The sequence below is a fragment of the Cibotium barometz genome, chromosome 7 (assembly GCF_041138505.1).
Source record: "Cibotium barometz isolate CiBa-2024 chromosome 7, ASM4113850v1, whole genome shotgun sequence".
NCBI classification, from domain to species: Eukaryota; Viridiplantae; Streptophyta; class Polypodiopsida; order Cyatheales; family Cibotiaceae; genus Cibotium; species Cibotium barometz.
Window position 1 is genome coordinate 22,287,373 of NC_141052.1, and position 144,179 is coordinate 22,431,551.

A 144,179-nucleotide genomic window follows, 5' to 3' on the forward strand; every position below is an offset into this window, starting at 1 on the left:
GCTAGGCTTGACATTTTGCCAAACCCAGCCGGCCTGCTTCCACTTGTTCTCTGGAGGAATGTGTCATCCTCAATTTGTAGCTGCCACGTATCAAAAGATTGGAGTGAGACAATAATACATAACTACAAAACATTTAAACACAAGATAAAGTATTTGATTTGAAGTAATAATATCATACCTTCTCATTTTCATCAGCAAAAACAAGAAGTTCATCTTTCCAAAGATTTATTCCTCTCCCCTCCAGTCCAGCCTCTTCTTTAAGCTTTTCCTTATGAAGTGCTGAGAGATTCATAGCTTCCTGGGTGAGCTGGAAGGCAGCTTCATCTGGCTCTTGGAAATTTTTAGCCTCTTTGAAACAAATAGTAAGGGCCTCTGTAGGATCAAAAGTTGTTTCCAAAGCCAGTAGTGAATGGTCATCCTCTATGCCAACCTCCGTGTCAAGCCTTGAAGCCTAGGCAATAAGGGAAATGGCATAGTCCTCCCTCAAATTGAACATACACTCTATATCATGGAGGAAAACATAATCTTTACCACCAATCAAGACACCTGGAAGCATGGGCACTGCATAGTTGCTGCTCTGAACATCAAAATGTTCAACTGGCTGTGCTGCCCTAAGAGTTTCAGTCCTCAGTTGAACAAGGTCAAGAGCAGCCACTTGCAGCCCCTCATCCTCGAGGTTGATATCTTCTTCCTGCTCTGCCATATCTGTTGCCACAGGAATATCCTCTTTTACCTCTGCTACAGATATCTCTTCTTCTTCAGCCTCCTGCCCTTGCTCTTCTAGAGATTGCTGATGGAAGACAATGTACATAAGGAATGCCATGGTTTCCTCAAGCACTCTACACTTTCTGGTGTGCAAGTTACAGCTGAATTTATATTCCTCAGGCAGGCTGTCAAATCTTCTATTCACATGGTACCTCAGCCTATCAATGGAGACAATATGATTTATATGCACAAAAACCTTTTCACCTTCTACAATTCTTCCTGCCTCTGTCAGTTGTTTGAAGGTATTCCAATGGTCTGAAAGAAAATCTCTGTGATGCTCCAAAACAGAGCTCATAGAGAACTCCCTGTTGAAAATACTGTGGTATATGTGGAAGTTCCTCTGAGCCTTGCACTTGTGAAGAAAGTCAAATAGGAGCAAATCTGGAGATTTGTCCTCTTCTGGTTCCCTTTGTTTTGAAAGGGAAGACTCACATTTCTGCTCTAGTCTCTTGCTTTTGCCTGAACAAAAATTTATATATTATGAATTCTATATGCTGACATATGCAATCAGGGAATGTAGAGGATATCACCAAACAACTCTCTTCATGAGCACACATGAATCACCTGTGATTGCTGTGGTCTGAGTATAGCAGCAGAAAAGTCCAGCTTCCTCTTGAAAGGAGGGGCCTGAGAATCAACTGTTCCAAAGCAAAAACATTTCTCATCATCAAGAAAGAAATCCCCAGGGACATAGAAAGCAAAACAATGAGGAAGAAGTGAAAACCAGAATGGACACAAGAATTTGCAAGAAAACGCGATGAAGGGCCATTTGGAAAATGTCAAGTACTCTCCTCCCATTTTGTTTCAAATTCTCCATTTCTATTGACATCCATCTCCAATCAAATGCTAGGAACACCTTACAATGTTTTGGACAGTAAATGATACTAGGAGGAATTCCCGAGTGCAAAAGAGAGCAAAACAAAGAGGAAGAAATAAAAACTAAATCTAATATAAATATTTGTAGGAAAACGCGATTTGGACCATTTGGAAAATGTAAAGCACTCTCCTCGCATTTTGTTGCAAAATTCTAAGTCCTATTCATATCCATCTCTAATCAAATCCTAGGGTGATGTACCAGACTCCAAGGCAGTAAGATTCAAGAATTCTATAGATGGAAGAAATATATATTAGAAAACATTGAAAAGAATATAGATCTTTGACCTTTCTTTTCCTCTTCCATACTGTTGGAGTTGCCCTGGTGATTCTCTTGCTCTCTTCCAAACTTCAGCTGAACCTGGAGATCTGGCAGTGGAAGTAGTCTTCAGACAGGTTGCAGAGTGGATGGAGTGTGTTGGGTAGGAAGTGATCAGAGGGGGAAGGAAAAGGATGATGGGAGAGTGCTGGCAGGGATGGAAGACGGGGAGGGAAGAGTGTTAATGGATCTGATTATGAAATCATGATTGGCATAATTTCGAAGGCAAAAAGTGACTTTCACACGTGTCAAATTTCAAATTCCAAAAGATATGGGTGGGACCCACACGTGTGAAAAAACGACTACATTTCACACGTGTGGTATTTAATAGCTACTTTATTTGTATTTTGCAATAATCTATTCACTCCTGTTTAATCTCTCCTAACTCTGCTCTCTTGGCTCTCTACCTCCCTACTCTACACCATCAGCATCCTGACTAGCAGCACAGGTTCATCCCCAGCACAGGATACTCATCACCAGCAGAGCACACCTACAGATAGCTTCCAGGTCAGTAAGACACTCTATTTCCTTCTCTTCTTATTTAATAGTATACTAGGGTAAGGTACTAATTGATGTGATGTAGCTTAGATATTATGATAAATATTATATGCATTCCTTAGCTTTTTCCACTGCAAGGAGAAGTAGGAAGACTTTTTAATTGGGCTTGTTGAGTGAGAGCTTGATCACTTCTTGCCTTCTATAGACTCAATCCATCTTGCACCAAGTTGTAAACAGACTGAAATGACTGAAGGCATGCTCCAGCATGCTGCCTCAAGAATTTGCAGTAAAACACGAGGAGGGGGCTTTAGGAATCTCAAACAGCCCAAATCGCATCAAGTATTTACAGAAAAACGCGATGATGAGCTGTTAGAAATTTCAAATTATCATAATTGTATTTTTTTAGATAATAATTAAATTTTGCTTTATCCAATTTGTCATTGCCTTCTTTTATCATTCCATGTTCTCCATGGTTGTAATCTTTTTCCATTGCTTTGTATGCATCTTTTCAGAGTGATGGCAAGAACCAAGGCAACTGCAAGGAGGGCTGGCAAGGGGCCAGGGCTTGCAGCAGTAGCAGCAGTTGGGGCAGATATCAAGGAATCTAGTGTGCCTCCAAAAAGGGAAGAGTTGCACATGGCAGGAAGGGGAAGCCAATGAGCATGCTCCAGCAAAAGTCCAAGAGATTAAAACATTCTGCAGGTGTGCTAAAGGAGATCAGAAAGCAACAAAAAGCTATAGGCTTTGCAATCCCTAAGGTACCTTTTGAGAGACTAGTGATTGAGAGAAATATGTGATAGTTGGCACCTTGGTTTCAGGTGGAACAGGACTGCCATTCTTTCCTTACAGGAAATGGCAGAGGATTACTTGAGAAATACTTTGAAGATGCAATGCTTGTAGTAGCCCATGCTCACAGGGTAACTCTGATGGCCAAGGACTTCAACACTTTGTCCAGAGTGAGATGGAGGTATGACAAGTTGGTCCATCCTGTGGAATGGCAGGACATAAAAATGAGAGACATATTATTAATTCCACCTACAAGGAAATTGAAGGTAGATAAGGTGAAGGTTGTTGAAGTAACCCACTCAAGGGAAAGTTGCTTATGAGGAGTCACTGAAGCAGCAAATAGAAGAATCCAAATCTGCTATAGATGTGGAGACTGTACAGATGGAGCTGCAGATACAGAGAAGGTTGCAGGAGCTGGGCCCTAACATAGTTGTCCATATTGAAGATGAAACTTCAGAGAATAATTTTGACTTGACAAAACCATGCTTGGCAGCATTGGCTCATAAGAATGAGTATTGCTCAGATACTATCATTCTTGCAATGCTCTAGTAAGTGTCTTTTATTTTACATTTGTTTGCAAAACAATCCTTATTGTACCTCCTCTTTTACACCTTACCCTAATTATTGTTTTGTCCAATGTAGCATGATGAGAAGCTGGCTGAACCATGCTGTATAGCATACAGTTCATATTATTGATCTTGCAATTTCCTTCAAGTTAAGAGATCCAAAGGAAACTCCCATGGATATTTCCAATTGGTTCAGACACTGTCATTTTGATCATGTTGATATTTTGCTACTTCCATACCATAACAAGTATGTGGGTGACTGCTTCTTTTGGGATTTTTCTTCAAGATTGAGAACTCTTGTAGCCTTTGATTTCTTAATGCTTTTTTCCTTTTGCAATGATCACTGGAGCTTTGCTTCTATTGACATCCAGCAGAAGCAATGCTTTTTATTTAACTCTCTTAGAAACACACACATAGAGGTCAAATTGTAAGTGGTTTGTGTGCTATTTTTAACTTTAAACTTCATTATTTGGATTTAATGCACACTAACTGAATTATATGTATTTCAGTTGTATTAGAAGGCTTCTAGATGCATTGGATCACTGTCCTCCTAATGTCAATCTTTTGCATTCAATAGAGCCAATGGATTTAGAGTAGAAAGTTGTTCCCTCTACTGATGTCTATTTCATGCTATGTCTTTGAACTTATTGAATAATTTTATTTTATTCAGATATTAAGAGTTTCTAACATATCTTTCCAACTATCCAGACACCACAACAAGATGATTCAGGTAGCTGCGGCGGCGGCGGCTGGAGAGTGCTGATTAGTGCCAAATATATACTTTCAAGCTATTTTGAGATAGGACAGCCAGAGCTTGTAAGAAAAAATAATTTTCATTTAGCTTCAAAAAATTTGATATATTGGTACAAAGTGTTCTAAATCATCATATCTCATTGCAGATAAGAGAAGGTAGCTTCAGCTCGAACTATGTATATAGTTTCAGAGCTGATATAATTTGGAAGTTTTTGAAGTATGCCTCCCCCAAACCTATTGTACCAGCTACTGTCGAGTTGGGTGAGAGCTCTAAAGTCCGAGAAGGTGTCATACACCTTGATGACACAGATGATGCAGATGTGGTGCCACAGGAACAAGGACCTAGTGCTGATGAGGAGAAGCCACAAGAACAAGGACCTGCTCTGCTAGCTGCTGCTGATGTTATTGAGGAGATGATGGAGCAGCAGCAAACAGATGCTCCAGGGGCAGTAGAGGAGACAATGGAGCAGCACCAAGAGACTGTACACGACAAGATGGAGCAGCAGAAAATAGATTCTCCAAATAAAGATGATACGGTGAGCTTGGACCATGTAGAGCAACCTCTAGATCAGCCTGTAGATAAATAGAAAATTGTTGTCAAGAATATGTTCTACATATATAATTAAACACTTCTGTACAGAATTTTACTTTATTGAATATAATACCTTTGTTTATGGAGTCTGTGTTATCTCAATTTTTAAAATTTCAATGTCTTTTCATTTTATTGAACTCTCTCTTCTTTTGAGCACCTGCAAAAAAGCAATATGAAACAATAGGGTAAAGTAAACTAATAGCAGTGCTTAATGAGACTAGGATAAGTCACATGGTATACCTTCTTATTGTTGTAGATAAATAAAAAGTCCTTTGAAATAGAACCTTCTGTCTCAAATAGAATGTCATTGCGCAATTGAGCTAGGGAGCAACATTGTCTTAATGAGATATTGACTAGCACATCACCATTCTCAACAACATCAATATCAAGAAGTTTATTTTCTGCACCAAAAGAATCTTCATCTTGATCCATTGGGACTAGTTTTGTACCTAGCATTCGACTGCGCTTATAATAAAAAGAAAAAATAAAATTTTGTGATGCAACCATGTACTTCAATTGCATAGAAGGTTGGACAACCTCACAAAACACTGAACTACATGTCTTCTTATCCCAACCTTTATCCAAAAATTGTGGCATGCATGCCAGACTTGTTTCTTTAACTGTGAACATTGTTTTTGAAACCTTCACTGGAAAGGTATTAAACAAGTCTACAAAAACTGTGAGAGGCATGCATAAAGAAATTTTTATTATCCTTGTGGCAATATTGGGCCTCAGAGCTTTCTGTACTTCTTTGAAAAGCTTGGCCCTATATGCCTCTGTAACACTAAAATATGGGAGAGGCCAATCCACTGAATTCCATGCCGGAAGGTCTTGTTTTCTTAACACACCATGTGTGTTTGCATTGTCCAGCAATTGATAAAAATGATCAGTAAAAAATATGGGTGAAAGCAAGGGTTGGTGGTACAAGAAAAGGGCCAATTTTTTTTCCACCTTTTTGGTACTTTGGGGGGGGGGGGGGAATTTGAGGGTAAAAGGTTTGTATTTAGGAACTATTTTTAAGATCTTTGGGAATCTTTTGTGCAGTACCACCCCGTGAGAGTAGTGGTGTCATTAGTGGTGGTAGTGGTTTCAATTTTTTATGGTTTCAATTTTTTATTATTTTTGCTCATTTTTGTTTGAACTAAGCGGGCGTCGTCTGGCCGCACCATCTCTCTCTCTCTCTCTCTCTCTCCCCCCGCATTCGATTGTAGCAGAGCGTCTCTGCTCTAGAGCAGTCGTCTAGCCATGAGGACCCCAAAGGCCAAGGGAGCTGCTGCCAGCAGAGCGTCACCTTCAACATGCAAACCGAAAGCGAAGGCAAAGGAGGGCATGGTGCCTCCTGGCAGCAGCAACAAGAAGGGTGCTTCCACCACACCCCCCCAACAAACAAAGCCGGAGCACATAGCCAGTCCCAACACAAGGGCAAGTGCAAAACAGTGCAAGGTCGACTCCGAACGGCCGGACCTCACTCCTCTTCGACAACGATGAATCAAAATCTACCAGCAAGTCAAGACGTGGTACGCTATTCATTGGCATATGCATGTGCTAAGTAAATGGTGCATGTTTAATCCCTGCACTGATGTTTGAAGTTAAATGAACAGTACTATATTTGGGAGCGTCACCTACAACATGCAAACCGAAAGCGAAGGCAAAGGAGGGCATGGTGCCTCCTGGCAGTAGCAACAAGAAGGGTGCTTCCACCACACCCCCCCAACAAACAAAGCCGGAGCACATAGCCAGTCCCAACACAAGGGCAAGTGCAAAACAGTGCAAGGTCGACTCCGAACGGACCTCACTCCTCTTCGACGACGACGAATCAAAATCTACCAGCAAGTCAAGACGTGGTACGCTATTCATTGGCATATGCATGTGCTAAGTAAATGGTGCATGTTCACTCCCTGCACTAACATTTGAAGTTAAATGAACAGTACTATATTTGGTACTTTGCAGTAGCAAATTTGGTACTCTTTGAGTACCACAAATGGTTCTATAGGGCATCACCTCACATTAGACATAATGTTGGGCACCACATTTAATCTATAGGAGTCAGCAATTCTCTGATTTGTTTTGAACACATTTTAGGTAAGAACAAAATGGAGGAGTACCCTCAACAAACCAGGTTCTGTTACACAGCACGGGACTTGCATGAAGAGTACGGTCTCAGTCTTGAGGGCAAACTCTTCAAGGACTTGACTGATGAGGACATGCCACCCGACCAATGGTTAACTGTATTCAAGTTCAAGTACCAAAAGAACAGCAAGATCTATTTAAACCATTTGCAACCACAACTGGTGGAAGACTGCAGACTTCTATTCTCCAAAGTTTATCAGGGGCCCCCTTCATGTGGTGAATTGACCAACAAATTTGCTACGTGCTACGCTTTTGAGAAATGCCATGCAGCGAAAAAAGACCCAGCAGGGCATAAAGTAGCATGGGCCCGGTTTGGGGAAGGAGTGTTGCAGATGATATCATCTAGGAGTGGCGGGCTTGAGCGTAAAATTGAGGCATGGAGGAGGCAAAATGCTTCCTCTCCTGGCAGTGTCCTGCATTCAGATAAGAAGGCCCGGATGACTCAAAGTGGTAGTAATATCTGCACAGAACCAGATAATGCTTGCAGAGGGCTAATTGCTGACTACCTACCTGATTTAGAGGCATTGCTGCAAAGACTGGCAGACCCAGTGTCACATCCAGGATGGTCAAACCTCAGAAGCCTGAAGGCCTCTATTCAAGCAAACAAGGACCAACTACTGGTATATGAAGGTAGAAAGGACGTGGCGAAGAGTTTGATGGAAGATATCGATACCCTGGAAGCACGCATTGTTCAGCTTCAGCAACAAATCCCTATTCTGGATGAAGAGATCAGAGAGGTGGAGGCTGAGCTGGGAGCAAGTCGACGCTTGTTGCGACGACACGGGGTTTTCAAAAATATCCAAAAGCTCCAAGCGGAGGTTGAACAGCAGGAGGTATTGTATTTCTGGCCTATTGCATTGTGTTTGATTGTTGATAGTGTTTAATTTGCACATGGTTTGGCAATTTGGCATGTTTCACTTCTTGATTGGTTTATTTGCTGACATTTTTGGTGGTTTTGGAACTTCTTGAACTGTTTTGGTACTTTCTTTACTTGTTTTGGTATTTTTTATAACACTTGGTGTTGTGCTACTGCCTTTCTTGGTACTTAATGGTGCTTCTTTATTTCATTTGGTACTCTATTGAACTATTTTTGTGCTGTTTTGGTACTTTCAGGTTACTGAGTTTAGTCTAATAGGGAACCTTTGGTTGTCTTGGATAATTGGTTACACCCATGACTGGTACTTTTGGTGCTTTGCTGTTCATTTGAAACTCTTCTGACCTATTATGATACTGCTTTGGGACTTTCTAGCTGCAAGTTTTAGAGTCTTTAAGGTATTGCAGTTACATCTTGGGTTCAATGTTGGCACTAACTTTAGTACTTTTTGTGCTTCTTTGCTTCATGTGGTACTCTTTTGAAGTGTTTTGGTACTGAAGTTGAGCTTTTATTTGGTCTTATATGGTAGTGCTAAATATGTCTTGGGTGCTATCTAGGTATTATCTTTGGTATTTTTGTTTTCTTTGATTCGTTTGGTACTTTTTGTGCTATTTTGGTACTAGTTTGGAATTTCACTGTGACAAGTTTTTGGGTATTTTTGGGAGTCTTGTGTGTTTTTGGTACTTAATTGTACCAAATTATTGCTGTTTACAACTGTTTTGGTATAATTTACATGTTTTGGTACTGTTTAGTTACCTTTTGGTACTTTCTTGAGACTGATTTGTTAACCTTTTGGTACTGTTTTGGTTTGTCATTGGTCTGTATTGGTACTATTTTGTTACGTATTTTGGTACTATTTTGCTACTTTTTGGTTTTGTTTTGGTACTGTTTTGTTTCCTATTTGGTGCTATTTTGCTACTGTTTGCTACTATTTTGGTACTGATTTGCTACCTTTTTAGCACTGTCTGTAACCTATTTGGTACTATTTTAGTAGTATTTGGTACTATTCTACTACTATTTGATATTATTTTGGTACTGCTTTGCTACATTTTTGGTATTGTTTTGGTAGTTTTTGGTACTTCATGTACCAATTTTGTGTTGTTTAAAACTATTTTGGTACAATCCAACCTTTTTTAATACTGTTGTGGTAGTTTTTGGTACTTCATGTACCAATTTAGTGTTGTTTAAAACTATTTTGGTTCAATCCGACCCTTTTTAGTACTGTTTTTATTCTGCTTGGGTTTGGCTTGGGAGTTGTTGAAACTTCATTGTACCCATTTAGTGCTGTTTAGAACTGTTATGGTACAATTTACCTATTTTGGTACCTATTCTGGTTCAGTTTTTGTACTGCTTGTGTACTTCCTTGCTAATTGTTTGTTTTGGTGGATAAGTAGATAGAGTATGTCTGTTTTGCAGATGGAGTATGTGAAGCTCCACAATGAATGCTTGGAGACCCAAGACCATCAAGAATTTGTACATAAGTTGTGTGCTGATGTGAAGAGGGGGATGAAATATACATTGACTCCAAGGCCTCATGTTGTGGACCCTGCCAACACAATTCATGTGTTTGGTACTTGTGTTGCCTGTGGGGAGGCTTTGGAGGCTTCTTACGTGGTTGGTACCTTCATGCTTCCCTGCAGGCATCAGTACCATCCATTGTGTTTTGCAGCTGTGTTGAGAACAAGAGATATGTGCGTGAAGGCACATTGCAACACCGCAATCCCTTCGGAGGCAAAGGCCTGGGTGTCAGGGAGGTCATTATTGAAGAGTAAGTGGGGTGTTTGTGTTGGACACTGTATGTTTATATTGTTTGAACTGATGATCTAATCTTGTCTTTCATCTTTGTGCATATGTAGGTAGAGAATCTTTCGGTTCGGACACCCATGACACCACCCCAAAGGATAGGAAGGATCTTCCTGGTCACAGTAAGTCAGATGCCACTTACATGTTTAAAGAATATCCTGACAAGTCAGTGCAGAAAATACTGCAAGACCTTGATGCCAACACAAGGGAAGGGAAAGGGGCTGTACACTCAAGCATGGGGGAAGATCGACTAAAAGCGGAAGTGCAGGAGAGAGACAAAGACGAAAAGGGACCGGAGGAGAAAGAACAAGGGGGAAGTGATCTGATTGAGGAGGTTGCTGAGCAAGAGACTGACCAAGGCGAGAAGAACAATGAAGAGATGCCGGCTGTTGAGGAGGTGACAGTTGAAGTTCTCTCAGAGGCAGAGGTTTTGGCTACGGCATCAACATCTGCAAAGGACAAGGCAGGTAGAAAGAGGAGGAAGAACGGAAATAGGGCAGCGGAAGCTACTCAAAGTGCACAGGAGGCTGCAGGTGCAGAGGAGCCCAAAGACACTGAGGAGGCTAAAAGCAATGAGGAGGCCAGAGCGGCGGGGGAAGCTACTGAAAGTGCTGAGGAGGCTAAAGGTGCAGAGGGGGCTGAAGGTGTAGAGGAGGCTAAAAGCGCGAAGGAGGCCAAAGAGGCGGGGGAAGCTACTGAAAGTGCAGAGCAGGTTAAAGGTGCAGAGGAGGGTGAAGGTGTAGAGTTGCCTAAAGGCACGGAGGATACAAAAGGTGTGGGGAAGGATAGAGCTACGGAGGAGACACCTGATGCAACACCCTTAGAAATAGGTGATAGCAATGATTTAGCTACCCTCTTCGAGCTCTTCGCTATGAACTGTAGAAAGCGCCCCGTTGGTGGTGGTCTCAAGCCGCAAGGCTGCAAAAATTAGCTGATGTTACAGCATTTTGTACTTGCTTCTGGACTAATTTGAAATACCAGCCCATTTTGCTTTTGTCGATGCGTTTTGTGTCATGCCGCTCTACTCTTGAAAGGTGTCAATGTGTTTGTAAACTGTCAATGTGTTTGTAAACTGTCATGTCCTACTGTCACTGTTTTGTAACCTTTTATTGGTGCCCAATGTCTAACTTTGCTTTTGCGAAAAAGCTGTGTTCTTCTACTCATATAGTTTAGTGGTACTACAACAGGGGACCATGGTGGCTACATGAACAACCACCGGATACATCACTGCCGATACATGTAATGGCAAGCAATAGGCGCCTTGTTGTTTTGGATGTCAATGGAGTGCTACTGAAGGATTATGTTGAAGCACCCAAGGATTTGTGGCAGCTCCCGTTCCCAGATGGAATTAGGCCCCAAGGTGTGCAAGTGTCTCAATACAAATATTGTGTCATCAGACCTGATGCGGAGGACTTCATCGTCAACTTGAGGAAGCGATGCGACGTGATGCTCTGGTCATGTAGCCAAAGGAAGAACCTGATGGCCATAATGAATGCTTGCTTCCCTCGGTTGATGAAGATGAAAGGCCCCTTTTTAGGTATTTATCCCTAAACTTTCACAATTGGTTTTATTGATTTTGATACTATTTGGCTAGCTTTGCTACTGTTCTGTACACAATCTGGTACTATTTGGTAGTTTGGTACTTTTGGCACTGCTAACACAATTTGGTACTTTTTGGAACTTTGGTACTCTGGTGCTATGCTGCTTTGGACTATGTTTGTTCATGTGTACACAATTTGGCACTGTTTTGTACATAATTTGGTACTCTTTGGTTATCTTTGGTACTTTGGTACTCTGATGCTATGGTAGTTTGAAATTGTGTTTTTTATTTTGTACACAATTTGGTACTGTTTGGTGCTTTGATACTATGGTACTTGGTTCTGTGCTTGGTAACATTTGTGTACACCATTTTATAATGTTTGGTACTTTGGTTATTTGGTACTTTGGTACTATGTTGTACCAAGTTTGGTACCTTTTCACTGTTATGTACTGTTTGTTAGCTTTGGTACTCTTATTTGTGCTGCTATTCTAATTGCTTGGTTTACCTGTTTTACAGATATTTTTGACCAGTCTCATTGTGAGAGGTGGGCTACCAAACTCAGAGATGTGCCAGTCCTTGCGAAGGAGTTCGGTAAAAACAAGCCTATTTTTCTGAAGCTCCTAAGAACACTGTGGCGCAAGTATCCGCAATTCAATGAAACGAACACCCTCCTTGTGGACGACACGAGATACAAGTCCTTGAAGAATGATTACGACTCGTGCTGCTGCATCCGGTCATATGAGCCTAAGTATTATGACCCCCACAAGCCGAAGTATCTTATGGATGTCATTTTCCCGTGGATCTCCGGGTGGCTAGCTGATAAGTTCCCCACTGCTTACAGCCACCGAAATCCCTTGTTTGATGTTGAGGATGACATTTCCTCGTTCGTTGTCAACTACTTTGTATCTATGGAGGGGTATTCGTACCGCTTTGACCCCCCTGATGTGTAAAAGATTCTGTATGCTTGTACATTGCCTTTGGCATTTAATGATAATTATCTTTTTGTACATGTACTTTTCTTGGCTACTGCTTTTGTACTTTTCTGTTACTACTTGGTGAAAACAAAAAGGAACAGTACCAAAATTTGGTACTGCAAAAACACAGCAGAGCTAAAAACAATAAAGCACAGTACCAAATTGATAACACAGCAATAGCATTAGACAGTACTGATCACAAGTAAGATTCTAATCAAGAGAATTAGACAGTGGTGATCACAAGCAAGATTCTATTCAAGAGAATTACAACTGTTGCCAGTGGTTAGAATTGTAGTTGGGGTAAACACTGTATGGCTCCCGTCCTGGTCACTTCCGTCTTCATATGGCATACTGTTGTAGATATTTTCATATATCTCTGAGGATAGTTTAAAGTGGTGATGGAGGCCAGGGATAGCCTCCATGGGGAACCGTATGGCTCTAACAAGATGCGAGTAGATCATCACCGGTGGTGTCTGATCTAATAGGGTATAGGTATCAACTTTGCCCTCAACCTGGGCATAGTACAAGCCCTCAACTAGCAATCCACCTCTTACGATCTTGTTATGCCAAAGGTCCTTCAGTACTCTTGGTGCTACATAAACGGTTTTTGTGCACTTAAGAAGGTAGAAGTCCTCCTTCTCCTCGGCTGCGTTCACTGCAAAGTTATCCCCAATGGACAATAATTGGCTCAACACCTCGGGGTCTCCTTCATACATAGGCATGCTTAAATCCTCACTCACATGGGAGGAAAACAAATCATTGTAGTTCTCCTCATCATCGTCGTCCTCATCACTATTTGTAGGTTGTACTGACTCTGTCAATGGCTCGATGGAGACATATTTCCATTCTTCAATGTGCTGTTTATTATTGCATCTCCTCCACTGCCCATTCACATATGGATCACAGAAGCATGACAGCGTACGAAAACGCACATCACATGGATTGTGCATTGAGTAGCCGTCAACACAATGGAATGAGTGAGAGCTTGCAATTGGTTTACAGTCCCACAACGGAAAACGCAGCACATCATTCGGTGAAACCAACCAGAACACCCTCCTTGTGCTGGCGCTTCCACCTTCCGTTGTCGGTTGAAACCTCGCGTTTAAAAAATTGACCACATCAGCCGCACACTTCATGGGCCAGCCATCAGGTTTTAGCTCTTCGTGCGTCAGGGTTCTCTTGATAATAGCACCTGCACCATCATGCTCTCCTTTTCCATGCCCTGAAGTAAAGAAGTTATGCATCATAAGCAATCCTGTCAACTGATAATACCTGGCTACGAAATAGTGTGGTCTTCGTGCCTTGAACTGTGAAGCGGCACCATCTGACCATACCCAATGATAACGCAAACAATGTCCTTGCTGTTTCATCCAGTTGTCATGCAACATAAAACAATGCTGAACAAAGAGCGTGTCGTGGAGCTTATCATCTGATATGTAAAAATGCATAGTCTTCTCAATAGCTCCTACTGAATTTCTGATATAAGAGATGTGTACCAGTATTGTTACCTGTGTTGACCACCAATGCATGGACTGGATCTCATTTTGCACTTTAAAGCTGTAATTCTCTGCAAAATGAACAACAGATACCACAACATCTCTGGGAAACTTAAGCAAGCAGTCTTTGAATTGTTGGGCCTGCCACCTAAACATAAAGTTGTGCTTAACGAAGCTTTTCAGATGATCTGAAAAGAGATGAATGAAAGTTGCACTTTTCATCCTTTCCACGACCAAGTCCTTTCGCTTCTTCTCTTTTCCATCACCATTAACCTGTCCAGTGCCCACGTCCTGGAATATCTTAACAGTCACCTCCTTGCTATCTGTTGCAATCTCGGCTGGGCAGAATGACAACTTTCGTACACCACATTTGGGGCACTCTCCAAGCAAGCATCTCTTTGCATGATATTCACCCTCCTTAGGGCGAGGGCACAATATAAAATCCAGCAAGTTACTTATGTGTTGAAAAACAGCCTGGTTTGCAGAACATTGGCCTGCCTCACTACGTGTACCACAAACGGAGCATGTACATGATATTCTTTGCCGTGATGCCCAAACTTGTTCTGGCGCATTTGATTGAAAGCATCCTTGAAGTATACCATCTGGATATGGTAAATACAGCAGCAAGTATAGCGCTCTTTCAATCTTCGGACAAAAAAAGGCTTGAGTGTCTCAAAGGACCTAAGTGACAACTTCACCGCAGGATACATGCTCTTAAATCTTTTGTAGAGCTCCACCTTTAAACGAAAAATGAACCACGTTAGAGCTCGGAATACTATCAAATAAGAGTAAAGCACCAAAGCTATTTACAGTACAAAATTTGGTACTGTAAACCACCAACTCATTCTAAAGTACCAAATTTGGAACTGTAGTGCCATATAACAGACTATAGTGCCAAATTTGATGCAGAAAAGCACCATATTAGGCTCTATTTATTACCAGGCGGTCCATAGTACCCAATTGGATACTTTTCTACATTAAGCATGGTACCAAATTGGATCATAGTAACAAATTGGGTGCTTTTGTGAATACAAAAAAGCACCAAATTTGGTTCTATGTACCAAACTGGAACCATAGTACCCAATTTGGTACTGTTTTACATACTGCATATTACCAAAATGGATCCATAGTGGCAATTTGGGTACTTTTTTGGATACAGAAAAGCTTTAAAATTGGTACTATGCATCCAGTTTGGTACTTTTTTGTATTCACTAAAAGCACCCAATCTGTTTCCAAAACACAATTTGGTATAATACTACCAAGTGTGAGTGGTGCCCAAAAACACCAAATTGGATTTGTGGAACCCCGTAGGTACTATGCAAGCACACTTAAAGCACCCTGCATAGTACCAAAATTGATCCATAGTACCAAATTGGCTATTTCTCTGTATACTTCACAGTACCATAATTGGAAGCTTAGTACAAAATTGGATACTTTTTTGGATACAAAGAGCGCCATAATTGGTACTATGCATCTAGTTTGGTACTTTTCAGTATCCTCTAAAAGCACCAAATCTGTTTCCAAAACCCATTTTGGTATTATACTACCAAGTGTAAGTGGTGCCCAAAAAAACCAAATTGGAGCTGTGGAACACCTTAGGTACTAACCAAGCACACTTAAAGCACCCTGCATAGTACCGAACTTGATCCACAATACCAAATTGGCTATTTCTCTGTATACTTTACAGTACCATAATTGGATGCTTAGTACAAAATTGGATACTTTTCTGGATATAAAACGCTCCAAAATTGGTACTATGCATCCATTTGGTACTTTGCAAGATACATTGAAAGCACCAAATCTGTCTCCAAAACCTAATTTGGTATTACACTACCAAGTGTGAGTGCTTCTCAAAAGTGCCAAATTGAGACTGTGCTTCCTTACTCTTAGACATTGCAACCAAAAGTTGTACCGTGAATCCTATTGGGTACAATGCAAAATTCAGAGACGTGCCAAATTTAATCCTATGGAGGTGGAATTGGTACCTACAATGATACTATTATGGAGCTGGGAATTCAAACAATGGTAAGTACTTGGATATGGGAATTAGTACCTACAATGATTGCAGTACCAAATTGGTATTTATGGCCTAGAGTGATTGCTGGTAAAAAACTACCAGTTTGGTACTGAACAGCCAAGCTTTCAGTGCTGCCCAAAGACTACAAATTTTGAACTATTCCAACAGAAATCAAGGCCACCATGGATTGCATTGTAGCAAAAACATATTACCTGAGAGTCATCTAGAAGATGAATTGGATGTTTGATGACACATTTTGCCTCGATCCTCTACTTACAAATACCAAATCTCTAGTTTCACTTGTGATACTTGTATACAAAGGCAATTGTCTGTGACAAGCACTAAGTGGCAACACTTCATTCTCATCTTTCGTTTCCAGTCGACTGCTTACTGCCGCTATATTCCGTCTCGATGAACACCCAAGACAGCAGCAATTTTGGACTGGTTCACTGACATTGTTCTCTGATCACCATTGTTCAGTATCATCATCAAAGAGGCTCTCTTTACAAACAGCTCACTTGTTGCAGAGTGAGGTACTTTCAATTGAGTCAATGTGGTGCGAACGTTGGAAAGAAGACTCGATTGCACATCCGAACTCCTCAACTTGGAAAACGGCTGATGATGCATGAGCTGCTCTAGAATTTCCTGTTGTTCTACTGTTGTTAGTCCTTGGGTCTGTCGCGACGCCAACATCTAGCCATGGCTTTGCATATATTGTTCCTTGACCTGGTTCTTGAAAGGCTACCTTCCCTAGCAGGGTTGCGCTCCTTGCATCGTTGCTCACGCTTCTTTTGCGCCCAATAGCCCCAGAGAAATTCTTGGTTGCCGACAGGTTCGTGAGCAGCTTGGGTTTCAATGATAGTATCCTCTGTAAATGCAGGTATCCCTGACTCAAGGTTAGTGAAGGAATCACACTCAACCTCCAGCATCGTCTCTGTAAATATGCTGACGGCCTGAGCTGCCATGTTTATACAGAGAGAGAGAGGGCTATGGTGTTCCGCAGGGGATAGAGGATGTGCACAGAGAGAGAGAGAGAGAGAGAGACAGAGAGAGAGAGAGACAGACAGAGAGGGGAGGTCTGAGAGAGAGAGAGAGGGAGAGAGAGAAATCTGCTTCCTTGCGTCTGCACCCACGTCTCCACCCACGTCTATCTGTTATGGGACGTTTCAAAAAAAAGACTAAAGTATAACACCTCAGAGAATTTTCACAGCTTAATATTTCTCCTTTATTTCCTTTTTGCCCTCTTTTTCTTTACTCTCGTTCTACCAAGCCTAGGTGGTGTCAAGGACAACCAATTTTGTACCACCATCCCTTTCTTTCGCCCATATACCGGATTGAGCTAGCTCTGTTGCACATCGACCTTGGTATTGTTGTTCTCCTATCGATCCATGCAAATCCCAGAATACAATCGATGTTTTGCCATGTCTCATACGATGAAGGGTATAAATGTGAAATAAAATAACACAAGAATGTCAATAAGCAAAGAAAGAAAGCTTTATCTTAAAAATCCATACACCTCATAAAGAACAAAACCACAATAGAAAAATATACAATTAGGCCTGTGTTGCGGAAGATCATTTGGATAGTCTCGCAAGACAAGTTCTTTATGCATGTACACATGCTGAATCAAAACTTCTTTCACCGATATCTTCCCTTTGGTGATTTTAAAATCTCGTACTCTTCCCTTCCATGATGCCAAGAAAATGTTTTTTGTCTGGGGTCTCTTTCTTTTGCTAGGTTGCATGAGCACCCATGCTCCTTTCGAAACACTAAACCTTTCCCAAGTTCCTTCCGTTTTGACTGTACTTGAATTCTCTACCGAAGAAATAGAAGAAGCAGGTCGACGGGGTAAGGATGTGTGGTATAATTCTGCCTTCATAGCATTATCATCCACAGAGCGTCTTCCACAAGAATGGCCATAGTTTTTATTCACCATGGAGACCTTGTGAATCTGTAACCACAGCAAAGTAATGTAAACAAGATAACAAAGTGAAGTTTCAAGAAAGAGAAAGTGGGCAGACAGACAGTTGACAAGAAACATCTTACTCTAAGCCAAACAGGATCAAGGGAGCAGTTTTGGAAAAGAAGAGGCTGCTGCACAATGAGGCAGTGGTGTAGAATGGTAGACCTTTCGAAGGAAAGGCAGCACAACATTTCAAAGTTCAAAGGAAGGTGGAAGCGGGAAGGCCCTTGTTAGAGAAAATTTCAGACTAGATTCTATCTTCATGTCCAAAGATCTTGTGAGAATAAAAAACCAATCTCCACATTAATGTAGCATGCTTGTACCTACATAAAATATTGTTTCTTTTATCTATTTTCTCTTATTTTTGTGAATTTCCAACGTTACATTGGCCCTCTGTTCATTGGTTGAGAGCTTATTTTTCCAAACCGTAAAAGGTCCCAAAATGAGCTCCCTTTTCCCTAATGTGCCCTTGGAGGGGGCACCGCGGAGGGGGCAAGGGTCTCACAGAGCTGGTATCAGAGCCTTGTTGAAAGCTAATAAGGAGAAATGAATTCTTATCAAAAAATTGTAAATAAAAACTTAGAAATGAATTCTTATCAAAAAATTGTAAATAAAAACTTAGAAAGAGCATTTACATATTGTATTTTCATTCCTTAAGCTTCATTAGCGAAGAATTTTAATCAAAGAATTTGGTTTTATAGATGAAAGTTCCACACTTATCTGGTGTTCCCAACCTCACCCAGTCACAAGACATGACTGCGTTCGCCTTGGAGCATCTCATCTCTTCCGCTACAACTCGAACAAGCCGAGCCAGAATTGCAATCCATTTTGAGGATCTATATTTTCCTGACCCAGCGGGAGAGATGACAGCACAAGTGGTTTGCAGGGCAGTATGTCCACGCCTCTTGCGCAACCAGGGTGTGATGCTGAGGTAGAATCTCTCATTAAATGATTTTGATGAGGCTGAAAGTGATACATGGTGTTATTTTATATCACTCAAGGCCTCAAAATTTTAAACTTTCTTGTCAAATCTACAAACTCCTTAGTCGCTTTATTCCTAAGGAGAAGATAGTAGCTCCCTTGGCAGTAAGAGAACATTTGTATTAGAGCATGTCTATAGCCTAGTACCGTCGTCTTATGTGTCTCCCGAGGAGATTTTGACTTCTGGAGCCAAGCTGCTCTATGTACATATTGCAACCATTCTATAAATAAAGAAATGTTTTGTGGAAAAAATCCCTATTGTATAAGCGATTGTTTATTGAGACGAATTGATGAAGTAAAATCTATTATCGGACACATGTCATAGATCACCAATAAGATCAGTTATCTTGTTTAAGAAATTATTTTTCGAACCTCTTAAGTCTTAGGATCTCGTGGACGATATCAAAATAAAAATTTAATAATATATCATTTTTGGCACAATCATGAGGCGAGGAAACCGTGGGGCCGTTAGCCAGACCCTCTCTTTGAAGAAGAAGAGCTTGACCCCGACGTTCGCAAGGCTCTTCACAGAACTCAGCCCCAGGACCCTTCAAAGGAGAAGGGGAGAACTTGGGTGAGGCTGTGGAGAAATGGGTGGAAGCTATGGAAGAGTATTTTGATGTCACAGGCTACAATGAGCGGAGCAAAATGGCTCTTTCCAGGCTGAAAATTGTGGAAACAGCCAGTGTGGCATGGAGGAACCATTGTGACACCAACCATTTGGACAGGAATACCTAGTCCTGGAACGATCTTAAAGCCTATTTAAGGAAGAGGTTTTGTCCCCCTGGGTTCTTAGAAACCAAAATGAATGAATTTTTAGAGCTAAACCAGGGGAGCAAAACCATCGAAGAATATCACCAGGCATTTGCTCTTCTACTCAAGTATTCACCACCTCTAGAGACGAAGAGCAACTTATGGCCAGGTTCATTCGGGAAATGAACGAACCCTTAGACACACTGGTCAAGAATGCCAAGCCAGTGTCCATGGCAGAAGCTGTCAGAATGGCGAAGGACTTTGCCAAAGCCTTCATCGTGAAAGTCCCACCAAAGCCAGCTCCCTCATCCTTCGAAAGATTTCAGACATCGGGAAGTTCTTCCAACCTTCCGCTTCTCCAAAGAGACTCCAAGGTCCCAACCAGAATTTGGAGATGGGAAGTTTCAGGAATGAAGGAAGACCTTTCCCTCGAAGTTCTTTCTCGAGAACTCCGGCTCTCTCAAGAATGCAAAGAAAAGAGCTTTGAAGTGAGAACAAGTGCTTTGGATGTCAGGGGTTTGGGCACCAGCTCAAGGATTGCCCATCTCCTTCTGTGGGCCAAGGAAGCCAGGGTCCCAGAGTTCAAAGATAGACTCCTTTGTATATTAGTCCAATCAGAGTCCCCCGTGCCAAAATTAGGGTAACCCGAGAAGGGTTCCAGCTGTGCAGCCTCCATGCAACGCAGTCTCTAAACTCCCTCCCAAAATTGGAACAACCAGAGAGAGAGAGAGTTCCACGTCCAAACAAATGTTTGATGACATGGACTAGCAAATGCAATCAATCCGTAAAGATATAAAGGCAGTCCAAGATAGGCAAAAAGCAGTATGCAGATAAAAAGAGATCAGAGAGAGTTTGAAGAATCATATATGGTCTTCATTCGAGTACAACCAAAAAGAAATTCTTTATCCTTAGGGAGGTACAAGAAGCTCTCTCCCAGATACTGTGGGCCATATGCCATTATAAAGAAAGTGGGTGATCTAGCCTACAAACATCTTCTGTCTCCCCATCTCAAGGTACATAATGTATTCCATGTCAGTTTGCTTAAGAATTATGTACCCAGCCCGAGTCACGTGCTTGATGATGAATAATTGATCTCTCCGACTCAAGGCCAAATGGTACTCCAACCTGCTGAGGAAATCCTTGACGTTCAAGAGAAGATTCTCAAGAGCAAATGGTACTCCAACCTGCTGAGGAAATCCTTGACGTTCAAGAGAAGATTCTCAAGAGCAGAGTCCTCAGAGAATTTTTAGTCAAGTGGAAGTTCTTCCCTCTAGAAGACGCCACCTGGGAGAAAGAAGAAGAGTTGGTGAAAGATTACCCCCACTTTGCGAGATGAGGACATCTCGCGTTTTTCAAGTAGGAGAAGATGTAAGATTCCTTCTCAGCAGCCTGAATAATGAATAGGCTCTACTTTAATCCCCTGTAATCATTCCCTATTTCTGAATACAGGAAAATATTATTTTTCCTTGTTTTTGCCTAGGGAGATGAAAAATTCTAGAGAGTGGTAATTCAATATTGAGAATAAACAAATTCTCCTAATATCAAAAATATGTTTTCCTAAAACAAAAAATCAAAATAAATTTTCCAAGGTGCATTAGGAATCAATTAAAAATGATTTAAAAGAACTTAGCCTAAGGATCAAGATTTTCTCAAATTTTTGGATTATGGTCCAATTAAGGTTCCTATGGGCCAATAAGATTTATCCAAGTGTTGGGATGAGATACATCCAATGAATAAAAGAAAATATTCAAAAATGAGTAAATGCCCACATAAGATGAAGAGTTGAGTGAGTATAAGGTTTATTAGTTAAAAACTATGAGATATTACTAAAAATTTGAGATATTTTGGTATAATGATACATTTTTGACACCTTGGTAATATAAGGAGGGGGGGAGACTTCAAGGAGGCGCCTATTTCACACATGTGAATGAGTTTTAAATTCAAAAATATTAAGATATTTCTATCTCTCCTCTCTCATAGATCAAACCAAATAAAAAAGGGAACTAAACTGGTCCAAATCGTGTCCAAATTCAGCCAATTCTAGAACCTAGTTGGACTCAGTTAGTGGCCTCCCTCACTTATAAATAGACCATTATTCTTTTGTATTCTCATCTATGAACTAGACCATGCTAGTATTATATTTGAATAAGCATATTTTCTATTATCCTCTAAAAATCCTCTATAATTTGGAGAGATTAGAATTTCTCTCTCTTAAATAACCTTCCTTGGAGCTTTCCTCTCAACATACTAACCAATTGATTGGTTGGGGGATTCTTCTAAGAATAGAGAAGCAAGCAAATAAAGAGGTAAGATGTGATTTTTTGGTTTTTTCTCTACTATTCTAAATGTTTTTCACTTCTCAACCCCTCTCAAGCTTGAGAAGTATTCAAATGAATGTTTTTTCAATGCAAATGAATCTCTCTAATAAATTCTAATGAATGGTTTTTCAATGCAAATGAAGCTCTCTAATGATTAATCACAAGAAGATTATCTTTATGCTTAATTTAGAATTTCTTTAAGTATATCTCTCTCTCCTCCAAAGAATGGTCATTCCTATGACCAATTCTCTATTCAAATGATGCTTCTCATGGAGAAATTCTAAAATCAAACTCTATGCTAGTTAAGCTAGAGGCTAAAGAAATGACTTTTTAATGCTTTTATGTTACATAAATTATGATAAAATTATGATTTAGATCTATTGATAGTTAATCTATCATAATTGTATTACTAAGTTTTATTCTTTCAAAATTTATTAAAAATTATCAGTAATAGCAGGCAGCGGAGCTATGGCAAAAATTTTAGAAATTAATACATAAACCATTTTTATGCATAATGTGAAATAAGGACTTCCTACCATATTCTAGGATTATTCATCCTATGTTAAAAGAATAATTCTCATCATATCTATGGAAAATTAATTTTTAATGTTTATGCATAAATAGTTAATTACAGAAAAAGAGAAATTTTTAGTAATTTCATTTTTATAATAAAAGAGGAATACCCATGGTAATGGATATCCATGTATTTTTTATGGAGAAAGATAAAAATAGGTATATTAAAATAATGAATATTTTTTATTTAAAATTAAAGAAGATTTTTAGATAAATTATTTTTATGCATGAATAAATTTAAATGATGAAAGAGGAATTCCCATCATATTTGAAATTTAATCATTTAAATGGAAAAAGTGGAATTCTTGTCATATTTAAATTAATGGATATTTTTATTTAATTTTTAAGAGAAATTTGAGTTAAAATTATTTTATGCATGAATAAATTTAAATGATGAAAGAGGAATTTCCATCATATTTGGAATTCAATCATTTAAATGGAAAAAGAGGAATTCTTGGTATATTTGGAATAATGCATATTTTTATTTAATTTAAAGAGAAATTTTAGATAAATTTATTTTATGATAAAAGAGAAATTCCCATGACATTTGGATTGCACTCGTTAAATGAGAAAAAGAAGAATTTTAAGCTTTTTTTTAAAAATGGATAATTATATTTAATTAAAAGAAGAATTTTTATGATATTTAAGTAGAGAAAAGCTTGAATTAATTTTTAATGACAAAAGAGAAATTTTCACCATAATTCCACCTAGGGAATTAAGGTTGAGAAATCAAATGGTAGAAAGAATATCTTTAGATATTTTATGTGGTGAAATCATTAAATTGGTATTTACCCAAAAATAGATGTTTATCTGAAAAAAATCCTTGTTAGAACTAAACCGAATGATTAGACTACGAGAGGGAAAGACAATAAACCTACTTGTCCATCTCTTGATCTGAATCAAGCAAAAACTTCGTGACCAGTTCTAGTTCCTAAATACAAAGAATAGACTATCATTGACTAAACTAGTTTTCCTTTGACCAAAATCACCAAGAATCTAGTTGGATAGTTAGACAAATGATGGGTAGATTACCTTGATGAGAGATCAAGGATTCTCATTATGAAATTGGGAATTAAGGGCTCGCAGGGAGTCGTGGAGGGACGTCGCTCGCGGAACAGCTTGCCGAGGTCTTGACCAGTCTCGGTACGGTTAAAAATCGTGTGCTTCTGGTACGATGGGCGAGGACCGACGAAGCGGTCCCTGCGTGAATTAAACTTTTGTTATTGGATCTCGTTGGTTGGCTAGCTGGTCTTCAACAGAGAGTCCAGAGGACCTATTTTGTAATACAATGAATTTAGAATTTTGGAGGATGATGATCAGTAATATTATGATTTTTATTGAAGGATTGTTTTAAAGACAGTCGAATCTGTTATAAATGGCAATTTCATATCGGGTGTGTATGTTGTATGCCTACTTTAAATTTTGCTTGAGAGCCGGCTAGGGGGCCTGGGAACTCTTTTTCTCGGTACCCGGGAAAAACATAACCAAATATTTATAAAGGAATCCTACCAATATAGTGGTCAGGTGGTTGGCTAACCCACGGGCCGTAGGCTGGATCAGTGGATTCCTGCGAAACAATTAAGATATGATTAGTTACGTTAGCTAGATTAAGTCTTGGAAGACCCTTGTTCTGTGGGAGGGAATCAGCGGGGCTGTGCCTCATTAAATGAGGAAAAAAGCGGTGATTCTATGGACCAAGTGCAAGTCTCTTCTTTGATCTGACCATGTGACTTCAGGTTCGGTCGGATCAGTTTAACTAGTTAAGACGTTGACTCATTAGATTAATTCCCCCGTTAGAAGATTTTCCCATGGCGGAATCGCTTGCGCCTTTCGGGCGAGGGAAGTTTTTTCGGGCTCGGTTTCGGAGGAACCGCCGGGCTAGTCTCTTGTCCGGACATGCGTGGTCAAGGCTCCAAGTGTGGATCCCTGCCCTGCGTGAGAGGCTGACGCTGCTTCCACCGCCAGCACCCTCGAAGGGGGCACTGTGGAGGGGGCAGGGGTCTCACACACCTCACTTGGAAAGATCCATCCCAACCCATTGTGAGAGTTAACAATAATCACGGTCGTGATATCATGGCCATTGATGTCATGATCATGCCATTTATTTCTTGTGATCATGGCATGCATTCCAAGACCACTAATATATTGCATCACCATAAATAGATGATTGCTTCTCTTATTTACATTGTTTTCCATCATTTTCAATTCTCCTTCATTTTTGTCATATGCTTTGCACTTATGCTTGCATATGTTGATTTCTACACGACGTCAAAGTACACCAGCCACAAATCTCACCAAGTAGGAAGTAATGTGTCCCTTCTTTATTTCATTTTTACTTTTGTGCTTGGTTGCATCTATATTAAATTGGTAAGCCACCCATGATACGCAAAAGGCACGTAAGTGTATCACATGTTTCCTTCTTTGGAGGCCTCCCACCCATTTGACACCTTTCTTAAAGCTCTCCACTCCCCTCCAAACTAAAAAGAAAGTAGGTTCACAAGTTGTCATTGTGTGGTGTGCACAATCACGGTCCCCCCAACACCATGTGATAACATAATCATGTCATATCAAACATCACATAACCAACGCTTAACCCCTCCACATTGACATTCGAGTTGACAATGGCATTAATTCATGATCAAACACATCCAAGGGGTAACCCTGATTCTATAGTCTATGGAATCACGACACATGAGCCAGATCACTAATCAATGTTCCCCATCACCAATCATCACGCCTCAAAAAAATGATGCCATACCACCAATCACAACAATGGTGCCAACTCACCAAGGCCATCCCTTTGCATGGTGATGACTAATCTTTTGAAAGTCCAACAGAGAACAATGACACATCCTTAATCATGGTGCCACATCACTAATCCAAGCCTCAAACATTATGGTGCCATGTTACCAACAATCACGGTGCCAAATGCCTCAAAAATCACAATACCACATTAGCAAATCAGTGTGCCATGTCACTAATCACACTTCAAAAATCAAGGCATCACACCACCAATCACACTAGCCAGTCATGGTGTCATTTCCACATCATATCCACACAATCACATCACCATTCATGACTGCACAATCATGAGATTTAATTCTTCATGCACACACCCCAACCTTCACCATCGAACCTTCTCCCATGTGCAGCTCCTATAAATGATTAAAGTGATGAAGGTTGTCACATTGTGATTTTGCAATCTTCTAAATCATGGCTTCTGACTATGAAAACAGAGAGTTGCATTTCATTCTTCAACCCTCACACAGTTCTGTGCTAACACATCATTCTAACATTTAACCTCTAACAAGGAACCATGATGCTCCTACCAGTTATTAGTAGACTGATAAGTATTATGTGTTTTAGCATCATCGCAGGCAAAGATACCAACCTAGATTTATTGTCTGAGGAATCACGATCACCCATTTCCTCACGTGCCATAATGACATAACCCCTAAGAAGAAGTCTAAGCGAAAGGCCAAACATGTCCATAAAAAATCTATCTATCCATGACCACTTATGGACCAATGCTAAGGCACCATCCTCAACTACATCGAGACAGTAGACAACCAAAAAAGTGTACTTTCACCATCATTCACCTAGCTGCATATAGTTGGTAAATGACACCGATGTTAAGGAGAAGATGGAGCAAACATAGCTTGAGTACGTGGCTGAGGCTATGCAATGCAAGGTCAATACCAAACTTCTAATATTAAGCTGGAGCAAACAGAGCTTGGGAACCTGGCTGAGGCTGTGCAATGCAGGGTTGATACCAAACTTATAATACTCTACTTGCAAAGGGATAAGATATATTATTAGATAGATCTTTGTGGAGAAAATTATTTACCTCTTCACTAGGCAGTCTAAACATGCTCCCATGTCCTTAAATTTCAGAAGCAAGGTCCTTACCGAGCCACCAAGCATCCATGAATGGGGTTTTCATAATGCACATTTGTTGGCACAAGGTTTTGGCATTCTCCTTCATAGAGATTCTCATAGAGAGAGAGAGAGAGAGAGAGAGAGAGAGAGAGAGAGAGAGAGAGAGAGAGAGAGAGAGAGATTGTGAAGAATGGAAGGAGTGAACATTTTTGCTATACATCTTGACATGTGTGATGTTGTTTAGGATATAATTTATTTCTTATTTCATGTGGCCGTTTATATATATCAAAATTGATAGAATTTTCCCTTTTACCTTCTCATAAAGGAAAATGGTGCGTTAATCTTATGACCTTATTCCATTAAAACCTTATTTCTTCTAATTCAAAACCTTCTATGGAGTACATATTCAAAATGCATGGTAGAGTCCAAAATTAGATATTCAAAATGTATTTTAGAGCCTAGAAATACATATTCAAAATCTATATTCAAAATCCATCAAGATAGAGGCATCTATAAGTATTACAAGGGTGTGTGTGTGAGAGAGAGCAGTGTGAAGGATGGAAGGAGTAAAGTCTTTTGCTATACACCTTGACATGTGTGAAAGATGTCATGAAGGTTAATATTTTTTATATTATTAATACTAAAGTCCTCATTATGGATACTAATCCCCTCATTATGCTCATTAGTTTTATATGTGATAGTATTAGAAGCGTGAAACTCATCTATTGAGTGACAAAATAAATTGATTACTTACAAATACAATAGCGATAGAAAAATAATTTGAGATACGCTTATGATTTTTAGATATACTTGTGATATGCGTACATGTTTTGAACCTTAGTTCAAACCTTGGATATCATTATGCTACATGTATTTGTAGACATTTCTCCTTATAATATGTCTACATGTATTTATAAGCCTTTATCATGTCTTCTTTCCTTTGTATAGATTTGTGATGGATGAAAACCTCATGTCTTTACATCTTAGAACCCTTGTCATACTTAAATTAAAGCTTCAAGTTGAAATCAATAAGATAAAAGAGAGAAAAGTGAGTGAGCAACACTTTATTATTTAAAATACTATAAAATAAGATTACCAGTGTGCAAAACTTTACAAAATATCTTATGTTTTATACCATTAGAATGCAAATGTTTAAAATTTAAGCTCAATTTCTATGTAAGAAGGTACCCTTCTCAACATCTTTCTAATGTATGATGACTTATTTTATGCTTTTTAACAATATTTCAATATTTTGATATTTCACAAAGGTAATAGTTTTTTACATAAGTATGTGAGAAAAATTAACATAATTTTACTAGGCCCCTAGAGACATGGAATTATTTTTTAAAAAAATGTTAAATATTCTTAGCATTATTCTCTTAGCACTCACACATATACATGTGAATGCAATCATGCATACATATGTGTATGTGTACACATATGTGTGCATGCTGACATATGTGTATGTGTACACATATGTGTGCATGCTGACACTGACAATCATGCATACATATGTGTATGTGTACACAAGCATGTGTGCATGCTGACACTGACAATCCTATATGCTCATGAACACACATATATGCACATGCACCTGTTTAACCATACTTGCAGCAAGCAAGATTGTTGTATGAAGCTTTAGCATATTATGTAGTCTTCATAGCTCACTTTTAGTGTTAGCACTAGGATGGGGAAACTATTCTATTCAAACATGGCTTCTTCTTATGAAAGGTACTTAAATAATGAATAAGCTAAAAAATGAGTACAAGGTGATGAGTACTGAGGATTGATTTTTTATAGACATGGCTTCTTCTTATGAAAGGTACTTAAATAATGAATAAGCTAAAAAATGAGTACAAGGTGATGAGTACTGAGGATTGATTTTTTATAGACATCCATTATATGCTATAAATGCTTCGAGAAGGCTATTTATTGTACGTGCAAACATATTATTGATAATTAAGTTTTATTTTCCTATGTAACTTCCCATGATTATAGAGAGTGGTCATGGAGTTCTTCCTAGTTATCCAAAAAATACACTATGAACCAAAAGATAAATACCACCATGTACGATGTATAAATTGCCTACCCAACGTGAGTGACAAAAGTTGGTATTTTGCAAAGGGTGATAGGTTCCTTCAATTTTATCTATAATAGAATTATTTTCTACAAATCAATATTGAGACCACTTTTTCTACCTTGACCCAGTCTAGACCTTCAAACTTTGCAAGGTGTATTCTTGATGACTAGAGTTTTTCCTCCTTTCATAATCTTGGCAAGATACACTTAGCAAGATCCACATGTTTCATCTTCAAAATCCATTTTTTATGAAAATGGTGTGACAAGGATATCCATAGTACCACTAGAGGTTATGGCCCTTTGGTGATTTTCTTGTTACGTGATAAAAGGGACCCTCTTTATCTGATCTAGTATGTCTTAAAATACCACATCCTAACTTACAACAATCTTCTTTTGGTAAGAATTTAAAAGGTAATAAACATTTGGAGTGCATACTATATCCTAAGAATATGAATTTGTAATCATATATAAATTAATATTCTCAAAATTTAGAAATGCACAAATAATTCACACCCAAAGGTTTTCAAGTGTGTAATCTTCACCCAAGTAGTAGTGTTGTGTGGAGTCATTATTTTTATCTCTTTCTCTCTTGATAAAAATGTAGACAACAATTTTTACTCTCCTAATGTAAAAGAAATAATTAAGACCTCTATCATTAATTAAGACCTCTATCATTAAAAGAAATAATTAAGACCTCTATCATTAAACATATTTCTAGTATAAATAAACTATCAAAGCCTTTTTCCATTAAGTATATTCCTTACCATTTCAAAGGTTGCATGGCCTCTTCTTTAATGCAAATTTTCTTTGCAAAGTATGGACTAGAAAAAGCTACTATTTCAATACAGGTGAATTATCCTACTCTTCCTCCTCCCCTCTTAATAGTTTATTTTTTTGTATTTTTTAAATCATATTTAGGTATTGTTTACATGTTTCAAACTTAATGAATGCAAACTAAGAAAGTAATAATAATTCCATGCTATTTAGTGTTCACACCTAGATCAAAGTTATATAAATTGGACTTAGGCTTTTTCCTATGATATAAGTGATGTTATACTTATGAGTACTTTGGAAGTACAAAAACCATTAATTCACTTAAATAACTCCATATTAATTTCAAAGATAATACGTCATCCACTATTAGATGAAGCACTCTAGTGTGAACCTCTTTAATGGCATAATCAACTCAATCTATATTGCATCAACTGACTCATCTTTTTTCTTTTAACTATTATTTTTAGCGTTGAAATACTCTTTCATAAAATATACAACACTATATCCTTTTTATCACAACAAAAATATGTAGCAATATGTTCCTTTATAATACTAGAGCTAATACTTAAGTTGTTACACTAATTTTTTTATTAAGTGACTACTCTACTATTTTGTAAAGACTAGAATTAGTTAAAATTGAGCCAAGAACCACATCAAAACAATTACAGATAAACTAAGAATTCATGGATTTTTGGAAGGAAAAAGACAAAAAGCTAGAATACTTCAAATTCTAGCTAGAATGCTCTTTTAGCTAAGAAGCTATGTTCTTGAAATAAAGCTACGACTAGATTATATCCTAGATTAGCCTAGCTTAGCTTTGGATTAATCTTGGATTAGCCTACCTTAGAGAGATTAGCCTAGGTTTAGAGAGAAAAATGGTAATTTCTATAAGTAAAGTGATTGGTGCCCAAACTAGGGTTATGTTGACTTCTTTAGCTCTATGGAGAGGTAACAGTGTGTAGGACCCACATATATGATCACCTTTGACTTGGTCAAAGCTGTAGTACTCTCTGTTTAAACTTTTTTATAGTAGAAAGTGAACCGATAGAGCAAATTCTCCTTTTGACACCGAAATGATGCTTGATTTGGAATTCTTTGGCTCTATAGGATGGTCTAAGAGTGTACTATCCAACTATCAAGTCAGATTTTGTTCAGCCTAATGGATCAAAACTGTGAAAAGCAGGCCAGAGGGTACAAAATATGACCTAGCCAGTTATCCGAGTGTTCGAATGGAGAGGTTAAGGGATAGAATGAGAGATTAGGAAATGGGGAATCTAACCCTATATCCTCTTTTTATTTAATCCAAAACCTCTTCTACTGAATTAGGGTTTTGTCCTATGTTGTAAAACTGTCAAAAAATGCCAAAAACCTTAAATCATGCATCCGAAGCATCCCTTTTGTCCATGGCAACAACCCATTGCTTAACAATGTATTAATCGATGTCCCTCAAGTGTTCCCAAGTAAATTTAGAAAAGTTTCAGCATGTCCTTTGGGCATCACAAGCAAAATCTGAATATAAAACCAAAAGCATATCCATTGCATTGTCTTGCATTATCATTTCCAAATTGCTATCAACACCAATGCCAATCAATGTGTGTCGATCAATCATCACTAGGGTAACTCTTTCCATCCCCTTATCAAAGTTTAAAATCCAATGGCAAGGGTTGAGGCCATGCACACCATGTACCTAATTCCCTTTTGTATATCGCTTTACCACACCGCACTCACGGTACGAAAGGTTCAAGACGCATTTTCCTTTGGCCTCTTCACCTATGCCAAAGATACCCTCTCACCATACTAGATTCTACAAGAATTTTGAAATTGAAATTAAATGTAATGAGATCTTGAAATCCAAGTATGCATGAGAGAGCTCACTTACAAGAGAGTAACATGAACTCATGCTAATATCATAACGTTCATGCACTTCTCCAGCACTATATAGCTCCAAAGGCACATGTATGCCCCTTACATAGGCATGTCAAAAGCATGGGCATTTAACACCGCCATGTACATTCATATTGTGAGCATTAACATAAGCATGTCATATGTCATTCCATAGAATTGATTCATGTCTCCATCATGTAGAATAGCCCCCATCAAGAGAACACATCCAATAAGCATGTCATATGTCATTCAATAGCATTGATTCATGTCTCCATCATGTAGAATAGCTCCCATTAACCAATAAAACACACCCAATAGCCACAAAACATGTTTATGCCCTCACCATGACATACAAGTACGCTTGAGAATCTATTTGAATCATATCAAATATATACAACATCATATGCATGTGATTGTGGCATTTATGAGCATTATTGGAGTACACAATCCCATCATATGCTATTCAAATCGCATGGGAATGGCCATGAATATCATGTATTGCATCTAAATGGCAAAAATAAGCAAAAAACCCTAGATTATTGCTCTAGGGTTTTCTCAATTGCTCATATGAGATCTTATAAATGCATAATGGCATCATTAGAGTAATCAATGGCACAAAGGCAATGCCAATAGCTTGTAAAAAATGATCAATGGTATGGAATTAGGGGTTCTTGATGAAAATACCAATTCTTGAGTCATAGAATCAAGAAAGAGCCAATTCTTGCAAGAATCAAGCCATTCATAGCATGCATGTGTAAAGGAAAGCTAGCAAGAAATTGAAGATAAAAAATTGCATAAACCCTAAAGAACACGGAGCAGCCAGTTTCCCCTAATATGATCCAATGTTATGCTAATCACAAGCATTTGAAGAATTATGTGCCTTGTAACATGAGATTAAGATAATAGAAAACAAGCCTAATAGCATATGGTATCTAGGGTTTGAAAAAAAGCACTAGACACAGACGACAAAAATGCAAAGTAGCCATGTAGGGAAAATCACAATCGCCGGCCCGTTTCTAGCCATTGGAGGTTCCTTGAAAGAACATGAAGAGGGATGAATAGGAAGAAGATGTAGGCCCACACCATAGAAGCTTGTGCAACTGCACACTAAACTTTGGCCAACCAAACCATGTAGGGGGTTGGGGGTCGGAGGAGAAGCCACCCCCCTCACCGCCATCTTGGTCGTCAGGGGGTAGGAGATGCTTTGGTGGCATCCGCGCGGCCGTGGACTCTGAAAAAAAAAATGCAACTTCAACTTCTTTAGTGGAGAACTCAATAGGAAAGGCGATGTGAGAATCGTCAAACTGGCATATGCCAATGGCAGCCATCACTTGCATCTACTCATGGCACCTGTAGTATAAAATGAGTAGGCCCTTAGCGGAATAGGGGGGAAGAGAATTAGCATAGAGGGAGTGGTATGCGCTATGCACCACATGCTAGCCGATATTCTGTAGATAATTCATAGCCTCGGTTGAAAGCTGGTAGGGGTAGGGTTATGGGTAGAGACCATCTGGGATGGATAGACCTATCCATCTGGGATGGATAGGTCTATAAGCTCTGTGGGGTCAGAGGAGAAGCCAAAATGGAGGAGGAGACTCCAGTTGATTAAAATGTCTTGGAGAGGGTGTTGAGGGAGTTCACAGAAGTCGTGGGGGTAGGGGAAAGAGAGAAGTCCTTGAAAGTAGAAGTGGGGGATGAGGGTGATACTAGAGATAGGGAGCTTGGCGAGAAGGTATGTGTAATTCTATCGGGAGAGGGGCTCTGGCAATGTAGAGGTTGTGCTGGAGGAGGTTGAGTGGATGCTCCTGAAGTGGAGGTCAATGAGATGGTATGGGCTTTGTGGGGGGAGGCTAAGGTCAAGGAGCTCCCGTGGCTGTATCCATCAATGTGTCCACCTTGCGATCCAGGGTATTGGAGGAAGGAGTAGAGGGGGTGGAAGGTGGTTTTGTCGCTCGAGCTTTGGTGTCGCCAAGTTTCTCCTCTCGTTGGTGGATGGTGTCTATTGAGACTTCATGGTATCATTGAAAGTCCAGCTTGGTTTGCTCAAGGGCCTCCTCCATAGCCTTGGCTCAATCTTGGGCTTCTTGGGCAAGGTTCTCCATGACCGACAGCTTGTGATGTCCCCGCTGAGCAACTTCATGTGCCTGTTGGAGTTGCTATTGGAGGTCTGTAATTCACGCGAGAGCGTGCCCGAGCTGCTGAGTTTGCTCATCAAATTTGCTCTGTGATTGAAAGTTTCAAAGATTGACTTGGTAGAGGTCTTCAGAGATCTCTCTCTGCTGTGCCTTGGCCAGCAACATCTCTCATTGTGTGAAACTTCAGACACTTCTTGTGACGGTAGATGAAATCTTTCATCTGCGTGATCAAGTCTCTGGCCATGTGGAAAAATCCCAAGGCACGTCGCCATGGGCTGCATGGACTTTTTTAGCATAGGCCTGGCTGCAGCGGAAAGTGCATGATCGCACCCAGCGGAGGGTATTTAGTGTATTTAGTTGAGCTGCATCGGAGGAGGACAGTCCAGCTTCTGGGAAATAGAGGATATATACAAAACGGTCCAGGGGTGGTGTCTCATATAAGTTTTGCAAGAAAAAGTCTTGCTTTCGTTTCTCCTCCTTTTTGCATGCCTCTTCAGCTACCAGCTCCTCTTGTGTAGGGCTTGGACTGGTGGGTGGTGAAGGTACTTGTTCTGTTCTCATGGGTTCTTGGTGTTGCCTCTTTGCTGGTGGGGAGTTGGGAGATGTCTATGGTGGTGGCAAGGGAAGAGACGTAATGACTGCATCGAGGCCACTTAGTTGTATGGCATGGGGCAACTCCTCCCACACCCAACCGAATGATAGAGCACCTTCGTAAGGAGTGTGGCTGCTGTCAGCTTTTCTTGGGGTTCAAACATACCGCATGAAGATCTTTGAAGAGGTACTCTTCCCCCAAATTCACCATTTGGCCTTGGTGCTGCACACACGGGTCACGTGATAAAACATAAAAAGGTTTTATTTTGGAAGTTCAAAAACTTCATGGGCATAAGTTGATGAATAGCTCTCTCTTGCGATGACGCTTCCATGTTATTGCATCTTGAGGCCCGTGCATAAGTTGATGAATAGCTCTCTCTTGCGATGACGCTTCCATGTTATTGCATCTTGAGGCCTGTGCATGAATGATGACAACGATGAAAAGATTGATGTAGAAACCCGTGCCAATGTCATGGTGGAAGCATGCAGTGTAGTGAGCATAGCAAGAAAATGTGCAAGCACCAAACTTTGAAAGATATGCATGACTGTGGCCTTTTATAGGTTGAAGGCTTAGAGCATGGAAACTAGCCCTTGTACAAGCCTATGCACACTAGAAGGATAAAATAACCTTACCTCATTCGAATAACCTTATCTTCATTTGATTTGATGCCTGCAAATAGAGTTGGAGTTGTTGATGGCGCGTCTCTCTGCTGAGGAGGCTGCATAAGGCAAAGGCGTGGCGCTTTGCGAAGCATCAGGCTATGCACGACGGAGATACAAGTGTGGCGCATGAGAGTTGTTGAGTTGTTGAGTTTTTGCAGGCGCTGCATAGGCGAGAGAGATGGTGAGCCTTCGCTATGTCAGAGATGAGCTTGGCCGGAGATGGCAGAGAGAAGTCGTCGAACTGAGCCGAGAGGCGATGGTATCGGTGGTGGTAGGCACAACAGGTCAAAGTCAAATCAATGATCGAGGTTGGCGATTGTGTAGCCTTTTAATAAGGCTTTAGATCTACAAAAAAATCATCGCGGTAGGTTGTCAAGTGGAGTAGATGCTGGCTTTACATAGGTGGCTGCTACAGCAATTAAGGCTCTGTTCCACAGGCGGTGTAAAATCCTGAGGCAACTAAATGGTGAGGCTATGATGATAGCCATGAAGGAGACTGTACACACGCAGGTTCAAACACGTAGAATTACCACAAAAAAAGGGACGTGCTTAAGAGGATGGAAGGAGGCGCATAAGCAACTGATATATGTTGTCCCCAACAAAGATAACGGGCATGAAGTGGAAGAAGGAAGTGAAGAGGAGGACAAAGGCGATGATGAGAAGCACTTGGAATCCAATGAGGATTCTAATTAGCCTCCTTTTCTTGGATCTATTTTTTGTATATATGGACAAATGCCTGACAATTCATGAAATATAATACATATTGGACTCACTTACATTATTCTCAGTTTTTGTCTTTTTCTTGTTTATGTTTGTATCACAAAACAGTGGCTTTGTTTTAATTAAAAAAAAGAGTTGGGACAGATTGGGGAGTCTGCAGGGTAGACTCGGGAGTCATGTGCAAACTCCCCAGTTTACCCTAGCTTTTTTTTTCCCATGCAATTCTTTTACTGCTAGGCAGTAAAAATAGCAACGAAATTTCCATGTGCTAATCAGTAAAATTTCACTGCTATTTTCATTTGCTGAGCAGTGATCCCATTGGTAGCAAAAATAGAAACTTTTTTAGCAGCAAAATGGACCCAACATCTCCCTACCCTTCTAGTTATAAAACTTGTTTGAGGTCGTGGAGACCTAATTTGATAAAGTTGCATCCGCTGACGGAGAGTCATTGGAAGACATCTCGCGTAGCAAGGTCGGCCGAGGTCTTGACCAGCCTCGGTTCGATTAAAATGGTGAGCTTCCGGTATGGTGGATGAGGGACCAAGAAAACGGCCTATGAGTGAAGCGCTAACGCTGTTATACTGTAAAAAAATCATGCTTTTTTATCGCTTCTTTTGCCATCGCATAATTTTATCTTTTGAATACAATAAACTTATACTCTAAGTTTTTTTTAGCAAGTTTTTGCCTTGTCTATCACTTTTACCTCTCCTACCCTATCCTCCTTTTCCTTCATTTCCTATGCAAACAAGCTTTCCATTAAAGTTTTCTTATGAGTATTTCCCTTCTCTTTCTTCTCTTTTAAGATTTTCTTTTGTTCTTTTTTCCTTCTCATTGAAGCTTGACCCTAACCCTAGCTTCTACATAGAAACCCTAATAAAGAGATTTGATGGAGTGATCTCCATCAAAGCTCTCTATTATGTTTTCTATTTAAAATCTAGGATTAGGGTTAAGCTATAATGAGAAGGGAAAAAGAAAGATTCAATAAGTTAGGAAAAAATCTTTCATTAAGATTTCTAGTATTAAGATTAGGGTTTTGTATATGCTTTCTATTAGGGTTAAGATTAGGGTCACTAATACTTTTTTTCTTTATTTGGTTCGATTTTGTAGGTTATCCACACATACAAGTCCCATAAGGTAAGAGATTTCTCCCTTTTATGTTTCCTTTCTTATGCTTTTACATGTTATAGGGTTTGTAAGTTTTAGGATTTGTTATTTTTTCTCCCCTACATGGATTACATAGCTCCTCTCTAGAGGTGGCCATATGCCTTAGCCTCATGTATAAGGCTAGTGCATAAAGTTTATGCATTAGCCTTATGTAATAGCCTCATACATAAGGTTAGTGCATAAACCTCATGCATAAGACTTATGCATGAGCCTCATGCATAAGACTTATGCATTACCAAATCTATAAGCCTCATGCATGAGGCTTACACATAAGGTTTATCCATGAGACTTTTGCATAAAGCCTCATGCATAAGCCTCTTGTATAAAGCTTATGCATTAGCCGTAAGCGTCTATATATAGCCTTATACATAAGCATCTATGTATAGCCTTATACATAAGCTATGGTGTTTCCCATCAAATTTGACTAATTTGAAGCCCTATTTCTTGAGCTATTAAGCCCATGGACTCTCCAAAAACTATGAAATAGGGATCCACGTTTTTATCAAGGCAAGGGCATTTTCCACCATACATTCAAGATTATGGCTTTGTGGTAATCCTTGAACATTTTCTAAGCGTTCCCATACATTTCTTGCTTGGATTTCTTGGATTTCTTGAATCTCCTCTTTAGATTTAGGGAGTTCAATAGGAGGGGTTTTTTAATTAGATACATTGAGAAAAATTAACATGATTACATTAACAGGAGGGGTTTTTTAATTCAACTTTAGAAAAAAATCATTTAGTTCATAAGTAAAGAGGGGTTGTTTTATTGGGGGAATTTTTTTAGTTAAGGGGTTTTTTTAATACCTCTTGAACGCATGTGATACCTAGGGTTTTCTAGTGGTGCACCCCCCGAGACTCAGTCACATCTCAAATCTCATCACCGAGGTCGAAGCACGAGCATAATCTTTAGTCTACATTTTTTCAGACAATACACTTATTAAAATTTTTTAAATATGATCTTATTTTAGTAATAAGTATATATATACTCTAGAGACAATCCATTGTACTTAGAAAGTGCGCGATGAACCCACATTTTCCACCCTTTCTGAGGCAGGCAACACCTCTCTTTATCCTCTCATCTGGGATACCCTTTGATGATGCATCCATCTCTTCTTGATCTTGACCTCATCTCTCACATGTGTCCATACCTCACCACTCTAAGGTTAAGAGGATGTGTGCTTTTCTTCTTTTTTGAGTCTCCCCTAGTCCTACATTTTTCAACAATGATAAGCTTAAGATACGAGAGTTAAACAGACTTTAATAAGTAATGTTATTAAATTAAAAAACTTTAAATAATGTGATTAAAAAATTAAACATGAGAGATTACAAACAATTAATGAAAAATTACTTAAAATATTTATGATATTGTCAATTATTACACGTTACCAAAGAGATTGACCCCATTCAATTTCCAAAGACAAAAGAAGATACCATAATTCTTTTGTTGCCAAAATGATTGACCCCATTTATTTTCCAAAGACATTAACCTTGTTGATTTTTCAAAGATGAAAGAAGATAACAAAATGCTTTTTTCCCTCATGGTGGAGAAGGAATTACCTAGAGATTTCTTTGACATACAAGTGTATGTTCTCATCCACCTTGTGGATGAAATGTCTCTTGTAGGTGTCGTGTGAGTAGCCAAAGGATGTCTTTTTTTAGTAGTTCATGAAGGTGTTCAAAAATTTTATTCATCAAAGAGCATGAATGGAGGGCTCCATGGGGTAGAGGGTTGGCTTGTTCACAAACACTATTGACATAATCAAGAGTACATGGTGATCATGAATCCTATTGCATAAAGATTATGGACACAAGAATAATTGATAAAGTCATGGGGAAAGGTGCTATCTAGAAAATACAAGGTGATAAAGCTCTTGTACAAGCTTTGTCAACAAGTGAACACCTTTGTGTTGTATTTAATGCATGTATTAAAAAAAGGACTAATTATACGAGGAGGAAAAGAGCACGAGACTCTTTGCACTCCAAGCATGCCTAATTTACTTGATTGGGTTCATTTGAATTTCAATAGGGTAGTGAGCAAGGCGATAACAATTTTTTGTGATGAAGTTGAGATATCTCATGGGTTCAATTTTCATGTAAGATACATGTATTTTTATTTTATATCATTATGTAGATAATTTTACTTCAAATGTAATGTCTTCTTAATGCCTAAATGCATGTAGACAATTTTCATGTAAGATACCTATATTTTTAGACTTTCTATCATTATGTACACAATTTCACGTCACATAATATGCCTAAACTCAAACACTCTCACTCTATTTGTTTAGTCAGGCATGATATCATAGTAGTATGTGGGCTTATGGTCCACATCTTTGGATCACAAGAGTTGATTGGCGATGCATCATGATGGATTCTTGCATTGTTGTTGCCTCATTTCAACAAATCCAATAGCATGGATACAAATCTTATCGATGGCAAACTTGGCTATGTTGGTTTTCTCTAAGACATCATCAAGGTCAACTATTTGGGACCTTCAAGCAAGTGTTACTACGAGTTAAATGGTTCTAAAAACATTACCATATGGACACAATGCAATATATATAATGGACATAAATGGATTCTATGCCATCAACTCATCTAAAGTATTGCATCAAAGAATTGAGGCATTCAACTTCCTAGATAATTTTGAATTAGCATTCTTTTTTCTTGATATGCACGATGAACAATGGTTGTATGTTATCGATGTTGTCGCCTCATGGTAGTAGGTGCATATTTCATGAAAGGCCAAGTGAAGAGGTTGTCAATGATATTATAGAACAAGATATCAATAAAAGAGAGGAGAACATACTGGATGTGGAGCAACAAGGAGGACCGAAACCTCTCGATGGTGGCAACAAAGAAATTGTTGTAGTTGAAGAAGACATAGGCCTTCCTAGAGAACTACATGACATTGAGGATGACTTACAAGAAGTTGATCATGATCCTAAAGTACTTGATGAAGATGACAATTTAGGCTTGCACATGTTCTTCTTCCCATTTAAGCATATGAGGCTTCACTTAATGAGAATGAATACTTTGAGCTAGAGTGATTCATTATCATGTGCACCGCTATCCTAAGCTACCACATGGACATACTACTACATGTAGGACAAGCAAATCACCTTTTTGATGGGCCTTGAACATGCTATGAGCCCTAGTCTAGGGATGAGTTTCCAGGTGCCATCTAGTTCTAGGTTCCATATCACCCTCTTTGCAAGTTTTATTTTGTTTTATGGGTCCTCCGAGCACTTATTAGGCAATTTGATCAGGTATCTAGAGAAGCCCAATTTTGTTGTATGGGTCCTCTGAGCACTTATTAGGCAATTTGATCAGGTATCTAGAGAAGCCCAATGTTGTTGTATGGGTCCTCTGAGCACTTATTAGGCAATTTGATCAGGTTGTCAAGTCCTTGCCTAAGTCTGGAGAAAATCTGTCAAGTGTGTTAGTGTATGTACTTTAATTTTCATTTTAAAATAAAGAAGAAAATACACCAAAAATGGTGGAGGGCTTCTCAACCACCACCACCCTGCAGCTCCTTGCTTCTTTTGCCCTTCATGTGGGAAACCTACTACTGCAAGGCACCCCAAGCACTCCACATCAGCCCCCTGATTACCTACCCATAAGAAGGTGGTAGGCGTGGAATCTATTCCATGAGGAGAAGAAGAAGAACCCAAAGCTATAATTCATTTTTTTGTGGTTCGCTCCTCCGTCTCGGTGCCACAACGTTGAACTGAAGACACAATGATCAAGCACTTCAATGAATTCATCCCGCCACTATGATCAAGTCCTAGACCCATTCGTGATGTCATGAACGATCAGATTTTTCCACTTAATCATTACATTGCTAGAGTCCTTTCCAAATTGGGACCATTATCATGAAGGCGTGTAGGGCTTGGCCTTCGTGCATCATGTGGATGCCCGCTTGACGACTGTAAACTTTTAAAGACATGATGGAGACGACCCTCTTCTTCTATAGATTGGAAGTATTAACATAGAGAGAAGCAAGAAGGAGAGTTGTACCAATCCAAGAGAGAAACAAATTTAGAACATGTACATAAAGGAATTAGGAAGTTGCAACCTCTCGAACCCACCCAGAATCACATGACCCTTATGCTTTCTTGCTAATACAAGCTTCTTGTCTTCTCTCCTTGCTTAGCTTTCTACTCTACCATTGCTATAGTTGTGAGCTGAATCTTGTACCAAGCATCCATGGCACATGCTCCAGATGTGCTTCTTCCTTCATATGTAGAAGTTCCTTTATAGCTTCTCTTTTGTCTTCACAAAACCTCCCCCATGAGGTTCTTGCAGCCACATCTTTGGCTACCATGAGCTTCAAACATGTATGCTCAGTCTTTGCATGCATCTACAAGGGTGCTCTCATAGATTTCTATTTCAAAACCATAGCTGCATGACCAACATGTAAGCCTTTAAAGGCTTCCATATAGCTTTCCCCCCTTCTTTGAGCAAACTACTAGAACTTCCCTTCCAATGTGGTCATTCATGGGTTCCATTCCTTGGCCCAAACTTGCTTATCCCCATTTGCACAAGCTGCACCTCATAATACTCTTTTCTTACTTGCAAGAACCATGGGATTCATGTTCTCATCACATAATAGCAACCCTTTCATAGAGAATTCTTCCATGCTCGAACATTAAAATATTGAGGCAATATAGTACACAAACAAATCTTCAATGTTGCAATTGTAATTTGCACTTTCCTTGATGAGACAGCTTCCAAGACTTTATCTTTGCTAAAATCACCATTTTCAGCTTCCATGGCAGCACCATAATCTCTAACTCTCCATGAGCAACTTCTAAGACTCCAAATGCAATCCATAATCATGAGTGTGCATAATGTTTTTCATAATACTATGAATAATGCTTAATCAAATAAACATACAAAAAAGAAAACTAGATATAGATATTCACCATGACCATGAGCCTACCCAAGCTTTGATACCATGTTAACAATCCTAAAATGGGATTGATCATGGTGATAGACACAAGATTAAGCATAAGATTAAGGTGGGTTATACCACACTAAAATCTCCATGATTAGAGAGAGAGAGATTGCACACTCAACATAGGATCTCTATTGCATTAACAATGAACCATACAATGATATAGGCTTTCTAGACTTATCCCACTTTACACATCATCATCCATGTGGCACTCCCTTTGCCTCTTTTTTTGGTTAACACTCACACACCATTCAATATTACATGTGGCATTCTTATCTTACTAGAATATCTTGCACCTCTAGGCTGCTTTCCCACACTCAACCAAATAACCCATTCATTTTACATTGCATATTTCAACAATGGCCACTTGGTTGTAGCCATTGAAACCATCCATGGAACTGTAGAGACCGTGACCGGCCACATCTTCCACCACCCTATCAATGAAGGGGATTGGACATCCGTCTTTGATTGTGGCCTTGTTGAGAGTACGGAAGTGGACACAGACTCGGATTTTGTTAGTCTTTTTCTTGGGGGAGATCACCATGGTGAGAGCCACTCTGTGTGTTCCACTAGGGTAATGATGTGAGCTACCTCCATTTTCTCTAGCTCTGCCTTCAATGCTTCTCCATACTTGGGGTTGAGTTTGTAGGCTCGTCCTCAGACTGGTCGCGTACCCTCCTGGAGAGGAATGATGTGCACACCTATGTAGGCCAACACATCATCCAGATCCTTGTAGGTCTAAACAAATACATACTTGTAGGAGTGGGAAAATGTGGTGGCCTACTTTAGTAATGCGGGTGATCCCATAATCAGGAGGCCAAGAGGATGGGGTGTGGATCCTCTGGGGTGCCTAGATTGAATTCCTTTACAGGGTCCTGACATCATAAATGAAGTCGGAGGGGCTCTCTAATGGCGGTAGAGTTAGAGAGGATGTCGAGGTCATGTATCAATTGTTGATCCAACGGAAAGACACTAAACTGCTCCTTTGTCCAAGATGGGGGTAGTTCCTCGACGAGGATTGGGGACTCCATGGTAGCTCTGACATCGGGCTAGCGCGAGATGGTTGTGGCTATGGGTAACTTTGAGTGGGCCTTCATTGTGGATGGATACCTTTGTGGTGGGGCCGAGGGTTCAGAATTAGGGTAGGTGGAGTTCTTGCCACACCTCCTATCAATGATGGGCTCTTCCAAGCTAATCACCTCAAATTTTTCAATTGTGCAGTCTAGAAGGGTGGTAGCTTCATGAACCTTCGTGATGTCCACCATGTAGCATGAGAGATCCCTAGTAGCCTTGGGCTAGTCTAGGAGCTTTGAGTCTTCCCCATAGGGCACTATGCCTTCCTCCATCGTCGTGGGTGCAACCATAGCGCCCCGCACGGCTTGGTCTAGGCCTTCTTCAAGATTGAGTTCTTTTTGGCCCTGGGTCTTAGGTATCAACCTATCATAACCCTAGTCGTGGAGCATGCAAGTACCTTGCAACCGTGGGCAGCCAATCAGTAATGAGTATGCTCCTTTAACCTCGGGAAGACTGAGGACCACAAAATCTATAGAGAAAACATCTTGAATTTGGACTGGAACTCCCTCCACTAGCCCAAAAGGTGTCACCTCGCATTGGTCTGCCATCTAGATGTGGAAATTGGCAGGTGTGGTAAGTTGTAGACCAATGGATTTGAGAGTGAACTCCGACATCAGGTTGACTTTGGTGGATCCACCATCCACAATGGCTCCGAAGAGAGGGGTACCATTGATGCACACTGTGAGGAAATCGGTGAGGGAACTGATTGCATGAGTGATGTTGAGACATTTTGCTATGTGCACAGGTCGACCCAAATTCGGGGCTCACTCTACTAGGAAGTTGTGACCCCTCCTCCATTTGTTGCACTAACAGGTCCAATTGCGCCCGGGCAATGGGGGGAAAAATTGTAGTTGGTAGAGTGACATCCCCACCTTACTCTCGTTGAGTAGGTCGGCAATGGAAGCTGTTAAGGTGCGGGGTGGGGATTCACATTGGATTTCTCTCCATTAGTAAGCATGGGTGGTGCCTCCTAAAGATTTTTGAGAGTTTTCAGAAACGCGTGGCTGAAAACTCGTGGTCCACCACATTATGAGAGATGTGTTAGGGGACTTCACTTTGCTCCATTGATGGTTCAGGTTGTCTAAGGGACTTCTTCTGAGCACAGGTGACCACAAATGTGGTGGGGTGCTCCACATGAGATGAGGGTGTAGTGTTGTTTGGGGTCAAGGACAATCCCAAGGTGAAGGATGGGTAAATTGGCACCAAGGATGAGGTGTCAACCAACTGAGTAGAACTTCCCACAAAGACTAAGTGAGTGGCATCTCCTAGTTCTTGGAAGGTGAAATCAGTGGAAGCACCAGCTCGTTGCTTTGGGGAGTCTTGAGTGTAGTGATCCTTGGCCTTAGGGAAGTGATAGCGTAAGGGTGTCCCTTCTACAAGAGGACATTGACCTTGGTAGTGACCATACTCCCCACAACGGTAGCATAAGATGGGATGGTTACGAGGAGCAAGTGGGAAGGGAGCCTAGTTTTGTGCAGGGGTTAGTACCGCAAGGGTGGTAGGTGTAGGAGATGGTGGGGTGGGCATGAGGGGTGGAAGGTAAGGGTAAGGGCTTGGGGACATGTGGGTGTAGGCACGAGTGGTGGGTTGGTAGACAAGTGTGGGTGCTGGGGTGAAAGATGTGAAATGATCGTTGGGGGTAGCTGTTAGAGGAAACTGTTGATGGGGATGCAATTTGTGGAAGCCCTTCAAGTACTAGCGATCCTTATCCTCATGATCACCTTTCTCACAGAAAGAGAAGTACTTTCTCCATGGGCACTCTTGGGGGGAGTTCCCTAAGGCTTGGCAAATGGTGCACCACACGGTCTTCTTTGCTTCTTGTAGCCCCTTGAGTTCTTCTATCTCCTTCTTTAGTTGGGCCAGGGTGTTGTCTTCACTTTGTGCCTTGTGAAGCTTTGAGTGCATTCAACTCTCGTTTGAGGATGGCCACGGGGTCTTCTTGTGAGGACATGACCCAAGAAGATGAGGAATTGTTGTCACATTCAAACATCAACAAGCGAGCATTCTTCAGTTGAGAAGCTAGCTCTTGGAAGTGCAGTAAGGTGGTAGGTGAAGGCCTTCTTTCTTTGATCTTTTGCTAGGTGGACCGGGGAAAGCTTGTAGTACCCATTTCTTATGTTATGGCTCACCCTAACCCCTCTTGAAACACATCCAACAAGAGATTAACTGATGAATCGCAACTGTCATGAGGATCTTTGCAATGGTCAAGTTTGTAACCCTTGAGGTCTCCAAGCTCTACAACTCCTTGAGAAGCAATTCCACCGCACCTCCCACAAGCTTTGTCACACCGCTGCATTGCACTACGGGTACTCGCCCCTCCTCTCACCTCACATCACTAACACACACTCACTAGCATTCATTAGAGAGAGATTAGCAAGAGGATTAGAAAGAGCAAGACTCGATTGCACAATGGGAAAGTATATTCTATTATTAGAGAAATTCACTTATATACATGGGCATAAGTGTTCACACACTCACTTAAACTGTGGTGGCCGGTCGGGCACTTTAGGCTCATAAGAGGCCTAATGCCATTACAATGACTACTCTCAGAATATATCCATGAATTACATCACTTGGGACTTCATCCTACATGCTACCACACGCTCTTGAAGCGGGAATCGCCACCATAACTACTCCGTCGTCACACCATTATGGGCGCCCGTCCAAGTTGTAGCTTTGGACACCATTGCTTCATATCTTGAATGTACAACCCTTTGGTGTATCTACCTTGACTTTGATGGTATATACATTGATGATGCCAATGTATATTACCCATTTTTTAGTATCTATAGGCATGATGCATATGCTTATGAAAGAGGATAACACATTGGATGTCCATAATGGTAATTTATTGGATGGTTGTGATACATATACATACAATGATGATACTTTTTCTTTTGACCTCAATGGTACATGCCAAAAGAGTTAGGCCTATATATGTGGAAGGATGCATTATTTGAGTAAGCGAGAGGGTCAAATTGCTTATGATTCATTTGATGGTATATACATTGATGATGCCAATGTATATGACCCATTTGTTGGTATCTATAGGCATGATGCATATGCTTGTTGTGAGTGAAGAGGATAACACATTGGAAGACCATAATGGTAATTTATTGGATGGTCACGATACATATACATCCAACAATGATGATAATTTTCCTTTTGGCCCTAGTGGTACATGTGAGAAGAGAGGCCTATATATGTGGAAGGATGCATTATTTGTGGAGTTTCATTTTCTTGTCCTTTCACATGGTTATGATTGGCATAGTTTCACTGGGGTTATCTTTTCCTTATGACCTGGGATGATACTTTGCTAATGGTGAGTTCCAGAGGGTTGAGTATGTGCCATAAACAATATGAGCTTGACGTGAGTCCTTGATGATATTTTCCATTCATGCAAGATTGCATATATACATCTATGATTTCAAGGAAAAATCCTCTTAGGTGGGGATGGTTTTTAACAAAGCTTATAAGAGCTCAAGTCATGTTAGGCACAAAGGCCACCAAGAGCTCAAGTCAAGTTGGGCACGAGGCCAAGACTAGAAGAAACTCATGGGAAATTGAGCCCAAGGCCAATAGGGAAAACAATAAGGGGCATATCCTATGGTCAAAGTAGAGATGGGTTGGTGAATCTTTCTTTGATAAAGGTAGAGTTTATAGGAAACTTTGGCAAAATATGTTGAAAAAGTTTCAAGATATATGCTCACTTTTAGTGTAAATTTAACGCTTTTCCTCTACAAATTTCCCCAAAAATGCTACCTTGCGCTAATATATAAAAACACTACTAATTTTTTGGTCTAAATTAGCCCTAGACTTTTGAAAAACCCTTGAAAATTAGCCTTTAGGCTCAATTTTGCCCCTTATTTTTTCCCTCAAGGCTAAGGGATTAATTACATGTGAATGGGGAAAGGGCTAAGGCACTTTTAACTGTAGTGTGAAAAGGGTATCCATGTATATTAGTGAAAATAAGTCTAATTAGTGACTAATGAATATGCTAATCACAATTACAATTATTTCCCTAATCTTGGCTATGGTGGCTTCTCCCCTTTGAGAAAAAGAGTGTGCACTCCTCTATTAAGTGCAACCGTGTAAACTCTAATTAATGAGTGTTCTACTTTCTTTTAGTATAGGTGTGTTTGCCATATGACATGATTTAGGTTTGTTGATATTACAACATTGTTGAATGTTGGCTTGTAATTAAAAGTTTTGTCACCCACAAACGCACAAATTAGTTTTTCCTTGGATACCATGTTCCACAAGACTACATCGTCTTAATTTCATTTGTAATTATATTCATATAGTACTTGGGCTCACAACTAGGGCTTTCTAAAAGTACAAAAAAATTTACTTCAAGTTGTTTGCATAGGTAAATGTTGAAGTGGTAATACAAATAGCATGTATATTGGTCGGTTAATCTCAACGGTAGTTCTTGGGTTTGACGACTATTAAGAACGTAATTGTAAGGGGATGAGGGGATGGTGAAGGGAGGGGGGATTCATAGGTGTGTGGGTGTGTGGGTGTGTAAATATTATTTTTAAAAAAGGGGGACATTAATAGGGTGTGTGGGTGTGTAAAAGGGGGGACATGAAAAAACTAGGTAACAGTGGCTAAATTTGAATTCCATTTTGGGCATCAAATGATGCCCTCTAGATTGGCCAAGGTTGCAAGTGTGAAGTCTAACTAGAATATCTAAGCTTCAAACTGAAGCCTTTAATAAGTGAGGTAAAAGGTTTTAAGGGGGGAATACTCTATATGACGTCCTGACCGCGCAAGTGCATAAGGTTAAATTTTAAGGTTTTATATATATATATTTATGTATATATATATATATATATATATTTTAAACCCTACCTAACCACTAAATGCAACTAACATGAATATGTGTGTAACTATCTATTTATTATTATTATTATTATTATTATTATTATTATTTAATTTTTTTATTTTTATTTTTTTACTTTTTTATTAATTACACAAAAATATAAATTACGCATAAAATTACAAAAATTTAAAAAAAATGCAAGTTACACTAATTATGCAAAAAAAATTTACAAAAAATTAAAAAAATACAGATTATGCAAAAAATGTGGACTCAAACACATAATTTACCAAAAAAAAATTTCTTTCTTTCTTTCTTTCTTTCTTTTCTTTTCTCTTTTTTTTTTAAAAAAAATTATTATTTTATTTATTTTTATTGTTTTTTTCTTTTTATTTTTATTATTTTTTTAAAATATGCCAAAAAACATGAAAATTAACAAAAAATAAAAAAATAAAAAATAAAAAATAAAAAAAATACTAACCTTCAGCCTTATCACCTCCGGGATTTTCGCTTCCACGTTGTCTGCTGTGCAGCACCCCTCGCCGAGTCACCTCACCCACCGCCTTCTCAATGGCCAGCTCACCTCCACCTTCTTGGCTTCGCCATTGCCGCCCTCACGCACCTGCTGTGGCTGCTTGCCTTCTGCTCGCCTCCTTCACGTCCTTCGCCGGCCCCTTCACAGCTGCAGTCACCACCTCTGGCGCCACAACCTCCTTTCTGGTGCGTTCACCTCCGCCGGCCACCTCAGATGCAGCCGGCCACCTCTGCTTCGCCTCCTTCGCTTCCTCCTTGCCGCCGCCGCCTAAGGTGCAGCCTTCAGCCACACAGCCTACGCCTTCTTCGATCGCCTTCTACACGGCCTTCTCTCTTCTTCGTCTCCTTCCCACCTCCTTCACCACCGCCGGCCCAATACTTGCGGCCAGTCAGCCAGCCTCCACGCGGCCCTTCAGCGCGGCCACCTCACCTACACAGCCACTCGCTTCTCTTTCGGCCCTTTACACTTGCAGCCACAACCTTCGCCTCTTCACCACCGCCTTCATTTTCGGCCACCTTCACAGCCAGGCGCCCACTCTACAATGTCTTGGACCTCGAGCTCTACAAATATTCAAGCTATTTGAACTGAAGAACAAAAGCAAGAGCAAAAATGTCCAGAAGTATGTGCAGAGCTTGCAGCAATTGGTCCAAGCCCAAAAGCCTGAGGACTGCGTATAACTGATTTAGGATATAAAAAGAGGTACATTAATGATTACTCCATAATTGCGTGATTCATCAAACAACGCCCATCTGTTTCCAATTAAAACTTTTGAATTTTGAAGGTTTGTCGTGCTAAAAGCAAAAAAAAAAAAACCCATGCGGCCTTATTCGGCCTCTCCTCCTCTTTTTCTCTTCTAATCACTAGCTCCGAGATTCCACACTCGTGCTAACCCTAAACCTAAAAACAAAAAGAATTAGTGGTAGTAATGCAAGCTTCTTAACCGGTTTTGAGTCTTCTCCCCGGCAGCAGGCAGCGGCGCTAATGGAGAGACGGAAAACTCTCTCACTTGTAGCAAGAGTAGCATGATCCACGTGTAGCTCAATCCAATGGGATTTGCATCCCTTTCGAAGCTAGGGATTCAACCCGTACCGGTGCACAAAAGCTTATCCACAAATGGAGAGAATGCTATAAACACCACTACCTTGACATAGACTTAACACACACAAGCTCAATCTTGCCATAACTCATTCACTCATCATCCCACTCATTCATGCATCCAATACAAGAAGGAAGCTAAGCTAATGCATACACAAGCTCAAACCATACTTCATTCTCAAGCTCTTACTTCCCTAGCATGCACACTAAAGAATAGAAATGAGAAGAGAGAAAAACCTCATATCATTGCATGGAATTAGAAGAGCATTGCTCATACAATAATGTAGATGGGGAGAGAGAAGAGCTTGCACCTCTATGAATAAGAGGGAGAGCTAGTCTCAAGAGAGCTCAAGCATAAGTTTAGCCCAATGTGTCCCTAAGCTCTCAAATGAGCCACTTTTTATACTAAAACTCCTAAAACTCCCAAAACTTCCCATGTGGGATTATTCTTACGCCCACTCCCACACTCATCTACAACTTGGAACTCTTTACAAGAGCCCTAAATAAGAATGTCAAGTCTCTTATTTTCCTGCTTGCATCTTTGCATTGCATCCTTGCATTGATCACCACTAGTCACGCAACAGGAATGGCAGTGGCTTCAATTCTCAAGTCCTCCCATCACCTTAAAGGGAAGAATGGCAAGATTTCCATTCTCCCTTACATTCAAGGAAGAATGGCACGACTGCCATTCTCCCTTACATTCTAGGAAGAATGGAAGTGGTGTCATTCTCAAGGCCTCCCATCACTCACCTTCTTGAAGGGGAGAATGCCACCACTATCATTCTTCCTTGAATGCAAGGAAGAATGGCAGTGTGGTGCCATTCTCAATGCCTCTCGTCCCATAACCTTGAAGCGGAGAATGTCACCACTGCCATTTTCCCATACATTCAAGAAGATTGGCAGTGGTGCCATTCTCCCTTACATTCTAGGAAAAATGGGAGTGGTGAGGATAAATTGAGGAAAGATGTGATAAGATAAAAATGATGTGATTGGATGAGAATAGGAATACATATGAAATGGATGTGGAATTAAGTAATGTGGATTGATGTGGAACAATGTGGAAAGACGAGAGTTTGTTATAAAAATTGTATTTATGACCTATTGTTAAATGACTGTTTTATGTCAAGAATGCTGGGGAAGCATTTTGACTGTCTTTTGTGAATGAGGTCGTGGAGACCTAACTGATAAAGTTGCAACACCTGACAGAGAGTCAACGGAGGATGTCTCATGTAGCAAAGTTGGTCGAGGTCTTAACCAGCCTCGGTTCGATTTTGAGCATCTGGTACAGTGGATGAGGGACCAAGGAAGCGGCCTATGAGAGTGAAGCGCTAGGTGACCTACGAAGAATCCTAGAGGGTGCTGACCATACGATGCTCGGGCTCTGGGTCGCCGAAGATACCCACACATGCGGGTGGTTGCAAGATGAGGTTATCTAGTTTCATGTCGTGGGCGCCCTTGGCTTTAGCTGAAAAACAGGCATTTTTTTCAAGAAGAATAGCCAATCTCTCATAGTTAGCCAAGGAGTTTCACTTCAAGGTCTTCTAATGAAACATCATATGCAAAGTTGGGCACCTAAAACTATAATCTGATCGAATATCTAATAATTGCAAATCCCCTTTTCTTTGGGAACCAAGTTTGTATACAGGCCTTGTCCTAGGTTTAAACAGGTATAGTGAATGTGAGTAAATTGCCTATAACTTTTACATTATTACTCATATGATGTTCCCACTTTGCATATCACAAATACAAATAACATAGAGCTTAACTTGATTTATTGAGTAATTTTCTACTATTTTCTATATTATTTAAAAGGTATTAGAATTGTTAAAAAACATACTATTTTATCCTCCCACCACATCTACCATTTAAAATGCTCAAATGGATCTAGTGATGATTAGATTGGGAAAGATTAGTATAATGTGCGTATAAGGTAAAATTACAAATCTAACGGTTTGATTTTTGTAGATTTACTTTGGAAAATTTATTATGACTGTTAGAAGCCCATTAAATCAATAGTAATTTAATTCTAGAAAATTAAATATTGAATCTTTCAATCTAAAAACTCAAGGGATCAATACTCTTGTTGTCATGAATTTATTAAAAAAATTTGGCTTGATTTAAGTATGGGAAGGTCCATTTTCAATCCTCCCAAGTGAAAATTCCCATATTGTGTCCACTCTCCCCTTTTCAAGTCTAAAACCAATCCTAGTTAGGTTTGGAAATCTAGGCTTGGTAAACTTCACAGCTTAGGTTTCATTCCATGTGTGAGGCTTGGGTAGGCCCAAACCTTATATATGCATGCCACTTTATGTCCACGTGAGCATCGAGAGGATCCACAAAAAAATGAATTTTTTAATTTTATATTTCTTGAAAATTTTTTATGTAGAATAAACCTTTGAATAAAATTTGAAAAAAATACTTTATTTAAAAAAAGCAGTTATATAATTATAAAATAAAAGATATCTTTAAAGATATATTTATATATCTAGTAATGATAAATATTTAGACTTATTAATAAATATTATAAATAATATTAATTTTTAAGTGGATAATAGTTTATCTTTAATTATCTTTATGTTTATCTTAGTTATCCAATCAATCTTAGATAGGAAATCCAGTGAGATTTGAAGTGGATAACCTATTTTTCCTATATAATCACACATCTCTAGTACTATCCCACACTTATCTCTAGTACTATCCCATCATTGAGCCTTTATAATATTTTCTCTCTTAGCTTCCTTGAGAATGGGTTCTCAAAGTCGTAGGAGTCGGAAACGTGATAGGACTAGACTCCCCCCCATCCACCAAGTTCAAGAGGAGGAGAGGAGAAGGGTAGCTCGTGAGAGAAAGAGAGAGTGGAGAGCACGTCAACGAGCAACACCTTCCGTTGGCGATGATCCAAGCCTTGCTCCTCCTCTTCCACTTCCTCTCCCTTCGCCCTCTTCCCCCCCACTACCCCTTAGTTTAGATAATCCACATGAACCCGCCCTTCTTGAGTCCTCTCTTCTACAAGAACCCACCCCCCCTCCTTTGGGCGCCCTTCGTGTGGATAGGAAAGAACTATCAAAGTCAGGGGCACATCATCGTGCCCATGCAATCTTCCATTCCTATTTCAAAGACCTCACGTCTTCATCACAGGCATGTGTGCTTGATGCTTTGATTGATCTGCCCAACATGGCCAACTGCAGGGCGCTTTCCGACATTGGAGGTCGAAGAGAGAGGAGAGCTGGCATGGCGGTGCTACAAAGTGTTCGTCATTCCTATATAGTTAACAAGAAGAGGAACTCTGCGGACGCTTTGGCTGCTCGACGGGCTATTGTGGCAGCCATAAGTAGCTCCTAAATGAAGGGTAAGGTTAGTGCCACATCTCGCATCCTTTCCATAGCACCACACGCACTTAGAGTTGGGTCTATTAGGCGACAAAGTTTAGATGCCAATGAGGTTGGTGCTATGTGGGCGAGTAGTGGTCGTGTAGCTAGGCATGATCGCCTACTAGATGAAACCACTAGAACCTTGATAGAAAGTTTTTGGGAGGAGAATTGTCGTGCATCGCCAGTTTTCAAGAAAGCTTTGCGTAAGAGAGTGACAAGAGGAGTGTTCATTGAGCACGGTGCTTGCTTTCTTGAAATGTCCCAAACTGAGTTGTATTCTCAGTTTGTGGCTTCGTATCCAGAGCTTAAAATTGGGCAAAGGTCATTTGAGGGGTGTAAGCCTTGGTTTGTGAGGTACTCACGTCAGCGTGACACATGTTGTTGTCGCTACCATGTTGAGTTCAAACTTTTTTATGATGTGTTCCGTTCTCTTAGTGGGCATAGAGAGTTGCCTCGTAGTCCACGTGATTTCATCCACTCTCTTTTGTGTGCACGCACGGAGGATGCCCAGTTCCATAGGATGCCTTGTGTGGAGAGCAATTGCACATCATGTGGTTCACTTGCACATCTACAGATGGTAGATCTTGATGCAAGTGACCAAGAGATAGTGGCATGGCAACGTTATGAGTATGTGACACACCAGCTCCAGAGTGGTGGACAGTCCAGGAAGTTGCAGCTCATGGACAAACATACACCACGTTGTCACTTCACAGCCACATTTAGGGAGCAGATCTACCCCTACATACGGCACAGCCATTGTGCCAAGTGGCAGGATCGTCAGTTTCGAGCATGCCTAGCAGAGTTTCCTATTGGTGTGGTCGTCTCTGTGATTGATTTTGCAGAGAACTACACTTTCACACCTTTTCAGGAGATACAATCTGAGTATTACTTCTCAGAGCAGGTAATGGTTATATTTTGTAATATTTGTTTTATGTTTGAGCTACATTACTTAATTGATTTTTTGTGTCCTAAACGTATGTATTGCTTACCTCACCAGGTTGCTATTTTGGTCCACATTAGCTATCGACATGCAGAGGCTCATGTAGATGGGATAGCGAGTACCCCCGAGACCCGTGTCATTATTCGAGAGTATCATTTCTATATCAGTGATGATCGTTCACATGATGCACATTTTGTGCAACACTGTTTTTGTCTCCATGACCATTTTTTAGGAGATTGTGGGATCAGACATGTCCAGCGATGGGTTTGGTCGGATGGTTGTGGCGCACAGTTCAAGTCATCACGTCAGTACTTATGGCTTTCTTACATTTACAATTAAACTAAATTCACTAGAACATCTTAAAGAAAACAATAACTAAGACTATCTTTTATGGATTTATAGGTGGCATGTGCAGTCTATTATCCCAGTGATTTGGTCATTCTTTGAGACTGGTCATGGGAAGGGTGAGCATGATGGTGTAGGCGCGTGTGTGAAACGTGCCCAAGATGCTCAGCGGTTCAGAGATGCGGGCCACGTAGTCGAGTGGTGCTCCCAACATTTGTGTGGGAGTGCAGCATCATCGTACCCCAAACGTGATACTCGGATTGTCAGGAGATTTTTTTGGCATGTGGATGGTGGCATGATTGACCGTAGAGCCTCCCATGATTGTGACACAGTACCTGGCACCTTGGGCTTACATTCCATCAGGAGCACGTGCATGGCGGCCCCCACGATTTACACACGACGGTTTGCATGCTTCTGTGGAGCATGTATGGATGGCGATTGGTCACATTGTGCCTCGAGAGGATGGGCAGATGCATGGATACAGACATTCCTCTCCCCCGAGCATCCTTCACATCCAGTGGTGTGTGATGAGCACACAGGTCCTGCGTTCATGGTCAGTTATGATGACCTGACAGATTTGCTACAGGAGGGTGATGTATTTGCTGTTATTGCCAGTGAGGGAAATAGCGAGGGAGTAGACTACTATCTGATGAGTTGCACTAGGCCAAAGTGCATGCTTGACCAGGATACAGTGGATGATCATGGGTTTTCTTATGACGCCCATAGCATGATTGTGTGGCAGGCCGGTTCTACCAGCAGATTCGACTTCATCGGGGGAGTCTTGAGTTCCAGCAGTGGAAGTGGGAGTTAGAGGCATTTCAGTTCTCTCATCTAGTGGTTGCTACCAGGCTCACTCTTGTTCGAGTACAGAGCCAAAAACATAGTTCTCACCCTCGTTTTCGGCTTCGAGTGGATGACCATGAGAGTTTTCTAGAGCAGTTGAGAGCTAGAGAGGGTGCTGCTGACTAGATCTCTATCTTGATAGTGACTAAACTCAGACTAGCTGGGTTAGCTCACTTACATTGTACTTAGATTTTTTGGGCAGTGACTAACCTCAGACTAGCTGGGGTAGCTCATTTTCAGTCTGATGTACTTATTTGATGTTTATATCATTATGAGTTTTCTCATTATTGAGTATCATTACATTTTAGTTGATGTTCTTGATTTTATTATATTTTTTAACACTTTGGCTATCATATTGTTGGTTGAAAATCTCCATGCCATCGTACCCAAACATGCTCTGATGGGGACCAAACTTTGCAAGCATGGGGGGGCACCTACCCCCACATGCTTGCAAAGTTTAGTCACAATCAGAGCATGTTTGGATTGGTAATTAGCGCCGAGTGCGGGTTTTTGAAGTCTCTTGGTGCTTAAGAGGCCATGGAAAATCCGGGCCTTCCCCATACCATCGTACCCAAACATGCTCCGATAGGGACCAAACTTTGCAAGCATGTGGGGGTGGGTCCCCCCCACATGCTTGCAAAGTTTGGTCACAATCAGAGCATGTTTGGATTGGCAATTAGCGCCCAGTGCGGGTTTTTCATGTCTCTTGGTGCTTAAGAGGCCATGGAAAATCCGGGCCTGCCCCATACCATCGTACCCAAACATGCTCCGATGGGGACCAAACTTTGCAAGCATGTGGGGGTGGGTCCCCCCCACATGCTTGCAAAGTTTGGTCACAATCAGAGCATGTTTGGATTGGCAATTAGCGCCCGGTCCGGATTTTTCAAGTCTCTTGGTGCTTAAGAGGCCATGGAAAATCCGGGCCTTCCCCATACCATCGTACCCAAACATGCTCCGATGGGGACCAAACTTTGCAAGCATGTGGGGGTGGGCCCCCCACATGCTTGCAAAGTTTGGTCACAATCAGAGCATGTTTGGATTGGTAATTGGCGCCCAGTGTGGGTTTTTCAAGTCTCTTGGTGCTTAAGAGGCCATGGAAAATCCGGGCCTTCCCATACCATCGTACCCAAAAATGCTCCGATAGGGACCAAACTTTGCAAGCATGTGGGGGTGGGTCCCCCCTACATGCTTGCAAAGTTTAGTCTCCATCGGACCTTGTTTGGATTGGTAATTGGCGCCCAGTGTGGGTTTTTCAAGTCTCTTGGTGCTTAAGAGGCCATGGAAAATCCGGGCCTTCCCCATACCATCGTACCCAAACATGCTCTGATTGTGACCAAACTTTGCAAGCATGTGGGGGGTACCCACCCCCCACATGCTTGCAAAGTTTGGTCACAATCAGAGCATGTTTGGGTACGATGGTATGGGGAAGGCCCGGATTTTCCATGGCCTCTTAAGCACACCCACCCCCCACATGCTTGCAAAGTTTGGTCACAATCAGAGCATGTTTGGGTACGATGGTATGGGGAAGGCCCGGATTTTCCATGGCCTCTTAAGCACCAAGAGACTTGAAAAACCCGCACTGGGCACCAATTACCAATCCAAACATGCTCTGATTGTGACCAAACTTTGCAAGCATGTGGGGGGGACCCACCCCCACATGCTTGCAAAGTTTGGTCCCTATCAAAGCATGTTTGGGTACGATGGTATGGGGAAGGCCCGGATTTTCCATGGCCTCTTAAGCACCAAGAGACTTCAAAAACCCGCACTGGGCGCCAATTACCAATCCAAACATACTCTGATTATGACCAAACTTTGCAAGCATGTGGGGGGAACCCACCCCCACATGCTTGCAAAGTTTCGGAGCATGTTTGGGTACGATGGTATGGGAAAGGCCCGGATTTTCCATGGCCTCTTAAGCACCAAGAGACTTGAAAAACCCGAACTGGGCGCTAATTACCAATCCAAACATGCTCTGATTGTGACCAAACTTTGCAAGCATGTGGGGGGGACCCACCCCCACATGCTTGAAAGTTTGGTCCCCATCGGAGCATGTTTGGGTACGATGGTATGGGGAAGGCCCGGATTTTCCATGGCCTCTTAAGCACCAAGAGACTTGAAAAATCCGCACTGGGCGCTAATTACCAATCCAGACATGCTCTGATTGTGACGAAACTTTGCAAGCATGTGGGGGGGACCCACCCCCACATGCTTGCAAAGTTTGGTCCCCCATCGGAGCATGTTTGGGTACGATGGTATGGGGAAGGCTCCTATTTTCCATGGCCTCTTAAGCACCAAGAGACTTGAAAAGCCCAGGCCGGGCGCCAATTGCCAATCCAAACATGCTTTGATTGTGACCAAACTTTGCAAGCATGTGGGGGGGACCCACCCCCACATGCTTGCAAAGTTTGGTCCCCATCGGAGCATGTTTGGGTACGATGGTATGGGGAAGGCCCGGATTTTCCTTGGCCTCTTAAGCACCAAGAGACTTCAAAAACCCGCACACTGGGCGCCAATTGCCAATCCAAACATGCTCTGATTGTGACCAAACTTTGCAAGCATGTGGGGGGGACCCACCCCCACATGCTTGCAAAGTTTGGTCCCCATCGCATGTTTGGGTACGATGGTATGGGGAAGGCCTGGATTTTCCATGGCCTCTTAAGCACCAAGAGACTTCAAAAACCCGCACTGGGCGCTAATTGCCAATCCAAACATGCTCTCACTGTGACCAAACTTTCCATGGCCTCTTAAGCACCAAGAGACTTCAAAAACCCGCACTGGGCGCTAATTGCCAATCCAAACATGCTCTCACTGTGACCAAACTTTGCAAGCATGTGGGGGGGACCCACATGCTCTGATTGTGACCAAACTTTGCAAGCATGTGGGGGGGACCCACCCCCACATGCTTGCAAAGTTTGGTCCCCATCGGAGCATGTTTGGGTACGATGGTATGGGGAAGGCCCGGATTTTCCATGGCCTCTTAAGCACCAAGAGACTTCAAAAACCCGTACTGGGCGCTAATTGCCAATCCAAACATTCTCTGATTGTGACCAAACTTTGCAAGCATATGGGGGGGACCCACCTCCACATGCTTGCAAAGTTTGGTCCCCATCGGAGCATGTTTGGGTACGATCGTATGGGGAAGGCCCGGATTTTCCATGGTCTCTTAAGCACCAAGAGACTTCAAAAACCCGCACTGGGCGCTAATTACCAATCCAAACATGCTCTGATTATGACCAAACTTTGCAAGCATGTGGGGGGGACCCACCCCCACATGCTTGCAAAGTTTGGTCCTTATCGGAGCATGTTTGGGTACGATGGTATGGGGAAGGCCCGGATTTTCCATGGCCTCTTAAGCACCAAGAGACTTCAAAAACCCGCACTGGGCGCCAATTGCCAATCCAAACATGCTCTGATTATGACCAAACTTTGGAAGCATGTGGGGGGGACCCACCCCCACATGCTTGCGAAGTTTGGTCCCCATCGGAGCATGTTTGGGTACGATGGTATGGGGAAGGCCCGGATTTTCCATGGCCTTTTAAGCACCAAGAGACTTCAAAAACCCGCACACACTGGGCGCCAATTGCCAATCCAAACATGCTCTGATTGTGACCAAACTTTGCAAGCATGTGGGGGTGGGTGGCCCCCATGCTTGCAAAGTTTGGTCCCATCAGAGCATGTTTGGGTACGATGGCATGGAGATTTTCAACAAACAATATGATAGCCAAAGTGTTAAAAAATATAATAAAATCAAGAACATCAACTAAAATGTAATGATACTCAATAATGAAAAAACTCATAATGATATAAACATCAAATAAGTACATCAGAATGAAAATGAGCTACCCCAGCTAGTCTGAGGTTAGTCACTGCCCAAAAATCTAAGTACAATGTAAGTGAGCTAACCCAGCTAGTCTAAGTTTAGTCACTATCAACAGCAACCCAATCAAAATCGTCATCTCTAACTGCTGGTCGACGTGCACGTCGAGGCTGCTGTGCACGTCGAGGAGGCTGTGCCGGCTGCGGGGGTCGTCGAATGTCTGCGGGGAGGTCTGCCTCAAAGGTAGGATCGTGAGCTGGTGCCGGTGTACTCGGGAGCTCACGAGTCCCAAAAGCTGCTATGGCCCTCTCTCTCTCTCTCTACGTCGTGCTAATGCAAGACGCCTCTGTCTGTAAACCCAAAATCTATAATCTGCAATGGTGCGTGTCTGCCACTCTGCTCGTGTAAGCTCCTCTGCTGTAAGGACACGCTGCTCATGAGAAGCAACACTGCTGCTAGCACCATCACCCGCCACTAGGGCTAGCACCACCCACGCGCTCATATGCTGTGACCTGGCTCTCATGTAGGACTCTTTGGTAACTCATGTGAGCTCCACTCTATCTCAGGAGGCACCTCAGGCTCCTGGGCTCTATCGTCGAAGGCGTCGAGTCCCAAGTCCATAGCTGATGTAAAGTCGACAGGCTTGCCAGTCCTGGCATCTACTCGAACAAGGCCTGGGTGAAGATCATCGATGCCCAATACCCTGTACGTCGCTAGGTCGACGCGTGCACGGTAGGAGGGGCATGCTGAGAACCGGACTAGCTCCTGGGTGATGCAAGACAAGTGGAAAATATGTCCACATCCCAGGGCATATCCTCCTGTACTATCAATGTCCTCGATACATAAAGAGCAGCACGCATCACGTAGCAAGGGTGGTGCATCCTGCGGGAGAGGTCGTCGAAAAACCTCAAGCCGTGGATATAAAGGTAGGTAAGGCACTGTCACGTCCGAGGATCTACGATTCTCTCGAACATGCAGCATCAGCTGCTCTGCCCTGTGCTGGGCAATCTGCTCCATAATCTGATGATGCTGTGCCTCAGCTCTGGAGCTCTCTACCTCGGTCCGAGCCTACGCAAAAAAGTAAAGCATTAAAATAATTGATTAGTCTCTCATTAGGTATTACTTAAAGAAATTTATAACTTAGGACCTTAATTATAACTCTTTACGTGCAAGAGAAACCTACCTGCTGGATGTCGGACTCTCTCAGATGCTGTGCCTCTGCACAGTAGCTGCCTCTGCCATCTGTAATGCAGCTCTGAGGCGGTCAATCTCCGCTCTCGCCTCTACCAACTCCTGAGTGAGCCTCTCAGTGGTAGGTGTGGGAACCTACGTGACACAATCAACCATGCTGCTCATGTAAAAATATAGAAAAGTATATATAAACATGAAGATAAATGATCAAAAAAACTTAAGACGTAATATATATGTAAATACCTCCACATCTGTCGTCGGTATAGATCGTGAGAATAGGTGCACCACGTGCTGGATGCTCTCCGTGGTACTCCGTACGTCAATGCCGACCTGCGTGCCAAGAGCCTCTACTGTCGAGACAATGGCACAAATGAAGGATCTGTGGTAGGTGCTACACGAAGGGCTGGTGGAGGCCGCCTACCCTGGTCCTGGAGACGGCCTCGGCCAGCACCACCACCCGGACGATGGCTGGTGTAATCCACCTCCTCCCCTAAGACAAACTCCGCATATAACTGCTTTGCGAAGTATATGGGAATCTGGCGGTTGTTCGGCATCCTCCCATATGCAGCAATATATCGACTATAGATATGTGCCGCCATACGAGGATGCGAACACTGCGAAATAGTGAGGGGCTTGCCCGCCCCAGGCCTCATCCCACGACTATCGAGGAAAAGATCTAGGTAAGCTGCATCCCTAATAGGAGCAAGATCACAGACCTGACGATATGTCAGGCCATGTGACACAGGAGCAGCGCGATGGTGGGCTATCCACTCATCTACATAAACAATATCGTGAAGGCTACGAAGGGACACAAGCATCGCCTCCAAGTCTGCCACGATATGTAATGTAGACGGAGTGTCTCTAGCACTCCTACGGATAGCCGCTAACTCGCGGTCTATCTCCGCGATGAGGTCCGCAATAGATGAGCGGCCCTCCTCGTGGCCCTCCATGCTAAAACCTAAGCCAACTGTAAAGGGTCCAATGTGAAGAGTCTAATGTGAAGGGTCTAATGCTTAGTGCTAAGTAGCACTAATGAAGCTAAAAAACAAAGCAAATGGGCTCACTAATGCTAATCCAAATCAAGAGAGCAAGGAGAGTGAAAACGACTTGTGACAATGAGGCAAAAAAAAGTTTTCCGGTTTTATAACCTCGATCGAGGTTCAGTAACATCATGCAATTTAGGGTTTGCAAGATTAACACTCTGGATATTAGGGTTAGTGTAACATACGGCCAAGATACACACCTAATTTTAGGGTTGGGGAAGGATCGACGGCTGAGATTTGATATTACTATCTCGTTCGAGGTACATGGACGGCCACGATTTTAAAGGCATTACCACGACAAGGTATCTCGACGGTCAAGATTCATTATATACCTCGATCGAGATATTTAAACGACTGAGATCGCATCTTCCAACGTACTGAATGGACGGTATAGATTACGTTTACGTATCTCGATCGAGATAATTGGACGGTGGATATTGCATATACGTATCTCGATCGAGATATTTGGACGGTGCAGATTGTATCTCTGTATCTCGATCGAGATATTTGGACGGCTGAGATTTGATCTCAGTATCTCGATCGAGATATGGGGAGGACGGTGGAGATTGTATCCCATTACCTCGAACAATGAATGGTCGCGATTTGATGTAAATTTCTCGTTCGAGATACGTGGACGATGGAGATGTGCTAGTCAAATATGCCTAGGGGGATACAGCGTGGCCCTGATGTGGATCCGAGTGGCATAGATATCTCGATCGTGATAATGTGGTGGCGGTGACATGTATTGGTGACATGGATGACGCCTGGAAACCCGAACCTGCTAGCGTGGCATTAGTTGGCATCTCAATCGAGATATGTCGATTTAAGCTCGGGAGGCACGTGTCATCTTTTAATTCGCGGCACTATCACGATCGAGATACTCCGCCCGAGATGCATGGATGTCCCAATTTTAGAGAGAGTGAACGAAAGTGAGTACCCTCATCTCGCAACCACCCATGCATCGTGGAAGATATTGGAACAAGGAGTAAGAGTTGTTTTCTGAATTCAGGCATGGATCTGGTTGATTGACCTTGCTGGTCCTTAATGGATGAGTCCCGTTGGTTGATCTTGCTGATCTTCAAAGGAGATTCCATTTTGATATGTAAATATATTTCTGGGTACTATGAGCTAGGAACCATCGAAAAGGCCCCTGAGTGGATAGGTGGTGAGCATTCTGGTTGCCAATGATGCCATAGGTACATCGATGAAGGAATGATTGGAAATTAGGATTCAACTGGAGATTTTGAGGATTATGATCAATGACACTATGATTTCATTAAATGATTATTTTAAAGACAGTCGAATCTTTGAAAAAGGCAATTTCATATTGGGTGTGTAAGTGGTATGACTAGTTTTAAGTTTGCATGAATATCCGGCTAGGGGGCATGGAAACTCTTTTCCCTAGTACTCGGGAGAAAACCTAACCAAATTCCTAATTGGATCCCATCACTACAGTGGTTGGGCAGTTGGCTAACCCACGGGTTATTCTGTTAGAAGGGATCTTTATCCCATGATTCTGTGGGGGGCTGACCCATCTAAAGAACCCCATAATCAATTGGATCTAAAGCTGGATTTGAATTATAAATAAAGAGACTTAACAAGAAATTTTGTATTGATAGGATCATGAATCGAGGTCGTCATGGTAGGAATGTTAACCCCCAACTCGATGAGGAAGAGCTCGACTCAGATGTTCGTAAAACTCTTCATAGATCGCAGCTTGGACCTTTCAAGGGATCATGAATCGAGGTCGTCATGGTAGGAATGTTAACCCCCAACTCGATGAGGAAGAGCTCGACTCAGATGTTCATAAAACTCTTCATAGATCGCAACCTGGACCTTTCAAGGGTGAAGGGGAAAACTTGGGTGAGGCTATGGAGAAGTGGATCGAAGCAATGGAAGAATACTTTGATGTCACCGAGTACAACGAGAAAAGTAAAATGGCTCTTGCAAGGCTGAAGATAGTAGAAATAGCCAAAGTGGCATGGAAAAACCACTGCAAGACAAACCGTCTGGATCAAAACACCCAGACATGGAATGATCTCAAAATTTACCTAAGGAAGAGATTTTGTCCTCCTGGCTTTTTGGAAACCAAGATGAACAAATTCTTAGAGTAAACCTAGGGGAGCAGAACTATTGAAGTGTATCACCAAGCGTTCGCTCTCCTCCTCAAATACTCACCATCGTTTGGATGAAGAATAGCTGATGGCTAGGTTCATTCAAGGACTGAATGAACCTTTGAATATCCAAGTGAAGAATGCCAAGCCAGTTTCCATGGCCGAAGTAGTGTAGATGGCGAGGGATTTCATCAAGGCCTTTGATGTTAAGGTCCCGTCGAAGCTAGCACCATCATCTTTCAAAATATTTCTATTTCTGGAAGGTGATTCCAACCTTCCATCGCCTAAGAGAAAACAAGTTCAAGCTCAGGATATGGAAAGTTCCAGAAAGGAAGAAAGGTCCTTTTCTCAGAACTCAATCCCCTGAAATTCAACTTCAGAAGTTCCACCCTTCAAGGAAGTGAAATGCTACAACTGTCAAGGATTTGGACATCGCAGTATGGATTACCCAACTCCTTTTGGATCAAGGTTTTCGAGGTAGGGAAATCAGGGACCAAGATTCCAGACTCCAGCTCCTTCCTTCTAGAGTAATCAGGTTCCTTTCTCTCAAAATCTGGGAAATCCCAGAGGTAGACCCTCTAACCAACCCTTAGTTTCAATCCAAAGTAATGCAAGACCTCTGCCTCAGAATAGGGGAAGTCAAAGAGATATGTTTCCAAATTGGCCATCCACTTCCAAGGTAGTAACGCTGGAAGTGGTTGAAGAAGAAGAAGATGAAAGAGATTATACTCCACCTGTGAGATGAGGATATCTCGCGTTTTTTAAGTGGGGTAGGATGTAAGATTCCTCTCTCCAGCTTTTGAGGTGTAAAGGTGTAAGAACCTCCCCTTGTGTTCTTGTAATTATTCTCCTCTCTGAAATAGAAGAAAGATCTTGTTTTACCTTGTTTTGGCCTAGAGAGAAAATGTCTAGAGAGAGATAATCCAAAATTGAGATATCTTTGGATATAAAAATCCTCCTAGTGTCTAAAATGGTTTCCCCTGAAATAGAAGTTCAAAATGAACTTTCCAATGTGCATTAGGAATCAAAAAAGTTAATCTTTATGCTTAATTAGAATGCTTTTTATGTATATCTCTCTCTCTTGCAAAAGAATAGTCATTCCTATGACTATTCTTTTGCAAAAGTTAATCTTTATGCTTAATTAGAATGCTTTTTATGTATCTCTCTCTCTCTTGCAAAAGAATAGTCATTCCTATGACTAATTCTTTAGTAAATGAATGCTTCTCATTGATAAATTCTTAATTCAAAATCAATCTCTAAGCTTGTTAAGCTAGAGGTTGAGAAAATGACTTTTTTATGCTTTTATGCTAATAAAATTATGGTAAACTTAAAATATTAAAAATTATTAGTAATAGCAGCGAAGCTATGGTAAAATTTTTAGAAATTAATACATAACTCATTTTTATGCATAATGTGAAAAGAGGATTTCCTACCATATTCTAGGATTGGACATCCTATGCTAAAAGACTGATTTTCATCAAATTCATGGGAAACTAATTTTTAGTATTTATGCATAAATAATTAAATTAAGAAAAGAGGATTTTTTATATTTTTATTTTTATGCAAAAAGAGGAATTCCCATGATAATGGAGATCCATGTAATTAAATGGAAAAAGAGAAATTTTTGTATATTAAAATAATGAATATTTTTATTTAAAGAAAAATTTTAAATAAATTTATTTTATGCATGAAAAATTTTAAATGATAAAAGAGGAATTCCCATGACAATTGGAATTCAATCATTTAAATGGTAAAAGTGAAATTCTTGGCATATTTGCAATAATGGATATTTTTATTAAAGAAAAGAGAGTTTTTAGATAAATTTATTTTATGATAAAAGAGGAACTCCCATGATAGTTTGAATTCAATCATTTAAATGCAAAAAGAGGAATTCCCGTGATATTTGAGATCCAAGAAATTAAATAGAAAAAGAGAAATTTTTAGCAGAATTCAAATTATGAGTATTTATCAAAATAAGAATTTTGATCATTATTAGGAAATATGGGTAGAATTAATTTTTGTAAATCCCATGAATCTTTTACTCAAAAGAAGAATATTAAATATATTTCACTTGAGAAATTTGAGAAAGAATATGAAAATATCCATCGAGAAAAAGTACCTTTAACTAGGCCAAGCAATTGGCAGAAATTTAGAAGAAAAAGTCTCATCGGTATCGAAGTAGAAAAAGCTTTTAAATGTGAATAGATGTGAATACGGAGAGAATACGATGTGAATAAGATGAGAATATGGAGAGAATACGATGTGAATAAGATGAGAATGCGATGTGAATGCAATGTGATAGGATGTGATAAGATGTGAGTGGATGTGATAAGATGTGAATGTGATGTAAATGGATGTGGATGTGATGTGATGAGATGTGGATGGATATGGGTAGATGTGAATGGATGAGATGTGGATGGATATGGGTAGATGTGAATGGATGAGATGTGATGAGGATAGATGTGATGCGATGTAATATGATGTGACTAGATGAGAATGGATGAAGACGATGGGAATACATATGACTGGATGTGGAATAAACAATGTGAATTGATGTAGAAGAATGTGGAATAACGAGAAATGATGTGGAACAATGTGAAAAGATGAAAGTTTGCTAGAAATTGTATTTATGACCTGTTTTTAAATGATTGTTTTATGTCAAGAATGCTAGGGAAGCATTTTGACCTTTGTGTGAATGGGATCGTGGAGAGCTAAGTGATAAAGTGGCAATAGCTGACGGAGAGTCAACAGAGGATGTCTCGCATAGCAAGGTTGACCGAGGTCTTGACTAGCCTTGGTTCGATTTAAATGGTGAGCTTCCGGTCGGTGGATGAGGGACCAAGGAAGCAGCCTATGATGAGTGAAGTGCTAGGTGACTTGCGAAGGAGCCTAGAGGGTCACCGAAGATACCCACGCGTGCATCGAGGAAGAAAATGAAACAAGGAGTTAGAGTTGTTTTCTGAACTTGAGCATGGATCTGGTTGATTGTCAACGGCGGATGAGTCCATGGCTTCAACAGAGAGTCCATCTGGTTTTTTATAATAAGTGAATATATTTCCGGGTACTATTAGCTAGGAACTATTGAAAAGGACCCTGAGTGAACAAGTGGTGAGCGTTCTAGTTGCCAATGATGACATAGGTACTTCGATGAAAGAATGATTGGAAATTAGAATTTAACCTGGATATTTTGGAGGATTATGATCAATGATACTATGGTTTCATTAAAAGATTGTTTTAAAGACAGCTGAATCTTTGAAACAGGCAATTTTATATTGGGTGTGTAAGTGGTGTGACTATCTTGAAGTTTGCATGAAGCGCTGGCTAGGGGGCCTGAGAACTCTTTTCCTTGGTACCTGGGGCAAAACATAACCAAATTCCTAAATGGATCCTATCAATACAGTGGTTGGGCGGTTGGCTAACCTATTTGATGGGGTTAGGCTGGACTGATGGATTCCTAAAATGAGACTCAATTCTGTTATGGTATGATAGATGAAGTAAATCCCAGATAGTCTTTGCTCTATGGAAAAGAATGAACGGCTGTGTCTCTCGATGAGGAAAAAAGTGTTGGTCTCTATGATCTAAGTGCAAGTCTTTTCCTTGATCTGATCATGTGACATACGGGTTTGGTCGGATCAGTTTGGTTAGTTAAGGCTCTTGACCTAGAAGGGATCTTTATCCTAGGATTTTGTGTGGGTTGACCACACTATAAGGAACCCTAGAATCCGTTGGATCTTAAGGAACCCCAGAATCCGTTGAAATTATTCCCCTCTCTGAAATAGGAAAAAAGATATTGTTTTACCCTATTTTGGCCTAGAGAGAGATAATCAAAAATTGAGATATCTTTGAAATTATTCCCCTCTCTGAAATAGGAAAAAAGATTTTGTTTTACCCTGTTTTGGCCTAGAGAGAGATAATAAAAAATTGAGATATCTTTGGATATAAAAATCCTCCTTGTGTCTAAAATGGATTCCCCTGAAACAGAAGTTCAAAATGAACTTTCCAATGTGCATTTAGAATTAATTGAAAATATGTATAAGGGACCTTAGCCTAAGGGTCTATATTTTCAGAAATTTTTGGATTATGGTCCAATTAAGGTTCCAATGGGCCAATTGGATTAATCCAAGCGTTGGGATGAGATAAATCCAAGAGAATAAAAGAAAATACCCAAAAATAAAAAAATATTCACATAGAAGAGTTGACTAGGTATAAGGTTTATTAGTTAAAAATTATGAGATATTACTAAAAAAAAAATATTTTAGAATAATGATGCATTTTTTACACCTTGGTAAGGAGAAATTATGATATTTTTATCCGTGCTCTCTCCTGGATCAAGCCAATTCAAAAAGGGAGCCAAACTGGTCCAAATCTTGTCCAAATTGAGTCAAATTGAACCTGGAAAATTCTAGAACCTAGTTGGACTTGGTTAGTGGCCTTTCTCACCTATAAATAGACCCTTAGTCTTTTGTAAAACAATATTGGAGCTATACTATGCCAGTATTATTTTAAAATAATCATGGAAAAGAATAAACAGCTATGCCTCTCGTAATGAGGAAAAAAGCGTTGGTCTATATGATCCAAGTGCAAGTCTTTTCCTTGATTTGACTATGGGAACTTATGGGTTCGGTCAAATCAGTTCAGTTAGTTAAGACTCTTGACTACGTTAGAGTAAAAATATCATGGAGGAATCGCCCGTGCTTTTCGGGCGAGGGAAGTTTTTTTGGGTTAGTGGAAGAACCGATGGATTAGTCTCTTGTCCGAATATCCGTGGGGGCGAGGCCCCGAGTGAGGGACCCTGCCGCCCCACGCAGCAAGAAGTGATACTTCCGTTGCTAGCACCCCTGAATTTGTTGCGCGGAGGGGACATGGATCTTTCAATGGAGGCCAATTTATATCTACCATAGTGGGCATGGTGATTGATTTGATTGTGCATGATGATCATGAGTAGAGTATCCTCACAAAACTAGAACAACAATGAGGAGGAAGATGCCAACAATTACTTGTACGCCTATGTCGCAAATGTACCTGTCACACTAGGTTCAAGAGCTTGGGAACTAAGGTTGCAGAGGAGGATTCACCAGCATGCCCATCTGCAATTGCAATCAGAACTCCCCCAGGTTGAGGAAGATGATAAGGAGCATCTAACATGGTCTCTATCTCTGGGTGATTAACAACATCAAGGAAGACTAGAAGAGTAAGGATTCGAGTCATTGGTGGGAATCCGACCCACCGGGTGTGCCAAGTGTTTGGGACAATGGGCCAAAAAACCATAGGTCAGACCACCACCGCCAAACAGGACAACCACCAAGTTGGAATGCTGCCAAACGTCAAAGCTGGCGCACTTAACACCAGTTAACTAGGTAATTACTTCTATAAATCAATCGTGCTCAGAGCACGAGGGTATCTTTGTACCACTCTATGAGAAGGGGGTTAAGCAGTATAAAATATGAGATCAGAACTTTGTACAAAGGCTATTGCTGTATTATTTCTCTTTTGTGAATCAAAAGAGATTGTTCTGTATCATCTCTCTATATTCGTCGTGTTTTTTTTCTTTTCTCTATATTCATCTTGTCTATTATTTCTTGTGAATCAATCTATTAAGTCTTCTATATCTTTTGTTGCAATCTGGATTACACATAGGAGATGATCAGTCTTAAGTAACTATTTTTTTGATAAGCTATTTCTATGTCGTCTTGTGCATGTCCCGTATCAAACTAGTGTATTGATGTGTGCATAACCAAAGAAAATCAGTAGGTTGATCAGGGTAGCGGGGTCAACCCCGAAAACACTTAGAAGGCAACTAACTCTTGAGTATTTATAGAGTTGGGGAAAGTGTTTATGATGGTTAACCCACCACAAAGCAGGGTGAGGGTTCCTTCCAAGATTGCAAACCCGAGCTTGATGAGTTTCATGTTAGTATAGGTGAGTGAGGGGACATTTCACCTTACTAATATGTGAATTTATTGCCATAACGTTTGGAAAGCCTAGATTGTATGTAACTCAGTGCACTGAGGAATGTTTTGCAAATTGTATTGTAATTCAAGCTTATGATTATATATGTATCATTTTTAAAATGATTTGTTGGCATTAAGGGATAAATGACCCCCCCTGAAGGGATTTCAATTAAGGTATTTTTTTATGTGATTCATCTATACAAACAATGTGCTTAGTAGTTAAAAACCTCATAGTTGATTGTATCTCGAATCTAGAAAGTGGGCTGTAGGGTGGACCCAACATTCCAAAGTAAATAACATAGATAAATGGTAGTTAATACCCCTAATACCATGAATATATTCATATATCAAATAGTCAACAATTGGCTCTCGATTAGTCAAACTTCATAGAAATCGTGGGGTGTTACTTTGAAAAGATGCAGGGGAGAAGAGAGCTTGAGCTCTTACAAGTACACACACACTCACAAAACCCTAATCGAGAACACACAAGGTGAGTGGCTGAAAATCTTCTTCTTCTTCACTCAACACACCATATACAATGATAAGAGTACTCACATATGAAAGGTACTCAACCAAATGCATAATAGGGTTCTCTATAGTGTGAACCCAACTAAATGAGTTGGTGCTATAGCTATGCCAGTCTCTAGAATGGCTGTCACATAGCCTGTCATCCCATTGGCCGCATATCACCCATGCTCTCACCAACCATGCCAGTGGTGTAAGTGTGGGGCCTATCCCCCAGGCGGGTCATCAGTGTCCACCGCCTCACTAGATGAGCTCGATATCTCAACACTCCCCCTCGAGCTCAACTCCATCTCATGTACACCAAGCGAAGCCTTGAATCTTCGGAGCTTCTCTGTACCCAATGCTTTGGTGAAGATGTCAGCTACCTGATCCTGTGTGCTGACATAAACAAGGTCAACATCTCCTGCCAAGACCTTCTCTCTAACAAAATGGTAGTGGACCTCTATATGCTTCATACGATCATGAAAAACTAGGTTCCTGGCCAACTGTATATTGCTAATGTTGTCACAGAAAATGACAACTTGTCTATCCATTGATAGACCCAAATCTGCAAGTAGCTTTCTCAACCAAGCTACCTCACATGCTGCCATAGCAGCTCCTCTGTACTTGGCGTCTGTACTGGATAGAGGAATCGTAGGCTGCTTCTTGCTTCTCCAAGTCACAACAGCACTCCCCAAGGAAAACATGAAGCCACTAGTAGATCTTCTATCTGAGAAACTACCAGCCCAATCAGCATCTGTGTACCCATGTACACATATCTCTATCCCAGTTTCATAAAACAGTCCACAATGCAAAGTAGACCTTACATACCTCAGTATGCATCTCAATGCATCCAAATGCGGCTTCCGAGGAACCTACATAAACTGACTCACCAACCCAGCAGCATAGCTCAAATCTGGCATGGTGATTATCATATAGATCAAGCTTCCTACTATGCGCCTATACATAGTATGATCCTCCAAGATCTCTCTTGAATCTGCACTTAACTTGCCATTTTGATCCAATGGCACTGAGATAGGCTTACAGTTTGTCATACCATACTTGGACAACATGTCCAAGCCATACTATCTCTACAGTAATCCAATACCATGAGGTGACCTAATCACCTCAATGCCCAAGAAACATCTGAGCTCCCCCAGATCCTTCATCTCAAACTTCTGTCTAAGCAAGATCTTTACATCAAAGATCTCTGCATCATGGTCCCCCGTAATGGTCCCCCGTAAAATGATCAAGTCATCTACATAGATGACAACAAGAACAACCCCTCTATCACCATGTCTCACATATAGCGAGAAATCTGCATTGGCTACATGAAAGCCAATAGTGACAAGATATTTAGAAATCTTATCAGACCATGCTCTTGGTGCTTGTTTTAAGCCATACAAGTCTTTCTTCAACTTGCAAACATGCTCGGGGTGACTCACATCCTCATAACCAGGTGGCTGCAACATATACACTTCTTCCTGCAAATCCCCATGCAAGAATGCATTCTTTACATCCATTTGATGTAAAGAACATTGCTTTGACGATGCAGCCACTGCTATCACAACTCTCACTGTTGCCATCTTGGCAACAACTGGGCTGCTGCAAGTTTCCTCATAACCAATGCCATATGTCTGTGCATATCCTTTGGCTACCAATCTAGCCTTGTACCTGCTTATGCTTCCATCACTATTATGTTTTACTTTGTACACCCACGTGCATCCAATGGCTTTCTTGCCTTCAAGCAATTGCACTAAATCCCATGTCTCATTTCCATATAGTGCATCCATCTCCTCATCCATAGCTTTCTCGCAACACACATTTCCAACAGCCTCATCAATGCATGTGGGCTCTACAACCTGTATAACTTTTGCCATGTATGCATAGTGATGTGCACATAACCATCATAGGTAAACCTCTGCATAGGGTTCTCCACTCTCCCAGATCTTCGCAGCTTTTCATTCATGGCTTCCATAGCCTTCTTTACACCAGGTGTTCTCATAGCTGGGATCCCAAGCTCCTCATCAAGGCTCATCTCTGAGCCACTAGACTCTCCATCAACATGAGAATGCCCTGCAGAAATGTCAGGCATACTGAGGGGCTCAACCACTTTCTCTTTGCCTTTATGTGATGTACTAATCACATTTGGAGGACTGGTATTATGACGCAGCCTGCCACTCCATGGTCTATCAACTAGACCACTAGATGAGGACTCTCCTGGTCCACTCAAAGACTGTCATTGCTGCTGACTCGCATTCTGTACAACCACATTTCCACTCACATCAGCGCCAATAGCTTCTTTTTCAGCAGCATACCAGCTGCTCATCTCATCAAAAACAACATCCCTGCTTACCCTCAACTCACGTGTAGCAGGGTTATTGTTGAAAAACTGGTAGAGGGAGAGGAGACACACGCATAGGAGAAAACCCTAATGTATATTACAAACCCTAACCATAGAGGGAAGCCATCTCCCTTCTCACACAATGCATAAGGCCATAATCCATAATACACACAACACACTATGAGTTGTGTCCACACACATCTGACCCTAGCTAATGTCCACACACTATGACCAGCTGGACGTGGTCATTTATGTCTCACACATGTTCCTACCTAACATGCCAGCACACAGCACAGCTGGCTCACATTGACATCGAGCTTGAATCTCAACAGCCCCTCTCAAGCTCATGATGTACTGCCAATAGACGAAGATGTAGATGAGCTTGGGCTATCAAAGCTCTCAACACTCCCCCTCAAGCTCATCCCACATACTCCCAACATAGTACGAAAGTACTCAAACTTCTCCCTACTAAGTGGCTTTGTAAAGATGTTTGCCACCTGCTCATCAGTCTTCACATACTGTAGATCAACTATACCATCCAGCACCTTCTCTCTGACAAAGTGATAATGGACCTCTATGTGTTTGGTCCGTGCATGAAATACTGGATTCTTTGCCAACTGTATACTGCTCATGTTGTCATAATGAATGACAACTTTGCCACCATCAATAGGCTCACCCAAATCTGCCAAGAGATTCTTTAACCATATTCCTTCACAAGTAGCAATGGCTGCACCTCTGTATTCAGCCTCTGTACTAGATAAAGCAACTGTAGGTTGCTTCTTGCTACTCCAACTCACCACAGCACTTCCAAGTGTAAAGGCATAACCACTAGTGGACCTCCTGTCATATGAGCTACCTGCCCAATCAGCATTTGTGTAGCCATGTATATCCAAGCCTTTACCACTCTTACAAAGAAGACCATAATGTGCAGTGGTCTTTACATATCGCATAATGCGTCTCACTGCATCCAAATGAGGTTTTCTGGGGCTCTGCATAAATTGGCTTACTAGCCCCACAGCATAACTCAAATCCGAGCGTGTGATAGTCATGTAAATGAGACTACCAACCATCTTTCTGTACATGGATGGATCATCCAACTCCTCACCAAAATCAGCCCGCAACTTCACATTCTGCTCCAAAGGTGTACTCATAGGCTTACACCCTGTCATGCCATATTTTGCCAATATATCCAATGCATATTGGCGCTGGACTAACCATGTACCTGCATGGACTTTGATCACTTCAATTCCAAGAAAGTATCTCAACTCACCCAAATCTTTCATGTCAAACTGCCCACTCAATGCTTTCTTGACATGTATCACATCTGTACCATGATCACCCGTGATAATCAAGTCATCCACATAGATGACAAGTAAAACAATCCCATGATCTGTTTTCTTCATGTAGAGTGAAGAATTTGCTGTAGAAATCTGAAATCCAAGGGAGATAAGATTACCTTCTCCCATACATGCTTTCCAATAGCTTTCCAATACCTTCTCCCATACATGCTTTCCAATAGCTTCTGTATAGCATGTAGGTTCCACATGCTTCACCAAAGAAGTCATATATGCATAATGCATAGAGAAATCACGATATGTCAACCTGTCAACTGGATATCTGACTCTTTGGGATCTCTGCAATGCATGCGGATCACTCTGAACACCTGTTACTCTAGCATGTGGTGGCACATATCTATCCTGCCTGATGTGCGTAAAACAGGTATGCCAAGTTCCTCATCCAAACTCTCTGAACTTGATGACTCATAACCTGTAGTTCCAATTCCTTCAACCTTGTTCTTTCCTTTATCCATAGCACTACTCCTAGTGCTCACACTCTCATGCCTCAAACGTCCTGACCATGGACGTACATTGCTACTCTTGCTTCTGCTGGCCCAGACATAGAAGTAGAACTAGAACTTGCTTGTGGCAAGTTTACATGCACATCAGCTTCAAAGGACTCAATGACACCCTCATCCTTTTCTTTGTACCAACTAGCAAGCTCATCAAACACCAAATCTCGTGAGATAACCACTTGCCTAGTTTGTGGATTGTAACATTTGTATGCCTTACGATCCTGTGCATATCCAACAAACACACACTTTTCTGCCTTAGGATCCAACTTCCTCCTTCTCTCGTCAGGCACATGTACATAAGCTATGCATCTAAAAACTTTGAGGCGTCCAATGTCTAGCCTATAACCTGTAAGTCGCATCTCTGGCGTACTTCCATGTATGGTTGTTGTAGGTGTCTTATTAAGTATATACACCGTAGTAGCACATGCTTCTGCCCAATAATAATCTGGCATGCTCTTTTTATTGAGCATTGCCCTGGCCACTTCACAAATGACTCTATTCTTTCTCTCAGCGACATCATTTTGCTGAGGTGTATACCTGCAAGTCAATTGTCTTCTTATACCATGCTTTCTCAAGAAATGCTCAAAAGCATTTGAGGTGTATTTACCACAAATGCTCAAAAGCATTTGAGGTGTATTCACCACCTCCATCTATCCTCAAACACTTAATCCAAGAACCATATTGCTTCTCTGCAAAAGCTTTGAAATCCATAAACTTAACAATACTTCACTTTTCTCTCTGAGAAAGTATATCCATGTCATTTTGCTGAAATAATCAATGAATGTCGAATAATATAAACTGCCTTTGATAGATGGGTTTTGTGCAGGACCCCATACATCGCTATGTACTATCTCAAGTGGCCTGCTACTACTCATGTTGCCTTCTCTAGGAAACCGTAACCTTGCCTGCTTTCCAAACTAACAGGCTTCACAAACATGCATATTCCCATCATACTTGAATCTAGGCAATCCACTAACAATGCCTCTTGCCTGCATGTTCTTTAACCTTTGTATATTGACATGTCCAATCCTCTTATGCCACATATCAATGTCCTGTACCACATTTCTGCTTTTAGAGAACATGGCTGATTTTAACTCAGGAATCCCAGCATCCAGCTTAAACAACTTGCCTTCTTTCTTGCCTTTAGCAATGACTCTACATCCATGTTTGAAATCCTCAACGAAGCAACCATGCTCATTGAAACGAACGTGTAATCCCTGTTCCACCATTTGACCAACTGAGGCCAAACTTTTTGTAATAAAAGGCACGTACAATACATCTGACATAGATTTTGTTTGACCATTGTGCATAACCAATGGTACACTTCCAACATGTGTAATGGCATGCTGAGTATCATCTCCTGTCTCCACATAGCCTTTCACATCCATAGGCTTCATATGCTCAAACCACTCACCATGACAAGTCATATGGTTCGATGCTCTAGAGTCCATATACCAAGTGTCATCATTTTTAGCATTTGTCATCATAGATCCCACAACATGTTTCATGGCAAACAAGTGATTTGCGCTGCCATCATTACTGCTTGATGCATAATTTCCACCATGTTGTGCATAATTTCCACCATAATGTCCACCACGTTGTGCTCTACCCCCTCTCAAATCATTCTGTTTGCGGAAACAATCACGTGACATATGACCAAATTTCCCACAATAATGGCATTCCACATCTTGCATAGATGTTTGTTGGCCTTGCCAATGTCCATTACCTCTGCCTCTCTGAGGTGTATATCCACGACCACCTCTAGCACCATATGAAGGCTAAAAATTCTATTGTGCTGAAATGTCCTGCCATCCACGACCATTACCACGGCCATGTGATGCGAATCTCCCCCTGCCTCTAAAGCCTCTTTGTGAATAGAAAGCTTGATTTCTGCCATTATCATCATGGCTAGTAGATGCATCCTGAAAGGAATCACTGAGTTTGATTTCCTCAACAAGCAAGAGTGAAACCAACTCATCAAAGTCTGGTAAACCTGTACTCCGAACCGAGATGGATGTATCAAAAGATTTATATTCCTTGCCAAGACCACGCAAGGTAATGTCTACCAAATCATCATCAGGCATGGGGGCATTAATTGTTGCCAATGCATCTGCATACTTCTTTATCTCTTGTACATAATCATGGATGCTCCTTCTATTCCGCTTCACATTATGTATCTATTGTCACAACTGAGACTTGCGAGCACTCGTGTCTGTATCAAACAACTTCACAAATGTATCCCATGCATCCTTGGGATTCTCAGCATCATGTATGTGTATGAGCATAGCATCTGAAATACATATAGACAGATAATGCAACACTTTGAATGCTCTTTTCTGACCATTGCTTTATGAGCTATAATCTGCTGCTGCTGCTGTGTAGGTTGTCGGGGTAGTTCCGGCTCTGGCTCAGCACCTGTAATGAGATTCCAAAAACCTTTTCCCTTCAGAAAACTTTTGATTCTGTACTTCCATGCCTGGAAGTTCTTCCTATCCAGCTTTTCACCAACAATTTGTACTGGATTATCCGACATATTGCTCAATGCAAATACACCTTCCGCACAATTTCAAATCTGTAAACGAGCCTTCCTCAGCTCAACCACACTCCAATGAGTGTTCCAGATATTCCAAAGTAGTCAACAAACTTCAATTTTGATGTAGAAAATCAACCTATATGCATCCAAAATGAACTGACTCACACAGTCCAAGAGATACCCTGTTTTGGTGCGCTTTCCAAGGCTCCAAATTGCAATGTAGTGGTTCAATCAAGTATGGATAACTTGTATTGACACCTAAACAACCTCAATGTTGAGTATCAACACCATCCAACATGTGTACATATCAATTTTGTCAAGCCCCCTTCTCTATTTTGGGAAAAACCAGAAAAACCAGAAAACCAATAGTAATTTTGCTCTAATTTCTTCAATCCTTGTCCAAATTGAGAGACCAGGCATTCATTAGCTTAGCAATGATGTGCACTAACTCCATGTAAAAGGAATTAGAACAATTGTTTAAGACCAGTGAATAATTGATCGATTAATCACACTTTGTTTCTCAGACAGCCTGTTTAATCAGCTCATTTCCAGCTCCATAGATGATAATTGTTCAATCCAATCATGTAGCCTCTTTCTCAAGTGTATGTAGCAACTAATTGCTAAGTAAATTTTGGAATATGTCAAGCACCCAAGTGGTATTCAACCTCCTCGTATCAAAAAGATGAAAATTCTGCCATGTTTCTTTGTTCAGCCTACGCCGCCTGCTCCTGAGGGATTTGGGAATGTTTATGTTGATAATTGTTGATGTAATTGAGTACCCAACACACCTAGGCAAGTGTGCAATCCATCAATGCTTTGATTTTTGCCAAAAACATGCTCCAATTTTATCAAAATTTAGCTTTCTTTTCTCTATTTTGTGAGAGCTCAAAAAACCAGTAAATTTCACTCATTCAAATGCATCAAAATTGCTCCAAAATCATTGTAGGGCTTGCATATGAGTTGCCAATGAAAAGATGCAGGGGGGAAGAGAGCTTGAGCTCTTGCAAGCACACACACACTCACAAAACCCTAATAGAGAACACACAAGGTGAGAGGCTGAAATCTTCTTCTTCTCTACTCAACACTCAACACACCATATACAAGATAAGAGTACACACAATATGAAAGGTACTCAACCAATACATACACGGGTTCTCTATAGTGTGAACCTGACTAAATGAGCTGGCGCTATAACTATGCCAGTCTCTAGAATGGCTGTCACACAGCCTGTCATCCCACTGGCCGCCTCGGGGGGGTCACTATATGTAGAATACCCCTATCACGTGCGTTCAAGGCCTATATTTTAAATCCCTTATCTGTGAATTTTTTTATCCATATAATATTCCCTTTTCTTTATGAATCTGTAAATTTTTTTGAAAAAATTTTAAATCATACCCTTATGTAAATATATTTCTGTAAGTTTCATAAATTAAAAATATGCTTCTGTTGAACGCACGTGATATTTACATTTTTTTGTGAGTGACCCCCCCGAGCTGGCCGCATATCACCCAAGATCTCACCAACCATGCCAGTGGTGTAAGTGTGGGGCCTATCCCCCAGGCGGGTCATCAGTGGCCACCGCCTCACTAGACGAGCTCGATATCTCAACACTCCCCCTCGAGCTCAACTCCATCTCATGTACACCAAGCGAAGCTTTGAATCTGCGGAGCTTCTCTGTACCCAATGCTTTGGTGAAGATGTCAGCTACCTGATCCTCTGTGCTGACATAAACAAGGTCAAGATCTCCTGCCAAGACCTTCTCTCTGACGAAGTGGTAGTGAACCTCTATGTGCTTCGTACGAGCATGAAAGATTGGGTTCCTGGCCAACTGTATACTGCTAATGTTGTCACAGAAAATGACAACTTGTCTATCCACTGATAGACCCAAATCTGCAAAAAGTAGCTTTCTCAACCAAGCTACCTCACATGCTGCCATAGCAGCTCCTCTATACTCGGCCTCTGTATTGTATAGATCAACCGTAGGTTGCTTCTTGCTGCTCCAAGTCACAGTAGCACTCCCAAAGAAAACATGAATCCACTGGTAGATCTTCTATCTGAGATACTACCAGCCCAATCAGCATCTGTGTACCCATGTACACATATCTCCGTCCCAGTCTCATAGAATAGTCCACAATGCAAAGTAGACTTCACATATCTCAGTATGCGTCTCACTGCATCCAAATGCGATTTCCGTGGAACCTGCATAAACTGACTCACCAACCCAACATCATAGCTCAAATCTGGTCTGGTGATCGTCATGTAGATCAAACTTCCTACTATGCGCCTATACATAGTAGGATCCTTCAAGATCTCTCCTGAATCTGCACTCTGAATCTGCACTCAACTTGCCATTCTGATCCAATGGCACAGAAATAGGCTTACAGCCTGTCATACCATACTTGGACAACATGTCCAAGCCATACTGTCTCTGCAGTAATCCAATACCATGTGGTGACCTAATCACCTCAATGCCCAAGAAATATCTGAGCTCCCCCAAATCCTTCATCTCAAACTTCTGTCTTAGCAAGATCTTTACATCAAAGATCTCTGCATCATGGTCCCCCGTAATGATCAAGTCATCTACATAGATGACAACAAGCACAACTCCTCTATCACCATGTCTCACATACACCGAGAAATCTGCATTGGCTACATGAAAGCCAATAGTGACAAGATATTCAGAAATCTTGTCAGACCATGCTCTTGGTGCTTGTTTTAAGCCGTACAAGGCTTTCTTCAACCTGCAAACATGCTCGGGGTGACCCACATCCTCATAACTAGGTGGCTGCAACATATACACCTCTTCTTGCAAATCCCCATGCAAGAATGCATTCTTTACATCCATCTGATGTAAAGACCATTGCTTTGACGCAGCCACTGCTATCACAACTCTCACCATTGCCATCTTGGCAACTGGGCTGAAAGTTTCCTCATAATCAATCCCATATGTCTGCGCATATCCTTTGGCTACCAATCTAGCCTTGTACCTGTTTATGCTTCCATCACTGTTATGTTTAACTTTGTACACCCACTTGCATCCAATGGCTTTCTTGCCTTCATGCAATTGCACTAAATCCCAAGTTTCATTTCCATATAGTGCATCCATCTCCTCATCCATGGCTTTCTCCCAACACACATTTCCAACAGCCTCATCAATGCATGTGGGCTCTACAACCTGCACAACCTTTGCCATATATGCATAGTGATGTGCCACATAACCATCATAGGTAAATCTCTGCACAGGATTTTTCACTCTCCCAGATCTTTGCAGCTTCTCATTCATGGCTTCCATAGCCTTCTTTACACCAGGTGTTCTCATAGCTGGGATCCCAAGCTCCTCATCAAGACTCATATCTGAGCCACTAGACTCTCCATCACAACATGAGAATGCCCTGCAGAAATGTCAGGCATACCAAGGGGCTCAACCACTTTCTCTTTTCCTTTACGTGATGTAGTAATCACATTTGCAGGACTGGTATTATGACGCAGCCTGCCACTCCATGGTCTATCAACAGACCCACTAGATGAGGACTCTCCTGGTCTACTCAAAGACTGTGATTGCTGCTCTGTGCAACCACACTTCCACTCACATCAACCCCAACAGCTTCTTTTTTAGCAGCATACCAGCTATTCATCTCATCAAAGACAACATCCCTGCTTACCCTCAACTCACGTGTAGCAGGGTTATAACACATGTACCCCTTTTGCTCAAGGGAGTATCCAATAAACACACATTTTTCAGCTTTTGGATCCAGCTTAGTTCTCAGCTCATCTGGCACATGCACATATGCAATGCATCCAAAGACTTTCAGATGAGACAAATCTGGTTTTCTGCCAGTAAACCTCTCCTCTGGAGTTACATCATGTATGGCTGCAGTTAGTCCTGTTCATGATGTATACTGTTGTAGAAACAGCCTCAGCCCAATAGCAATGCGGCATATTCTTCTCTTCCATCAATGCTCGCGCAATCTCAGCAATGTGCTTGTTTTTTCGCTCAGCAACTCCATTTTGCTGCGGAGTGTATCTGCATGTAAACTGTCTCCGAATACCATTCTTCTTCAAAAATTCAGAGAACTCATTGGAGAAGTATTCTCCCCCTCCATCTGACCTTAGGCACTTGACATATTTTCCTGTTTGCTTTTCAACCAAAACTCTGAAATTCTGAAAGTGAGTGAACACCTCACTCTTCTCTTTCATGAAATATACCCACACTTTCCTTGTGTGGTCATCAATGAAAGTTACATAATACCTGCAGCCTCCCATAGATATGGTCTTCGTAGGACCCCATACATCTGAATGCACAACATCTAGTGCATTTCTGCTCACATATCTGTTACGTGGAAACACATGCTTTGTTTGCTTCCCAAATTGGCATGCTTCACATATTTTCTGCATACATTCCACTTTAAATTTTGGCAGCCCTGTCACAATTCCTTTTGTCTGCATAGACTTCAATCTCTGCACATTTACATGTCCAATCCTTTTATGCCATATGTCTATGTCTGCAACAATTCCTGAACCATTTGCAAACATCGCAGCACTCATTTCAAGCATGTCTACATTCAACGTAAACATTCTGCCCACTCTGTTGCCTTTTGCAACCAACTTGCACTTATCTTTGAAATCTTCAACATAACATCCATCAGGGTTAAACCGAACCTGCAAACCCTGCTCAATCATCTGGCCAACTGAAACCAGATTCTTTGTTATGTTCGGTACATGAAGTACATCTGCAAGGTACTTCACTTTGCCATCCTGCATAGACAATGGCACATCTCCAACATGGGCAATTGGATGAGCAGTGTCATCCCCTATTTCCACACTTTCTGGGTTTTTCATCTCCTTGAACCACTCCCCATGACTCGTCATGTGGTTTGAAGCGCCTGAATCCACATACCATACATTATCTTTTTGTGCCGCATCAACATTTTCAGATATGGCATTCACGACATGCTGCATAACAAACAACCTTTCATTATCCTCATTATTTCTGCTTGAGGATGAATAGTTGTTTTGCTGCACTTTCCCATTTTGCATGTCAGCCTGCTTCTTATAACATTCTGCCTGCACATGTCCAGGCTTACCTTAATAATAGCATTCACGTGCATCATTGTACTGCCTTTGCCAATTTCCACGGCCTCTTTGACTCCCCCTGCCTCTGAATTTGCCTCTTCCACCTGCGTGTTGTTGTTGTTGTTGATTCTAGGACTGTTGTTGTTGCTGCTGCTGTTGGCCATAATTTTGATTATCTGTTCGGCCACCTCCTTGACCGCGTCCACGGCCTCCTCTACCTCGTCCTCTTCCTGAACTCGTGTAGAAGGCCTGTTGCTCTGACCTGTTTTTGCTTTGTGAAGACTGTTGGTCTTCACCCAAGTTCTTCTCTTTGATAATCAGCATAGACACCGAATTTGTAAAGTTGGGAATGTTTTCTCGAGTCTGAATAGACGTCTTGAACGCCTTGTATTGTGGCCTGAGACCACGTAGATAGACTTCCACCTTGTCATCATCATCTACTGACACACCAATAGATGCAAGGGATTCCACAATACCCTTTATCTTCAACGCATAGTCATTCACAGACATGCTCTTTTTCTCCATAGTATGAAGTTCATTCTTCAACTGTATCTTACGTGCCTTGGTATTTGTTTCATAGAGCTTTACCAAGGTGTCCCACGCCTCCTTGGGGGACTTGGCATCTTGAATGTGCCCAATCATGGTGTCATGTATACTAATGGAAAGCCAATACATTACTTTCCTGGCTCCTTGGTTCCAGTCTTTAAACTCTTTCACATCTGTGCAGCAGTCGGATTTATATCCGACTGCTGCCGGTATCTCCGGTGCCTCTTCATGCTCACCTTCTATGTAGTCCCAATAGCCTTTTCCCATCAGGAAATTTGTCAACCTGAACCTCCAAGCATGGAAGTTATTCTTATCCAGCTTCTCAGCCACAATCTGTGTTATGCCATCATTAGACATCTTGCCAAACACACAATTTTACCAGAAACTGCACTCTGGTTTTTCTTGCACAAATACTGTATTTTCTGCAGCGGTACTGTAGTACTCTCAAATGTCACAACCAGTGACTTCAATGTGCATACATACACCCAATGGCAACTGTAGACCTCTTTGCAGCACCCACAATGTCTGCACAGTCAATCTGTCTTCCTGCAGTTCTTAAAACAGAGTTCTGCAGAGAATCGATGACTTACCCGCAGTGCTTGAAATCGCCTGCTTTCTGAAAAACGGAGGTCCAGACGTGCCCGAAACGCGTTTTCGGCCTGGAAATCGTAGTCCGATATAGGACTATATAGTTGCCCTATAGCTTTACTCCTGCGAAGAAAGCTCCTCAATCAGAGATCAGGAGCAAACCCTAATGTATATTGCAAACCCTAACCATAGAGGGAAGCCATCTCCCTTCTCACACAATGCATAAAGCCATAATCCATAATACACACAACACACTATGAGTTGTGTCCACACACAACACACTATGAGTTGTGTCCACACACATCTAACCCTAGCTAATGTCCACACACTATGACCAGCTGGACGGGTCATTTATGTCCACACACATCTAACCATAGCTAATGTCCACACACTATGACCAGCTGGACGCGGTCATTTATGTCTCACACATGTTCCTACCTAACATGCCAGCACATAGCACAGCTGGCTCACAGTGACATCGAGCTTGAATCTCAACAGTTATAACACCTGTATCCCTTTTGCTCAAGGGAATATCCAATAAACACACATTTTTCAGCTTTTGGATCAAGCTTAGTTCTCAGCTCATCTGGCACATGCACATATGCAATGCATCCAAAAACTTTCAGATGAGACGAATCAGGTTTTTTGCCTTTAAACCTCTCCTCTAGAGTTACATCATGTATGGCTGCAGCAGTTGGAGTCCTGTTCATGATGTAAACTGCTGTAGAAACAGCCTCATCCCAATAGCTATGCGGCATATTCTTCTCTTACATCAATGCTCGCGCAATCTTAGCAATGTGCCTATTTTTTCGCTCAGCAACTCCATTTTGCTGCGGAGTTTATCTGCATGTAAACTGTCTCCGAATACCACTTTTCTTTAAAAATTCAGAGAACTCATTGGAGAAGTACTCTCCCCCTCCATCTGACCTTACGCACTTTACATATTTCCCTGTTTGCTTTTCAACCATAGATCTGAAATTCTGAAAGTGAGTGAACACCTCACCCTTCTCCTTCATGAAGTATACCCACACTTTCCTTGTGTGGTCTCATCAATAAATGTCACATAATACCTGCAACCTCCCATAGACATGGTCTTCGTAGGACCCCATACATCTGAATGCACAACATCTAGTGCATTTTTGCTCACATTTCTGTTACGTGGAAATACATGCTTTGTTTGCTTTCCAAATTGGCATGCTTCACATATTTTCTACATACCTTCAACTTTAAACTTTGGCAGCCCTGTCACAATTCCTTTAGTTTGCATAGACTTCATTCTCTGCACATTCACATGGCTAATTCTTTTATGCCAAATGTCTGTGTCTACAACAATTTCTGAACCATGTGCAAGCATCACAGCACTCACTTTAAGAATTTTTACATTTAATGTAAACATTCTGCCCACTCTGTTGCCTTTTGCAACCAACTTGCACTTGTCTTTAAAGTCTTCAACATAACAACCATCAGGATTAAACCGAACCTGCAAACCCTGCTCAATCATCTGGCCAACTGAAACCAGATTCTTTGTTATGTTCGGAACATGAAGTACATCTGCAAGGTACTTCACTTTGCCATCCTGCATAGACAATGGCACATCTCCAACATGGGCAATTGGATGAGCAGTGTCATCTCGTCTTTCCATAAAACCTAGTCCTTCAAGGTTTTTCATATCCTTGAACCACTCCCCATGACTTGTCATGTGGTTTGAAGCACCTGAATCAACGTACTATACATCATCTTTATGTGCTGCTTCTACATTTTCAGACATGGCCTTAACGACATGCTGCATAACAAAACAACCTTTCATTATTCTCATTGTTACTGCTCGAGGATGCATAGTTGTTTTGCTGCAATTTCCCTTTTTGCATGTCAGCCTACTTCTTATGACAATCTGCCTGTACATGTCCAGGCTTACCACAATAAAAGCATCCACGTGTATCATTATACTGCCTTTGCCAATTTCCACGACCTCTTTGACTCCCCGTGCCTCTGAATTGGCCTCTTCCACCTGCGTGTTGTTGTTGTTGTTGTGAATTTTGGGACTGCTGTTGTTGCTGCTGCGCTGGCCATAATTCTGATTACCTATTCGGCCACCTCCTTGATTGCATCCATGGCCTCCTCTACCTCGTCCTCTTCCTGAACTTGTGTAGAAGGCCTGTTGCTCTGAATTGTTTTTGTTTTGTGAAGACTGTTGGTCTTCGCCCAAGCTCTTCTCTTCTATAATCAACATAGACACCAAATCTATGAAATTGGGAATGTTTTCCCGAGTCTGAATAGACGTCTTGAATGCCTTGTATTATGGTTCAAGACCACGTAGATAGACTTCCACCTTGTCATCATCATCTACTGAAACACCAATAGATGCAAGGGATTCCACAATACCCTTTATCTTCAATGCATAGTCATTCATAGACATACTCTTTTTCTCCACAGTATGAAGTTCATTCTTCAACTGTATCTTTCGCGCCTTGGTATTCGTTTCGTAAAGTTTTACCAAGGTGTCCCATGCCTCCTTGGGGGACTTGGCATCCTGTATGTGCCCAATCATGGTGTCCTGTATACTGATAGAGAGCCAATACATAACTTTTTTGGCTCCTTGGGGGAATCCTTGAACTCTTTCACATCTGCAGCAGTCGGATTGATGTCCGGTATCTCCGGTGCCTCTTCATGCTCACCTTCTATATAGTCCCAATAGCCCTTTCCCATCAGGAAATTTGTCAGCCCCTAAACCTCCAAGCATGGAAGTTGTTCTTATCAAGCTTCTCAGCAACAATCTGGGTTATGCCATCATTTGACATCTTGCCAGACACACAAATTTACCAGAAACAGCACTCTGGTTTGTCCTGCACAAACTGATGTATTTTCTGCACAGCAGCAGTGGTACTCTACTACACTCAACCAGTGACCTCAATGTACATACATACACCCAATGGCAACTGTTGACCTCCTTGCAGCACACACAATGTCTGCATAACCAATCTGTCTTCCTGCAGTTCTTAAAACAGAGTTCTATAGAGAATCGATGACTTACCCGCAATGCTCGAAAATCGCCTGCTTTTTGAAAAACAGAGGTCGTAACGCACCCGAAACGTGTTTTCGGCCCAAAAAACATAGTCTCATAGGACAATATAGTTGCCCTATAGCTTTACTCCCACGAAGAAATCTCCTGAATCAGAGATCGTTTGCCGGTGCCTCCTGTAGAGCTCCCGACAGGGTGTAGTCACTAATACAAATAGGGAAGAGTGGTTGAAGCTCTTACCCTCGTACCGCTTCTTGTGCTTCTCTTGCTTGCAGATCAGCCCTTAGCATGAACCAGGCTCTCATACCATGAAAAGATGCAGGGGAGAAGAGAGCTTGAGCTCTTGCAAGCACACACACTCACAAAACCCTAATAGAGAACACACAAGGTGAGAGGCTAAAAATCTTCTTCTTCTTCACTCAACACTCAACACACCATATATAAAGATAAGAGTACTCACATATGAAAGGTACTTAACCAAATACATAATAGGGTTCTCTATAGTGTGAACCCAACTAAATGAGCTGGCGCTATAACTATGCCAGTCTCTAGAATGGTTGTCACATAGCTTGTCATCCCACTGGCCACATATCACCCATGATCTCACCAACCATGCCAGTGGTGTAAGTGTGGGGCCTATCCCCCAGGCGGGTCATCAGTGTCCACCGCCTCACTAGATGAGACATACTTACCAGTGAGATCCCTCTCTACCTTGAAGGAAGGAAGGATACAGGAGGTATCTTACATTAGATATGTATGACAGTTAACACATAGAGGCCACACCTCCATGTCTCTTTGGGGGTGTATTGTTAAGGAGGAGTGCCATGCTTGTTAAGCCTCCAACTATGTAAAGCTCTCAGAGTGATCTGTCAATGGGATATGGAGGAGTGGCATGCTTGTTAAGCATTTGCCTATGTAAAGTTCTCACAATGGTCCATTGGTGGTCCCCAATTTCATGTGGATATGCTAAGCTTGGTGTAATGAAGAAATTATACAGGTACATGCACATGTATGAGTTTGGACCAAGGCACATGGACCTTGGATCCCTTGAGCATAGATCTAGGCATGGGCATATTGATTAGCCAGTGTAAAATGGCCAGGCATTATATATAAGTAACCTTGGTCTAGGCTATTGTATCTTTTTGACTATCCTTTTGATATCTTCTTGATATATACATCTTTTCTTCTTGTTGGTATATACATCTTTTCTTCTTGGAGCTTATGCCTAATCTTTTATGGTTGATTCATGAAGTCTTTTCATGTTTACATGCTACTTTATGATGAGTGGGACATGTGTGTACTCAATATTAATGAGTTCAATCCCATAGGTCCCTTCATTGCATTGGTATCATAGCTATTGGTTTAGATCTTAATGTTTTGATTAGGAAGTTATTAGTACTTAATCCATTTTTAGATTAGTGCTTTTACACAATTTTTAAATTTTCTTTTGATTCAATTTTTAGTGGGGTAGCAATGGGATTAATGGTAATCATTTTGGGTATATGCTAATCAAAACTTTTAGAAACCCTAATCCGTGCATAGATTTGAGAGAATCTTGGTTTTCTTGCATTAGGAGAAATTTGGAATCAAATTGGGCTCTTTAAAGATTTTTACACATTCTCTCTCTACAAAAATGGGCTCATGGTAAATTTTTTGTAAATTAGCTCAAAAGTGAGCGAGGACATTTGGAATCTACTCTTTGAGACCTTTCCAATGATATAGCATGATGGGCAATTTTGTATGTTCAAGAAGTCCCCAAATTTGGTGATGACATGGCACGTAATCCAAAAATTTGATGATAACATGGCATGATAGGTACCATGTTATCACCAAATTTGGGGAATTCATGGAAAAATACCTGTCATGCTATATATCATTGGAAAGGTCGTAACATGCCACATCATCACCAAGCTTGGGGACTTCTTGAACATGCAAAATTGCTCATCATGCTATATATCATTGCAAAGGTATCAAAAATTAGATTCCAAATGTCTAAACTCTGCTCACTTCTCAGTCGATTTGCAAAATTTTACCATGAGCCCATTTTTGTAGAGAGATAATGTGTGCAAATCCTTAAAGGACCCAATTTCAGTCCAGATTTCTCCTAATGATTTTTAAATTTTGAATTAATATTTTTAGCCATTTTAAGAGTGCTTTTCTTAGAACTTTCTTGAATACTCTTGATTAATTTCATCAAATCTATTATAAATCTTAGTTTCCTTCTAGTTTTGGGGAATCTTGCCAGTTTTGGATGATATTGAAGGTTGTTCTTCAATTGGTGCAGTTCTTATCAAGAATTGGTGTGGATTGAGCAGACTTGAGTGCAAAGTTCTATTAAAGTTTTGAGTAGTTTATTGTGTAGTTTGCATTTCAGCTGTTTATTGTGCAGTTTGCATTTCAGCAAGATTATTAAATCTTGTGGTGTTCAAGTAAGAAATATCATTGAACCTTGTTGGAAGTGACGCACGATTATTGCAACACTTGGTGTTTTAAAGTGATGATTATAATTTCTTGACCAAGAAAGAGTTTACAGCCCAATGATCTATGATACTCAATGTGATCAGTGAATCAATTTGGGTGAAGTTTTCTCTCTTGTCAACATAGACAGACACTTGCAAAAAAGCTAAACCCTACTAGTTGTTACACAATTATAACCTTATTGTTGGGATTCAAACCTATCCCTCCGATGTAGCAAGTGCATAGCTAGTGCTTAGGGTTCCTACCTACATACAACTATTAGTAGCAATATTGAAGGAAAAAGTTATAGTTCTCAAGTGCAAAAGCTTACAGTTTACAATGTGACCACACACACACACAAAGAATTTATATATATGCAATTATAAAGAGGTGGAAGCTTAAAGTTTTAAATCTCTAAATTGAATGGCCATTACCCTTGTTTCTTGAAGTAAATCTCCAATATAGTGAAGACTTGAAAGTTCGAGTGTGAAGGTTGTCAAAAGCATTCATGACTGGTGCAGAAGGCACTTTTCATGGGAAAATATACCAGGAAGCACAAAGTTTGTCAATCCTCATAGCTACCAAACCTGTTGGAGATCAGAGTAGTAACACTCATGATAGCTACCGAAGGTGTAAGAAACAACATCTAGTTCATACAAGGAAATGATAAAAAAGGATAGAGATAGATGATGAGAACCCTTGGATGGAAGATTTTGGAATACATCAAGAGTGGCAAAAAGAGTTCTTGGAGAGTCGAGAGTACAACCAAATCTACAAGTGAGTGTGTCACCACCAAAGCTCTAGGTGGACCCAACATATATGCCAAACTAAAGAAGATACAGTTCAATAGTGTTTGCAGTAGAATATAAGAAAGACTCACACATCTATTACAACTCCCCACTCTTCTAAAGCTAACAAGATTTTATACAATGAAGCAATAAAGTCAATATCTACTACTCTGGATTAGAGAATGGCCTTGAACCACCAATCCATTGATTGTTGTGTCTTGTAGATTCATGAAGGTGGTAATCAACCAAAGAAAGGAAGTACTGGAGAATTCTGAGAAAGACTCACACATCTATTACAACTTCCCACTCTTCTAGAGCTAACAATATTTTATACAATGAAGCGATAAAGGCAATATCTACTACTCTGGATTAGATAATGGCCTTGAACCACCAATCCATTGATTGTTGTGTCTTGTAGATTGATGAAGGTGGGAATTGACCAAAGAAAGGAAGTAGTGGAGAATTGCGAGAAAGACTCACACATCTATTACAACTTCCCACTCTTCTAAAGCTAACAAGATTTTATACAATGAAGCGAAAAAGGCAATATCTACTACTCTGCTTCTCAACGACATGAATAGAGACCTGAAGGAAAAGAATGCTATGTATTACTATCATCGTCTTCCATGTTTTCTAGGTTACGTGCACATCACCTTTGAAGACATGATGTATACAACCTTTTGTAATCCACATCATCCATACTTTAAGTAAACAATCCATAAGCTTCAATCATGCCAAAATCATTATAGAGACAGGGCTTTTCGGCCATAGCAGAGTCCCCAAAATGGATGTTAATCCATTTTGGGGCTAACAAAAGAACCCTTTAAGACATAGGAGAGTTAGCAATAAGTGTCATGAAAAGGCATTATAAAAAAGTTATAATTCTGATGAGAAAAGCTAGCCATGATCAAGCTTAATTAGCTAGTTTCATAAATTTTAGGTGCCGAATTTGAATAAGAGCCAGTTGTATATAAGACACTTTCTTACAATTCAAAGACACAATTTTCCTTGGTGATAATGGAGGCTCTTACCGTATCCTTGCTCTTTGCTCTTATGTATGTGTGAGAGAGAGATCCGAGAGGAGATACTTGAGTGTTCTTAATGCATATGTACATCTTAGCCCTGACGGATTCACTTCCCATAGAAAGGGGACGTCACCTCCGTGCACGAAACTCATAAAAACCCCCTATTTAAGTTTCTTTATATAAAAGAACTATCCCCCTTTCTAAGCTTATTATTCCTAATTATGAGACTCAAGTACCCCCTATTTAAGGTTTAAAAATCAGATAGTAGGTATTATTTTAATACATGTGGTAGGATGCAGCCCATGTTATTAGCATGGGTGTAAGCTCTAGCAGCACAAAGGCCTACATGTACCCTCCTAAAAGTGTTTCTGTGGGTGGTCAACTTAAAATATTGATAAGTTACATATCAAGTTTTCAATCTACACCATTAGATCACATATTGTGAAGTAGAAGTAGAAACCAATCCCATGCTTCCATTCTCCACCACTCCCACCCTTCTCCTCACCTCCCCAATAAGATCCCCCTTATCCCTAACTTATAAGCTTAAGCCCACCCTTGCAAAAAACCCCTTCTTTACACTCATGTGACATCGTAAGTTATGGCTTGTGAATCCCCTGAGCTCTTAGCACATGTGCTGAGAGGAGAGTGTTCTTAGCACGTGTACCTCTTTATGCTTTGTGTGAGAGAGTAAAGAGAGGTGTGTTTCTCTTTATGCTTTGTGTAGAGAGTGAGAGGTGTGTGTCTCTTTATGCTTTGTGTGAGAGAGTGTAGAGAGTGAGAGAGGTGTGTCTTCGCAACAAAGAGGTGCAACAAACCTCTTATTGACAACAACAAGGAGGCTTGGAATATTGGAGCTAGCTACCACTACTGAAACTTGGAGGTCATGGAGATCCCCAGAAAGGAAGAAAGGTAAGAATCCTCACCACGAAACTTTTTGGCAATTTCTTTTCCTTAGTGAAAGATAAGTCCTTCAGGGGGTAGAAATGGGCCATAACCAGGAGGAGAAGTATAGATAGAAAGAAGACGCTACACCTATATCCGCATCAAAGAAAATTGAAATTCCAAAATTTCCTTTGTTGACATGCGGTTGTGGATGCGGCTATGCTCTCCGTCTCATGTAGTGTTATACCCCACATTTAGAGGAGATTCTGATAGAGCTTCTAGCGCTCATGTAGGAGGATCTAGGTATTCTACTTCTTTGGCTCTTTCTTCATGGAGAGTTTCCCACAAACCAATGGAGACCTATTTTTGGTGTGGTGGACCCCTCTTGACCTAGATGCCCAATTCCATCAATGATAGACTATCATTGTTTATGGGAGTGCATAAGAGGGGGATCTAGGTATTTATAGCCCAACTCTGGGGCAAGATAATGAATGATCCTATCTATATTAGTTGGGATGCTATTGCATGGTTGACTTAGTCTAGGCCATAAGAGCGTTTCTAGAGCAGGGGAGCAAATCCTCATATTCTTGTCCATAGGGGCATAGCTTAGAGGTGTTTGATTCAGAATATCTTCTAATTATGATACACAACATCTTTTTCAGTATTGATACCACCTAGGAGATTAGTATCATGGTGTAGCATATCTGAAAGAGTGGGTGCTCAGAGGCCTTTGAAGGGTATTCAGGTTAATGACACCCAATGTATTTGCAATATATGGAGTAACATCATTCACACTCTTTTAGTTAATTTCTCCTCGTGAATTTTATATCTTAAGCATGTTATAATTTGTTGTAGGAAAGGGTAGTAGGTCATGCACCAAATGCTCAAGAGAATAGGTACCACAAGCATCACAGTAAAGTTGAGACTTGGGAGTGGCTAAAACAATCAAGAGTGGTGAGTAGTCGATTCTTTGAACTTGAATTTCAATTATCACTAAAGTCTCAATTCCTATGTTGTTTTGCCTTTAGCACTAACTTTTTTATATTGTTTCATTATTAAATGCAAGAAGATCGTAATGCTAAAGATGGTCGTGCACATGGTGGTGGTGGTGGAGAGGAAGATTATGGCGAGGATGATCTTGAAGATGAAGATGATTTAACTTAATTAGTTTTCTTATTAGTTTTTGTAAAATCCACTCAATCAACTTATGTAATTTGTTGGAGATAGAGAATATATATGCAATATAATGACATTTTCTCATGTGTATTTACAAATATTTTTATTGTATTTATAATGTTTTCTATATGTTTAAAAAATTAGGATAGAATGGGAGAGATGTGGGGACACATCTCTCCCATTCTTTCCTCTTTTTTTTTTGGTTGTAGACTGTAGCGCGGCTATCAGACGACGTGGCTACAATGCGACTATAGGCACGATTGTAGTCGTGTACCCCTAGCTGCACCTTTAAATTTTGAATTTCCTTTATTGACACACGGTTGTGGATGCGGTTATGCTTTCGTTCTCTTGTAGTGTTATACCCACCATTTAGAGGAGATTCTAGCTCTTGTATGGGAGGAGCTAGCTGTTCTACTTCTTTTGGCTCTTTCTTCATGGAGGATTCCCCACAAATCCTTCTAGACCTATTTTTGGCATGGTGGACCCCTCTTGTCCTATATGCCCAATTCCATGAGAGCCTTAGTGTATCAATGCTTATGGGAGTGCATAAAAACAAGATCTAGGTATTTATAGTTCAACTCTGGGCAAGATAAGGAATTATCCTATCTATATTACTTGGGATGCTATTGCATGGTTGACCTAGTCTAGCCCATAACAACTCTTTTAGGGTAGGGGAGAAGATCCTAATATACCTGCCCCAAGGAGCTTGGGGGCATAGCTCAGAGATATTTGCTTTAGAATATCTTCTAATTATGATACATGACACCTTTGCTGGAGTATTATTGATACACGACACCTTTGCTAAGTATTATTATCTTCTAATTATGATACACGACACCTTTGCTGAGTATCATTGATACCACTTGGGAGATTAGCATCATGGCGTGGCATATCTAAAAGACTAGGTGCTCAGGCCACTTGGGCCTGCATACATAGATCTTCTAGAGTTTCATTGACAAAATGTAACAAATTAACCATGGTGTTTTCTTCTCCTCCAGCCTTGTGGCTTTTATGGTAGCATAGTACCCCCAATTGGTTGAGATATCCCTATCCTTTGGCTTGAGATCTCCCTTTGTATGATTTTATTTTACTTAATATAAGTCTCTTTCTGAAAAAAAATGTCAACAAATTATATAACTTTTGATTTCTAAATTTTAGAAAATTATCTTTGATATTTACACATTTTGATGTAAATTATAACTAAAATCCCTTATATTTTGGAGACTTTTGAAATTGAGGTGATGGCCCATTGTGACTTTTTAAAATTCTATCCATTTGACATTCTATTTTGATGTGTCATTTTTCTACTTGCTTAATTTTTATTAAGAATTGTAATGCTTATGTGGTTAATCATAGTTTTAGTTCCTTAAAGTAAATCAAGTGAATAAATGGTTCTCCCCCAGGACCTCGTGGAGCTCCGTTCTACCACTCGAAACCCGGTTCCCATCCAACTTGAGGAAACCCTTGCCCTTGCGTGCCTCCGTTATCCTTTAGGTGGCCCAGATAGGTTCATCAAGGATGACAATCGTCAGAGTGTTAGTCAAGGCCATCAAATCACCATACTCATTTTTTTCCAAAACTGAATCCAGGGCACTTGTACCATCAACAATTTAAATTCCGCAAATCTAACTAGTGCAGTTGCATGTCCTTTTTATCTGCTAATGCTGAACTTGAGGTGTCAAAATTTGCTTAATTTACATATCTCTATCTCCTCGAGAATTGGTTCTACATGCTGATGTGGCCTTCATTCATTGACTCTCCTTCTCCTTTCGAGGTTCTTTCCCTCGGCAAGTGGCAGCCAGGAGGAAGGGAATGGGATGGCCGCTACAAGGTCGTGAGAGCAAGGAGGTTTCGACAACTATTTGAGGTTGTCATGGCAGTGATGGGTATAAACGAAATGTAAATAGGGCAAGGTGTAGGCATCTCGAGCTAGAATGATTTTTGTGGGATTGGACCACCCTTCAAAATGAGTTTGGTATAATGACTAAGATAAAAATGGCCTTTTTTATCACACTTTAATGCTAAGGAATTCAAAGAACTAAAACTTCAAGGTGGAAACTTCCATCATGTGCCAAGTCCGCCCAGTTTCAATCTACTAGGCCATAGAGCCGAAGGGAAGAAGGCTACGTGAGGATAGGATTACGCTTAGTCCGCTTGTCATTAGTGGCCAAGGAGAGGAGACCATCAACAACAGAATGCCACTTTTCCTATCGCAGGAGGGCCTAAGGCCATAATTTTTGTTTTATTAATCTAAGGCCTCCACATGTGGGCACACTATATTAATGTATATGGCTTGCAACCCATAAGGTACCCATTTAGTCCTCATAAGTCACGTGTGGTTTAGGGTTCTAGAAAAGACGGCTTCTCTTTATCCTGAAGCCTACTCAACTTTTGGAAATCCTGTCTATCTTCACAAGAGAAGGGAAAAAATCCGTCTCATCTTAACAAGATAAGGAAAAATGCCGCGTCCAATTTTTAGGTTCACTCAACCACTGATGTGGTTTGGTGCGGATGCATAGAATACCAAGAATGCTAAGTCGGAAAAGACTCCGGGCAAGACAGTAAGACAAAATGAGCACGCCTACAAGTATCCTCAGCCACGAGGGAGAAGCATGCAGGCCACACATATTAATCATATCCCTACCCACAGCTGCAAGCTTTCATTCTTCCACTTTTCATTAGTGTCACACTAATTCAGCGACTATTATTTTCCTTGTGAGTTTAAGCACGCTTCCCAGCTACTAGCTTTAGAAGGTTGCAAAAGCACTCTAAGCCAGCTTTCAGTTCGCCAATCCATGGATTACACAGCCTTGTTCTAAGAACAGCATTGTGGAATTCATCTAGCATTTCAATAGCCTGCAAGATCAAGCTGGCGATCCATGTTTGGCTCATATCTTGTCCAGCAGTGAGTTGCGAAGAGCTCAAATATGCCTTTGTTATGGTATATGTGTGGATGGGAAGGAGAGCAGATGAAGAAAGCAAACAAGCTGGCTGAAAGAACATAGTGCAGTTGCTTATGTGATGCCTTTGTGAACCTGTTGCTTATGGATCCCACTCGCGCATTGAACCTGTTGCAGTGACCTAGGATGCAATTTTCTCAACGTCATCCATCCTGTGCTAGTATGACTTGTCAAGTGGTGAATTGCCAACAGCTCAATCTGCCTTCATTGTGGAACTGCTCCGTAGAGAGAGAGACAGAGAGAGGATGCTCCACCTTCATGCAACATGGCATAAATGGATTCCCCCCATGATGTCTTTCCCAACCCCTCTCAAATCTTGCCCACTAACATGTTCGCAGGCCTCCTTCCACCGGGTGAAAGCCATTTATCTGTGTGTCCATATTATCCTTCAGAATGGCAAAATTTGCAAGTTTAGCCAGTTCCTCTACCGCCTCCACCACATAGTCAAGCCTGAGTGCAACCTCCATTAACAATGTTGCAAAAGTTCCCAAAGCTAGGGCACTTGCGCTCTCCAGTACCCTCACTCTCTGCTCGAAGTTTGATTCCTTTGCAAAATCAAAGTCATCCATAGGTCTAATTGCAGGCCAAGAGTGCAGCTTCTTGACACATCTTTTTGGGAAATGATCAGTAGACTCATCATGTACTGGATATTCAATCGACCACAGTTTGTTAGCTGACCGAGCTCGAGTGAGATTGGCTGCAGGCTTCTCAGCATCCTCCGGCCTTGCGACCGCTGGGATCAAACTCACAGCAATCTTATCCACACTCTCTTCGAGAATTCCTGTTTCTTGCCGGACAAGCAGATAGGGGTGTAAGAACATACTCTGTTGCAGTTGATTAACCGCATGTTGTACACTATGCAAAGTTGTTGCGGAATCTCCTTTATGCATGTTTTCCACTTGCCTTCCTAAGTTCCTCAAGACGAGGGCACCTTCCACGCTGACTTCACGAAATTCATTTTCAAAAAGCTTGCGTACCTCTACAGGTGCCTGTCGCCAAAACAGAAGTTGATCAGTGGAGACAGTCTACGTTGGTATATGCATACGTTGCTAGTGGCTTCAAGAAGATGGCCATCGGATTATGCGAAATAGGGGAAAATTATACAACCAAGTTAATGAAGTATATGCATACGGATAAGAGTGCAAACTTCTACTGTATAGTAGAGTCAATGTCAGGGATAGTGCTGCATGATGCCATGGAGAGCATCACAACCAGAAACTAACAATTATGTTGGCTTACTTGTATAGCTGACCGCAAGCAGCCATGTAAGGCCACTACAGAATATGCACAATGCCGCAACACCGCACCTACTTTCACATACAGGTGCCATGGATATTTGATCATCTTGAACCGGCCATGGGGGGGCTCCCAACTTGCAAAGCCAGCCTACATCATCACCACAAACAATACATGATATATATGTATCCAAAAAAAAAAAGGATGAGCAGAGAATTGTAGGATATGGGAGTACCAGAGACTCTTCCTTGCTGGCAGAAATGAGGGTGGATCGGTAACCCTTGTAGACAGGGTCATCTGCAGCTTGCCCCATGAAGATCTTGGAGGGAACCCTTTCAAGAGTGGTGCCTCGAAGGTACTCATTCACACAAGCTGCAAATAAGGGCATTGGTGCAGCTTTAATCAAATGTAACAAATCGATGACAGCTTTAACGCACATGCAAACAACATTCTTGCCACTTTTGGATCAACTAGATCCATTAACGCTTTTCCTACCTAACCAAGTTATATATCTTACCTTCAAGGGAATCTGCGACACTGTAGAAGTTCTTTACAATGCATTGATGAAGATCCTCCCCGGCCCAGCATGGCAGCACAAAAACGTTCACAAAAATACCAATGGATGCTCCCAAGAGAATCACGAGAAAACGGTTCACGGCTGTGTTTAAAGGGTCCCCCCCTGTGTACTCCGCCGCCAGGATGAGGCTGAAGGTGATGAGGAATGTCCGGAAGCCCACTTCATACGACTTCATCGCAGGCCAGAGCTTTGCAAAGGTCACAACGCCGCCTGCTGACATGAAATTAACATTTGATTATTAAATTGACTCCCATGATCACTCTAATAAGATTGTTAATGGGTTTACAATTAGGGGAAATATCAGTCGCCTTACCTATGATGAACACACTCAATCCGATTATAATTGGGTGACCTACCCCTCCGCTCATGCCGGCTAATTGGCCCACGGCAATGGCGAGAAGCCCAGCAAAGAGGGTTCCGGCTCCTCGATTCAACCCCTTGCTGAAGGTGGCCCCTGCAAAATGTATGGATTTTTAATTATCCTTATTACCAAAGGATATTATATAATGATTAATCTCCAAAATGTATAAATTACAAGAGATTATTACCAAAATGTGATGATTTTGAGCAGTGATTTGTGCTCATTTAACAAAGGGATTATTTAGTGAATGAGCTAAATACCTATGGTGAACTCGAAGACCACCACCACTGTCATGATGGCCCAGATGGCATGGCCACCCAGCTGCTCGGAGGGGGCTTGCAGGAGCACAAGCATGAAGGCAAGGACCAAAGCCAAGGCCATCTTCAAGGCGTGAATGGTCTTGGAGGGGTCTTTAACAGCTACGCCATTCCACACAGCCTTACAGAATGAAGACGCTAGTGCACTCATGGAGACAAAGAAGCCCTTGGGCCAGCTCCAGCAGCAGGAGCAGGAGGGCTTTCTCTTGCGGGCTGTACTGCAGGAGTAGTAGTAAGGCTCGAGCAGAGGGGCGCTTAGCTGGTCGTAGCGCCCGAGGCCATACTTACACCTCACTTTGTAATTCGAGTGCCCGGCGCGATGATTAATAGCCTTGGAAATCAAATGATCTGAACTGTTTATTTTTCCTAGGCGTCGTAGCATGCATCCTTTTTTAACTAAAAGCACAGGCACACAAGTTCTGAATGCTTGTTCACTCTAATGCCATAGCTGCAGCTTGTTGATCATGCGCTTGCTAGTTCTGGGAAAGTCAGCACTAGGCTGGTGCACAGGTACTACGCGCAGCTGTGTTGATGTTGAAATCTGGATATGGGATTATAGTCCACCAAGCATTTGAGTGTGTTTGCTTTTAAAAGTTTTTCCCCGCTTTCCTTTTCCATTCTGTCTCTCTCACAGGTCTGGAAATTGGAATCGTCGAGTGGTAGGACTTCACTACAACCGCTAGTGTTTTACCCTCTGAGAAGTGCTCGTACCACGGTAAGGACAGACGCACTGTACAAAACCTGACGTTAACATCTGGCCTGACTCTCCCATGCCAAAGGGCCCACGGAAAGCAGGGAACACGGGGGGTGACCAGATCTGGGAAGACTCGCACCGAGTGCCCGCTGCCCAGTATGTGTTACCCAGTGTCCGGGTAACACAGTGGGCGTGGAGGAGACCTCTGCCGTCGGGGCTGGGGAAAATTGCTGGAACAATTCGGGCTGGAGAATGAAAGTATTGGGGGCCTGGGGCTCGTCAGCGCGCCGTACCCGTGTCGCATCTTCACACCACTACACTCGTCTGCTGCGTAGGCCTCTTGAGTCTTGCGTCATGAACTCGTGATTTCCAGAAGGACATTTCAGAAGCCTAAGGCTAGACTTCGTGTAAATTTTAGTGCCACTTTTACCATTTCTTATGGGTATCAAAATACCACCTTTTCATTCTTCAGATCTTCTACGACACGAAGTATCTCATGTGAGCATCAAAGCTATCCACGTTATGCATATATTTATGATGGACCGAAGCATAAAGTTACTATGTATACACCATGTTGAGGATCGCTTGTATATTTCAGGGGTCAACTTGTCTTATTTGGCCCGCCTCCAAGCTCCAGGAAATGGTAAATTCTCTAGAGTGTACACATTGCTCTCATCCAACCCCTTTTTTTTGGAGCATAATTATAATTATATTTATAAACTACGTAGAAACATACACAATAGTCTTTTTTTTTTCCAGAAGTTGTCACTCAAATCCTAACATAGTTCATTATTACGTTAACCACAAATTTGATCCCACCGCTCCTCCTCCCAAACAAAAGATGAGTGCTCCCAAGAAATGTGATACCCCAGCTCAAAGCCAACCACAAGCAGAGACTCAGTAGTGCATCCTTTAGGAGTCTGTTCCGTCATGAACTCATTCTTGGTCCAGATCTTTACATCAGGTCTTATGCCAATAGGATTCTCTACCAAGGCCAAAAAGGTATGGATTGGTTGCTTCTCCTTCCAAATACCATATTTGAGTCTTAGGTCCAAACTTTCGCAAGCTTTCCTTCAAATCTTTCCCTGCATAGCCATGCCACATACCAATAGATGGTTAGGTTACCCTAGTATGTGCAATCATCTCATCACCATGAAAGTGGCTCATCCTATCCCAAATGTAGAGCCTACACTACCTCAACAAATGAATTGTCATTCATCTTATTTACATAATATACAAACCGGCACTGGTGCACACATCTATACATCAACTCTATAGCGTCCAACCCTTGCTTTGATCCTTTTTAAAATACAAGACAATTTCTAAAGTTTCAAATATCCCATAGACAACTATATCTAACAAGGTTGAAGACTAGACCTCTGCTTCTGTCAGTCTCCCCCCTTCTATTTCATAGCCCCCTAATAGTAGGGCATCCCCAAAAAGCATGTCTACCATCATCAACATCTACGACACACCCACTACAAGGGATTGGGGCTCACACCCACTACAAGGGATTGGGCTCATACCCGCGCTCCTAGCCGCTAAAAATGACTTGTGGAAAAAAAGTAACAGGCCCGTGTATCCTCGCGGCTAGAGACATGCGTGTAAAAGCGCGTGTATAGAAGCAGTCAGACGCGCTGATACGAGGGAGTATACACGCGTTTTATCAGTTTAGCTGCACTTAGATGCGCTTATACGAGGGTGTATACACGCGTTTTGTCGATTTAGCTATGCTTATACACGCGCATTTCATAGAGTATCCGCGTATATACACGCGACTTTCACAGAGTATCCGCGTATATACACGCGACTTTTGGAGAGTTGACGCGTCTATACACGCGAACAGAGAGCAAAAAAAAATTCTAGAGAGTGCTATTTGGTACCTGAATGCTGTTCCAGCATTCTAGCACCCAATAGCACTCTCTGGATTTTTTTTTGGGTGCATTGCACCATCCACGAGGAAGATTTAAGACAAGAATGACATGAATGCATACATTGTCAATACACGATTCAAGACAAACATGAATGCAATACTATCAATTCACGATTCAATATTACTATCAAAATTTTATGTGTACACATATATACAAGGGAGTCCATATGTCGAAGTAGCCCATGGCTTCAGTTACAAAAATATATATACAACCACATCCTCAATATGGAATGTGATACTATAAGTCTGAGTACTACTCAGACCCAGATGATGACTCGCTGCTCCCTCCATGATCAGATGAGCTCACATCGGTCGGAATGTCCGATGAGTAGTGCTCACGTCCACCCTCTACAGTGGCGAGACGGGTGGATCATCAGTGGTGGCAGGATCATGAGCAAGTGCAACAGCAGCTTGTGCCTGTTCAAGTAATATATAGTATATCAGTATATATATATGTAATTCAATAAACAAAAATCATTCGTTTAGAGTTTTCAAGTACCTGTCGGCCGTATGGTCTTATGGCCATCTCAAACTGCGCGTCCGTAATACGTCCCTCGGCTCTGAAGAGGGCCCACGTGTCACGTCTACTATGCCGGCGAGCATACCCAGTATCGTGGGCTGTGGGCTTCCTCCCCATAACCCGTCGTCGCTGTATCATAATCAACACAATTTGTAAGATTAAAACAATCATAGAATCAATGAATTAAGTAAACAATCAAATAAAGTGGCAAGATACTTACGAACTCTGCCTCCCATGACTCGACGCCGCCAGATCCGAAATGCGAAGATCCAATGGTCTCCATGTGGATCCGTCATGCCTCCACATGCTGCCTGCTCTTCACGCCACCCTTTGCTCGTTTCTTTGCCTCCTTCCACTCGCGTTTGTGCGCTGGCAGGTTTCTCGACAGGATAGCCACCCGTCGCGCAGCTACATTTAGCCCATCATCGTACGCGAGTTTCTTAAGGTGAGATCTTTTATTACTTAAGATCTCCCTTATTCGCGTCCTTCCCCATACATCCGAGAATGTCGCATGTGGGGGATTGGGGTACCGACTATGTACAGCATCTATCACCTCCCCGACTGATCGGCTATTTTGATCTTTAAATCTAATAAAACAATTTCTATACAAGTTTGAAACTACCCCACGCATGTACTCCATTACCTCTTTCCCCCTCACATCCATCACTACCCCGCCCCTATCCGTCACATCATAGCAGATCACTCCCTCCACCTCTCTCACCTCCTCCTCATCCTCACTGTCTCCTCTAACTCTTCTCCCTCTATCTCCTCTCTCACCATGTGCCCTACTACCTCCCCCACCAAAGCACCCACCGCATCCTCCACTCCCACTCTTCCTCCTGCGGCGTTTGCTCTCCTCTGTACTGTGGGTGGAGTCACGACTGGGGGATTGTCTATGTGACTGTGGGGCTGTGAGGGAGTACGTGATGGTGGTTGTGAGCCCTGACGTGACGGTGCCTGGGAGGGTGTGCATGAGTGTGTCTGGGACGGGGTATGTCTCCTCGGTGGGTGTGGAAGAGGAGAAGCTGCATGCCGTCTCGTCGGACTCTCGCAGGCATAGACGGCAGTGGAGTGACATGGATACTCGGGGGCGGGGTATAGATACCAGGCAATCCAGGAGGGGGATGAGCATACATGTACTCTGTAAGCTCAACTGGACCAGGATGGCACCCAAAATGATTTAGCATCTCCATCATCCAAGTGCCGTACGCAAATGGATCGGATGAAGAACCTGGATCCATGAACAATCTGCAAAAATAAAAGTATATACATGATTGCATCAAAGCACAAATGCACAGTCGTGTGTATACACTCGTCCAAAAATGCGTGTATATGCACGTGAACATCTGTGCAAACAGGATACACGCAGACATACATGCGTTCCTACACACGGCCTGCGCAAAAAAGAAATTGAAAGCGACCGACCTCCGACAAATCGTCCTTATAAAAAAAGCCCACTGTCACAATCGTTCACAAAAGTACTACCAGAGAAGGACGGAGACAATCGCATAAAGAAAAGAGACAATAGCATAAACAAATGGAAGGAAAGAGACAGGACAAAGGACAAACTGACTCACCTCTGAAAAAGTGAGTCTTCTTTTTGGTTGGTTTCCTTCACCCGTGTGTGCTCCTTGTCTGCTCCTTGCACTTAGGTTTAGTGCTCTGTTGGAAGAGGCGGCGGGTTATTTTAGGTATAGACAGGTCGTCGTGTGTAACAGCACGTGTATTTTTGCATGTATAATAACATGTATTTTCGTGTGTACACCACCTTTTCATTCTTCAGATCTTCTATGACGACATGAAGTATCCCATGTGAGCATCAAAGCTATCCACGTTATGCATATATTTATGATGGACCGAAGCATAAAGTTGCTATGTATACACCATGTGGAGGATTGCTTATATATTTCAGGGGTCAACTTGTCTTATTTGACCTGCCTCCAAGCTCCAAGAAATGGTAAATTCTCTGCAGTGTACACATTGCTCTCATTCAACCCCTTTTTTTGGAGCATAATTATAATTATATTTATAAACTACGTAGAAACATATACAATAGTCTTTTTTTTTTAAGAAGTTGTCACTCAAATCCTAACATAGTTCATTATTACGTTAACCACAAATTTGATCCCACCGCTCCTCCTCCCAAACAAAAGATGAGTGCTCCCAAGAAATGTGATACCCCAACTCAAAGCCAACCACAAGCAGAGACTCAGTAGTGCATCCTTTAGGAGTCTGTTCCATCATGAGCTCATTCTTGGTCCATATCTTTACATCAGGTCTTATGCCAATAGGATTCTCTACCAAGGCCAAAAAGGTATGGATTGGTTGCTTCTCCTTCCAGATACCATATTTGAGTCTTAGGTCCAAACTTTCGCAAGCTTTCCTTCAAATCTTTCCCTGCATAACCATGCCACATACCAATAGATGGTTAGGTTACCCTAGTATGTGCAATCATCTCATCACCATGAAAGTGGCTCATCCTATCCCCAAATGTAGAGCCTACACTACCTCAACAAATGAATTGTCATTCATCTTATTTACATAATATACAAACCGGCACTGGTGCACACATCTATACATCAACTCTATAGCGTCCAACCCTTGCTTTGATCCTTTTTAAAATACAAGACAATTTCTAAAGTTTCAAATATCCCATAGACAACTATATCTAACAAGGTTGAAGACTAGACCTCTGCTTCTGTCAGTCTCCCCCCTTCTATTTCATAGCCCCCTAATAGTAGGGCATCCCCAAAAAGCATGTCTACCATCATCAACATCTAGGACATACCGGACCCCAGAATTAAATTTTCTCTCTACGAATTTGTATCCAAGGGGAAGAGCCCACATACAAACTCTCCACAAAAAGGTATGTGCCTTCAAAGGAATATCCACACCCCAAAATACTCTCCACCTCTTCATCCAAGTATTTGAACTCCACCTTACTCTCCACATCTTGTTACAATACCCCACATTCATTTTACCCTTGCTCATCTCCTCATACAAACACTTGGTGGTTACCCTCACTTAACCCCATAAATCCAAGTCCAATCCTTTATCCAACAAGCCTCATTACAATAGTAGAAACCCTGCCCTTGCCAATCTCCTCCAGGTTTGGTCTTACCACCTGTAAGTCCCTTTACTAAAACCCAAATTCATCCCTTGTCTATTCCAGCTCTTTCCACCCAACTTGAGATCTATCGTAGAAGTCTCCAATCCATCTGATCCCTAAGGGGTCCACTAAAGAATATGAAAGATAGCATGTGTGTTCACAATAGTTCAAGGGGTTTTTTCTTAGATGGACTTATAGAAATATGGGTTTTTAAATTAAAAAAGAGAAAAGTTTCCATACATAAGGGTTAGTTTTATTTTTAAAATACATACATAAGGGGTATATTTAATATATAAAAAATTATTAATAAGGGTATTTTTAAATACCCCTTGAACGCATGTGCTATAGGTAATGTTTACATAGTCGACCCCCTTGGGATCTCAGCCCCTTATTATTCAATCTTCTGGTTATTCTTACATCTAACTAAGATAAAGGGGGGTAAATTTATGAGAGCATCATAATCCTAAGCTAAACAAAGAATTCCCTATGGCGCTTGTACATCCTTCCCACTTCATTAGTCCCATCACCTCCTTCCAATTAAGATAAAGGAACTTACAAATAAGGGAGATCTGAATTCTCAATGGAGCATGGAGAACAGCTTGGCTTTCCAATGTAATCCAACCCACCTCCCCTTGCATTGCACATTGTAATCCTCAATCACCTCTCTAACCATGCTATGCCAAGTTTCCTCTTGCAAACAAAATCTAGGTAGGCTAATTGCCACCCTGGCTTTGGGATGAGTGGGTAGCTGCAAAATTCCAAGTCCTCTAATGCTTTTGGGAAAACTAACTTTCTCCCAAGCCAACCAGGCTAGATACTACTGGAGCCATGATCCTCTTCAACTGACATTTCTTGAACTTAACCACATGACATAGGAACATGATTTATGCATTCAAAACTGAATTAACAATGACCACCCTGTCACATGAAAGGACACCCTAATCCCTTCCCATTTCTTTATCTTAATTTAAAACCTCTCAATGGCCCAATTAGCTACATCTTTGTAGGTCACACCAACTCCAAAAGGAATCCCCAAATACCTAACAATATGTCCCTTTTTTATCACCTCACACCCCCATCTTTCTATGTCAAAATCATCATCTTCAATCAGACTAATAATTTTGGATTTGTGAATGTTGTTGCATCTAGATCCAGAAGCATTAGAAAATGATTGAACTATCTGCAAAGCATGTTTTACATTATCAGGATCAGCCTTCAAGAAAAGGTAATGAGTCATCTGCAAAACACTTTACCACCAATTGCTCCCCATTTCTCACTCTCAAACCTGTCTCACCAACCATTTTTCACATGCATCTTCTAGAGCCACTATCAAAGGATGTGAGGCAATGGCAAAACACCCCAGCCTTACAGATCTATTGATCTCAAACCCCCCCACTAGTCTTCCCTTTAGTAGTAACTTAGAGTGATCCCCTGCACCAATGAGAGTGTAAATGCATGTGGGCATTCTACTTTCCAAATCCCAGCTTCTCCATAACTTTGGCCACAAAGGGCCAATGTACCATAAGATTTCTTCAAGTCCAATTGGAGGATTACAAATTTCTGTCTAGTTCTTTGAGCCACTTCCTTACCCATCAAGGTAGCAATTATATTGTCATAGACGGACCTTCCTTTAACTAACCCATATTGCCTCCTAGATATCACCTCTTGTAGAACAGGTCTAATCCTCAGAGCAATGACATTAGCCAGGATCTTATATACCATTGTGAGCAAAGTGATAGGCTTTAGTGATTAAACCTACTGATGGCAGCAAGTTGCTTGCTTAGGAATTAATTTCACAATTCCCTCCTTTAGGTCTTTGTTCATCCTCCACCTCTCTCTCCAAGTTTCAGATAGACCTCTTCTCTATCTCTTCCCTTTCAATTGCCCCATTAGCCCACTTAAACCCCTCCTTTCTTGTCCCTTCTCTTCTGCCCTTAGTTTTCCTAATCTCCTAATAATTACTTGCATTTCATTAGCTAACCCTCTCTAAGATCCATCCACACCCCTCTTACCTCTCAGTCTTGTACATAACTCATCGTTCAATAATAGGTTGGTCACTCTTAGTTTCCTTGTAGGGAATCGTCTCACAGGTGGTCTTCAATACATATAATCTAAGATGTATTCCCCCCTTAAAACCTTTTACCTCACTTATTAAAGGCTTCAGTTTGAAGCTTAGATATTCTAGTTAGACTTCACACTTGCAACCTTGGCCAATCTAGAGGGCATCATTTGATGCCCAAAATGGAATTCAAATTTAGCCACTGTTACCTAGTTTTTTCATGTCCCCCCTTTTACACACCCACACACCCTATTAATGTCCCCCTTTTTTTAAAATAATATTTACACACCCACACACCCACACACCTATGAATCCCCCCTCCCTTCACCATCCCCTCATCCCCTTACAATTACGTTCTTAATAGTCGTCAAACCCAAGAACTACCGTTGAGATTAACCGACCAATATACATGCTATTTGTATTACCACTTCAACATTTACCTATGCAAACAACTTGAAGTAAATTTTTTTGTACTTTTAGAAAGCCCTAGTTGTGAGCCCAAGTACTATATGAATATAATTACAAATGAAATTAAGACGATGTAGTCTTGTGGAACATGGTATCCAAGGAAAAACTAATTTGTGCGTTTGTGGGTGACAAAACTTTTAATTACAAGCCAACATTCAACAATGTTGTAATATCAACAAACCTAAATCATGTCATATGGCAAACACACCTATACTAAAAGAAAGTAGAACACTCATTAATTAGAGTTTACACGGTTGCACTCAATAGAGGAGTGCACACTCTTTTTCTCAAAGGGGAGAAGCCACCATAGCCAAGATTAGGGAAATAATTGTAATTGTGATTAGCATATTCATTAGTCACTAATTAGACTTATTTTCACTAATATACATGGATACCCTTTTCACACTACACTTAAAAGTGCCTAGCCTTCTTCCTAGCCCTTTCCCCATTCACATGTAATTAATCCCTTAGCCTTGAGGGAAAAAATAAGGGGCAAAATTGAGCCTAAAGGCTAATTTTCAAGGGTTTTTCAAAAGTCTAGGGCTAATTTAGGCCAAAAAATTAGTAGTGTTTTTATATATTAGCGCAAGGTAGCATTTTTGGGGAAATTTGTAGAGGAAAAGCGTTAAATTTACACTAAAAGTGAGCATATATCTTGAAACTTTTTAAACATATTTTGCCAAAGTTTCCTATAAACTCTACCTTTATCAAAGAAAGATTCACCAACCCATCTCTACTTTGACCATAGGATATGCCCCTTATTGTTTTCCCTATTGGCCTTGGGCTCAATTTCCCATGAGTTTCTTCTAGTCTTGGCCTTGTGCCCAACTTGACTTGAGCTCTTGGTGGCCTTTGTGCCTAACGTGACTTGAGCTCTTATAAGCTTTGTTAAAAACCATCCCCACCTAAGAGGATTTTTCCTTGAAATCATAGATGTATATATGCAATCTTGCATGAATGGAAAATATCATCAAGGACTCACGTCAAGCTCATATTGTTTATGGCACATACTCAACCCTCTGGAGCTCACCATTAGCAAAGTATCATCCCAGGTCATAAGGAAAAGATAACCCCAGTGAAACTATGCCAATCATAACCATGTGAAAGGACAAGAAAATGAAACTCCACAAATAATGCATCCTTCCACATATATAGGCCTCTCTTCTCACATGTACCACTAGGGCCAAAAGGAAAATTATCATCATTGTTGGATGTATATGTATCGTGACCATCCAATAAATTACCATTATGGTCTTCCAATGTGTTATCCTCTTCACTCACAACAAGCATATGCATCATGCCTATAGATACCAACAAATGGGTCATATACATTGGCATCATCAATGTATATACCATCAAATGAATCATAAGCAATTTGACCCTCTCGCTTACTCAAATAATGCATCCTTCCACATATATAGGCCTAACTCTTTTGGCATGTACCATTGAGGTCAAAAGGAAAAGTATCATCATTGGATGTATATGTATCACAACCATCCAATAAATTACCATTATGGACATCCAATGTGTTATCCTCTTTCATAAGCATATGCATCATGCCTATAGATACTAAAAAATGGGTAATATACATTGGCATCATCAATGTATATACCATCAAAGTCAAGGTAGATACACCAAAGGGTTGTACATTCAAGATATGAAGCAATGGTGTCCAAAGCTACAACTTGGACGGGCGCCCATAATGGTGTGACGACGGAGTAGTTATGGTGGCGATTCCCGCTTCAAGAGCGTGTGGTAGCATGTAGGATGAAGTCCCAAGTGATGTAATTCATGGATATATTCTGAGAGTAGTCATTGTAATGGCATTAGGCCTCTTATGAGCCTAAAGTGCCCGACCGGCCACCACAGTTTAAGTGAGTGTGTGAACACTTATGCCCATGTATATAAGTGAATTTCTCTAATAATAGAATATACTTTCCCATTGTGCAATCGAGTCTTGATCTTTCTAATCCTCTTGCTAATCTCTCTCTAATGAATGCTAGTGAGTGTGTGTTAGTGATGTGAGGTGAGAGGAGGGGCGAGTACCCGTAGTGCAATGCGGCGGTGTGACAAAGCTTGTGGGAGGTGCGGTGGAATTGCTTCTCAAGGAGTTGTAGAGCTTGGAGACCTCAAGGGTTACAAACTTGACCATTGCAAAGATCCTCATGACAGTTGCGATTCATCAGTTAATCTCTTGTTGGATGTGTTTCAAGAGGGGTTAGGGTGAGCCATAACATAAGAAATGGGTACTACAAGCTTTCCCCGGTCCACCTAGCAAAAGATCAAAGAAAGAAGGCCTTCACCTACCACCTTACTGCACTTCCAAGAGCTAGCTTCTCAACTGAAGAATGCCCGCTTGATGTTTGAATGTGACAACAATTCCTCGTCTTCTTGGGTCATGTGCTCACAAGAAGACCCCGTGGCCATCCTCAAACGAGAGTTGAATGCACTCAAAGCTTCACAAGGCACAAAGTGAAGACAACACCCTGGCCCAACTAAAGAAGGAGATAGAAGAACTCAAGGGGCTACAAGAAGCAAAGAAGACCATGTGGTGCACCATTTGCCAAGCCTTAGGGAACTCCCCCCAAGAGTGCCCATGGAGAAAGTACTTCTCTTTCTGTGAGAAAGGTGATCATGAGGATAAGGATCGCTAGTACTTGAAGGGCTTCCACAAATTGCATCCCCATCAACAGTTTCCTCTAACAGCTACCCCCAACGATCATTTCACATCTTTCACCCCAGCACCCACACCTGTCTACCAACCCACCACTCGTGCCTACACCCACATGTCCCCAAGCCCTTACCCTTACCTTCCACCCCTCATGCCCACCCCACCATCTCCTACACTTGCCACCCTTGCGGTACTAACCCCTGCACAAAACTAGGCTCCCTGCCCACTTGCTCCTCGTAACCATCCCATCTTATGCTACCGTTGTGGGGAGTATGGTCACTACCAAGGTCAATGTCCTCTTGTAGAAGGGACACCCTTGCGCTATCACTTCCCTAAGGCCAAGGATCACTACACTCAAGACTCCCCAAAGCAACGAGCTGGTGCTTCCACTGATTTCACCTTCCAAGAACTAGGAGATGCCACTCACTTAGTCTTTGTGGGAAGTTCTACTGAGTTGGTTGACACCTCATCCTTGGTGCCAATTTACCCATCCTTCACCTTGGGATTGTCCTTGACCCCAAACAACACTACACCCTCATCTCATGTGGAGCACCCCACCACATTTGTGGTCACCTGTGCTCAGAAGAAGTCCCTTAGACAACCTGAACCATCAATGGAGCAAAGTGAAGTCCCCTAACACATCTCTCATAATGTGGTGGACCACGAGTTTTCAGCCACGCGTTTCTGAAAACTCTCAAAAATCTTTAGGAGGCACCACCCATGCTTACTAATGGAGAGAAATCCAATGTGAATCCCCACCCCGCACCTTAACAGCTTCCATTGCCGACCTACTCAACGAGAGTAAGGTGGGGATGTCACTCTACCAACTACAATTTTTCCCCCCATTGCCCGGGCGCAATTGGACCTGTTAGTGCAACAAATGGAGGAGGGGTCACAACTTCCTAGTAGAGTGAGCCCCGAATTTGGGTCGACCTGTGCACATAGCAAAATGTCTCAACATCACTCATGCAATCAGTTCCCTCACCGATTTCCTCACAGTGTGCATCAATGGTACCTCTCTCTTCGGAGCCATTGTGGATGGTGGATCCAAAGTTAACCTGATGTTGGAGTTCACTCTCAAATCCATTGGTCTACAACTTACCACACCTGCCAATTTCCACATCTAGATGGCAGACCAATGCGAGGTGACACCTTTTGGGCTAGTGGAGGGAGTTCCAGTTCAAATTCAAGATGTTTTCTCTATAGATTTTGTGGTCCTTGAGTAGTCTTCCCAAGGTTAAAGGAGCATACTCATTACTGATTGGCTGCCCACGGTTGCAAGGTACTTGCGTGCTCCACGACTAGGGTTATGATAGGTTGATACCTAAGACCCAGGGCCAAAAAGAACTCAATCTTGAAGAAGGCCTAGACCAAGCCATGCGGGGCGCTATGGTTGCACCCACGACGATGGAGGAAGGCATAGTGCCCTATGGGGAAGACTCAAAGCTCCTAGACTAGCCCAAGGCTACTAGGGATCTCTCATGCTACATGGTGGACATCACGAAGGTTCATGAAGCTACCACCCTTCTAGACTGCACAATTGAAAATTTTGAGGTGATTAGCCTGGAAGAGCCCATCATTGATAGGAGGTGTGGCAAGAACTCCACCTACCCTAATTCTGAACCCTCGGCCCCACCACAAAGGTATCCATCCACAATGAAGGCCCACTCAAAGTTACCCATAGCCACAACCATCTCGGGCTAGCCCGATGTCAGAGCTACCATGGAGTCCCCAATCCTCGTCGAGGAACTACCCCCATCTTGGACAAAGGAGCAGTTTAGTGTCTTTCCGTTGGATCAACAATCGATACATGACCTCGACATCCTCTCTAACTCTACCGCCATTAGAGAGCCCCTCCGACTTCATTTATGATGTCAGGACCCTGTAAAGGAATTCAATCTAGGCACCCCAGAGGATTATGGGATCACCCGCATTACTAAAGTAGGCCACCACATTTTCCCACTCTTACAAGTATGTATTTGTTTAGACCTACAAGGATCTGGATGATGTGTTGGCCTACATAGGTGTGTACATCATCCCTCTCCAGGAGGGTACGCAACCAGTCTGGGGACGAGCCTACAAACTCAACCCCAAGTATGGAGAAGCATTGAAGGCAGAGCTAGAGAAAATGGAGGTAGCTCACATCATTACCCTAGTGGAACACACAGAGTGGCTCTCACCATGGTGATCTCCCCCAAGAAAAAGACTAACAAAATCCGAGTCTGTGTCCACTTCCGTACTCTCAACAAGGCCACAATCAAAGACGGATGTCCAATCCCCTTCATGGATAGGGTGGTGGAAGATGTGGCCGGTCACGGTCTCTACAGTTTCATGGATGGTTTCAGTGGCTACAACCAAGTGGCCATTGTTGAAATATGCAATGTAAAATGAATGGGTTATTTGGTTGAGTGTGGGAAAGCAGCCTAGAGGTGCAAGATATTCTAGTAAGATAAGAATGCCACATGTAATATTGAATGGTGTGTGAGTGTTAACCAAAAAAAGAGGCAAAGGGAGTGCCACATGGATGATGATGTGTAAAGTGGGATAAGTCTAGAAAGCCTATATCATTGTATGGTTCATTGTTAATGCAATAGAGATCCTATGTTGAGTGTGCAATCTCTCTCTCTCTCTAATCATGGAGATTTTAGTGTGGTATAACCCACCTTAATCTTATGCTTAATCTTGTGTCTATCACCATGATCAATCCCATTTTAGGATTGTTAACATGGTATCAAAGCTTGGGTAGGCTCATGGTCATGGTGAATATCTATATCTAGTTTTCTTTTTTGTATGTTTATTTGATTAAGCATTATTCATAGTATTATGAAAAACATTATGCACACTCATCATTATGGATTGCATTTGGAGTCTTAGAAGTTGCTCATGGAGAGTTAGAGATTATGGTGCTGCCATGGAAGCTGAAAATGGTGATTTTAGCAAAGATAAAGTCTTGGAAGCTGTCTCATCAAGGAAAGTGCAAATTGCAATTGCAACATTGAAGATTTGTTTGTGTACTATATTGCCTCAATATTTTAATGTTCGAGCATGGAAGAATTCTCTATGAAAGGGCTGCTATTATGTGATGAGAACATGAATCCCATGGTTCTTGCAAGTAAGAAAAGAGTATTATGAGGTGCAGCTTGTGCAAATGGGGATAAGCAAGTTTGGGCCAAGGAATGGAACCCATGAATGACCACATTGGAAGGGACGTTCTAGTAGTTTGCTCAAAGAAGGGGGGAAAGCTATATGGAAGCCTTTAAAGGCTTACATGTTGGTCATGCAGCTATGGTTTTGAAATAGAAATCTATGAGAGCACCCTTGTAGATGCATGCAAAGACTGAGCATACATGTTTGAAGCTCATGGTAGCCAAAGATGTGGCTACAAGAACCTCATGGGGGAGGTTTTGTGAAGACAAAAGAGAAGCTATAAAGGAACTTCTACATATGAAGGAAGAAGCACATCTGGAGCATGTGCCATGGATGCTTGGTACAAGATTCAGCTCACAACTATAGCAATGGCAGAGTAGAAAGCTAAGCAAGGAGAGAAGACAAGAAGCTTGTATTAGCAAGAAAGCGTAAGGGTCATGTGATTCTGGGTGGGTTCGAGAGGTTGCAACTTCCTAATTCCTTTATGTACATGTTCTAAATTTGTTTCTCTCTTGGATTGGTACAACTCTCCTTCTTGCTTCTCTCTATGTTAATACTTCCAATCTATAGAAGAAGAGGGTCGTCTCCATCATGTCTTTAAAAGTTTACAGTCGTCAAGCGGGCATCCACATGATGCACTAATAATATCCAAAAATCTACTTTATCATTACCCCTTTGTTGATGTCGAAGGCCAAGCCCTACACGCCTTCATGATAATGGTCCCAATTTGGAAAGGACTCTAGCAACGTAATGATTAAGTGGAAAAATTTGATCGTTCATGACATCACGAATGGGTCTAGGACTTGATCATAGTGGCGGGATGAATTCATTGAAGTGCTTGATCATTGTGTCTTCAGTTCAACGTTGTGGCACCGAGACGGAGGAGCGAACCACAAAAAAATGAATTATAGCTTTGGGTTCTTCTTCTTCTCCTCATGGAATAGATTCCACGCCTACCACCTTCTTATGGGTAGGTAGTCAGGGGGCTGATGTGGAGTGCTTGGGGTGCCTTGCAGTAGTAGGTTTCCCACATGAAGGGCAAAAGAAGCAAGGAGCTGCAGGGTGGTGGTGGTTGAGAAGCCCTCCACCATTTTTGGTGTATTTTCTTCTTTATTTTAAAATGAAAATTAAAGCATACACTAACACACTTGACAGATTTTCTCCAGACTTAGGCAAGGACTTGACAACCTGATCAAATTGCCTAATAAGTGCTCAGAGGACCCATACAACAAAATTGGGCTTCTCTAGATACCTGATCAAATTACCTAATAAGTGCTCGGAGGACCCATAAAACAAAATAAAACTTGCAAAGAGGGTGATATGGAACCTAGAACTAGATGGCACCTGGAAACTCATCCCTAGACTAGGGCTCATAGCATGTTCAAGGCCCATCAAAAAGGTGATTTGCTTGTCCTACATGTAGTAGTACGTCCATGTGGTAGCTTAGGATAGCGGTGCACATGATAATGAATCACTCTAGCTCAAAGTATTCATTCTCATTAAGTGAAGCCTCATATGCTTAAATGGGAAGAAGAACATGTGCAAGCCTAAATTGTCATCTTCATCAAGTACTTTAGGATCATGATCAACTTCTTGTAAGTCATCCTCAATGTCATGTAGTTCTCTAGGAAGGCCTATGTCTTCTTCAACTACAACAATTTCTTTGTTGCCATCGAGAGGTTTCGGTCCTCCTTGTTGCTCCACATCCAGTATGTTCTCCTCTCTCTTATTGATATCTTGTTCTATAATATCATTGACAACCTCTTCACTTGGCCTTTCATGAAATATGCACCTACTACCATGAGGCGACAACATCGATAACATACAACCATTGTTCATCGTGCATATCAAGAAAAAAGAATGCTAATTCAAAATTATCTAGGAAGTTGAATGCCTCAATTCTTTGATGCAATACTTTAGATGAGTTGATGGCATAGAATCCATTTATGTCCATTATATATATTGCATTGTGTCCATATGGTAATGTTTTTAGAACCATTTAACTCGTAGTAACACTTGCTTGAAGGTCCCAAATAGTTGACCTTGATGATGTCTTAGAGAAAACCAACATAGCCAAGTTTGCCATCGATAAGATTTGTATCCATGCTATTGGATTTGTTGAAATGAGGCAACAACAATGCAAGAATCCATCATGATGCATCGCCAATCAACTCTTGTGATCCAAAGATGTGGACCATAAGCCCACATACTACTATGATATCATGCCTGACTAAACAAATAGAGTGAGAGTGTTTGAGTTTAGGCATATTATGTGACGTGAAATTGTGTACATAATGATAGAAAGTCTAAAAATATAGGTATCTTACATGAAAATTGTCTACATGCATTTAGGCATTAAGAAGACATTACATTTGAAGTAAAATTATCTACATAATGATATAAAATAAAAATACATGTATCTTACATGAAAATTGAACCCATGAGATATCTCAACTTCATCACAAAAAATTGTTATCGCCTTGCTCACTACCCTATTGAAATTCAAATGAACCCAATCAAGTAAATTAGGCATGCTTGGAGTGCAAAGAGTCTCGTGCTCTTTTCCTCCTCGTATAATTAGTCCTTTTTTTAATACATGCATTAAATACAACACAAAGGTGTTCACTTGTTGACAAAGCTTGTACAAGAGCTTTATCACCTTGTATTTTCTAGATAGCACCTTTCCCCATGACTTTATCAATTATTCTTGTGTCCATAATCTTTATGCAATAGGATTCATGATCACCATGTACTCTTGATTATGTCAATAGTGTTTGTGAACAAGCCAACCCTCTACCCCATGGAGCCCTCCATTCATGCTCTTTGATGAATAAAATTTTTGAACACCTTCATGAACTACTAAAAAAAGACATCCTTTGGCTACTCACATGACACCTACAAGAGACATTTCATCCACAAGGTGGATGAGAACATACACTTGTATGTCAAAGAAATCTCTAGGTAATTCCTTCTCCACCATGAGGGAAAAAAGCATTTTGTTATCTTCTTTCATCTTTGAAAAATCAACAAGGTCAATGTCTTTGGAAAATAAATGGGGTCAATCATTTTGGCAACAAAAGAATTATGGTATCTTCTTTTGTCTTTGGAAATTGAATGGGGTCAATCTCTTTGGTAACGTGTAATAATTGACAATATCATAAATATTTTAAGTAATTTTTCATTAATTGTTTGTAATCTCTCATGTTTATTTTTTTAATCACATTATTTAAAGTTTTTTAATTTAATAACATTACTTATTAAAGTTTGTGTAACTCTCGTATCTTAAGCTTATCATTGTTGAAAAATGTAGGACTAGGGAGACTCAAAAAAGAAGAAAAGCACACATCCTCTTAACCTTAGTGGTGAGGTATGGACACATGTGAGAGATGAGGTCAAGATCAAGAAGTGATGGATGCATCATCAAAGGGTATCCCAGATGAGAGGATAAAGAGAGGTGTTGTCACCTGCCTCAGAAAGGGTGGAAAATGTGGGTTCATCGCGCACTTTCTAAGTACAATGGATTGTCTCTAGAGTATATATATACTTATTACTAAAATAAGATCATATTTAAAAAATTTTAATAAGTGTATTGTCTGAAAAAATGTAGACTAAAGATTATGCTCGTGCTTCGACCTCGGTGATGAGATTTGAGATGTGACTGAGTCTCGAGGGGTGCACCACTAGAAAACCCTAGGTATCACATGCGTTCAAGAGGTATTAAAAAAACCCCTTAACTAAAAAAATTCCCATAATAAAACAACCCCTCTTTACTTATGAACTAAATGATTTTTTTCTAAAGTTGAATTAAAAAACCCCTCCTGTTAATGTAATCATGTTAATTTTTCTCAATGTATCTAATTAAAAAACCCCTCCTATTGAACTCCCTAAATCTAAAGAGGAGATTCAAGAAATCCAAGAAATCCAAGCAAGAAATGTATGGGAACGCTTAGAAAATGTTCAAGGATTACCACAAAGCCATAATCTTGAATGTATGGTGGAAAATGCCCTTGCTTTGATAAAAACGTGGATCCCTATTTCATAGTTTTTGGAGAGTCCATGGGCTTAATAGATCAAGAAATAGGGCTTCAAATTAGTCAAATTTGATGGGAAACACCATAGCTTATGTATAAGGCTATACATAGATGCTTATGTATAAGGCTATACATAGATGCTTATGTATAAGGCTATATATAGACGCTTATGGCTAATGCATAAGCTTTATACAAGAGGCTTATGCATGAGGCTTTATGCAAAAGTCTCATGGATAAACCTTATGTGTAAGCCTCATGCATGAGGCTTATAGATTTGGTAATGCATAAGTCTTATGCATGAGGCTCATGCATAAGTCTTATGCATGAGGTTTATGCACTAACCTTATGTATGAGGCTATTACATAAGGCTTATGCATAAACTTTATGCACTAGCCTTATACATGAGGCTAAGGCATATGACCACCTCTAGAGAGGAGCTATGTAATCCATGTAGGGGAGAAAAAATAACAAATCCTAAAACTTACAAACCCTATAACATGTAAAAGCATAAGAAAGGAAACATAAAAGGGAGAGATCTCTTACCTTATGGGACTTGTATGTGTGGATAACCTACAAAATCGAACCAAATAAAGAAAAAAAGTATTAGTGACCCTAATCTTAACCCTAATAGAAAGCATATACAAAACCCTAATCTTAATACTAGAAATCTTAATGAAAGATTTTTTCCTAACTTATTGAATCTTTCTTTTTCCCTTCTCATTATAGCTTAACCCTAATCCTAGATTCTAAATAGAAAACATAATAGAGAGATTTGATGGAGATCTCTCCATCAAATCTCTTTATTAGGGTTTCTATGTAGAAGCTAGGGTTAGGGTCAAGCTTCAATGAGAAGGAAAAAAGAACAAAAGAAAATCTTAAAAGAGAAGAAAGAGAAGGGAAATACTCATAAGAAAACTTTAATGGAAAGCTTGTTTGCATAGGAAATGAAGGAAAAGGAGGATAGGGTAGGAGAGGTAAAAGTGATAGACAAGGCAAAAACTTGCTAAAAAAAACTTAGAGTACAAGTTTATTGTATTCAAAAGATAAAATTATGCGACGGCAAAAGAAGCGATAAAAAAGCATGATTTTTTTACAGTATAACAGCGTTAGCGCTTCACTCATAGGCCGTTTTCTTGGTCCCTCATCCACCATACCGGAAGCTCACCATTTTAATCGAACCGAGGCTGGTCAAGACCTCGACCGACCTTGCTACGCGAGATGTCTTCCAATGACTCTCCGTCAGCGGATGCAACTTTACCAATTAGGTCTCCACGACCTCAAACAAGTTTTATAACTAGAAGGGTAGGGAGATGTTGGGTCCATTTTGCTGCTAAAAAAGTTTCTATTTTTGCTACCAATGGGATCACTGCTCAGCAAATGAAAATAGCAGTGAAATTTTACTGATTAGCACATGGAAATTTCGTTGCTATTTTTACTGCCTAGCAGTAAAAGAATTGCATGGGAAAAAAAAAGCTAGGGTAGACTGGGGAGTTTGCACATGACTCCCGAGTCTACCCTGCAGACTCTCCAATATGTCCCAACTCTTTTTTTTAATTAAAACAAAGCCACTGTTTTGTGATACAAACATAAACAAGAAAAAGACAAAAACTGAGAATAATGTAAGTGAGTCCAATATGTATTATATTTCATGAATTGTCAGGCATTTGTCCATATATACAAAAAATAGATCCAAGAAAAGGAGGCTAATTAGAATCCTCATTGGATTCCAAGTGCTTCTCATCATCGCCTTTGTCCTCCTCTTCACTTCCTTCTTCCACTTCATGCTCGTTATCTTTGTTGGGGACAACATATATCAGTTGCTTATGCGCCTCCTTCCATCCTCTTAAAACACAACGTAAGCACGTCCCTTTTTTTGTGGTAATTCTACGTGTTTGAACCTGCGTGTGTACAGTCTCCTTCATGGCTATCATCATAGCCTCACCATTTAGTTGCCTCAGGATTTTTTTTTTTTCAAAAAAGGGGGGCATATGAATTATAGAGAAGGAGAATCCGAGGTTACAAATGCCACGTGGTGGCTACTGGATCAACAAGACCATTTGGCACACTTAGTGCATGTGCTTGCATGCGTGACGCGTGCGAGGGGAGAAACGGATTTGTCGACCCACGCGGGGTATCGTTGCATGGCGGCTGCCTTGGTGGTGAAGAGATCGTGGAGGCCGGCTCCTTCTCTCTTCCTGGCATGGAAGGGGGCTTCATCCCCACCTTAGTCTCTTCCATCTCAGGCGGTTCTGGTTCGACTCTTCTCCTCTCTGGGGGGATGAAGGTGTTGGTTCTTTATTCTGCTTTGCAGGCTCCCTCGCTAGCTCTCTGATCGGCAGAGCTTCTGCGCTCCTGCTTTCTTTTCTTTCTTGCTGGAGAAAAGCCTGGCTTGTGTAGGCATCTGGCAAGGGTTGCCTCTTTGATAACTGCCTTCGACGCCACTCTGGAGGAAATCTGCAGGAGCTCCTTCCCGTCAGTCGTTTGCAGAGGATATCAGAAGAGGAGCTCGACCAGGCTGTGCGATTCAGAGAGGGTGAACTCCTCCCTTGGCAGGAAATTTCCTTCCTCCGATTTTGGTAAAATCTTAAGGTGTACTCTTTTGTGTTTCTTCCAGGAGGGCTAGATTCAGGTCTGTTTGCTTTCAGCTTGATCTGTATTGGCGTCATGCATCAGCTTGTAGCCTTGATGTTACCTTTTGTCTCACTCATCATCTGAATTTATGACCTTGTGCAGGGTGCAGATCCATGTAGATGGTGCCGGTGCCATCTACTCTCCGCTGCGGTAATGAATGGCTTGAAGCTACGCTTCTCTGTTCTGTTGTACTACACCATACTTGCAGAGGGCAAAGGGGGCATCGCGGGGATCTGCCCTTCCTGATGTGGCGGGACTTGCGGTCGATGTATGGGCTGTTATTGACATTTTGGTCATGCAGGTCACTTTCCGGGACTTGTCTTTCTTTGTTTCTGTCGACTTGTAGACGACTGGTTATCATATGTACTGTGCATGAGTCCTGAAACATTCGTCCGTTAATTCCGATTGCGGGTTTGCAGAGAATCTGCTGGTGTCTGCTACCTGTATGAAGAACAGCTTTATTGCTTGCAGATTATGTCTATCAGAGTTCTGTCTTTGGTCATAACTAAACTGATTTTACCTCTGATTGTTTCCAGTTTATGTTTGATGAAGTCTGAGGCTTTCTTGTTATATTTACTTTCTAGCTTTTTCTCTAAGCTGCTTAGGTAGGGTAGTCTTTGGGACCAGTATCTGCTGCATGTTGTGCTTAAACTGACAGACAGCGAGGGACCTTTGATATCTGGATTGTTAAATGTTGCTGCTATTCTAAGCATCCATGCATGCCACAGAAATTCGGTTCTAATGACATTCCAAAGCATGTCTGAGCATCCTATTGTTTCTCCCAGTAATAACTGTTTCCAGGAAAGATCTGTACCCCATTTAGATGCTGTGATTTGTAGTTCTTTGAGAGATTGAGAGATATGAGGGCACTGTAAGAAAATATGTAGATCGTCTTCTGGGAGTCCACATCTGGCACATTGATTAGAGGCCACATTGAATTTGGCTGCCTTGCTTTGGGTCCATAGTGCTCTATAAGCGATGAGCCATGCTAGGCATGACTTCTTGGGGTCAGAGTGGGGGTTCCAGAGGTTCCTGAGGCTATTGTACCATTTTTTGCGATCCCACTGCAAGTGCCATCTACGGTTGAGGGGTAGGTGGATGGGTGGGGATTTTGAAAATTTAGGGATGGGGAGGAGAGGTTTACTACTTGACCATTGGTAAGCACAGATGTTGAAGGCTGACGGGAAGTTTAACTTCCAGGTCTCCTGCTGGTCCCACTTCGAGGTTCTACTTTGTACAAGGTCCAGCTCCGGGGTCCTGCAGTCGTATTTTGCTACCAAGTCAGCTCTTGAGAGCCAGGTTCCTAGCTGTTGATCTCTGAGATCTGCCCATGTTACTATGCCTCTCTTGTGAAGATTAAGCGCTAATTGGGCTTCCTCAGGTTGAAGGGGGGGGATAGGGAGACTGGACCACCAGCAGGAATCCCCAGCCAGCTCACCATTAGAAAGGCGAAGGTTTGGGGCTGGGTTTAGGAATATTTTGACATTGTTCCAAGCTTTCCATAATGAGGACACAAGTTGACTGCCCTTGGGGGAGATGGAGAACTTAGATATGATTATGGTTGACAGGGGTAGGCTGTTCCATTTATTGAATCCCATGATAACAAATCTGGGGGTATCCTTGAGGAGAAGCTGGGCCCAAACTTCAGCGGGGTTAGCACATGCTCTTATGATCCATTTAGCTGCCATTCTATTGGCAGTGATCCTGATATCCTGTATACCTAGTCCTCCCTTATCTTTAGGGGTAGTGCATATGTCCCACTTGACTTTGGGTATGCTCTTGTTCCAGGGATCACCGCCCCAGAGAAAGTTCCTACATAGCTTGGTAAAGTTGTTTAGGTCAGAGTCTGGTGGCCGCCAACAGCTGATAAAAAAGATGGTGTAGGGCAGAATGAAGTGTTGGAGAATCATGATCCTCCCTGCCAAGGTGAGCTGTCTTCTTTTCCATCTCAGCAGCTTATTGTCTATCTTTTCCATGACCCACTGCCATCTTTGTTTTAGAGTGACCTTAAAGCCCATGGGTATTCCTAGCAGCCTGAAAATCTCCCCATCATGGAGTAGGTTGCATCCTGCTTCCATAAGCCAATTAGGTGGAGGATCTATGAGAGATTTGATGCCTGTTTTACAATGGTTGATCGAAGAGCCTGAGGCCATGCAATAGACTTGTAAGCATTCCCAGAGAGCCTTTATACTTTCTTCCTCATTGGCTATCAGGCAATTGGTATCATCGGCAAACATCTATGTACACATCTGCTCTCCATTAGGGAGCTTTATTCCAGCTATCTCTCCTTTTTTCATTTTGTCCTTGATGAGCCAGTTAAGGCCATCTGAGGCTATGGCATATAAGAGGGGGGCTAAAGGGCAGCCTTGTCTGATGCTCTTTTGGAGAGGGAAGGGGGCAGATAGCTCTCCATTGTAGATAATCTTGGCTTTGGCATTCCCGAAGAGGGATTTGACCATGTGGGTGAACTGAGGTCCCAAACCCATATCCCTTAAAGATTGGAGGATGAAATCCCAGTGTATTCTGTCATAAGCTTTTTCAAAGTCTATCTTCATGAAGAGAAAATCCTGATTAGATTTTTCAGCATGTTCAAAGCCTTCCCAGAGTGCTATGATGGCGTCTAGTATATATCTACCCTTGATGAAACCTTTCTGCTCTTTATTTATCCAGCTATCCATGTGCTCGGACAGCCGGTTGGCAAGGGCTTTGGCGATGATCTTGTAGACACTGTTAAGCATTGTAAGAGGTCTCCAGTTTCCAACTTCCTCCTTGGGGCCTTTTTTGTGAATGAGCTTGATAAGACCTTGATTAGCTTGGGAGGGCAGTGCTCCATATTTGATCGCTTCTTGCCACACCTGGAGGATGGGGTCCACTACAACCTCGCTGAAGGTTTGGTAGAATTCAGCAGCCAAACCGTCTTCCCCTGGGCTTTTGTTAGGCTTGAGAGATGCTATTACCTTTTTAATTTCCTCGTGAGAGATGTCTCGCTCCAGCACTTTTGCAAGATAAGGGGGAACAGTGGCTTCCCTTACCTCTTTAATGATCTGCATGGCTTTTAGCTTGCTTTGAGAGGGGGGTCCAGATTCGAGGAAGATGTCCCTGTAGTACTCAGTTAGGAGCTGCTTGTTCTCATCATGATTGTTGGCCTTGACACCATTCTTGAAGCAGAGGAGGGGAAGATGTTCTTGTCTTTGTTTTACTTTAAGCATCTTGAACATTTCTTTGCTCGGTCTATCAGCTTTACCTGCCCACCAGACTCTGGTGAAGAGTTTTGCTTGCTGAAGGGCTATTTCCTCCTCCCTTTTGATTTGAGCTCTGATTTGGTTTAGATTTTCAGGGTTGGAAGAAGACTCCTGTATCCGAAGCTGAGATTGCAGTTTCTTGAGCCTACTGGACCGGTGGGCTGAAACTTCCTTCCTTACTTGCTTGAGGAGGTTTTGAGTGGACTTGATGGCGAGGTTCCAGGCTTTAGCAGGGGGAAGGCTTAGAGAGAAGAAATGTTTCCAGATTTGGGCTATCTCTTCCTTGACCAGGGGTAATTTAAAAAGGGTGGGATCAGTGTGGAACCATCCAGCTTTGTGCCTAGTGTCCTGATTATCCATAGTGATGATAATGGGATAATGATCAGAAATGCAGGTCGTAGAGTCAACCTGACACTCACATCTGTTGTGATTTGCTACAATTTCATTGCTAGCATAAGCTCTGTCCAGCCTGGCTTTCCTTTTGAGCTCCCCTGTTGAGTAGTTCTGCCATGAGAAAATACCTTCCTGGCCTAGGTCTTGCAGCTTGAGTTTACGTTTGACTTTCTCCCAAGCAAGCTTCTCTCTTCCAAATAGGACCTGCCCCTTGGCTTGGAACCTGTCTTGAAGGGATTCTACCATGTTGAAGTCTCCCAGAATGAGGGTGGGGGCCTGCAGGCTGAGAAGGGAGTTCCACGTTTCAGTCCTTTGTTTCTGGGGTCCGTGGGCATAGATTCCCACTAGAGTAAAGTTGTTGAGATACATTGCAATCCATTGGTTGTTGTGACCTATGTGGAAGCCCTTCAGCTCGGAGCTAAGGTCGAGGTGAATACCCACAGCCAAGCCTCCACTTCCGTGGGTATGCAGGGTGTGAATCCAGAAGTGGTCGGGAGAGACAGAGTTGAGCCTTCTGGACAGCTCTTCTCCTGTAGTCTTGATCTCAACTAGAACAATGATGTCCAAGAGGCCTTTGGTTTTCAGCCACTGTCTGACCAGTTGCACTTTGTTCAAGTCAGTTAATCCTTTTACATTGAAGCTGGTTATTTTCATTATCTTTTGTTGGGGGGTTTGCTAGTTCCTCCCTTGGTGACTGATTGGGGGGTGGCTCCAAGTTGAGCTCTCCCTCTCTTAAGCTCTTTACTGATCTCCATGTCATTCGGAGCCTCAGGCTGTGCACCAGTTCTGATCCCCTTTGTTGGGCTGGATACGTTACCCATTTCTGCATCGTCAAGGTTGTCCACCTCCTTCTCTAGTCTTAGCTTGTTGAGTGGAGTACTTTCCACGCAGTCCTGTTCCTCTTCAGAAGCCCCTGGTTCAGGAATGGCAGCCAGGACTGAATACCTGTTAGGCTTAATTATCGGCACAGCGGATTTGGGTTTGACTGTTGGCTTTCGTCTGCTGCCTACTGGCATATCAGACTCTTTGGGTAAGGATGGCGGGTTGGATGAGGAGGGGGGGGATTGGTCCAAGGGCTGAGGGGGGGGAGCTTTGCTAGCTAGGTGAGGAAGAAGGATTTGAGGATTCTTTATGGGACAGTTCCTAATGAGGTGACCCTGTTTTCCACAGTGAAAACAGGAATTAGGAAGATGCTTGTAGAGGATTGGTTGGGAAATGGAAAACTCCCCGCACCCAATGGAAATCTCTTCCGGAAGGGGGAGAGACAGGTCTAGCTCAACGAGGACTTGGGGGTGCCAAGCGGGATTGTAATCAGTGAAGGCTTTGGCGCCTAGAACTTGGCCCAAAGGAGCTAGGATGACTTTGATCCAAGGAGTAAGGTGAATGGGGAGGTTGGGGAGCTCTACCCACACAGGATAAACTGAAGATTTTGGGCCATCCGGGTTGAAGTCTTTAGTCCACCTCATAAAGCAAAATGGGAGGTGTCTAAACATCCATTGTCCCGAGCTTATGACTTTCATAGCCATGCTAGCCTCTTTGAACATGAAGATGTAGTATCCTTTGGCCAGAGCTTGCGTGAGCGTTACCTCAACTCCTATGGAGGACCAGCTGTCTCGGATCCAGGCTTTCATTGCTTCCTTCGACGGGCGCGGGCCAAAAAGAAGGCCGACCAGACATCTTTCAGAGTACTCTTCAACTTTGTTCCTGACTTGTTCAATCGGAAGATTTACATGGACTGATACGGGCTGAGGGTTACCTCTTTCAGTTGTGCTGCTAGGTTCTTTCTGTTGGACTCCATTATTGTTCTGGCTGACTTCCTTTGGGGGAATGGGGGCTTCTTTAGGTTGATCCTTGCTTTTTGAAGATAGCAGCTGCTCTTTAGCTTCTTTGAGTTCTTGCATCAGGCGGGAGTTTTCTTCCATTACTGCTTCTATTACTGATTCGTTTCCCCAGGGCTTGTCTGGGAGTTGATTCCACTGGTTTGTTCTAGGAACCTGCAGAGATGAAGAGGGAGAAGCACCTGAAGAGTGACTGCTGAGCATCTGAATGGATTTTGCAGGTGATGGGAGCTGGGGACGAACAAGGGAGGGGCTCCTCCTCTCAGTGCCCATGCACTTGGGAGGGCATCCGCCCGCAGAGAAAGACAGACGGCGATGCAGCTTGGCGGGAGGCAGAGTTCAGAGCTTGGCGGGAGGCAGAGTTCAAAACTAAAGCACTTATAAAATATCTTGCCTCAGGATTTTACACCGCCTGTGGAACAGAGCCTTAATTGCTGTAGCAGCCACCTATGTAAAGCCAGCATCTACTCCACCACGATGATTTTTTTGTCGACGACTTCTCTCTGCCATCTCCGGCCAAGCTCATCTCTGACATAGCGAAGGCTCACCATCTCTCTCGCCTATGCAGCGCCGGCAAAAACTCAACAACTCAACAACTCTCATGCGCCACACTTGTATCTCCGTCGTGCATAGCCTGATGCTTCGCAAAGCGCCACGCCTTTGCCTTATGCAGCCTCCTCAGCAGAGAGACGCGCCACTCTATTTGCAGGCATCAAATCAAATGAAGATAAGGTTATTCGAATTGAAGGTAAGGTTATTTTATCCTTCTAGTGTGCATAGGCTTGTACAAGGGCTAGTTTCCATGCTCTAAGCCTTCAACCTATAAAAGGCCACAGTCATGCATATCTTTCAAAGTTTGGTGCTTGCACATTTTCCTGAGTCATGCATATCTTTCAAAGTTTGGTGCTTGCAGCTATGCTCACTACACTGCATGCTTCCACCATGACATTGGCACGGGTTTCTACATCAATCTTTTCATCGTTGTCATCATTCATGCACAGGCCTCAAGATGCAATAACATGGAAGCGTCATCGCAAGAGAGAGCTATTCATCAACTTATGCACGGGCCTCAAGATGCAATAACACGGAAGCGTCATCGCAAGAGAGAGCTATTCATCAACTTATGCCCATGAAGTTTTTGAACTTCCAAAATAAAACCTTTTTATGTTTTATCACATGACCCGTGTGTGCAGCACCAAGGCCAAATGGTGAATTGGGGGAAGAGTACCTCTTCAAAGATCTTCATGCGGTATGTTCGAACCCCAAGAAAAGCTGACAGCAGCCACACTCCTTACGAAGGTGCTCTATCATTCGGTCGGGTGTGGGAGGAGTTGCCCCATGCCATACAACTAAGTGGCCTCGATGCAGTCATTACGTCTCTTCCCTTGCCACCACCATAGACATCTCCCAACTCCCCACCAGCAAAGAGGCAACACCAAGAACCCATGAGAACAGAACAAGTACCTTCACCACCCAGTCCAAGCCCTACACAAGAGGAGCTGGTAGCTGAAGAGGCATGCAAAAAGGAGGAGAAACAAAAGCAAGACTTTTTCCTGCAAAACTTATATGAGACACCACCCCTGGACCGTTTTGTATATATCCTCTATTTCCCAGAAGCTGGACTGTCCTCCTCCGATGCAGCTCAACTAAATACACTAAATACCCTCCGCTGGGTGCGATCATGCACTTTCCGCTCCAGCCAGGCCTATGCTAAAAAAGTCCATGCAGTCCATGGCGACGTGCCTTGGGATTTTTCCACATGGCCAGAGACTTGATCACGCAGATGACAGATTTCATCTACCGTCACAAGAAGTGTCTGAAGTTTCACACAATGAGAGATGTTGCTGGCCAAGGCACAGCAGAGAGAGATCTCTGAAGACCTCTACCAAGTCAATCTTTGAAACTTTCAGTCACAGAGCAAATTTGATGAGCAAACTCAGCAGCTCAGGCACGCTCTCGCGTGAATTACAGACCTCCAATAGCAACTCCAACAGGCACATGAAGTTGCTCAGCGGGGACATCACAAGCTGTCGGTCATGGAGAACCTTGCCCAAGAAGCCCAAGATTGAGCCAAGGCTATGGAGGAGGCCCTTGAGCAAACCAAGCTGGACTTTCAATGATACCATGAAGTCTCAATAGACACCATCCTCCAACTAGAGGAGAAACTTGGCGACGCCAAAGCTCGAGCAACAAAACCACCTTCCACCCCCTCTACTCCTTCCTCCAATACCCTGGATCGCAAGGTGGACACATTGATGGATACAGCCACGGGAGCTCCTTGACCTTAGCCTCCCCCCACAAAGCCCATACCATCTCATTGACCTCCACTTCAGGAGCATCCACTCAACCTCCTCCAGCACAACCTCTACATTGATGAGCCCCTCTCCCGATAGAATTACACATACCTTCTCGCCAAGCTCCCTATCTCTAGTATCACCCTCATCCCCCACTTCTACTTTCAAGGACTTCTCTCTTTCCCCTACCCCCACGACTTCTGTGAACTCCCTCAACACCCTCTCCAAGACATTTTAATCAACTGGAGTCTCCTCCTCCATTTTGGCTTCTCCTCTGACCCCACAGAGCTTATAGACCTATCCATCCCAGATGGTCTCTACCCATAACCCTACCCCTACCAGCTTTCAACCGAGGCTATGAATTATCTACAGAATATCGGCTAGCATGTGGTGCATAGCGCATACCACTCCCTCTATGCTAATTCTCTTCCCCCCTATTCCGCTAAGGGCCTACTCATTTTATACTACAGGTGCCATGAGTAGATGCAAGTGATGGCTGCCATTGGCATATGCCAGTTTGACGATTCTCACATCGCCAGTTCTCCACTAAAGAAGTTGAAGTTGCATTTTTTTTTTCAGAGTCCACGGCCGCGCGGATGCCACCAAAGCATCTCCTACCCCCTGACGACCAAGATGGCGGTGAGGGGGGTGGCTTCTCCTCCGACCCCACCCCACCCCACCCCAACCCCCTACATGGTTTGGTTGGCCAAAGTTTAGTGTGCAGTTGCACAAGCTTCTATGGTGTGGGCCTACATCTTCTTCCTATTCATCCCTCTTCATGTTCTTTCAAGGAACCTCCAATGGCTAGAAACGGGCCGGCGATTGTGATTTTCCCTACATGGCTACTTTGCATTTTTGTCGTCTGTGTCTAGTGCTTTTTTTCAAACCCTAGATACCATATGCTATTAGGCTTGTTTTCTATTATCTTAATCTCATGTTACAAGGCACATAATTCTTCAAATGCTTGTGATTAGCATAACATTGGATCATATTAGGGGAAACTGGCTGCTCCGTGTTCTTTAGGGTTTATGCAATTTTTGATCTTCAATTTCTTGCTAGCTTTCCTTTACACATGCATGCTATGAATGGCTTGATTCTTGCAAGAATTGGCTCTTTCTTGATTCTATGACTCAAGAATTGGTATTTTCATCAAGAACCCCTAATTCCATACCATTGATCATTTTTTACAAGCTATTGGCATTGCCTTTGTGCCATTGATTACTCTAATGATGCCATTATGCATTTATAAGATCTCATATGAGCAATTGAGAAAACCCTAGAGCAATAATCTAGGGTTTTTTGCTTATTTTTGCCATTTAGATGCAATACATGATATTCATGGCCATTCCCATGCGATTTGAATAGCATATGATGGGATTGTGTACTCCAATAATGCTCATAAATGCCACAATCACATGCATATGATGTATATATATTTGATATGATTCAAATAGATTCTCAAGCGTACTTGTATGTCATGGTGAGGGCATAAACATGTTTTGTGGCTATTGGGTGTGTTTTATTGGTTAATGGGAGCTATTCTACATGATGGAGACATGAATCAAGGCTATGGAATGACATATGACATGCTTATTGGATGTGTTCTCTTGATGGGGGCTATTCTACATGATGGAGACATGAATCAATTCTATGGAATGACATATGACATGCTTATGTTAATGCTCACAATATGAATGTACATGGAGGTGTTAAATGCCCATGCTTTTGACATGCCTATGTAAGGGGCATACATGTGCCTTTGGAGCTATATAGTGCTGGAGAAGTGCATGAACGTTATGATATTAGCATGAGTTCATGTTACTCTCTTGTAAGTGAGCTCTCTCACGCATACTTGGATTTCAAGATCTCATTACATTTAATTTCAATTTCAAAATTCTTGTAGAATCTAGTATGGTGAGAGGGTATCTTTGGCATAGGTGAAGAGGCCAAAGGAAAATGCGTCTTGAACCTTTCGTACCGTGAGTGCGGTGTGGTAAAGCGATATACAAAAGGGAATTAAGTACATGGTGTGCATGACCTCAACCCTTGCCATTGGATTTTAAACTTTGATAAGGGGATGGAAAGAGTTACCCTAGTGATGATCGATCGACACAGCATTGGTGTTGATAGCAATTTGGAAATGATAATGCAAGACAATGCAATGGATATGCTTTTGGTTTTATATTCAGATTTTGCTTGTGATGCCCAAAGGACATGCTGAAACTTTTCTAAATTTACTTGGGAACACTTGAGGGACATCGATTGATACATTGTTAAGCAATGGGTTGTTGCCATGGACAAAAGGGATGCTTCGGATGCATGATTTAAGGTTTTTGGCATTTTTTGACAGTTTTACAACATAGGACAAAACCCTAATTCAGTAGAAGAGGTTTTGGATTAAATAAAAAGAGGATATAGGGTTAGATTCCCATTTCCTAATCTCTCATTCTATCCCTTAACCTCTCCATTCGAACACTCGGATAATTGGCTAGGTCATATTTTGTACCCTCTGGCCTGCTTTTCACAGTTTTGATCCATTAGGCTGAACAAAATCTGACTTGATAGTTGGATAGTACACTCTTAGACCATCCTATAGAGCCAAAGAATTCCAAATCAAGCATCATTTCGGTGTCAAAAGGAGAATTTGCTCTATCGGTTCACTTTCTACTATAAAAAAGTTTAAACAGAGAGTACTACAGCTTTGACCAAGTCAAAGGTGATCATATATGTGGGTCCTACACACTGTTACCTCTCCATAGAGCTAAAGAAGTCAACATAACCCTAGTTTGGGCACCAATCACTTTACTTATAGAAATTACCATTTTTCTCTCTAAACCTAGGCTAATCTCTCTAAGGTAGGCTAATCCAAGATTAATCCAAAGCTAAGCTAGGCTAATCTAGGATATAATCTAGTCATAGCTTTATTTCAAGAACATAGCTTCTTAGCTAAAAGAGCATTCTAGCTAGAATTTGAAGTATTCTAGCTTTTTGTCTTTTTCCTTCCAAAAATCCATGAATTCTTAGTTTATCTTTAATTGTTTTGATGTGGTTCTTGGCTCAATTTTAACTAATTCTAGTCTTTACAAAATAGTAGAGTAGTCACTTAATAAAAAAATTAGTGTAACAACTTAAGTATTAACTCTAGTATTATAAAGGAACATATTGCTACATATTTTTGTTGTGATAAAAAGGATATAGTGTTGTATATTTTATGAAAGAGTATTTCAACGCTAAAAATAATAGTTAAAAGAAAAAAGATGAGTCAGTTGATGCAATATAGATTGAGTTGATTATGCCATTAAAGAGGTTCACACTAGAGTGCTTCATGTAATAGTGGATGACGTATTATCTTTGAAATTAATATGGAGTTATTTAAGTGAATTAATGGTTTTTGTACATCCAAAGTACTCATAAGTATAACATCACTTATATCATAGGAAAAAGCCTAAGTCCAATTTATATAACTTTGATCTAGGTGTGAACACTAAATAGCATGGAATTATTATTACTTTCTTAGTTTGCATTCATTAAGTTTGAAACATGTAAACAATACCTAAATATGATTTAAAAAATACAAAAAAATAAACTATTAAGAGGGGAGGAGGAAGAGTAGGATAATTCACCTGTATTGAAATAGTAGCTTTTTCTAGTCCATACTTTGCAAAGAAAATTTGCATTAAAGAAGAGGCCATGCAACCTTTGAAATGGTAAGGAATATACTTAATGGAAAAAGGCTTTGATAGTTTATTTATACTAGAAATATGTTTAATGATAGAGGTCTTAATTATTTCTTTTAATGATAGAGGTCTTAATTAATGATAGAGGTCTTAATTATTTCTTTTACATTAGGAGAGTAAAAATTGTTGTCTACATTTTTATCAAGAGAGAAAGAGATAAAAATAATGACTCCACACAACACTACTACTTGGGTGAAGATTACACACTTGAAAACCTTTGGGTGTGAATTATTTGTGCATTTCTAAATTTTGAGAATATTAATTTATATATGATCACAAATTCATATTCTTAGGATATAGTATGCACTCCAAATGTTTATTACCTTTTAAATTCTTACCAAAAGAAGATTGTTGTAAGTTAGGATGTGGTATTTTAAGACATACTAGATCAGATAAAGAGGGTCCCTTTTATCACGTAACAAGAAAATCACCAAAGGGCCATAACCTCTAGTGGTACTATGGATATCCTTGTCACACCATTTTCATAAAAAATGGATTTTGAAGATGAAACATGTGGATCTTGCTAAGTGTATCTTGCCAAGATTATGAAAGGAGGAAAAACTCTAGTCATCAAGAATACACCTTGCAAAGTTTGAAGGTCTAGACTGGGTCAAGGTAGAAAAAGTGGTCTCAATATTGATTTGTGAAGAAAATAATTCTATTATAGATAAAATTGAAGGAACCTATCACCCTTTGCAAAATACCAACTTTTGTCACTCACGTTGGGTAGGCAATTTATACATCGTACATGGTGGTATTTATCTTTTGGTTCATAGTGTATTTTTTGGATAACTAGGAAGAACTCCATAACCACTCTCTATAATCATGGGAAGTTACATAGGAAAATAAAACTTAATTATCAATAATATGTTTGCACGTACAATAAATAGCCTTCTCGAAGCATTTATAGCATATAATGGATGTCTATAAAAAATCAATCCTCAGTACTCATCACCTTGTACTCATTTTTTAGCTTTTTCATTATTTAAGTACCTTTCATAAGAAGAAGCCATGTTTGAATAGAATAGTTTCCCCATCCTAGTGCTAACACTAAAAGTGAGCTATGAAGACTACATAATATGCTAAAGCTTCATACAACAATCTTGCTTGCTGCAAGTATGGTTAAATAGGTGCATGTGCATATATGTGTGTTCATGAGCATATAGGATTGTCAGTGTCAGCATGCACACATGCTTGTGTACACATACACATATGTATGCATGATTGTCAGTGTCAGCATGCACACATATGTGTACACATACACATATGTATGCATGATTGCATTCACATGTATATGTGTGAGTGCTTTTAAGAGAATAATGCTAAGAATATTTAACATTTTTTTAAAAAATAATTCCCTGTCTCTAGGGGCCTAGTAAAATTATGTTAATTTTTCTCACATACTTATGTAAAAAACTATTACCTTTGTGAAATATCAAAATATTGAAATATTGTTAAAAAGCATAAAATAAGTCATCATACATTAGAAAGATGTTGAGAAGGGTACCTTCTTACATAGAAATTGAGCTTAAATTTTAAACATTTGCATTCTAATGGTATAAAACATAAGATATTTTGTAAAGTTTTGCACACTGGTAATCTTATTTTATAGTATTTTAAATAATAAAGTGTTGCTCACTCACTTTTCTCTCTTTTATCTTATTGATTTCAACTTGAAGCTTTAATTTAAGTATGACAAGGGTTCTAAGATGTAAAGACATGAGGTTTTCATCCATCACAAATCTATACAAAGGAAAGAAGACATGATAAAGGCTTATAAATACATGTAGACATATTATAAGGAGAAATGTCTACAAATACATGTAGCATAATGATATCCAAGGTTTGAACTAAGGTTCAAAACATGTACGCATATCACAAGTATATCTAAAAATCATAAGCGTATCTCAAATTATTTTTCTATCGCTATTGTATTTGTAAGTAATCAATTTATTTTGTCACTCAATAGATGAGTTTCACGCTTCTAATACTATCACATATAAAACTAATGAGCATAATGAGGGGATTAGTATCCATAATGAGGACTTTAGTATTAATAATATAAAAAATATTAACCTTCATGACATCTTTCACACATGTCAAGGTGTATAGCAAAAGACTTTACTCCTTCCATCCTTCACACTGCTCTCTCTCACACACACACCCTTGTAATACTTATAGATGCCTCTATCTTGATGGATTTTGAATATAGATTTTGAATATGTATTTCTAGGCTCTAAAATACATTTTGAATATCTAATTTTGGACTCTACCATGCATTTTGAATATGTACTCCATAGAAGGTTTTGAATTAGAAGAAATAAGGTTTTAATGGAATAAGGTCATAAGATTAACACACCATTTTCCTTTATGAGAAGGTAAAAGGGAAAATTCTATCAATTTTGATATATATAAACAGCCACATGAAATAAGAAATAAATTATATCCTAAACAACATCACACATGTCAAGATGTATAGCAAAAATGTTCACTCCTTCCATTCTTCACAATCTCTCTCTCTCTCTCTCTCTCTCTCTCTCTCTCTCTCTCTCTCTCTCTTATACTTTTCAATGAGAATCTCTATGAAGGAGAATGCCAAAACCTTGTGTGCCAACAAATGTGCATTATGAAAACCCCATTCATGGATGCTTGGTGGCTCGGTAAGGACCTTGCTTCTGAAATTTAAGGACATGGGAGCATGTTTAGACTGCCTAGTGAAGAGGTAAATAATTTTCTCCACAAAGATCTATCTAATAATTTATCTTATCCCTTTGCAAGTGGAGTATTATAAGTTTGGTATCAACCCTGCATTGCACAGCCTCAGCCAGGTTCCCAAGCTCTGTTTGCTCCAGCTTAATATTAGAAGTTTGGTATTGACCTTGCATTGCATAGCCTCAGCCAGGTACTCAAGCTATGTTTGCTCCATCTTCTCCTTAACATCGGTGTCATTTACCAACTATATGCAGCTAGGTGAATGATGGTGAAAGTACACTTTTTGGTTGTCTACTGTCTCGATGTAGTTGAGGATGGTGCCTTAGCATTGGTCCATAAGTGGTCATGGATAGATAGATTTTTTATGGACATGTTTGGCCTTTCGCTTAGACTTCTTCTTAGGGGTTATGTCATTATGGCACGTGAGGAAATGGGTGATCGTGATTCCTCAGACAATAAATCTAGGTTGGTATCTTTGCCTGCGATGATGCTAAAACACATAATACTTATCAGTCTACTAATAACTGGTAGGAGCATCATGGTTCCTTGTTAGAGGTTAAATGTTAGAATGATGTGTTAGCACAGAACTGTGTGGGTTGAAGAATGAAATGCAACTCTCTGTTTTCATAGTCAGAAGCCATGATTTAGAAGATTGCAGAATCACAATGTGACAACCTTCATCACTTTAATCATTTATAGGAGCTGCACATGGGAGAAGGTTCGATGGTGAAGGTTGGGGTGTGTGCATGAAGAATTAAATCTCATGATTGTGCAGTCATGAATGGTGATGTGATTGTGTGGATATGATGTGGAAATGACACCATGACTGGCTAGTGTGATTGGTGGTGTGATGCCTTGATTTTTGAAGTGTGATTAGTGACATGGCACACTGATTTGCTAATGTGGTATTGTGATTTTTGAGGCATTTGTTGGCACCGTGATTGTTGGTAACATGGCACCATAATGTTTGAGGCTTGGATTAGTGATGTGGCACCATGATTAAGGATGTGTCATTGGTCTCTGTTGGACTTTCAAAAGATTAGTCATCACCATGCAAAGGGATGGCCTTGGTGAGTTGGCACCATTGTTGTGATTGGTGGTATGGCATCATTTTTTTTGAGGCGTGATGATTGGTGATGGGGAACTCTGATTAGTGATCTGGCTCATGTGTCGTGATTCCATAGACTATAGAATCAAGGTTACCCTTGGATGTGTTTGATCATGAATTAATGCCATTGTCAACTCGAATGTCAATGTGGAGGGGTTAAGCATTGGTTATGTGATGTTTGATATGACATGATTATGTTATCACATGGTGTTGGGGGGACCGTGATTGTGCACACCACACAATAACTTGTGAACCTACTTTCTTTTTAGTTTGGAGGGGAGTGGAGAGCTTTAAGAAAGGTGTCAAATGGGTGGGAGGCCTCCAAAGAAGGAAACATGTGATACACTTACGTGCCTTTTGCGTATCATGGGTGGCTTACCAATTTAATATAGATGCAACCAAGCACAAAAGTAAAAATGAAATAAAGAAGGGACACATTACTTCCTACTTGGTGAGATTTGTGGCTGGTGTACTTTGACGTCGTGTAGAAATCAACATATGCAAGCATAAGTGCAAAGCATACGACAAAAATGAAGGAGAATTGAAAATGATGGAAAACAATGTAAATAAGAGAAGCAATCATCTATTTATGGTGATGCAATATATTAGTGGTCTTGGAATGCATGCCATGATCACAAGAAATAAATGGCATGATCATGACATCAATGGCCATGATATCACGACCATGATTATTGTTAACTCTCACAATGGGTTGGGATGGATCTTTCCAAGTGAGGTGTGTGAGACCCCTGCCCCCTCCACAGTGCCCCCTTCGAGGGTGCTAGCGGTGGAAGCAGCGTCAGCCTCTCACGCAGGGCAGGGATCCACACTTGGAGCCTCGACCACGCATGTCCGGACAAGAGACTAGCACGGCGGTTCCTCCGAAACCGAGCCCGAAAATACTTCCCTCGCCCGAAAGGCACAAGCGATTCCGCCATGGGAAAATCTTCTAACGGGGGAATTAATCTAATGAGTCAACGTCTTAACTAGTTAAACTGATCCGACCAAACCTGAAGTCACATGGTCAGATCAAAGAAGAGACTTGCACTTGGTCCATAGAATCACCGCTTTTTTCCTCCTTTAATGAGGCACAGCCCCGCTGATTCCCTCCCACAGAACAAGGGTCTTCCAAGACTTAATCTAACTAACGTAACTAATCATATCTTAATTGTTTCGCAGGAATCCACTGATCCAGCCTACGGCCCGTGGGTTAGCCAACCACCTGACCACTATATTGGTGGGATTCCTTTATAAATATTTGGTTATGTTTTTCCCGGGTACCGAGAAAAAGAGTTCCCAGGCCCCCTAGCCGGCTCTCAAGCAAAATTTAAAGTAGGCATACAACATACACACTCGATATGAAATTGCCATTTATAACAGATTCGACTGTCTTTAAAACAATCCTTCAATAAAAATCATAATATTACTGATCATCATCCTCCAAAATTTTAAGTTCATTGTATTACAAAATATGTCCTCTGGACTCTCTATTGAAGACCAGCTAGCCAACCAACGAGATCCAATAACAAAAGTTTAATTCACGCAGAGACCGCTTCGTCGGTCCTCGCCCATCGTACCAGAAGCGCACGATTTTTAACCATACCGAGACTGGTCAGACCTCGGCAAGCTGTTCCGCGCGAGCGACGTCCCTCGACGACTCCCTGCGAGCTGTTGCAAACAATGAGCCTCCTCTTAGTAAAACACATGCTAAATGCTTCCTCCAGCATTCTGGTGTAAGACGCTCCTTTAAATGAAAAACACAGGTTCTATGCAAGTAAAATTCCCAGTTTGAGATTGGTTCCACAAAATCCCTTTTTCCTTAATTCCCAATTTCATAATGAGAATCCTTGATCTCTCATCAAGGTAATCTACCCATCATTTGTCTAACTATCCAACTAGATTCTTGGTGATTTTGGTCAAAGGAAAACTAGTTTAGTCAATGATAGTCTATTCTTTGTATTTAGGAACTAGAATTGGTCACGAAGTTTTTGCTTGATTCAGATCAAGAGATGGACAAGTAGGTTTATTGTCTTTCCCTCTCGTAGTCTAATCATTCGGTTTAGTTCTAACAAGGATTTTTTTCAGATAAACATCTATTTTTGGGTAAATACCAATTTAATGATTTCACCACATAAAATATCTAAAGATATTCTTTCTACCATTTGATTTCTCAACCTTAATTCCCTAGGTGGAATTATGGTGAAAATTCCTCTTTTGTCATTAAAAATTAATTCAAGCTTTTCTCTACTTAAATATCATAAAAATTCTTCTTTTAATTAAATATAATTATCCATTTTTTAAAAAAAGCTTAAAATTCTTCTTTTTCTCATTTAACGAGTGCAATCCAAATGTCATGGGAATTTCTCTTTTATCATAAAATAAATTTATCTAAAATTTCTCTTTAAATTAAATAAAAATATGCATTATTCTAAATATACCAAGAATTCCTCTTTTTCCATTTAAATGATTGAATTCCAAATATGATGGGAATTCCTCTTTCATCATTTAAATTTATTCATGCATAAAATAATTTTAACTCAAATTTCTCTTAAAAATTAAATAAAAATATCCATTAATTTAAATATGACAAGAATTCCACTTTTTCCATTTAAATGATTAAATTTCAAATATGATGGGAATTCCTCTTTCATCATTTAAATTTATTCATGCATAAAAATAATTTATCTAAAAATATTCTTTAATTTTAAATAAAAATATTCATTATTTTAATATACCTATTTTTATCTTTCTCCATCAAAAATACATGGATCTCCATTACCATGGGTATTCCTCTTTTATTATAAAAATGAAATTACTAAAAATTTCTCTTTTTTTGTAATTAACTATTTATGCATAAACATTAAAAATTAATTTTCCATAGATATGATGAGAATTATTCTTTTAACATAGGATGAATAATCCTAGAATATGGTAGGAAGTCCTTATTTCACATTATGCATAAAAATGGTTTATGTATTAATTTCCAAAATTTTTGCCATAGCTCCGCTGCCTGCTATTACTGATAATTTTTAATAAATTTTGAAAGAATAAAACTTAGTAATACAATTATGATAGATTAACTATCAATAGATCTAAATCATAATTTTATCATAATTTATGTAACATAAAAGCATTAAAAAGTCATTTCTTTAGCCTCTAGCTTAACTAGCATAGAGTTTGATTTTAGAATTTCTCCATGAGAAGCATCATTTGAATAGAGAATTGGTCATAGGAATGACCATTCTTTGGAGGAGAGAGAGATATACTTAAAGAAATTCTAAATTAAGCATAAAGATAATCTTCTTGTGATTAATCATTAGAGAGCTTCATTTGCATTGAAAAACCATTCATTAGAATTTATTAGAGAGATTCATTTGCATTGAAAAAACATTCATTTGAATACTTCTCAAGCTTGAGAGGGGTTGAGAAGTGAAAAACATTTAGAATAGTAGAGAAAAAACCAAAAAATCACATCTTACCTCTTTATTTGCTTGCTTCTCTATTCTTAGAAGAATCCCCCAACCAATCAATTGGTTAGTATGTTGAGAGGAAAGCTTCAAGGAAGGTTAAAGAGAGAGAAATTCCAATCTCTCCAAATTATAGAGGATTTTTAGAGGATAATAGAAAATATGCTTATTCAAATATAATACTAGCATGGTCTAGTTCATAGATGAGAATACAAAAGAATAACGGTCTATTTATAAGTGAGGGAGGCCACTAACTGAGTCCAACTAGGTTCTAGAATTTTTCGGCTTCAGTTTGGCTGAATTTGGACATGATTTGGACCAGTTTAGCTCCCTTTTTTATTTGGTTTGATCTATGAGAGAGGAGAGATAGAAATATCTTAATATTTTTGAATTTAAAACTCATTCACATGTGTGAAATAGGCACCTCCTTGAAGTCTCCCCCCTCCTTATATTACCAAGGTGTCAAAAATGTATCATTATACCAAAATATCTCAAATGTTTTGTAATATCTCATAGTTTTTAACTAATAAACCTTATACTCACTCAACTCTTCATCTTATGTGGGCATTTACTCATTTTTGGGTATTTTCTTTTATTCATTGGATGTATCTCATCCCAACACTTGGATAAATCTTATTGGCCCATAGGAACCTTAATTGGACCATAATCCAAAAATTTGAGAAAATCTTGATCCTTAGGCTAAGTTCTTTTAAATCATTTTTAATTGATTCCTAATGCACCTTGGAAAATTTATTTTGATTTTTTGTTTTAGGAAAACATATTTTTGATATTAGGAGAATTTGTTTATTCTCAATATTGAATTACCACTCTCTAGAATTTTTCATCCCCCTAGGCAAAAACAAGGAAAAATAATATTTTCCTGTATTCAGAAATAGGGAATGATTACAGGGGATTAAAGTAGAGCCTATTCATTATTCAAGCTGCTGAGAAGGAATCTTACATCCTCTCCTACTTGAAAAACGCGAGATGTCCTCATCTCGCAAAGTGGGGGTAATCTTTCACCAACTCTTCTTCTTTCTCCCAGGTGGCGTCTTCTAGAGGGAAGAACTTCCACTTGACTAAAAATTCTCTGAGGACTCTGCTCTTGAGAATCTTCTCTTGAACGTCAAGGATTTCCTCAGGTTGGAGTACCATTTGGCCTTGAGTCGGAGAGATCAATTATTCATCATCAAGCACGTGACTCGGGCTGGGGTACATAATTCTTAAGCAAACTGACATGGAATACATTATGTACCTTGAGATGGGGAGGCAGAAGATGTTTGTAGGCTAGATCACCCACTTTCTTTATAATGGCATATGGCCCACAGTATCTGGGAGAGAGCTTCTTGTACCTCCCTAAGGATAAAGAATTTCTTTTTGGTTGTACTCGAATGAAGACCATATCTGATTCTTCAAACTCTCTCTTTGATCTCTTTTTATCTGCATACTGCTTTTTGCCTATCTTGGACTACCTTTATATCTTTACGGATTGATTGCATTTGCTAGTCCATGTCATCAAACATTTGTTTGGACGTGGAACTCTCTCTCTCTCTGGTTGTTCCAATTTTGGGAGGGAGTTTAGAGACTGCGTTGCATGGAGGCTGCACAGTTGGAACCCTTCTGGGGTTACCCTGATTTTGGCACGGGGGACTCTGATTGGACTAATATACAAAGGAGTCTATCTTTGAACTCTGGGACCCTGGCTTCCTTGGCCCACAGAAGGAGATGGGCAATCCTTAAGCTGGTGCCCAAACCCCTGACATCCCAAAGCACCTGTTCTCACTTCAAAGCTCTTTCCTTTGCATTCTTGAGAGAGCCGGAGTTCTTGAGAAAGAACTTCGAGGGAAAGGTCTTCCTTCATTCCTAAAACTTCCCATCTCCAAATTCTGGTTGGGACCTTGGAGTCTCTTTGGAGAAGCGGAAGGTTGGAAGAACTTCCCGATGTCTGAAATCTTTCGAAGGATGAGGGAGCTGGCTTTGGTGGGACTTTCACGATGAAGGATTTGGCAAAGTCCTTCGCCATTCTGACAGCTTCTGCCATGGACACTGGCTTGGCATTCTTGACCAGTGTGTCTAAGGGTTCGTTCATTTCCCGAATGAACTTGGCCATAAGTTGCTCTTCGTCTCTAGAGGTGGTGAATACTTGAGTAGAAGAGCAAATGCCTGGTGATATTCTTCGATGGTTTTGCTCCCCTGGTTTAGCTCTAAAAATTCATTCATTTTGGTTTCTAAGAACCCAGGGGGACAAAACCTCTTCCTTAAATAGGCTTTAAGATCGTTCCAGGACTAGGTATTCCTGTCCAAATGGTTGGTGTCACAATGGTTCCTCCATGCCACACTGGCTGTTTCCACAATTTTCAGCCTCGAAAGAGCCATTTTGCTCCGCTCATTGTAGCCTGTGACATCAAAATACTCTTCCATAGCTTCCACCCATTTCTCCACAGCCTCGCCCAAGTTCTCCCCTTCTCCTTTGAAGGGTCCTGGGGCTGAGTTCTGTGAAGAGCCTTGCAAACATCGGGGTCAAGCTCTTCTTCTTCAAAGAGAGGGTCTGGCTAACGGCCCCACGGTTTCCTCGCCTCATGATTATGCCAAAAATGATATATTATTAAATTTTTATTTTAATATCGTCCATGAGATCCTAAGACTTAAGAGGTTCGAAAAATAATTTCTTAAACAAGATAACTGATCTTATTGGTGATCTATGACATGTGTCCGGTAATAGATTTTACTTCATCAATTCGTCTCAATAAACAATCGCTTATACAACAGGGAATTTTTCCACAAAACATTTCTTTATTTATAGAATGGTTGCAATATGTACATAGAGTAGCTCGGCTCCAGAAGTCAAAATCTCCTCGGGAGACACATAAGACGACGGTACTAGGCTATAGACATGCTCTGATACAAATGTTCTCTTACTGCCAAGGGAGCTACTATCTTCTCCTTAGGAATAAAGCGACTAAGGAGTTTGTAGATTTGGCAAGAAAGTTTAAAATTTTGAGGCCTTGAGTGATATAAAATAACACCATGTATCACTTTCAGCCTCATCAAAATCATTTAATGAGAGATTCTACCTCAGCATCGCACCCTAGTTGCGCAAGAGGCGTGGACATACTGACTTGTGCTGTCATCTCTCCCGCTGGGTCAGGAAAATATAGATCCTCAAAATGGATTGCAATTCTGGCTCGGCTTGTTCGAGTTGTAGCGGAAGAGATGAGATGCTCCAAGGCGAACGCAGTCATGTCTTGTGACTGGGTGAGGTTGGGAACACCAGATAAGTGTGGAACTTTCATCTATAAAACCAAATTCTTTGATTAAAATTCTTCGCTAATGAAGCTTAAGGAATGAAAATACAATATGTAAATGCTCTTTCTAAGTTTTTATTTACAATTTTTTGATAATAATTCATTTCTCCTTATTAGCTTTCAACAAGGCTCTGATACCAGCTGTGAGATCCTTGCCCCCTCCGCGGTGCCCCCTCCAAGGGCACATTAGGGAAAAAGGGAGCTCATTTTGGGGCCTTTTACGGTTTGGAAAAATAAGCTCTCAACCAATGAACACAGGGCCAATGTAACGTTGGAAATTCACAAAAATAAGAGAAAATAGATAAAAGAAACAATATTTTATGTAGGTACAAGCGTGCTACATTAATGTGGAGATTGGTTTTTTATTCTCACAAGATCTTTGGACATGAAGATAGAATCTAGTCTGACATTTTCTCTAACAAGGGCCTTCCCGCTTCCACCTTCCTTTGAACTTTGAAATGTTGTGCTGCCTTTCCTTCGAAAGGTCTACCATTCTACACCACTGCCTCATTGTGCAGCAGCCTCTTCTTTTCCAAAACTGCTCCCTTGATCCTGTTTGGCTTAGAGTAAGATGTTTCTTGTCAACTGTCTGTCTGCCCACTTTCTCTTTCTTGAAACTTCACTTTGTTATCTTGTTTACATTACTTTGCTGTGGTTACAGATTCACAAGGTCTCCATGGTGAATAAAAACTATGGCCATTCTTGTGGAAGACACTCTGTGGATGATAATGCTATGAAGGCAGAATTATACCACACATCCTTACCCCGTCGACCTGCTTCTTCTATTTCTTCAGTAGAGAATTCAAGTACAGTCAAAACGGAAGGAACTTGGGAAAGGTTTAGTGTTTCGAAAGGAGCATGGGTGCTCATGCAACCTAGCAAAAGAAAGAGACCCCAGACAAAAAACATTTTCTTGGCATCATGGAAGGGAAGAGTACGAGATTTTAAAATCACCAGAGGGAAGATATCGGTGAAAGAAGTTTTGATTCAGCATGTGTACATGCATAAAGAACTTGTCTTGCGAGACTATCCAAATGATCTTCCGCAACACAGGACTAATTGTATATTTTTCTATTGTGGTTTTGTTCTTTATGAGGTGTATGGATTTTTAAGATAAAGCTTTCTTTCTTTGCTTATTGACATTCTTGTGTTATTTTATTTCACATTTATACCCTTCATCGTATGAGACATGGCAAAACATCGATTGTATTCTGGGATTTGCATGGATCGATAGGAGAACAACAATACCAAGGTCGATGTGCAACAGAGCTAGCTCAATCCGGTATATTTTTTATTGATCATTTTTATCAGTTTGCTGGACAATGCAAACACACATGGTGTGTTAAGAAAACAAGACCTTCCGGCATGGAATTCAGTGGATTGGCCTCTCCCACATTTTAGTGTTACAGAGGCATATAGGGCCAAGCTTTTCAAAGAAGTACAGAAAGCTCTGAGGCCCAATATTGCCACAAGGATAGTAAAAATTTCTTTATGCATGCCTCTCACAGTTTTTGTAGACTTGTTCCAGTGAAGGTTTCAAAAACAATGTTCACAGTTAAAGCAACAAGTCTGGCATGCATGCCACAATTTTTGGATAAAGGTTGGGATAAGAAGACATGTAGTTCAGTGTTTTGTGAGGTTGTCCAACCTTCTATGCAACTGAAGTACATGGTTGCATCACAAAGTTTCATTTTTTCTTTTTATTATAAGCGCAGTCGAATGCTAGGTACAAAACTAGTCCCAATGGATCAAGATGAAGATTCTTTTGGTGCAGAAAATAAACTTCTTGATATTGATGTTGTTGAGAATGGTGATGTGCTAGTCAATATCTCATTAAGACAATGTTGCTTCCTAGCTCAATTGCGCAATGACATTCTATTTGAGACAGAAGGTTCTATTTCAAAGGACTTTTTATTTATCTACAACAATAAGAAGGTATACCATGTGACTTATCCTAGTCTCATTAAGCACTGCTATTAGTTTACTTTACCCTATTGTTTCATATTTCTTTTTTGCAGGTGCTCAAAAGAAGAGAGAGTTCAATAAAATGCAAAGACATTGAAAATTTAAAAATTGAGATAACACAGACTCCATAAACAAAGGTATTATATTCAATAAAGTAAAATTCTGTACAGAAGTGTTTAATTATATATGTAGAACATATTCTTGACAATAATTTTCTATTTATCTACAGGCTGATCTAGAGGTTGCTCTACATGGTCCAAGCTCACCGTATCGTCTTTATTTGGAGAATCTATTTTCTGCTGCTCCATCTTGTCGTGTACAGTCTCTTGGTGCTGCTCCATTGTCTCCTCTACTGCCCCTGGAGCATCTGTTTGCTGCTGCTCCATCATCTCCTCAATAACATCAGCAGCAGCAGGTCCTTGTTCTTGTGGCTTCTCCTCATCAGCACTAGGTCCTTGTTCCTGTGGCACCACATCTGCATCATCTGTGTCATCAAGGTGTATGACACCTTCTCGGACTTTAGAGCTCTCACCCAACTCGACAGTAGCTGGTACAATAGGTTTGGGGGAGGCATACTTCAAAAACTTCCAAATTATATCAGCTCTGAAACTATATACATAGTTCGAGCTGAAGCTACCTTCTCTCATCTGCAATGAGATATGATGATTTAGAACACTTTGTACCAATATATCAAATTTTTTGAAGCTAAATGAAAATTATTTTTTCTTATAAGCTCTGGCTGTCCTATCTCAAAATAGCTTGAAAGTATATATTTGGCACTAATCAGCACTCTCCAGCCGCCGCAGCTACTTGAATCATCTTGTTGTGGTGTCTGGATAGTTGGAAAGATATGTTAGAAACTGTTAATATCTGAACAAAATAAAATTATTCAATAAGTTCAAAGACATAGCATGAAATAGACATCAGTAGAGGGAACAACTTTCTACCTCTAAATCTATTGGCTCTATTGAATGCAAAAGATTGACATTAGGAGGACAATGATCCAATGCATCTAGAAGCCTTCTAATACAACTGAAATACATATAATTCAGTTAGTGTGCATTAAATCCAAATAATGAAGTTTAAAGTTAAAAATAGCACACAAACCACTTACAATTTGACCTCTCTGTGTGTGTTTCTAAGAGAGTTAAATAAAAAGCATTGCTTCTGCTGGATGTCAATAGAAGCAAAGCTCCAGTGGTCACTGTAAAAGGAAAAAAGCATTAAGAAATCAAAGGCTACAAGAGTTCTCAATCTTGAAGAAAAATCCCAAAAGAAGCAGTCACCCACATACTTGTTATGGTATGGAAGTAGCAAAATATCAACATGATCAAAATCACAGTGTCTGAACCAATTGGAAATATCCATGGGAGTTTCCTTTGGATCTCTTAACTTGAAGGAAATTGCAATATCAATAATATGAACTGTATGCTATACAGCATGGTTCAGCCAGCTTCTCATCATGCTACATTGGACAAAACAATAATTAGGGTAAGGTGTAAAAGAGGAGGTACAATAAGGATTGTTTTGCAAACAAATGTAAAATAAAAGACACTTACTAGAGCATTGCAAGAATGATAGTATCTGAGCAATACTCATTCTTATGAGCCAATGCTGCCAAGCATGGTTTTGTCAAGTCAAAATTATTCTCTGAAGTTTCATCTTCAATATGGACAACTATGTTAGGGCCCAGCTCCTGCAACCTTCTCTGTATCTGCAGCTCCATCTGTACAGTCTCCACATCTATAGCAGATTTGGATTCTTCTATTTGCTGCTTCAGTGACTCCTCATAAGCAGCTTTCCCTCTGGTGCTCTTTGAGTGGGTTACTTCAACAACCTTCACCTTATCTACCTTCAATTTCCTTGTAGGTGGAATTAATAATATGTCTCTCATTTTTATGTCCTGCCATTCCACAGGATGGACCAACTTGTCATACCTCCATCTCACTCTGGACAAAGTGTTGAAGTCCTTGGCCATCAGAGTTACCCTGTGAGCATGGGCTACTACAAGCATTGCATCTTCAAAGTATTTCTCCAAGTAATCCTCTGCCAT

The 144,179-nt window shown here is 41.0% G+C and overlaps 1 protein-coding gene across 2 annotated transcripts; it reads right to left on the minus strand.

Moving 5' to 3' along the window:
• Positions 1–93,804: 93,804 nt before the first annotated feature.
• Positions 93,805–97,323, minus strand: LOC147636787 (aluminum-activated malate transporter 9-like). Of its 2 annotated transcripts, XM_086800320.1 has the most exons (7): positions 96,746–97,323; positions 96,438–96,578; positions 96,065–96,334; positions 95,783–95,919; positions 95,551–95,697; positions 95,215–95,300; positions 94,920–95,092 (listed from the first exon to the last, which is right to left on the minus strand). In XM_086800320.1, exons 1-7 carry the CDS (start codon positions 97,182–97,184, stop codon positions 95,068–95,070), a joined length of 1,245 nt encoding a protein of 414 aa, XP_086656446.1. In that variant the 5' UTR covers positions 97,185–97,323; the 3' UTR covers positions 94,920–95,067. The 2 variants fall into 2 exon arrangements, with proteins under 2 accessions (XP_086656445.1, XP_086656446.1); XM_086800319.1 differs by having other exon boundaries at positions 93,805–95,300.
• Between the last annotated feature and the right edge of the window lie 46,856 nt (positions 97,324–144,179).

Bases quoted from the DNA above. Each gene is read 5' to 3' on its own strand.
- LOC147636787 (XM_086800319.1), bottom strand. From the start codon at position 97,184: ATGCTACGACGCCTAGGAAAAATAAACAGTTCAGATCATTTGATTTCC. The intron at 96,579-96,745 runs GTATTTAGCTCA...TACATTTTGCAG, and splicing joins GGTCTTCGAGTTCACCATAG to GGGCCACCTTCAGCAAGGGG. The intron at 95,301-95,550 runs GTAAGCCAACAT...TTTTGGCGACAG, and splicing joins GCTTGCGGTCAGCTATACAA to GCACCTGTAGAGGTACGCAA.